The sequence below is a fragment of the Cricetulus griseus genome, chromosome 6, assembly GCF_003668045.3.
Source record: "Cricetulus griseus strain 17A/GY chromosome 6, alternate assembly CriGri-PICRH-1.0, whole genome shotgun sequence".
NCBI classification, from domain to species: Eukaryota; Metazoa; Chordata; class Mammalia; order Rodentia; family Cricetidae; genus Cricetulus; species Cricetulus griseus.
In genome coordinates, this window is record NC_048599.1 from 88,732,920 (window position 1) to 88,852,912 (window position 119,993).

At 35.1% G+C, this 119,993-nt stretch overlaps 6 protein-coding genes and 2 pseudogenes across 6 annotated transcripts; all 8 read right to left on the reverse strand.

Moving 5' to 3' along the window:
• Positions 1–9,642: 9,642 nt before the first annotated feature.
• Positions 9,643–10,587, reverse strand: LOC100764368 (olfactory receptor 10AG1-like). Its single transcript, XM_027421158.1, has one exon. The coding sequence runs from the start codon at positions 10,585–10,587 to the stop codon at positions 9,643–9,645; it is 945 nt and encodes a 314-aa protein (XP_027276959.1).
• Positions 10,588–25,553: 14,966 nt separating this feature from the next.
• On the reverse strand, positions 25,554–36,914 carry LOC100753825 (annotated as a pseudogene).
• An 11,774-nt stretch (positions 36,915–48,688) lies between these two features.
• Positions 48,689–49,639, reverse strand: LOC100754126 (olfactory receptor 10AG1-like). The gene has a single exon (XM_027421159.1). The coding sequence runs from the start codon at positions 49,631–49,633 to the stop codon at positions 48,689–48,691; it is 945 nt and encodes a 314-aa protein (XP_027276960.1). The 5' UTR covers positions 49,634–49,639.
• Positions 49,640–56,884: 7,245 nt separating this feature from the next.
• Positions 56,885–57,829, reverse strand: LOC100764665 (olfactory receptor 10AG1-like). Its single transcript, XM_027421160.1, has one exon. It carries the CDS (start codon positions 57,827–57,829, stop codon positions 56,885–56,887), a length of 945 nt encoding a protein of 314 aa, XP_027276961.1.
• A 9,128-nt stretch (positions 57,830–66,957) lies between these two features.
• On the reverse strand, positions 66,958–67,914 carry LOC100754416 (olfactory receptor 10AG1-like). The gene has a single exon (XM_027420930.1). It carries the CDS (start codon positions 67,912–67,914, stop codon positions 66,958–66,960), a length of 957 nt encoding a protein of 318 aa, XP_027276731.1.
• A 10,377-nt stretch (positions 67,915–78,291) lies between these two features.
• On the reverse strand, positions 78,292–79,260 carry LOC100754704 (olfactory receptor 10AG1-like; the record flags this gene model as incomplete). The annotated part of the gene is made up of 1 exon (XM_027420931.1): positions 78,292–79,260. A coding segment is annotated over one exon (969 nt), but the record flags the coding sequence as incomplete, so codon positions are not given.
• A 13,555-nt stretch (positions 79,261–92,815) lies between these two features.
• Positions 92,816–93,796, reverse strand: LOC100764963 (olfactory receptor 10AG1). Its single transcript, XM_027421161.1, has one exon. It carries the CDS (start codon positions 93,794–93,796, stop codon positions 92,816–92,818), a length of 981 nt encoding a protein of 326 aa, XP_027276962.1.
• A 15,334-nt stretch (positions 93,797–109,130) lies between these two features.
• Positions 109,131–114,431, reverse strand: LOC100765250 (annotated as a pseudogene).
• Positions 114,432–119,993: the final 5,562 nt, after the last annotated feature.

Genomic DNA, 119,993 nt, shown 5'->3' on the forward strand with positions numbered 1-119,993 from the left:
TAATTTGAGCATGTACTTTTTCTTCCTAGTTTAAATGTTAAGATAATTAATTTGAATGCTTGGATCATTATTTATACGCATGCATAAGTATTCCATTTGACAAATAACTATTTACTCACAAATTCCATGAGAAAGACTTGATGAACTTTGTGGAACTTGAGTATTTTTATCAAATGCACGAGAAAGGCAGTCTCAATAAATTCAATGTTCATCATTTGATCTGTTTCAAACTGTCATAAATTGTACTCCTTGTGTTCCATAAGGCAATTTATTTCAGAAAAATACCAGAGATGTAGTACTTAAATTCTCTTGTGTTTATATTAATAGGTGGGTTTGAGAAGTTCCACCCACAGGAGCCTCACAATTGCTTTCAACTTCACCCAACAGAAATTCATATTACGATAATCTGTCTTTATTATATTTCATTAAATTAGGACAGATTAATATGCATAGGATATTTCAAAACAATATATTTCAGGCTGTAATTCAAATTAATAAAAGTATTTAAGAACCTAAAGTGATTATATTTCAAAACATGAATAAAATTGATGTATTTGATCAGTAATTATGTAAGAAGTAAAAAAATTATCACTTGTTCTAGAGTTCAAAATACTATTTTATGAGTAATAGTTTACTCATGACAGTAATCACACCCTAAGGCTATATGGCAGTGGATTGCACATGGGGACTACAATGGTGTAAAACAGCAATAACAATGTGTGCGTTCCTGGAGAATGAGCAGTCTTGGGCTTCTAATTGGTAACAGTAGCTGACAAGTGGACAAGGCTTTTGTGATCCTGTGGCTGTTGGCAAACTCAGAATGGTTGCAGTGGTTTTGGTATAAGAGGCAGTTTATGCAGTACAGTATCCTCACAGGCCAGCTTGAGAATGGGTGGTAAGTCATGGAAAAAGTTCTTTTTTTTTTCCCACAGATATCTGCCTGCCTCCCTCTCCCGTCCTCTTTCTCTTTCTCTCTCTCAGTTATAAAAAGGGTTTTATATGGTTAGTGTACCACAACAAATAAAAGACACAGAGACAGGCATTGGGGTTCAAGCTTCAAGCTTCAAGCTGAAGATCAGAGAAGCAAAGTAGCCAACTCACTAGCTCTTACCTCTACCTCAGGCTGAAAGAGCTGATCCTGTCTCCATGAGCTCTCACCAAGCCACAATGTGGATGAAAAATCAATGCCTTCCTATCCTCAATATGGCTGGAGAATGAATGCCTTCTTACCCTCAATGATGCTGGAGAGGGAATGGCAGCTCTGAGAACCTGGTCCTGTCTTAAACACCTGGCTTGAGAACTAGGATTAGAGTAAACTCTGTTACTCTTTTACACTAATTCAATCTTGTGTAGCCCTGAGTGGTCTGCAATACAGAGAGATCCATCTGCCTTTGTCTCCTGAGTCCTGGGATTAAAAATGTGTGCAACACCTCCTGGACTTCGATGGCTAACTAGTGTGACTACTTTGCTATTTTGATCTCCAGTAGCTTTAAAAACTTATAAACAATATATCACCACATTTCCCTTTATTGTTTAATAAAAAGGATACAATTAAGATAAGAAAAACTATTTACAATAAGCATATATATCTATAATATATATAGGCAACCAATTCATCAACAATGTCTAGTCCATTTGCATTTGACAAATTCAGAGAAAATGTTTCATTATCTATCCTAACTTGGTGGGTCCAATTTTGTACATAATTTATTTTCTCTTCTTGTTTCCATTTTCCAATTATCTTTTTATGTTTTCAACCTTATTTTCTTTCCATTTATTTAGGAGTTTCCTTTCTGAGTCTGGTAAACATAGCTGAAACTATCTAGTCTTCAACTCTCTCAGATACTAGAGGAGGAATTATTATTATTTGAATAAACAGGAAGTGTAAGCAAGCAACCTCCAAAAAATGTGAAAAATTACAAAAAACAGTTGGCTGCTTGGCCAGTTACCCAAGGTTCTTCTGCAATGTTGTCGCATTTATCCTCAGCCTGTAGGACCAGGAAATTTGACAGACTTTTCTGTGTAGCAGGATTTTTGAATGACTGTCCTGCTTTGTCATTCTCTTTTGTATCCTGTTTGTCACATTTAGACAGCACACTGTTAGCATTACAGGCAAGAGTACTTTGTTTCCTAGTGACTTACTTTTGCCACAAAGAAAATAAACTTCATGTGGCTTTTCTTTGATTCCTATCATTTACTTTGAAGTAGATTAGTGCTGTCAAGACCAGATATGTCTCATTGTCTTGAAAAAATACCTATGTTATTAAAACATCTTAAATGTCATATTCTGTAGGACTCCAAAGTGTTTCAAGACAACCTGTCTTTCTAAAACATATGTCTGCTTGACTTTGAAAACATACCTAATGGGTGGGAGTACCAACTTGTACAGCCACTTTGGAAATCAGTATGGAGATGATTCTTCAAGAAAATGGGAATGAGTCTACCACAAGATCCAGCAATTCCACTCCTAGGCATACACCCAAAAGAAGCACATTCATACAACAAAGACATCTATTTAACCATGTTCATAGCAGCACTATTTGTAATAGCCAGAACCTAGAAGCAGCCTAGATGCCCCTCAACTGAAGAATGGATAGAGAAAATGTGGTACATTTACACAATGGAGTACTACTCAGCAGAAAAGAAAAAAACAATGGAATCTTGAAATTTGCAGGAAAATGGATGGAATTAGAAAAAAAACATTCTGAGCATGGTAACCCAATCACAAAATGACAAACATGATATGCATTCACTCATATGTGGTTTTTAGACATAGAATAAAGGATTACCAGCCTACAATCAACACTGCCAGAGAAAATAGTAAACAAGGAGGACCCTAAAAGAGACAAACATTGTCCCCTGGAGAAGGGGAAGGGTCACAGGGTCACGATCCCCTGAGCAAATTGAAAAGCATGGGAAAAGGGGAGAGGGAGCTACGAAAATGAGAAGGGAAGAAGAGGAAGGATGCAGAGGTCATGAGGGAGCAGAAACTTTGAGTCAGGTGAAGAATAGAAGAAAGGGTATGTGATAGGTAGGGTTTTAGTTGGGGGGATGCTAGGGGAGGACGGGAGGGAGAAGGGAAATGGGATTGTCATGTAAAGCAATCTTTTTTCTAATTCAAATAAAAAATGATAAAAAAGAAAACATACCTAATATATCTACAAGTTCCATAGTAATAGATGACTAATTAGTAACCTGCATTTCCTTATTATCCTAGATAGTTATCCTAATAATAACTTTCAAGGACTATAAATTTGCATTGTTAAATGATCTGTATAGTTATAATACCTTGAAGAAGATTAGAAACATATGTATAGTATGCTTTAACAAAATTATTCTCAAATTTGTATTAATATATAATATTGTGCACAATAATGAGAAGTCCAATCCAATGTAAAATATTAAAAACCAATAGTTGCCTTTTAAGAGTAGATTCACTAACCTACCTTTTATTATATATCTGTATTCCCTCTTTTTATAAAAGAAACAAAAACCTTGACTCTAATTCCCTTTCTTCAACTTTCTTCCTAGCTGTAGCCAACAACATTTTGTAACTAATTCCCCTAAACAATGATAAATATCCATAACTATATGCATAACCAAAACCACCCACCTCTTGTGAATGTGGGCATCATGTTTTTAAACTTACTTCCTACTATCTGGGAGTACTGTCACCTTTAGGGAATCATGAAAAGATTTTGTGTTAACTGTCAAACTGTATCACTTTTGTTCAGTTTCTGCACAATGTGAAAGTGCAGGGCTTGTCTCAAGCCCTGGATTCAGTAGTCTGAGAAGCTGGATCCTCTCAGCTAGCAACCTTGATACTGTTCTGAGCAGTGTCTAAGAGGCTGGATCATCTAGGAAATGCCTGAACCTCCTGAGTTTGGATGGCAGCTGAAGACTGTTTAGAGAAGCTACAACTGAAAAATCTGACACTTGCTCAAAGAGTTGAGGAAAAAAAACACAAAATAAAACCTAGTTGGTTGAGCAGAGACTCAGGCAGGAGCGACTCATGTGGGAGTCCCACATCCGGCTCAGGGTTGGGCCTGGGCAGTTGGCCTCAAGTGGTTTCTTTGATGAATGCTTACTTTAATGATGGATGCCAATTGTAACATAACAAATAAAAGATCAAGAGACAGATTGAGGTTCAATTTTCAAGGTGAGGATCAGAGAAGCAAAGCAGCCAAGCCAGGTTACAGCAGCAAAAATGTAGACAGAATATCTGACAGGTTTGTCCCATCTGGACTAGATGCCTCCAAACCAAGGTTTTGCTACCAGCTGAGTGCTCTTTGTTTGGTTCATGACCAGACAATAGTGAAGAAGGTTGCTAATGGCCACATAGCAGTGCCCACATGAATAAACTTGTAGTCACACTAGAGAATTAACAGCATACCTGAAGGCTCTAGAACAAAAGAAGCAAACTCACCCCAAAGGAGTAGACACCAGGAAATAATCAAATTGAGGGCTGAAATAAATAAAGTAGAAACAAACAAACAAACAAAAAACAATACAAAGAATCAATGAAACAAAGAGTTGGTTCTTCTAGAAAATCAACAAGATAGACAAAACTTTATCCAAACTAACCAAAAGCAAGAGAGAGAACATGCAAATTTTTCCAGACAATAAAAGCAGATGGGTCATTGCCAAACTCTTTTTTTACGAGGCTACAATTACCTTGATACCCAAACCACACAAAGACACAACCAAGAAAGGGAACTACAGACCAGTCTCCCTCATGAACAACATCTAGTGATTCCCAGAATAGGGCAGAATTAAATTCTGTGGCACAGTTCATCACAGAAAAGCTTCAGTCTTGAGTACCAATGATGGACATAATCCTCAGGAGAACTATTGGTACATAACAGAATTCAAGAGAAGAAAATTTACCCAGGAAAAAAGATATGGGCTCCTGTAGTGCAGTTTCAATCCTGTATATCACAATTACAAAGCTATTTTCAATTATTTTAATCAAGTACATTATTTAGAACATCCCAAACAGAAAAACCTGGAGAGTGGGAAGGTCAGAAAATCCCAGGAGAAACTGTCAATGGGAGCATTGTCCTCTGCCCAGATTTTCAAACAAAGGTGCAATGTATTTCCTTGTCACTGTATTCTTTATTATGATTTATAAATAATGGTAGAACACATAAATTTTCAGGACCCATGAATAAAAGTTTTAGAACTTATATATGCTTCAAAATTTAAAACAGTAAAAGTGGGTTTTTTTGCAAAAAAGCATAAAAGTCATTATATATTTTTCTAATACAATGAGTATTGTGTATGTTCTGGATTTTTCTGGTAAGCCATGACATATTAATTTTCTTCTCTTCAGCCAAAAAAACAATCTCTGCTTATACTCATTTTAATTATTAATCTGTTCTTCAGATTATATATGTCTGCTTATGTTGCTGCTGCATGGTCATTAATTTAAGTTAAAATATTCTTCAAGCATTTAAAATAATTTTCAGATAGGACATTTTAATATGCAGAAGTTATTTCTGCTTTTGATTCAGTAATTCTGTTTATGGGTCATTTACTGTGAAATTAGTGAATAGCAGACTGCCACATTAGATGGGTGCCTTGCTTTTCTGAGATTTCAGTTAAAGTACAAAGATTTAGAAATTATAATTCTCAAATTTTAATCACATATTTTTCTTCACATGACATTCAAATATCAACTCAAGATGGGATAAACACTTTCATATCATCTTTTTATTGAAGAAAATCAAGAGTTTGGAGTACTTTCATAATCTATGGTCAAGTTGTAGGCCTAAGTAGAGCATACATCCTTTTACTCTATGTACAAGTTTACTCCATGAAAATAAGCATTGCAAAAGCTCATCTTGATCATTCCATAAGTATTCTCATCTTTCAAATGACTCTGATCCTGTGCCCTATAATCTACTAAGTAGAATGCATTGCATACATTTGTGTGGGAATAGATATGAACACATTGGTGTGTTCCTTTTGGCATATTATTTTTTTTTATTTAGCAGCAATCATTTTACATATCAATTCATCCATTCACTCTGCCTCCCATCTTCCCATGGCCCCTAACAATCCCCCCAACCCACTCCCCCACCTGATCCCCAAAGATAGTAAGGCCTTCCATGGGGGATTGTAAAAGTCTGTCACATTATTTGGGGAGGGCCTAGGCCCTCCTTGTATCTTGGCTAAAATAGTATCCCTCCACAGGTAATGGGCTCCCAAAGTCCATTTGTGCAGTAGGGTTAAATATTGGTTCTACCGTTAAAGGTCCCATAGACTGTCTATGCCTCCTATCTGGCACACACATTCAGAGGGCTTGGTTTGGTCAAATGATGATTCCTCAGCTTTATGACTGGGGTCCCTGTGCTCTCACTAGGTCAGATCAGCTATTTCTGTAGGTTTCTCCAGCAAGGTCTTGACTCTTTGCCCATCCCTGCATCCTCTCTACAAGTGGATTCCAAGAATATGGCTCAGTGCTTAGCTGTGGTTTCCTGCTTCTGCTTCCATCAGCTATTGGTTGAAGGCTCTAGAATGCCAATTAAGGTACTCATCAATCTCATTATAAGGGTAGGGCATCAAAGGTGGCCTCTCCACTATTGCCTAGATTCTTAGTGCCCCCACAGACATATTCACAATTTCTCCACCAATTCCCAATTTATGACATGAAGGAAACTTGTCTGGGGCCAGTCGACAAAAACTGTCCAACACACCTATATCCTTTTGTTTTTTTTTAACATAATCACATATTAATTTTATTAGAAGTCAGTATGATCAAATGCCAACATTATGAACTTCAGTTCTCCAAGTCACATATGTTTCCAAAATAAAGAGCTAACACTCTTTCATGTGAATGGTAGAGACTACCCAGATGTTCAGGATATCTCCAATTGTAACGTGCTCTGGACAAAAGATAACTAGAGGCCAGGCAGTGGTGGAACACACCTTTAATCCCAGTACTCAGCAAGCAGAGGCAGGTGTTTCTCTGTGAGTTCAAGGCCAGCCTCATCTACTCAGCACTACCTCCAAAGCTACAGAGAATCCCTGTTTCAAAAAACCAACCAAACAAACAAACAAACAAAAAGTGTTAAAGATAACTAGAATTCTTTTTTAAAAATCATTTTGATTTGAATTAGAAACAAGATTGTTTTATGTAACAATCCCAGTTCCCTTCTCCCTCCCGTCCTCCCCTACCACTCTCCCCCAACTCAAATCCTATCTATCACATACCCTTACTTCCATTCTTCCCCTGACTCAAGCTTTCTGCTCCCTCATGACCTCTGAATCCTTCCTCTTCTTCCCTTCTCATTCTCGTAGCTCCCTCCCCCCTCTTAACTAGAATTCTTCACAAAAGGATGTGCACATGCAATAACAAGCTGGCATTTTTGACTGTTTATTCTTTTTTTTTACATAAAAGTTTACCAACAATAGAACAGTGGCTCAGACACCATTTTTCTAAATATATTCTTATACAAAATATTCATCTCAGTGTTCAAAGCACAGCTGAAATAAGTTATGTATGCATCGGTTACTCTGTTTTATCATTATTTTGCTTGCCTGTTGCAAGATTATCCTAGTGTTAATTACATTATAAAAATGGCAAAATCCTTGTGGTGCTTTGGTTTTCACATACTTAATATTTTTATAATTGTTAAAATACAATAATGTTAATAGAGGGAGCCATTATACGTTTAAAGAGAAATCTGGCACTAGGGAAATGTCCAGAGATCTACAAGGATAACCTCAACTAACAATCTAAGCAATAGTGGAGAGGCTACCTGTTGGGAGCTGCAAAGTACCACGCCCAAAAGATGGCACCGGTTTCTGCCTTCCGCCAGCCCGATGGCGAGTGCTCTCTGTGGTAAACAACTCCTAATTTGGTAAAGGTCATGTATCTTCTTAATTCTGCTTGGAGACAACCAATCCTGCACCACGTAGGGTTAGGTGATTGGTAGATGTAGACTATATCAGGCCCCATCTTCCTCTACCCGGGGCCGCCATTTCACTGTAAATCAAGAAGTTCCCAATTAAACTGTGTTGAAGAAGATTCCTCGGTGTTGCATCGTTCTTGCTGGTCAAGGGGGGATGCGACAGCTGCCTTAAATGCCCTTTCCCTATAAAGAGATTGATGACCTTGTATGCCACCCTAGAGCCTTCATCCAGCAGCTGATGGAAGTAGAAGCAGACACTCACAGCTAAACACTGAGCTGAACTCCTGGAATCCAGTTGCAGAGAGGAAGGAGTGATGAACAAACAGATCAAGACCAGGCTGGAGAAACCCACATAAATACCTGACCTGAAGAAGGGGGAGCTCATTGACCCCATATTGATAGCTGGGAAACCAGCATAGGACTGACACTCACACCATGTTCTTGGGTGTCACTTAGGGGGCCTGGGCAATCTATGCGATCTCTGACAATGGATCAGTATTTACCCCTAGTATAAGAATGGTCTTTGGGAGCCCATTCAACATAGAGGGATACTGTCTCAGCCTAGTCACATGGGTGAGGGCCTAGGCCCTGCTCCAAATGATGTGACAGACTTTGAAGATCCCCCATGGAAGGCCTCATGCTCCTTGGGGAGCAGAAAGAGAATCTGATAGGGGCTTGGTGTGGGGCATTGGAGGAGAGGGGGAAGAGGGAAGTGGGATTGACAGGTAAAACAAGCTTGTTTCTAATTTAAATTAAAAAAGGAAAAAAAAGTACTATACACAGCTATATTCTTAAAAAAATAGCTCACCCTAACTTAGCAATACTTGAAAAATAGAATTACATAATTTGTGGGAACAACATGTCTGCTAGAAATGTCAAGTAATTCCCAGCGTGCCTTCTTTCTGTTGTGGTTTGACATTAGAACTATCAGATCTTTCTATAGCTGTTTTTTGACATCATGGACTCTAAACCACTAGACCAGTAAGCCATATGAATTTATTTCTTTTACAAAGCACTGCACATTTGCAAGTTAATTACTGGTGTTCTGGTAGAGATAGAGAACATTTTCTTTCACATAATCAAATAAAGTTTTACTTAGTAAATAATTATCATTACAAAACAAAACTAATGTTGCAGACACACAAAAAATATATAATCATATCTCCCAGTTTGTCCTGCTAAATTACAGTTAATTCATTACATTATTAGTTTCTCACTGTCATTATCTTACCATTTTTACTTAAGAATAAATATCAGGGTCAAAATAGTAATACCACATCAACAAGATGCAATGGACAGATGCAGCTGGATTTGGGCCAAAATATTGCCAGTGACAATTTTATGATGGTAGACTTGCTTTTATAGTAGTAGCAAATTAAAATAAGACAAAAAATACAAGACTAAGGAAGACCACAATCTCATTCAGAAAAATGTCCACACATACCAAGTGAATCAGAGAAGAAGGCAATGTCACAGAAGTGACTGATTGGGTAGGAAAGAAAAAATTACTTTAAAAATTCAAATCTGCCCTATATAAACAAGGATTCTTCTGGCCTAAGAGCCCACTATTAGGCTGATGCATTGACTAGACATCAATGTATCTGGCTAGAGAAGACAATGCAGCAGTAGCTAGGAAGTAGTACTCTATGACACCCAGATAAGAGTGTCCTTCTATCACATTTAGTAAGATAAAGTATTTCAGACATCAGTGCAGACATTCATTTTGTTATTTTCTAAGTAATAATTTTCTCAGTGCAGCAATCACATCCTTGTTCCTAAGACTGTATATCAGGGGGTTGAACATGGGGGTCACAATGGTGTAGAACAGAGAGAGCAGTTTGTCAGTTCCTGGTGAATGTGCAGACTTTGGTCTAAAGTATGTAACAGTGGCTGATCCAAAAAACAAAAACACCACAAGTAAATGGGAAGAACAAGTGGAAAAGGCTTTTGCTCGTCCTGTGGCTGTTGGCAACCTCAGAATGGTCGCAATGATTTTGCTATAAGAAGCAAGTATCAACATAAAAGGGACTGTGGCAATGAGGAGAGTCACTAAGTAGACAGAGAGCTCATTAATAAAGGTGTCCCCACAGGCCAGCTTGAGAATGGGAGGTAAGTCACAGAAGAAGTGATCTACCTGGTTAGACTGACAGAAATGTAGAGAGAATATCTGACAGGTTTGCCCAAGCTGGAATGGCATTCCACCGAGCCAGGATCCTGCTGCCAGCTGATTGCACTTTATTGGGTTCATGACCAAGGGATATTGCAGGGGGTTGCAGATAGCCACATATCTATCATAGGACATCACAGCCAGAAGGAAACATTCAGTGGCTCCCAGCATAAGGAAGAAGCATGTTTGAGTGGCACAAGCCAGCTTGGATATACTTCTATTCTGAGTACCAATGTTGAACAGAATCCTAGGAAGAATGACTGATACATAACAGATTTCCAGAGAAGAAAAGTTTGCCAGGAAAAAATACATGGGCTTCTGTAGTGCCGGATCAAGCCTGGTTATAACAATTATGAAGCTATTCCCAATTAGGATAATTAAGTAAACTATGGAGAACATACCAAACAGAAACCCCTGGAGGTTGGGAAGGTCTGAGAATCCCAGAAGGATGAATTGTGTCACTGTGGAGGCATTGCCCTGTGCCCTGATCTCTGTGAGATCCATGCTTGTAGATGATTCATTGATAAGTGCAACTCATGTTACTGCATTTGGTTTTCTCATCTTAAATATAAGCCATAGATTCCATGCTCCAAGACCTCGTGATTTTTCTATGATATTAAGAGAACACTTTTATTAAGAAAACATAATATATATTTCTCTCAAAGTTGAGGAACTGTATCTAGATTTTCAGTGAATAATTTCAAGATTTTTTTGTTTGTTTATACAGTTAACATTTTTTGGTTGCTCTGAATAACTAAGCATACTACTTTAATTTTCTTCTCCATAAACCAAAGTTAGAAATTGAGTTAATAGAGTTTAATAATGATTCATTCTTATAATTGACTTTTTTCTCTCTGTCTAATAATTTGTACTTATGACTATCATTCTTGAGATTAATTTCATAAATTAGCAAATTATACAGGAGTATTATTCAATACATTTGTAATATTCAAAATCATATAAAAAGTTTCAGGGATTATATACTACTATTTCAGTCTTATTCTTCTATTAGGTTTGATGGTTTTTTATACAGGCTACTTTAGTACAACTGGTCCCCAAATATTACATGGCATCTAAAATGTATAAAAGATTTTGGGGGGAGGGTACACAGACAATGCAAAGCAATGTTAAAAATCTTATGCAGATTTTTAAAATTTCTGTCCCCAGAGATGGAAGTTAGGACAAAATAAAGAATGTTAACATCTCTCTATCTCAGAATGCTGAATGGTCAGATGCTGTCCCATCCATCTCCACACATAGTGAGGGAAGTGCACCTAAGAGGTGTATCTCTCTATTTGAATCAATATCTTTTGTCGAAACATTGTATCCACCAGCAGTCACTTTATGCTGCTCTAAGCAGTTCATATTCACTCTGATTTGTTCTTACACAGCCAGATCGCTTGTCCCATTTTTCATTGTCTGCATTTCTGCAGGTCCTATGTTTGAGAATTCTGGCATGTTTTCATCAATTTTTGTATGTTTTACTTACATCTAGAGGAGTATTTTCCTTCTAAAACCTTCTTGGCTCCTATATCTTACTTTTAAAAACTTCATTAAAAGCTGGGCAGTGTTGGCACATGCCTTTAATATCAGCACTCAGGAGGCAGAGACAGGCTATGAGTTTGAGGGAAGCCTGGTCTACAGAGCAAGTTCGACTACAGCCTCCAAAGCTACACAAAAACCCTTTCACAAAACAAACAAACAAAAAGCTTTATTGTAAAACTTGCCAACATTAGAAACTTTGGGAATTATTTTGTAAATAACAAAACCAGAACATTCCCTTATTCAAAGAAGCCCATGCTCTGCTGACTCTACTCCTTATCTTCTATCTACGTACCCTTTTATCAACTCCTCATCCATTTATCTATTTTCAGTAGTAGATGCATTTTCTCTCACTGTGTGCAGCCAGAGGGCGGTATGTGGGTATAAAACAATCATCCACTCTGTCAGAAAACCTGACTTTCTTACTCCTCATTGTATCAACTAATTTTCACATTAAGTGATATTTACTTTTTGACAGTGTTATACATGGCTAATGAATTTCAAAATTTCACTTCAAACATAGAAGCAAATGGGAAGATTATAGGGTTTGAGATTGTCTTGCACTTCCTTAGGATTTTGTGACAATCATAGGAATGTTATATGAAAATAATTCTTTTTTCTATTTCTACTATTCCATATTTAATCATAGTGTTAAAGCAGTGACAGAACTTGATCCTGTTTTTAAAATGTTTATAATTTTATTGATAAAAATGGAATAAGGATGTGTCAACTTACTACAACCGAAACTCACAAAGTACAAATACTTTTAGTAAAAATTGTCACAGCTGTCATTTCAATACCATAAAAGTATTCCACCAAGTTTTCCCTCTCCATTACACTACATAATGCTTTTAAACACATTTCCTCACCTATTTAACTCAGACTACTACTATATACACAGGCATTCACAAAACTCTACAGCCAGATCACTTTCTTGAAGACCAGGATGTATTATGTGATCTACATCTGCTTTTGAATATTGCTCTGAAAATGTGTCCTTCTCCCAATATAAGTAATAAATATTTATAAAGCACACCTCTTGCTTTAGTTTTACTGTGTTTGATTATGGGATATTGTTTAGGCTCTTTCTATGTTGCAATCTCCACTGGGTGCTTTTCAAAAGCTTTTGAATGAAAACATAGCTTTTAAGTGAAACTAGGATTTTTTTAAATTACTAGTTAAAACACATTAGCTGATTCTTTTTACTTTCTATACTTCTACAGATTTTTTTCTTTTAATGAAAGTATCAACATTTCATCTTGATGATGAGGCATCAATATATGCTGTATTCATATATGAAGATTCTCAAACTAATAAATGGTATAAGTATATAGCTTTTTAAATTGAAAAAGCCATTTATTGTACTCATTTTATTGAATTTCAATTTTAAACTACATGTTAAGCAAAGGAAATTGCAAATTGACATATCTACACAGGACATACTTACATTTGTTGTTGTTATTATTTTGATGCTTGCCAGCTCAATCCCTGGGCTGATCCATGCTAGGCAATTGGTCTGCCACTATACTGCATTGGCAGCATAAGAACCTGCACCTACAAACCATCTCTATGTCAGGCAGCAAAGCTCCAAATTTTTCCTCTGTAAACTTTTCAAAATTAATTTTTACCAAGAATTAAACACAAAGATATGTGGAAATAATATAAATATAGTACTCATGTATGGAATAATGAAAAGGAATGAAAAATTGTCAGTCTTTACAGGAAAATATAGTCATTTCTTCTTTGACTAAAGATGTTTAAGTTTATTTAAATAACATACCCTGTGAAACAAAGAAATTCTTGGATGTCATTTTTGGAATATCAAATAATGTAATATGATAATTTATACAATGCAAACAGAAGATAACTGAACTAGTTTATGAAATAAAATCAATGGTAAAGAATAAAAGTAGATAAAACAAATAAGTTCAGAAATGTCTTTATTATAAAACTATCTAAGAAAAATAGAAGACATGCTAAAATGTTCCTAGCAATTTTAGATTCTTTTACCACAGATGTTAATTTTTAACAACCATGAGCTTGTTGATAACCATAGGTCACAGGCACATTTCAACTATGTTCATTCAATATATTGATCATATATTGATGTAGTTAGATTTTTATGTGATACAGACTCTAGAACTTATACTTGTAAAATATCTTAATAAAGTAATTAGAAATGGAAAATCAATTGCTAATTGCTTCATGATAGTGCATAATACAATAATGTCTATAATAATTTTGACCATAATTTCTCCCATGCTGACTTTCATAGGATTTTATATTTTTCTGTCAACTGACCTTGTAATATCATCCTAAAGCTAACTTTAAAACACAAAGAGAAATACAAATTTGATATACATCCAAAGAAGAATTATTTGGAGTATGATCCTCACCTTTATAAATTAGCAGAAGACAAGTAACAATGGATTATTCATCTTTTGATTTTTCTAACTTAAGTATGAATTTATTTAAAAAGAGGTTAATCACCTTCTAATACATATTACATACTGTGCTATTTAATTAGGATACTGGCTTTACTCTGGGAATAAATTCCTTTCCCAAGTTACTTTCTAATTAAAGGGAATGTTTCTTCATGAACCCAGAAGCTCAAAAAGCAAAACAAAAACATAAAAGAACCACTTAAGTAAACTACTCCTTTTATACTCTAATTATTATACTTTTTCTGTTTTGTCAGTATGAGGGCCAGGAATAATGGTTCATGACTGTAACCCCAGCCCTAAGGATGCTGAGGTAGGAGAATTGTGAGCTTGAAGGCAACTAGGGTTTCATAGTAAGACTTTATTGCTAAGTAAATAAGTATATGAATAAACAATAAGTTGAAAGAATGTTTTCTTTTGTCATTAAAACAATGAAAACACCAGAACTTGGTAATTACTTTACATAATATTCATTTATTGGGAGGCTGAGTCTTGTTTGTAGTCTGGATGGTCAGGTGCTCCCTACATAGATCCATCAGTTCTCAGAAGTGTGAGAGCTGCTTCTGAGATCAGTGTGGACCATCAGTTCACCTCACTGTATACACATTTTATATGTTATATTAAAAATACTGACAAATTTCCAAACTTACACTGCCATCATCTAGATTACAGTAAATGCACAAGAGGTCATGCCCAAGACTGAAATATTCAGCATGTCTCCCAGTTCTAAACATTCATCACATTGAATAAATTGTTCCAAAAACTACAGGAAGAAGAGGAAGAAAGGAAAGGCTCACTTTTCTCCCTTGGGTGTGTGAATAGAGTGTTATATAGAATTTCCAGGACTAATCATTCATCTAAAATGCAGATGCAAAATGAAAGCAGTGAAGGTGAGAATAGAAAGTGTCACATATTTTAATCTATGTAGACAACTAAGAATCCTAATTTATTAATCAGCAATTGTGTCTCAAACTAAAATTCCACTTCATACCTGCTTTTATTCCCCACCAGGGACCTCTTAAGTTAGATCCTAAAGTAATATAATTCACTTTTGTTTACTCTAAATATACTTCCCTCAAAACACACATAGATGTGTCAAAATATAATGGAGAATATTAAAATAATCCACAAGATCCTATAATATTAAAACAAGCATTATTTGATAAGATAAATGAAAATAAGTACTTTTAGAACCATGAATCTTCTTAATGTCCCTTGTATTATCTCATATGAACTAACAGTTTTTAGTTGTATTTACCTTAATTGTAGCCACTGAAATGTTTATGTAATACTAAATAAATATTATTATAGCATATATTCAAAATACTGCACCAAGACCATAAGAATATTTATTTTTAATTACTTTTTAATTTATGTGTATAAGTGTATGTATGTGGTGCCATAGATTACAGAACAGGACACTTGAGCTTCTGTAACTAGAGTTACAGATGGTTGTGAGCAGCCATTACCTTGAGGACCAGAAAGATCTGATAACTGCTTACCCAGCTCCCCAACATCTGATAATAAACTTCCCAAATTAACATAATAATAGTAATAATAGAAGGAGGACAAACCTAAAAAGAGGAATGCAGTTGTAACTTACTGGTATAAACCAAACTGAAAAAAAATCTTTAAAGCATTTAAGCTAGCCTACACAAAAGGAGGAGGGATTTGATGCACATAGTTTTGCTGTTTATGAGTTGCACAGAGTAGATAAAATATAGCCAGAAAGTTATTTGTAATATTCAGTATAACATATAATCTTTATGACACTTACATGTCAAAGAATAGATAAATCACAACTAGTAAATATTTGATATTGAATAAGTATGCAGTTCACATAACCATGCTATTTAGGGAGTATTAAAGATTATTTCTCATAACTTTGTAACAATAAAAGCCTCAGTACAAGACATTGATTCCTAAAATCTATAAACTGTAATCATTTTAAAAGTAATTTATAAAATCTTACTATTAGGGGTTACATATTTGTAGGGAGTTAGAACAAGGTAATGCAAGTATTTAAAAACGCAAATATTTTTTTAAAACATTACACCACTGTTCTCAGCCTGATGAGAAACACTCATGAATTTTCAGTATATAAGAAAGAGAGACAAATGCCAAATCCTCTTAATGTCACTCCCTGTGCTGGTTAGCCAGATCTCTATTGGTAACTAATTTCATTAAACTTTTTCCATCATATAAGGATTTGAAAGCTATTCCTGTAAAACAGACCTTGCTTCTGCTGAAACTTTTTGTTTGTTTGCTTAACCTGCACATTGAGAATAAAGGGATACCTCACTTTCTATTTTATTCCATTCTGCCTATATGTAGCTAGAGAGGTTGTATACTTTATGAAGTTATAATATTTTATTATATTTTTTTAATTGTATTTGCCTCCTGATTTTAATCATTCTACTACAATTTACTAGTGTCCAGTGACTGCTTTGTCTGAGATTGTTACTGATTGCTTCATTATTCACTTTGACATCACCCACGGTAGACTCTGCAATATTTGTCATTTGGGTGCTTCACAAATATTTCTGCTGTCTTTATCTAGGCAAAAAGTAATAGCACATGGTGTTTTTCATTTCACTTAAGAATCTACAAATAAATGTGATTAGAACTGGATGATTTTGTTGACTAACAAAAACTTTTGTGATCACATACAAATTTTGCAACATATTAGATACGTAAATCTCACTGATAGGACATTAGATGCGTGAGTTCATTTCATCTCTATGTTAAACATATTTTAGGTAAGAACAGAATATTTAAAGATAGGCTTAATAGTATAAATATAAAGATGAAAATATCACAGCAATGTCTCCTAAAAATATCAGAGAAACTATACAGATGAGGAGTTACAAAAATTACTGCCTAAATAAGAGCAACAATAGATAAGGTAATATACAAGGGGAGAATCTCATAGGGCCTCAGACATAGACAAAGAGCTAGAGACAACTAAGGAATGCTGAGAGCATGAGAAATAATCTCCTCCAATGAAGAACAAACATGTGGTTACTATTATGCCCAGTTCATAGGATCCCAAATGGACCACCACCAATGAGGTGACTCACTGAATGCAAAGACAAAGTTTTCATTATTATCAAGCCATGGCAGTAATTCCTTCCATTTAGGAGTAAGTGGAAGCCCCTTACAGTTACCGGGTGGGGGTGGGGCTAAAGGGAAAGACCATAAGGATGAAAGCCTCAAGATGAAAGCTTCCATGGTTACATAACATAAAACAATAACTGTATTTTAAACATGATAGAATTGAGCAGGATTTGGTGGTGGGTACTGGGTTATGAGCATGCTAATTATCTCCTGGGCCAGGGATTTTTACAACCATGAATTGGAGGCTATCTGGTTTTCTTTAGGACAGAGGAATTTTGCCATAGCTGGTGGTGTGTTAGCTGGACTTTGGTCTATGGTCACATCCTCAATCCTTTGTTTAGTGATGCCTTGGGGATCTCAGAAGTTCTCTTTTTCTTATATTGGCTTCATAGTCTAATCTTTTAGACTTTTATTGATTTTTCTTATTTCAGTTACCAAATACCAGGATATCACCCCTGAATTCATACAAGTAAATTTGCATAAACTGAACAACAGTGCATATGTACATGTATATTGTGTGTATTTATATGATGTGGATTTGACAACAATAAAAGAAATACAGGGAAAATTTGAATAATAGCCATATATAGGGGTGGCTGGAGGGAAAGAGCAAAGGGGAAAATTATGTAAATACATTTTATTTTCAACATAAAACTATACTTGAAAAGAATTTGTTACTAATATCTTCATTCACAACAAACACTGATTTACTATTTGCTTTTATTTAAAAATTAAGTAACAATGGACATAAAAAACAAATTGCTGTAGCTATTTTAGAATCAAACAAAATAGAACTCAAAATTAATCAGGATAGATTTACTACAAACTATATGCTAGTTAAAGGAAAATTCCCTCAAGAGGATGTTACAACTCTAACCACATATACAAGAAACACAAGTTTACCTTAATTCTTTTTTGGTTTTTCAAGACAGGGTTTCTTTCTAACTGTCTTGGATCTATTTCTGTACAGCAGGCAGCCAACCATAGCTCTTACTTTTACCAAAGTTGAAGTGGAGATCCTGTCTTCCCTGTGACTGGAAACTGAATTTCACATAGGAACCATTGCTTCTTCCTTATATACCTCTCTAGTGCTAGGTTTAAGGGCATGAGCTCTGTTACTCTTTTAGGCTGTTTCACTCTCATTTTGCCCATGGTAGCCTTAAACTCAGAGAGGTCCATCTGCCTCTTCCTGCTGAGTCCTGGGATTAAATGTGTGTGCCATCACTGCCCAGCTTCTATGGCTAATTAGTGTGTCTGGCTTTGTATTCTGATCCCCAGGCAAACTTTATTAAATCATGAACAATATATCACTAGAGCCCTGGAAAAGTTAAAAAATAAAAGGTGACTTTACACCATTTTTAGATATAAGGGTATATGATTATTTTAAATTATTCTGCATCACAAATATAAAACATGTATCATACACTAATTTACTAAAAATATATTATTAGGCCTAGCATATAATTTAAATAAAATCTTGCTCCTATTTATACTGAGCTTTCCTAAAACACCATATGATATTCTTTTTGTAGAAATTTCCTAACAATTTCAATTGTGACTGTATTTTATATATGCATCCTTCTCAGCCAATGTCAAATTTAATATGTTGTAATGGACATTTATTCACTCTATTTGAAAGATGCAGATGTTTTTGGAAGCTGGTTAAGTAGATTAATCAGTATTGAGTATTATATGTATTTAAAAAGTTATTGTATACTCTCATAATTAACATAGACATCATGGTGGTCTTGAGCATAAAGTCTGTTGACTCTGGTCCTAAGCATATTATCTAATACAGTTTTAGCATAACATCTTTATAGGAGGTAGATTCTCTGTCTCTGCACATAAAATGTTGCTTATAGAATAGGAGACAATGTCTATGTAGTAATTTTGACTACAAGAGTTCAGGTGTGGGGTGACATATGTTTGGAAGATCAGTAATGTTTAATAAACACATGTTCCACATCTTGGCCATGTATAAATAGGTGCTAGAAGTGTCTGCTCTCTTTCCTCCGTTGAATTCTAATTTATTATGCATCTTCCTCAATCCTAATTAAATAATTCTCTGCTATTGTTTCTTAACAGATTAATTATTTATGCCTATTTCTTATATTGCTGTGCTCAATTGAAAAGTATATACATACATTTGTTCAATCACTGATTCATCATAATTATGAAAACATCAGTAGCATAGGTAGAACACAACATGAGAGATGAATCTAATCACAAAACAAAACCCCATATATTATGAAATATAAAAATGTTCATTAACCATTTTAAAGACAATACTACCTAAGAGTGTGGCATACTCTATGTACATCAATAGACTCTTTAGGGTTTGAAGAAACTACATGAAAATGTTGAGGATACAGATCTAATATATCTAAAAGGAATTAAGTACCTAAGAGATACAAATCTTGTCTGTGAGTATGCCACTGGTATATCTTTTTCTTAAATTGTTGGTCATCCCACTTAAGACTCTCTTATATTTCAATTACAATTCCTAAAATTTCTGGAGTGTATTCAATTTTACAGGTCTAATAGCAAATGATTCTGAAGGAAAATATTTCAGAACTGAAGACCAAGGGCTCCATGTATGCTGTATCATACCATGTGACACACTATAAGATGTCAGGAGAAATTCTTAAGAATGATGCTTCACTTAGATAAAAAATATATTCACACCACAACCTCTCAATCGTCACACTCTCTTCTGTCCAGAGCTGTGATGTTTTGACTCAAAGATTTAAATAATACCAAAACATTGTTCATGATTTCTACTTTTTCCTTGTGTATTTTGATATTTTTTTCTAAAGAGAGAATAATTTCAAATAAATCAAGGTAGATCTAGACAAAAAACTTATAAACACAGCTATTTTAAATGGTATATTATTCAAAGTTGGAACTTTAAACATGGAGTACTTGTTAAACAATTTAGTGATCAATTTGCTCATCCTAGAACTTCAGCTAACATCATATCAACAGAATATGCAACATGAAACATTAAAATATCAAATATATTAAATCATGTGTGATAATCATGCAATTTGATGGTAATTATAACAAGAGGGAAATTTTCTTTTGTAAAGCTACCATAGAAACTGTCCTATAGAATGCATATATAATGCTTATGGTTCAAAGTCTTTTTTCTAGATTTATGTACAATACAAATGGATGAAATCTTCTAAGACATGTATAAAATATATACTGTTTATGGAGAAAACCACAGAGACAGCTGACCCTAGCTAGTTGAGGCTCACAGATTATGGCTAGACAGCTGGCGAACATGCATGGAACTGAACTACTCCTGCCAAATGTGGGTGACAGTTATATGACCTGATATGTTGGTGGGGCTTTGGTAGTGGCATCAGGACATAACCCAGGGGTATGAACTGACTTTTTGGAGTTCATTCTTATGGAAGGATACCTTGTTCAGCCTTTATACTGGGGGAGGGGCTTGATCCTCCCTCAACTTTGTATTCTCTTTGTGAACTACCAAGGAAGACCTTACCCATGCTAAGGATTAGATGATGGTGGAAAGGGAGAGGATGTGGTGAGGGTGGGAGAATGGGAGGTAGGAAGAACTTGGGTGGGTATATAAAATGAAAAATAAATTAAAAAAGAAAACATGTATTCTTATGAGATCATGTCAAAAATTGTCTTAAAATGAGTCAAGTGATGTACATTTTAGTATTTTGAACCATAACCAAGTCACAATCACTAAGACTTGTTCTTATGTAATAAAGATTAGAACAATATATAAGCCATGTGATATTTTGAGTTCCAAACAAATTCATCAGCATTTGTACTGACATTTTATCCAACGTGATGGTGATAAAGTTTTCACACTGTAAACCTACAAAATTCAGTGGGAGAAGGAGACAAAAACAGTAAGAACTGTCAAAGACAGTCATGTAGAGATGGCTAGAATAAAAATAAGCCAAGAAAAACATTTATATACACCTAAAATAAATACAGGATTTGATTTGAGAAATAGCTGAATGCATCAAAGAATCAAAGGATGTCTGCACAGTCTGAAATGTTACATATATGTGTGTGTGTGTGTGTGTGTGTGTGTGTGTGTGTGTGTGTGTAAGTTATAAGTTATTTATGTAAAATCAGTGAGTTCCAAGCAAGTAAGAGATTCCATCTACAAAAAATAGTGGATGGTCACATGTTTCCACTGAGAAGCAATATCCAAGGTACACACCCAAACGTGTACACATGCAAATGACATAAATATTATCTAGCCTACTGATTAGTACTTGGCAATGGGAACAGTACCTTTAAGTAGTTGTCAAGTTTTGAAAACTTTAGAAGTCCAGCTTCTAAAGTCTTTGCTCAGGGTTTGAAAAAAGGAGCCACAAATAAGCAAAGGAACTAAAATCTGAGGGGGAAAAAAAAACAATCTACTTCCAACATGAGCTTTCTATCATGTCTCTTTATAATTCTTTCTTCCCCAGCAACAAAGTATTTCCAGTTATAAATCACTACAATCAGCAATTTTCCAGCCCTAATGGCCTGGGCTGGAATTCTTTTGCATCATAAAAGACTGATAAGACTCTTCACAAAGGGAGATTCTAGGTTGTCAGCTCAAAGGTGGGAGTGGCTAGTTCATGTCCCCTGAACTCTTTAAGGGAGAGGAAGGTAAGTTAAGAGATTATATCATTAGGGAATTCAAGGAAGGGAGACTACTGTACTATGCTACATTTTGAAGTTGATAGATGAAAAAGCTAAAGGTTTATAATCAATAAAAATCACAAGGGAAAGATTGTCTCTTAACTCAGTGGCTGCTTTTCTCCCAGTATGCCTAGGAACTATCAGGTAACCAGGCAACATAGTAAACAACAGAGGAATGGAAACAAGCAGCCTTTGGTCTGCTGACTGCACTTTTGCTGTGGGTCCATGCTAGGAGAAGCTTTTAGCATCAGTTGCTTAGGGCTATAAGTTAATAAAGGATCTAAGTTTAATTTGCACAGGAAATGGAACCTGGCCCTTCTTGGGCTCTGGTCTCAGTGGGGGCACAGGCCTTCAGGAAAATTTACTTTTTCCTGAGGATGAACAAATAGGCTGATTACCTTTCTAGTTATCTTCTCAGGGGAAGAACAAGCAGTAAATCTCTGGGCTAAAATCTTGGGTTAATAAACTGGGATAAAGGCAAATGCAAGTAGTTTGAGAATCTTTAAGTGCAGGACTAGTTTAGGTTATTCTCTATCTGCCACTGAGATAAGGCTAGGGCATGCTTTTTTTTTTTTTCTATCCATGTGGGCAGCTGTGAATCAACAGTTTTGGGCATGTACCAATTCTATATCCTTGGATATTCAGGAATATCTTAGATGGGATGCTTTTACCCAGGCCCTAAACACTGACCAGATGCTTGTCAATAAAGATAATTGCAGGAAATCAGACGTCCATAATTACATAGGAGAGGGAAACAAGGACCTAATAGTGGGTAACAGGTCTTATAGATAGCTAAGGGATGTAATCAGTGGGCTAGGACCTGGTAATGGAGAACAGGTTACCACACATAGCTAGGGAATGGAATCAGTAAACTCTAAATGCATGGGGAAAATTGTGCCCAGCAAATGATTAGATAGTGCTGAACTACGGGAACTAAATCCCAAGTTTGTTACAGAAAGGAATAAGGTAATAGGTGGATCTACAGCAAGAAACAGTCACTTGTATTCATAAGACTATAATGTCCGATTTGACATTCATATTGATTTAAATCCATCATGCAAAGACTCTGATTCTTCTGGCTTGTTTTAAGAAATGACAGCTGTATAAATACTGTGTGATCTTGCAGCTGTAGCAGTCAAGGAAGACAATGACCTATTAAAAAATGACAAATTTGATTAGCAAGAAATTATCAAGTGCTATTCCTGTCCTCATTTGCCAAGTTCAGGGAACGTTGGCTTAAACTGTTCAGATGTTATCTGAAATCAAAAGAACTATTAAGATTTATTTCAGCTGACATTTGTCAAATATTATCAACTAGTTATTGTACCTTACTAAGATATTTTATATTTTAGCTTATCATTCTAATAATAATGAGACATAAATATTTTCCTTATTAAAATTGTTACGGTAATATGACATTTGGTGTTTGCACTATAAAATTGTGTATCTTTAAGCTAATAAATTTCCAAAGTTCATATAGAATGCTTAATGAACCATAGAGCATTCTGAAATATTACAGTTTCAAATAACTTTAGATAGAAAAGCATGAAGGTAATATTGATTGTCAGTAAAATTCAAAGACACAGAGATATAGGCATGACTGGCTCCTTCTCAATGACCTCTCATTTGCATTTGTAAAATTATTATTTTCCTTTTCTTGGATATTGATTAGAAACCAAGCCTGACTTAAAAGTTGCTAAGCATTAAATGAAAAAAAATAACACTTCTAAGATGGCATTTAATGTAGTCATCAATCTCATTGTAGCAGAAGGGCATTTAAGGTAGCCTCTCCATCATTGCTTAGATTGTTAGCTGGTGTCATCCTTGTGGATCTCTGCACAATTCCCTTGTGCCAGATTTCTCTTTACAACAATAGTGGCTCCCTCTATGAAGGTATCAATTTTCTTGCTCTCCTCTATTCTTCCCCTGAGTCAATCTTCCTGCTCCCTCATGTCCTCCTCTCCCCTCCTCTTCTCCTTTTTCTCCTAACTCCCTCTTCCCTCCCCCATGCTCCCAATTAGTTGAGATATTGTCTTTTTCCCCTTCTCCAGGGGACCATATATGTCTCTCTTAGGGTCCTCCTTGTTTCCCAGCTCCTCTAGCACTGTGGATTGTAGGCTGGTAATCCTTTGCTCTATGTCTACAGTCCATATATGAGTGAATACATAACATGTTTATCTTTCTGTGACTAGGTTACCTCACTCAGGATGGTTTCTTCTAGTTCTGTCCATTTGCCTGCAAATTTCAAGATTCTATTGTTTATTCTTTTTCTGCTGAATAGTACTCCGTTGTGCAAATTTACCACATTTTCTTGACCCATTCTTCAGTTGAGGGGCATCTAGGTTGCTTCTAGTTTTTGGCTATTACAAATAATTCAGTATTATTAGATTCAATTTGCTTCATTTGATCTGGTTAACAGTGTCATAAATTATTCACTGATACTTCATAAGGTGATATGTTTCAAACAATACCAAATGTGTAGTATTCAAATTCTACTAAGTTTAGATTAATAGGTGGGTTCATGAAGTTCCAATCTGTGCTTAAAGGTCACAGGTGCTTCTCAATTGTTTTAAACAGAAAATCGTAACCTAAAAAATTATGATTTTGGTGTGTCTCTGTGTGTGTGTGTGTGTGTGTGTGTGTGTGATAAAAATGCATATATGTGAGTGCACTTGTGTGGTATATAGTTACTCATGGGCCTATGTAAGTGCAACTCTAACACTCACAGAGGCAAGAGATGAATGTCATATGTCCTTCTGTATAGTTCTCCCCACTATTTTCTTGACATAGCTTTCCTCATTTAATAGGAACACCAGTGGCCAAAAATAACATTCAGCAGTTTTCTCCTTTATCTGTTCCCCACAGTACTGGGGTTTCAGGAACATGTATGGTCATGTATATTTTTATAACTGAGGTAATAGGCATTGAAGTTCAGGTTACACAATTGCAAACAAAGATTGCTTACCCACTGAACAATCTTATAAACTGCCAATTACAGCTTGTTTTTCATTTTTTTATGTAATTTTTGAGGATTCTCTATTGTGAACATTGATGAAAACTTGTCTATTGACATTTTGGAAAGATGGACACAACTGATAGAACTTAAATTTACTAAGTTTACTAAATATATTATGAATACCTTCATGCAGTAATAAAAAGCACTTGGGAATACAAAAGCAGCCATTATGAGTTAATCCAACACATATTCATAGTAGATTGAAATGCTTGTTTCTTATTTATGTTTTGACGTATCTGAAAGTTGTCACAAATCTGAGACATAGAATATTAATATTAACTATTTCATTAACTCATTAAAAATTTCACTCAACACATATGGATATTAAAGAGGTACTGGTAAATATGTAGAGTGATGTATGAGAAAATACTAGCAAATACAGAGATGATTTGTTAATATTTTAAGGTATATAACCACTGTATAACATGTAATTTAAATGTTTGAGTCTTGTTCAAAGTTCAGCATGAAATATATAATTCACATTATATTTTATTAATATTAACATACCCAGTGCTGTTAATATATATCATTGAATGAGCACATCTTCATATCTATAGGATATTTCAAAAGAATAAATTTTGACATACTAAACAAAATTCTAGAGGTATTTCAGAACCACAAAGAGATTAGTATCTGTACAGAAAGAATAAAAATCTGACCTATTTCTTCAGTTACTATGTAGGAAGCAATTCAGGCATTTGGTCCAGAGCTACAAGCTCAGTTTTTCTCAGTGTAGCAATCATCTCCTTGTTCCTAAGGGTGTATGTATATCAGTAGATTGACTATGGATGGCACAGCACAGAACTGAGAGAGCAGTTTGTCAGTTCTTTGAGAATGTGTAGACTTTGGAATTAAGTATGTAATAGTAGCTGATAAATACCACTACCAAATTCGAAGAACTTGTGGAGAAGGCTTTTACTCATACTGTGGCCATAGGCAACTTCAGAATGATGGCAATGCTTTTGGTATAAGAGGAAATATCAAGATAAAAGAAAAAATATAAACAACATAACCAATAAGAAGACAGACAGCTCATTCACTGAAGAATCCCCACAAGCCAGCTTGAGGATGGGTGGTAAGACCCAGAAGAAGTGATTGAATTGATTAGAATTGCAAAAATGTAGAGGGAATACCTGACAGGTTTTTCCTCTCTGAACTGGGATGCCATAGGACCAGGAGCCTGACATCACATGAGTGTACTTATTTGGGTTCATACCTACATGATAATTTAGAGGTTTACAAATAGCCACACAGTAGTTATAGAAAATCAGAGCCATAAAGAAACATTCAGTGGCTCCCACCATAAGGAAAAGCATGTTTGTCTGGCAGAAGACATTTTGGATATACTTCTGTTCTGAGTGCCAATGTTGAACATTTCAGGAGAAGATTCCCCCCCCCCCAAAAAAAAAAATACATGGGCTTCTATTGTGCAGGATCAATTCTAACTATCATAATTATTAAGCTATTTTCAATTAATATAGTTAAATAAACTATGCAGAACATTCCAACCCAAAAGCCCTGGAGGTGGGAAAGTCAGAAAATACCATGAGAAGAAACTGTGTCACAGTGGAAGCATTGCCCTCTGCCCTGATTTCTATGTATTTAATCTGTAGGGGGATTCACGCAAAAGGAAAAAAGAATTTCCTTGTCCCTGGATTCTTTTTATCATGTATAAAGTAATGTTAACACATATTCAAATTTTCCAGTGCCATGAAGAAGAATGATATGATTTATATATGCTCCAAATGCTTAAAGAATCATTTTTGCAAATAAGCATATAAAATAGTCATATATTTTTCTAATGCACTAGGTCTTATGTATTTTTTGTATTTTTGATGTCTCAACACATGTCCAGTGTCCAATCTGATGGAACGAATTCTTCAATCAAGGAACCTACTGGACACATGACTTTCAATTGCAGCTGGTTGCAAAATAATAACCAATAATTCCATATTCTTAAAAATAAAAGTCCCATCACTAACAACTTTATTTTGTAAAGGAGAATTACATGATTGTGATACTATGAGACAATATCTGCTACTAGACTCAAACCATTCCTAGTATGCATTTTGTCTACTGCCTGTTTTCTCAGATTAGGACTCTTAGTGTTTAGGACCTAAAGACATTCATTGCTAGGCAGCTATGATAGCTAACCATCTGGAATAGTAAGCCAAAATAAATGCCTTTCTTTTATAGAATTTGTATATTTGAAATGAATATTTTACAAAAATGTTATATGTACAAATGGAATGGCTAGCTTTTGATAGAGTATGTAAAATTTTTTTCTTTAAATATTTTTTTAATTTTGGAGGAACTCATGTTTACATATCCATCCCACCTCATTCCCTTGCCCTCCCATTATCCCATGTTCCCCACCAATCCCCTAATCTATCCCCCACCTCCTCCCCAGTGATAGTGAGGCACTCCAAGGGGGACCGCAAAGTCTGTCATATCATTTGGGGGAGGTCTTAGGCCCTCCTTGCTGTATCTGGGCTGCAATAGTATACCTCCATAGGGAATGGGCTCTCAAAGTCCATTTGTGCCCTATGGATGAAGACTGGCTCCACTATTAGAGATGCCTCCTAGCTGGCACCCACATTCAGAGGGCTTGGTTCAGTCCAATGCTGGGTCCTCAGGTTTATGACTAGGGTCCCAATGCTCTCATTAAGTCAGGTCAACAGTTTCTGCATGTTTCTCCAGCACCATATTGGCTCCTTTGCTCATCCCTCCTCCCTCTCTGCACCTAGATTCCAGGAGTATGGTTCAGTTCATAGCTGTGGGTGCCAGTTTCTGCTTTAAACAGCTAATGGATGTTGGCTCTAGGAATGGTAAACAAGGTAGTCATCAGTCTCATTATAAGGGAGAGGCATCAAAGGCAGCCTTTCCACCATTGCCTAGATTTGTAGATGGGGGAATCCACTAACATTTCCCCTGTGCCAGACCTCTCTCCAAACCTGTACGGTCTCCCTCTATCAAGGAATCTCCTTTCTTGTCCTCCTCTATTCCTCCCCTGTCTCAGTCCTCTTGTTCTCCTTCCCCCTCCCATTCCCAGCAACTTCCATTCTCCCCTCTTGCTCCCAATTTGCTCAGGGATTCTTGTCCCCCTCCCCTTCTTTAAGGGTTTATGCAATCTTATCTTGGGGTCCTCCTTGTTTCTTAGCTCCTCTGGCAGTGTGAAATGCAGGCTGTTCATCCTTTGATCTATGCATAAAAGTTGCATATAAGTGAGTACATGCCATGTTTGCCTTTATGTGAATTGGTTACCTCACTCAGTATGATTTCTTCTAATTCCATCTATTTGCCTGCTAATTTCAAAATTCCTTTTCTGTGGGTGTCTGCTTCTACTTCCATCAACTGCTGGATGAAGGCCACAGGATGGAAAATAAGTTAGTCATCAGTCTCACGATCAGGGGAGGGTATTTAAGGTAGCCTCTCCTCTATTACTTAGATGTTAGTTGGTATCATCCTTATAGATCTCCAGACACTTCTCTAGTGCCTGATTTCTCTTTAAACCCATAATGTCTACCTCTATTATGGTATCTCTTACCTTGTTCTCCTCTATTCTTCCCCCAACTCAACGTTTCTGCTCCCTCATGTCCCCATCACAACTCCTCTTCTACCATTCTCATTCTCATAGCTTCCTCTCCCCTTCCCCATGCTTCCAATTTACTCAGGAGATCTTGACCCTTTCCCCTTATCTGGGGAACCATGTATGTCTCTCTTAGAGTCTTCCTTGCTTCCTAGCTTCTCTGTTGGTGTGGATTATAGGATGGAAATTTTTTGCTTTATGTCTAAAATCCATATAAGAGTGAGTACATGCCATGTTTGTCTTTTTGTAACTGGGTTACCTTGCTCAGAATGGTTGTTTCCATTTCCATCCACTGTGCACTCCACTTTTTAATTGCAGTAATTTGGTAGGTAGCTACTTGACTTCACTGTATATTTGGAAATCAGACCTCTGTCAGATGTGGGGTTGGTGAATATCATTTCCCAATCTGTGCGTTGCCTGCCATTTGGTCTTGTAGACTGTGTCTTTTTATTTTTATTCTTTTTTTTTTTTTAGGCAGGGTAGGGCCCTCAACAGGGGCTCTGCAAAGTCCACCAAATCTTCCTGTGCTGGGCCTGGGCCCTTCCCCATGTGTCAGGGACAGTGTGTATCCCTTCATGTGGGATGGGCTCTCAAAGTCCCTTCTTACATCAGGGAAAAATACTAATCCACCACCAGAGGCTCCCTGGAGTGCAGAGGTCTCCTCATTGTTCAGGGGTCTGGATCAGTCTGGTACTGGCCTCCCAGACACAATCTGGGGTTGATGTGCTTTCCCTTGTTCAGGCCAACTTTTTCTGTGGGTTTCTCCAACCTGGTGCAGACCCCTTCGATCTTCATTCCTCCCTCCCTTCAACCAAATTCCAGATTTCAGCTCAGTGTATATCTGTGAATGTCTGTCTCTGCTTCCATCAGCCACCGGATGAGAGCTCTAGGATGGCATAAAGAGTAGTGATCAATCTCAATTTAGGGGAAGGGCTTTTAGTTTATCCTCTCCAACATTGACTGGATTGTCATATCGTGTCATCCTTGTAGGTCTCTGGAGATCTCCCTAGTTCCAGATCTCTTCTCAGACCTATAGTGGCTCCCTCTGATATGGTAACTTTCATATTGCTTTCTCTCCTCTATCCTTCCCCCAACTCAATATTTCTGCTCCTCCATTTCCTCTCCTTTACTTCTCTTCTTCTGCTTTTATTGTGGCAGCACCCTCTTCCTTACCCTCATGCTCCAATTAGCTCAGGAGTTTATGCTACTTCCCATTCCTGGGGTTCATTTATCCCTCAGAGTCCTTCATGTTTCCTAGTTTCTTTGGTGAAGAGGATTATAAGCTGATAATCCTTTGCTCTATGTCTAAATTTCATATATGAGTGAGTACATACCATGTTTGTCTTTTTGTGACTGAGTTACCTCACTCAGGATGGTTTCTTCTAGTTCCAACAATTTGCCTGTGAATTTCATGATTCCATTGTTTTTTTCTGCTGAGTAGTACATTTTTCTCTATCCATTCTTTAGTTGAGGGGCATCTAGGTGGCTTCCAGTTTCTGGCTATTACCAACAATGTTGCTATGAACATGGTTGAACATATGTCCTTGTTGTATGAACATGCACTATTTGGGTATATACCCAAGAGAGGGATGGCTGGATCTTGAGGTAGACTGATTCCCATTTTTCTGAGCAACCGCCATACTGATTTTCAGAGTGGTCTTACAATTTTGTACTCCCACCAGCAATGGAAGAGTGTTCCTTTTTCTCCACATCCGCTCCAGCATAGATTGTCATTGTTTTTTTTTTTGATTTTAGCTATTCTGACAGGTGTGAGGTGGTATCTCAGAGTTGTTTTGAGTTGCATTTCTCTGATGGCCAAGGATTTTGAGCACTTTCTTAAGTGTCTTTCATCCATTTCAGATTCCTCTGTTGAGAATTCTCTATTTATTTCTGCACCCCACTTATTAAATTCATTGTTTGGTGTTTTGGTGGCCAGTTTCTTGAGCTCCTTATATATTTTGGAAATCAGTCCTCTGTCAGATGTGGGATCGGTGAAGATCTTTTCTCATTCTGTGGGTGGTTGTTTTGTCTTACTGACTGTGTCTTTTGCCTTGCAGAAGCTTCTCCGTTTTGGAAGGTCCCATTTATTAATTGCAGACTTCAATGTCTGTGCTACTGGTGTAATGTTCAGGAAGCAGTCTCCTGTGCCAATTTTTTCAAGGGCAATTCCCACTTTCTCTTCTAGAAGATTCAGTGTGGCTGGATTTATGGTGAGATCTTTGATCCATTTGCACTTCAGTTTTGTTCATGGTGACAGGTATGGGTCTATCTGCAATCTTCTGTGTGTCCAAATCCAATTGTGCCAGCACCATTTGTTGAAGATGCTATCTTTTTTCCATTGTATAGATTTAGCACCTTTGTCAAAAATAAGGTGTTCTTAGGTGTGTGGGTCAATATCAGGATTTTCAATTCGATCCCATTGATCTGTCTGTCTATTTTTGTGCCAATACCAAGCTGTTTTCAGAACTATGGCTATATAATAGAGCTTGAAGTCTAGGATAGTGCTGCCTCCTATATTCCTTTGTTGTACATGGTTGTTTTGACTATCCTGGGTTTTTTTGTTTTTCCATATGAAGTTGAGTATTGTTTTTTCAAGGTCCGTGAAGAATTGTGTTGTCACAATTCTTATAGACTTAAGTCTCCCACTCTAAGTGTGTGAGGTTTTATGAGTTATTTGAGTATTAGTAATGTTTCTTTTACAAACATGGATGCCTTTTTTGGGAGCATAAATGTTCAGAATTGAGACATCATCTTGATGGATATCTCCTGTGATGAGTAGGAAGTGACCTCCTCCATCTCTTTTGATTGGTATAAGTTTAAAGTCCAATTTGTTGGATATTGGGATTGCTACCCCTGCTTGTTTCTTGGGTCCTTTTGATTGGAAAATCTTTTCCCAACCTTTAATTCTTAGGTACCATCTGTGTTTGAATTTGAGGTGTGTTTCTTCTATGCAGCAGAAGGAGGGATTCTGTCTTCTTATCCATTCTGCTAATCTGTGTCATTTTATAGGTTCGTTAAGACCATTAATGTTGAGAGATATTAATGACCATTGATTGTTCATTCTTGTTTGTTTTTGATTTGGTGATGGTGGCGAAATTATGTGTGGGATTCTATCCTTTTTCCTTTTGGCTGTTGGCAAAGTGGGATTATCTATTGCCTATATTTTTCTGGTTGTATTTAACTTCCTTGGGTTGCAGTTTTCCTTCCAGAACTTTCTGTATGGCTGGATTGGTAGATATCTATTGTTTGAATCTGGTTTTGCTGTGGAATATCTTGTTTTCTCCATCTTTATTGATTGAAAGCTTTGCTGGGTATATTAGTCTGTGCTGGCATCTGTGGTCTCTTAGTGTAGGTAGAATATCTATCCACGACCTTCTGGCTTTCTTAGTTTCCATGGAAAAGTCAGGTTTAATTCTAATAGGTTTGCCTTTATATTTTACTTGACCTTTTTCTGTAGGAGAAGCTGTAGCCACTCGTATTTAGGGCCTGGCTATAGGTGTGCCTGACCATGCTTTTTGGTTTCTCTTTTGGGCTTATGTACAGACTGCTGTCATGCTGGCTGGGTAGGTTGCTCTGTAAGTAAGGCTTTTTCCTATTAATAACCCTTATATTTTTACCTGACTTTGTATTGGTAATTTTCCGCTATATCCGGTTGTCAGGAGCGGAATATTGAAAACCTATACCACATTTAAAACAGGATATGGGTCCCACCAGGCCTTCGGTCTAGGCCTGAAAAGTGCCCTCTCTCCACAAATGCTCCCGGCTAACAGCCAACCCGCTGCCGCTGAGCTGCTCAAAACCAACCACCCAGCTCAGAGATTAACTGCCTAGAGATGAGTAGGCCTCGGCTTTCAACAGAGGCTTCCCCTGGCCTCTGCTGTAGTAAAGCCACATCTGTTTCAATGATTGCAGCCACAAGGCCGTATACTCTATAAGATAAGCGCAGCCACTTTTATGACCTCTCTCCACTGCTGCCACCATCCTGCCACCCACCACTGTCAAACGCCACGCCGGCTGGCTACGTCACTCTGTAAGTAAGGCTTTTCCCTATTAAATACCCTTATATTTCTACCTGACTCCGTATTGGTAATTTCCCACTATATTTCTCCTTTGCTGTTCTTAATATTTTCTCTTTATTCTGTGGTTGGTGTTTTGATTATTATATGGCAAGGAGACCCCCCTTTTTTGGTTCAGTCTATTTGGTGTTCTGTAGGCTTCCTGTATTTTCATTGGCATGTATTTCTTTAGGTTGGGAGAGTTTCATCTATGATTTTGTTGAATATGATTTCTGGGCCTTTGAGTTGCATTTCTTCACCTTCTTCTATACCTATTATTCTTAGGTTTGGTCTTTTCACATTATTCCATATTTCCCAGATATTTTGTGTTAGGGATTTGTTGGACTTGAGATTTTCTTTGGTTGATGAGACTATTTCTCCTAGTGTATCTTCAACTCCTGTGATTCTCTGTTCCATCTCTTGTATTCTCTTGGTTATGTTAGCATCTGTAGTTCCTGATCGCTTACCCAGCTTTTCTATTCCAAGCACTCCCTCAGATTGTGCTTTCTTTATTGTCTCTATTTCAGTTTTTCGGTCTTGAACTGTTTCCTTGAGAGATTTGTTGGTATCTTCTAATTTTTGGTTTGTTTTTTCTTCCATTTCTTTAAGCGATTTTCTCATGTCCTCTTTGAGGTCCTCTATCATTTTCATGAAAATGTTTTTAAGGTCATTCTCTTCTGCTTCATCTGAATTGTGATGTTCAGGTCTTGTTGGTGTATGGTTCCTAATCTCCAGTGGTATCATATTGGGTTTTCAGTTGTTTGGATCCAGTGGGCAGACCTCTGAGCAGGGCCACAGAAGCCTTTATATTATATTATGTAAATTCTGTCATTGCATATATAAAGTGAATAGAAACTGATTGATAACACCTAACATTACTAAATGTGAATCTAAGGGAAAAAAAGATTAAACCAAGAGGCTACTATTCTTTAATTTAAATTATGAAACACTAAACTTTTGGCCAGGCATTGGTGGCACACAACTTTAATCCCAGAACTTGTGAGGTAGAGGCCGGTGGATCTCTGTGAGTTTGAGGCCAGCCTGGTCTACAGAGTGAGTTCCAGGAACACTCACAGAGAAACCCTGTCTCAAAAAGCAACAACAACAAAAGAAATACTAAAATTTTTCACCATTTAAATTAAATATAGAAATTGTTGTAAAAACAATGACTGAAAAATAAAGAAAATATTTATTTATTTTGTGGTAAATTCATATATATTATGCATGTTTTACTTGGTTGGATAAATGTGGCTTTCAAAATTGTCACCCCACAGTACTGAAAATGCACAAACATAATAGTCCTAATGTAATATATTTCTAAATCAAGGACTAATTAATTTTCTAAAATAATAAAAGAAAATTAGTATTAGAAATAATTTTAATTCATGTATTGCTTCAGATAATATTTTCATTTGTTTTTGTTCTGTTTTCTGATTTGGGGTGGGAACATGCCAATTCATCATTTGCAAAACCATTCATAGTTGTATTCACATTCTGGGAAATGGCAATTTAAAACTGTGTATAAAGAGTATGTTGGAACTACCCTGATGTATCCAATTGTATTTTCTAGCTTTCTGTGATGCTCTAAATGCATGTGTTTGCCTCACACATGCTAGGCAAACATTTTGTTTTGGAACAATTCCTTCAGGACATTGGTGTCACTAAAAATTTTGTAGTTATTGTTATTGTTTCAACTGTTGTAAATCTTTGGAAAACACAATTATTTATCTAAGAAAGAAGACCTTGAACATTTTTGGAAATATAGGCACGTTTGTTTTATTAAGTACTTTATGTTCATTTGTCAATTTTCATGAAAGAATATTGCCTTTCCTATAGCAACTCTAATCTTACATAACTAACTTACCATGGTAGGATACACAGGGCTTACATTTATAAAAAGAGGAGATAAATGTTGCAAAGGAATGTATGGGTGTATTAATTCAGATATGTTTTTCTCTTTGCAAAAACCATGTTAACATATGGAAAATTCTATAATATTTTATGTTTTCTTACAGGATTTAATCCCTCACCACTAGGAACATCTTTAACTGTAGTACTTGTCGGACATATTTTAATAATACTCATCCTTGATCATCTTAAAAAGTTGATTTTTTAAGAGCTATTATCGCCAGCTTATTCATATAAAGCAGAAAAGTACACATATAAATTAAATGGATGTTTTATTATAGATAAATAATACATTTAAAAGAATAAAATATACTAACATGTTGATACAAGTTAGCACACAAGGAACTATACATATTCATATTATTGCTCTTTATTGGATTGGATTTTTAAGACATATTTTATATTTCGCTCTTCTCTCTAAAGTTTATAATGTCAGAACAGAAACAAGAAATTTAAAACAGTATTTGAAATAATTAAAATAAAATAAACAAAATTCTTTTCATTTATTTTGAAAATTGCCTCCTGATGCTGATATTTATAAAGGAGAATCAAACAATTTATGTATTTGTTATTTGTCAAATGTAATTGTTACTAATCTGTGTAGCCTCGAGTCCATTATAAATTTTTCCTTACTCATTCATATATGCATTTAAACATAGAGTAACGGATTACCAGCCTACAATCCACACTGCCAGAGAAACTAGTAAACAAGGAGGACCCTAAAAGAGACAAACTTTGTCCCCTGGAGAAGGGCAAAGGGTCACCATCCCCTGAGCAAACTGAGAACTTGGGAAGAGGGGGGAGGGAGCTACGAGAGTGAGAAGGGAAGAAAAGGAAGGATGGAATGTTCTATAGATGTATGCTAATCCAATTAGGTCATAACTTCTGTTAGTTCCTTTATTTATTTGTTAAGTTTCTCTCTGGTGGTCCTGTCTAGTGGTGAGAGCAGGGTGTTGATGTCTCCTACACTTAGTATGTGAGGTTTTATGTGTGGATTGAGATGTAGTAATGTTTCTTTTACAAATGTGGGTTCCTTCATATTTGGGGCATAGATGTTCAGGATTGAGACTTCATCTTGGTGGACATTTCCTGTGATGAGTATGAAATGCCCTTCTTCATCTCTTTTGATTGACAGCCAGAACCTGGAAACATCCTAGATGCCCTTCAACTGAAGAATGGATAGAAAAAATGTGGTACATTTACACTGCTCAGCAGAAAAAAAGCAATGGAATCTTGAAATTCATAGTCAAATTGATGTAACTAGAAGAAACTATCCTGAGTGAGGTAACCCAGTCACAAAAAGACAAATATTATATATACTCACTGACATATAAATTTTATACATAGATCAAAGGTTACCAGCCTACAATCCACATCACCAAAGAAACTAGGAAACAAGTAGGACCCCAAGAGAAGAATGCATGGCCCCCTGAAGAAGTAGAAGGGGACAAGTTCTCTTGAGCTAATTGGGAGCACAGGGGTAGGAAAGAGGGAGATGTGAGAAAGAGAGGGGGAGAAGAGGAGGGGAGAGGAGGAAATTGGGGAGCAGGAAGGTTGAGTTGGGGAAGATTAGAGTAGAGCATGATAAGAGATAACATAATAGAGGGAGCTATTATAGGTTAGAGGAAAGATCTGGTAATAGGGACATTTTTAGAGATCTACAAAGATGACACCAATTGGCAATCTAAGCATTAGTGAAGAGACTACCCTAAATGCCCTTCCCCTATAATGATACTGTGATGACTACCTTATATGCCTCCCTAGAGCCTTCATCCAGTAGGCTGATCCACGTAGTTCTTCATTATACTAAAGAATCACTGCATGACGCATTTAAACATGTTTCCCCACCAATTTAACACAGTCTAGTACTATAAACATAGACATTGACAAAACCCTACAAGCAGATCATTTTCTTAAAGACCAGGATGTATTATTTGAGCTACATCTGTTTGATAGATAGTGCCATGAAAATGTGACATTGTCACAATATTAGAAATGGGTAAGTTTTAATTGTGCCTTCTGCTTTGGTTTTACTGTGTTTGATTTCGAGATGCACAGGGCAGGTGTGTCATGCAGGCTCTTTCTATATTGTAATTGGTTCTGTGGCATTTCAAAATATTGCAATGAAACTGTGTATTTCTAAATAGAGATATGCTTTTTAAAATACTCGAAAAAACATTAGCAAATGTTTTCCTTTTCTACAGAACACTTTTTTCTGTTAATTGGGAAGTATAATATTACATTAGCAAGAGAAAAATCATCAATGTATGTTATAGTCATATATGAAATTTCCAAATAATTAATAAATGGTATAAATAAACATTTTAAATGGAAAAAAGCCATCCATTTTACTTACATTTATTGAGTTTCCCATTTCAGTCTCTAGGTTAAGTGAGGGAGAGTGGAAATCCACATATCTATCCAGACATACTTACCATTTTCTTGTTGCTTATTTTGATGCCCGGCAGTTGAATCTCTGGCATCATGCATGCTAGGAAACCAGTTTTTCATTGTGCTACATGGCCAGCTCATGCACACATAAGCACCATCTCCCACAATGCATTCTTAAACCATGTAGCAGCCCTCCAATTTTTCTTTGGAAAAATTTTAAAGAGTTAACTTTTAATAAGAAATAAACCTCAAAGATGGATATCTGGAAATGATATAAATGTATTATTCACAAAAGAAATAATCAAAAAATAGAATTAACAATTGTTAGACATTACAACAAATTAGCTATTTTTGCTTTGACTAAAGATATTTAAGCTTATTTAAATCACATACCCTATAAAACAATGATATTCTTGAATGTCAATATTGTAATATCAAAGAATGTATTATCTCAATATGCATAATGCATCTGAGCTTACATAAGCTGATAATCAAATCAAATGTAAGGAATAAAAGTAAAGTAGAACAAATAAATTTAAAAATGCCTTTATTGCCAAAATATTTAAACTGAAATGGAAAATATATCTATGTCCCTAATAATTTTAGATGATTTTTCTCACATTTGTTAATTCTTAACTATCATGAGCTCTTTTGATACCTGTAGACTACATTTCAATATTGTTTATTAAATATTTTGATCATTTGTGTATATAGTTAAATTTTTGTGATATATGAGCTCTGGTTTTTATATTTGTAAAATAGATAATTACATGGGTCACAGAATGCCACTAAAAGTAAGTAAAATGAAAAATCAATTACTATTAGAATCACTTAAGTTTGTACTTAGGATGATAATGTCTTTATTGATTTTACAATGTTTTCCACAGCGTTATATTTAATATTTATAAGGATTTCATATTCTGTTTTCAGGTAGCAAGTAATAACATCCTAAAGATAAAACAAAATATCACATGGAAACACAAATTTGGTATTTATCCAAAATAAATTATGTGAAACATGATCTTTCCTTTATAAATTGGCATAAGACAAATAATGATAAGTTTGTTTTTCTAATCTTAAGTATGAATTTATTTTAAAAGAGTTTAATCACCTTCTAGAACTATTTCACACTGTGCTGTTTATGTAGGATGGAATCTTTGCTCTGGGAATAAATTCTTCCCAAGTCACTTTCTATTAGATCAGAGTAGGTTTCCCTGTGAATCGGTAAGCCCAGCAGAGCAAAACAACACAATAAAGAGACATCTTTGAGTGAGCTAAGTAGACATTATTTTCTATAGTCTAAGCATTATGTATTTTTTTATTTTATGATTATGAGGGCCAGGAATGGATTTGTATGACTGCAATGCCAGCACTTAGGAAGCTGAGGCAAGAGAATTGTGAGTTTAAAGCCACCTACAGTTTCATAGTAAAAGTTTGTTCTAAGAAAATAATTAAGTCATTAAATAATTTGAAATAATAATTTCACTGCTCAAAAAATGAATGAAAACATAAGAACTCTGTACCTATTTTAGATATTACTCATTTAATGGGAGGCTGTGTCTTGTTTTTAGTCTGGATATGCTGGAGCTCCCTATGTAGACGCTTTAGCTCTCAGGATTGTGATGATCTACATGTTTCTGCCTCCAAGTCCTGAGATTAGTGTCAACCATCAGTGCACACACATTCTTTAATTACTACTCATATTTACATATCCATCCTACCCAATTCCCTTACCCTCCCATTCTCCCATGTTCCCCACCAACCCATCTCTCAACTCCTCCCAAGGTATAGTGAGACACTCCACCAGGGATTTTCACAGTCTGTCATATCATTTTGGGGAGGCCCTAGGCCCTCCTTACTGTATGTGGGCTGCAATAGTATCCCTCCATAGGGAATGGGCTCCCAAAGTCCATTTGTGCTGTAGGGTTACAGACTGGCTCCACTGTTAGAAGTCCCATAAACTGTCTTGGACTCCTAGCTGGCACCCACATTCAGCGGGCTTGGTTCATTCCAGTGCTATTTCCCCAGCTTTATTATTAAGTCTCAATGCTTTAACTAAGTCAGGTAAACTGTTTCTCTGGTTTTCTGCAGCACTTTCTTGGTTCTTTTGCTCATCCTTCCTCCCTTTTCACAACTGGATTCCAGGAGTATGGTTCAGTTCTTAGCTGTGGGTGCCGGTTTCTGCTTCGAACAGCTACTGGATGGAGGCTCTAGGAATGCTAACCAAGGTAGACATCAATCTCATTATAGGAGAAGGGCATGAATGGCATCTTCACCACCACTGCCTAGATTCTTAGTTGGGATCATCCCAGTGGATCCCCTAACATTTCCCCTGTGCCAGCCCTCTCTCCGTACCTAAAGTGACTCCCTCTATCAAGGCATCTCCATTTTTCCCCTCCTCTATTCCTCCCCTGTCTCAGTCCTGTTGTTCCCAGTCCCCTCTACTTCTTCCCTTGCCACCTCTTTCCTTTCCAAAACCCTGTGCTCACACTTTGTTCAGTGGTTCTTGTTCCCCCCTTCTTCGAGAGACAGTGCAATCTTCTCTTGGGATCCTCCAGTTTTCCTATCTCCTCTGGCAGTTACCTCACTCAGATGGTTTCTTCTAGTTCCATCCATTTGCCTTCAAATTTCAAGATTTCATTGTTTATTTTTTTCTGCTGAGTAGTTCTCCATTGTGTAATTGTAGCACATTTTCTCTATCCATTCTTCAGCTGAGGGGCATCTAGGTTGCTTCCAGGTTCTGGCTATTACAAATAGTGCTGCTATGAACATGACTGAACAGATGTCCTTATTGTATGAATGTGCATTCTTTGGGTATATGCCCAAGAGAGGAATTGCTGGATCTTGAGGTAGACTGATTCCCATTTTCCTGAGGAGTCGCCATACTGACTTCCAAAGTGGTTGTACAAGTTTGCACTCCCACCACCAGTGGAGGAGTGTTCTTCTTTCTCCACATCCTCTCCAGCATAGACTATCATTGGTGTTACTGATTTTAGCCATTCTGAAAGGAGTAAGATGGTATGTCAGAGTGGTTTGGAGCTTCATTTTTCTAATGGCTAAGGATGCTGAGCACTTTCTTAAGTGTCTTTCAGCCATTTTAGATTTTTCTGCTGAGAATTCTCTATTGAACTCTACTTTTTAATTGCATTGTTTGGTGTTTTTTTGGCTAGCCTCTTGAGTTCATTTTATATTTTGGTGATCAGCCCTCTGTCAGATGTTGGTGAAAATCTTTTCCCATTCTGTGGGCTGATGTGTTGTCTTGCTGACTGTGTCCTTTGCCTTACAGAAGCTTCTCAGTTTCAGGAGGTCCCATTTATTAATTGTCCATCTCAATGTTTGTGCTACTGGTGTTATGTTTAGAAAGCGGTCTCCTGTACCAATTTGTTCAAGGGTACTACCTACCTTCTCTTCTAGGAGGTTCAGTGTGGCTGGATTTATGTTGAGGTCTTTGATCCATTTGGTCTTAAGTTTTGTGTATGGTGATAGATATGGATCTATCTGCAATCTTCTACATGTCCTATTCCAGTTATGCTAACACTGTTGTTGGAGATGCTTTCTTTTTTCCATTGTATAACTTTAGCTTCTTTGTCAAAAAATCAGGTGTTTATAGGTGTGTGGGTTAATATCAGAGTTTTAAATTTGATTCCATTGGTCAACCTGTCTTTTTTTGTGCCAATACCAAGCTGTTTTCAGGACTATGGCTCTATAATAGAGCTTGGACTCAGTGATGGTGATGCCTCTGGAAGTTCCTTTATTGTACAGGGTGGTTTTGGCTACCCTGGGTTTTTTGTTTTCCATATGAAGTTGAGTACTGTTCTTTCCAGGTCTGTGAAGAATTGTGGTGGGATTTTCATGGGAATTGCATTGAATCTGTAGATTGCTTTTGACAAGATTACCATTTTTACTATGTTGATCCTACCTATCCTAGAGCATGAGAGAAAGAAAGGGGATAAATTTGAATAGAAGAAGTTCAGGGACAGAAATGTATCTTCTGAAAAAATAACTAAATTCAACAAAATAAGATAAATGATTGAAAAATATAAAATTGTTCACACCAATGCCTTGGCAGAGTGTGTAACAAATATGCATACTATTATTTATTTATTAAAACATTTTTATAGATTTATGATGAAAATTTTCAAAGTTCTTTCTTTCAATTGATTTGAGACCTGCAACTCCTATTATTTATTTACCAAGGGTTCCTTTCATCTCACAATTTAACTTGCACATATTTCCGTCTATTTTTAGTACACAATTACAAACAATTTAATGACAAGAAAATCTTGGGATATGATTGTTAAAAGAAGTATCTTTCTGATATATATTAAGTAGGGGATTTTTCATTTAAACCACCTTAGGACTGACCTTCTTATCAGGATGTAGGTAGGAGTGCAATGGATAAAAGACAGTGAACTCTGTGTAGAAGGAACAGGGACAGAATCTTAAGTTGTAAGATGCGAAGACACAGGTTTTCATGTTAAAGTCTCAGGACTCTGTGCACCATTGCAATTTTAAGGTTTTCCATTCAACTATTCAGAGAGACATTTTAACTCCACTTTTCAAAAGATTTATGGTGATACTAAAAACTGGTAGAATTTACTAGAGTTGTAATATTTATTCTCATAGTAAAATTTCTTCATTGGACTTGAATTCCATTTCAAACTGTATTGTTTATAAGATAATAAAAATCATAGTTGACCAAATTTTATTTGTGAGAGATAAATAAAACTATATAAAATATCACTCATTAACTCTATGTGATTATTTGTAATGTTTTTCTACTTATACATAAATTTCTGGATATTTGATATTAATGGGTAGTTATATTCTCATAATACATCACACTACTTGTTAAAAATTCACTTGATAGCCCTATTGATGTATTTACTGAAAACATATTCAAACCTTCTTTCTTCAGAGACAGGAGTTTTATATGTTCAGAGGGAATATTCTCTTTATGTCCTCATTCATTTTCAGGGCTAAATTTGTACTTTTGCAATCCTGAAGATGATGGTTCCTAAGAAATTCCATCTGAAATAATTTGACTATTCCTTTGTACCTATTCTTCTTTCTTCAGCAACATGCTTTGGACCTTGTCCACAAAAAGTATAGTAACAGAATAACTGATATATTAAATGTGTTTTAGTTGAATTTTTCTTTCACTATTTTTCTATTGTATAATAGTTATACTATTGTAGCATTGGACTACAATTGTTTAAGTTATTTATGAACTAAGAATTCTAAAACTACTAGAATTGTGTTGTGAATCCATATCTTAATACAGGTAAAAAATCAAAACCTCTTGACAAAGTCATGGCATTCTTTATTCTACAAATACTACCTATATTTGTTTTCAAACACTGTTTAATTATGCTACAATTTTTATTTGTTTTAGTCCAATGTTTTATCAAAAGGTAGTGAAAAGACAATCGTTGAAAATCTCCCTTTGGTTGACATTCATTCTGGAAATGAGTGTCATCTCCCTAAAATGAAAAAATTTTAATGAAACCTTTGAAGTTTGTCTGAAAGTGATACAACCATGAATCTGGTTTTATATTTATTTTCTTTCCTTCACCTCTCCTTAATGTGGCTACAAACATTTTGCATGACAATCTTTCATTGAAGTTTTCTCTATGCTTTAGTATAAAATTTATCTTATTGATCCTAAATGATATGAAAAGAAATATTTTACTACTTCAGTCATCTTTTTTTTTCTTTGTTAAGTAGTCCTCTGCACCATGTGATGCTCATTATGCCACTCAGCTTTGAATTAAACAGACTGTTGAATGGAAATTTTCACTCTCAAATATAAGATGTTAATTAATATGTAAGAAAAGGACAATAAAATCTTCTTACATCAGGTTTTCAAGTGACAATGATTAACACGACTCACTCCCATAAACTATTTCTTGATGTACTTACAGAAAAGGTTACAGTTGTACAGTACTAAATCCAGTTGCTAAATGACATTCAGGCCATTTATGTATCATCTACTGTCAAGAAGTTTACGCAACAAAGAGGAGATATTTACTCAGTGTGCTCTACTCAAAAAATATTCTTATTTTTATCTTATACTCAATTTATGATAGGATTGCAGTAATAAAATAAGGTATTTCTATTTTGAGTTTCTCTTGTCTGAGTAAATCTAAAGACTTGAACAAATTTGTAACAGTAGTCTAAGTTATACAAAGGTCAGATGTTCCATAATCTTTTCACAGTGCATTTGCTAGACATATATATGTTTCCTTTACTAAATTTAATAACTACCTTGGAACTAAAATACATTTCATTACTTTACAAAATAATTATTTTCATGAATTCACTATGATTATTTAAAAACAATTAGTGTTTGGATTCCTTAGTTTTTTATAACTGTATTCTAGAGTTGTTTAACTCTAAGCCCCCTTTTAAAATAGGATTAAGCCTGAAAAAAGAAATATGCATCTCTATTTGTTAATTTATTAAAATATACTACTTCAAAATGAAGATTCCTATAAAATTATTTGTTTCACAAAATTATCATAAATCTTGATTTCTCTATTTTGAAGTGGTTCAACATCTGTGCTTAGTATAACAATAGCAATATTATCTATACTTATTGAATAAAACATGCATTAACTTTAAATTAATTTCTATTCTCCAGGATGTTAAATGTAAAATGAGAAATAAATTGATGTTGAATTAAATGGATATCAATATAAAATAATCATACTATCTTATGAGCATTAATTTTGACTTTTTTAACACAATGATTTAATCGTCTCAATTATTTTAAGTGGAACCACTTGTTTCATCAATCTCTGTAATCTTCTGTTAGGGAAGTCTATTTCTGATGACCATAAATCTCTCCTCAAATAAAAGTAGCTCTGTCCCCACTAGAATTTTCTCTACAGAGCTAAATTTCTACATCAGAGAACCTCTTTGGTGTTTTTTTTTTTTTTTGCTTGTTTTATTTTTTTCCTAGCTAATGCCTGTATGTTGGGCTCGACTTGAATTAAAAGTTTAGTGTGATTTAATTTGAATACATGGATAGTTACTGAGAAGCACTGTGAAAGATAGCTCAAGATTGACATCCTGACAAAAAATACCTAATTTGGCAAAATTTATGACTGTAATATTCTCTATTATGAGGAAACTATGTATACCCTTGGTTCATATGTACAAGAGTGTGTATAAACATGTATTCTTTTTCTCTAGCCAGTATATTATAATGGGTTGTGTGTCCTGTATTCACATGGTAGCCTGTATTATGGTTTTAACAAAGAAAACAAACTTTTATTAGATTAAATGAGAATCTAGAGTAAGTCAAGCTGCAAAAAATGGAAAATCCATGAGGAAAGAAATCCATGAATATGAAACTTCAAACCTGAGAGTCATAATTACTCCTAACATTCAGGTGATTTAAGAAACTTTAGTGAATGAGAGAGCAATATGTTCAAAATATATTGCAAGAAAAATAATTAAATTAAAATTAAATGAAAAAAGGATCTTGAGTGTATACAAATTTGTTAGATCTCTAATATATCACTGCTTCATATTACTCATTACATAGTACTTTTAACAATTTGTTTGATTATTTAAAAATGACTCTTGATATGACCGTCTCTTATAGTGCTATAAGAGCAAATACCACTTGGTAAAGTTCATTACTAGCTGAGAGGACATTCAAATGGTCAAGGAAAGGGATTGAGAAGCAAGTAGTGAGTCCTCATAGGGTACCTGATGTGGCAGAGCTCAGGATGACAATGACTGTTTTGTGTGCATATCCAAAATTAGCTGACATAGAGGTATTCTGACTTCCTCAGATGAATGGACAGAGAGAGTTTCTGTTAGTATAGAATAGACTACTTTGGAAAACCATCCAAATGTAAATGATAATTATATAAAAATTAGTAAGACAAATTTATAAAATGTAGATATTTAAAACAAAATTGTTTAGACAACTGAATAAACTTTGAGGAAAAAAATTGTTATTAATTATTGAAACTATAATTAAATTGATGTTAACATATATACAGTATTCTTCAGAATGTGGAATCATGAACCCATCTAATACTTTATTTTTGAACAATTGCTAATCTAATCAGATCTAAATTTTTAGAATATAAAACAAAAATTAAAAAGAAAGCATAAAGTTGCCAATAAAAAATTGAACTTTGCAAAAAATAGAATCCAAAAAGTAAGAATAAAATGAAATAATTCTCATAAAAATAAACAAGTTGATGTAATTCACAGTCAAACTTGGTAAATAAGAATAAACTTTTGTTCATTTCTCAGGGAGCTTCATGCACTTAGTAATAGAATTTTACATATCAAAGGAAGTTGAAGTACAACTAACATATTTTATCACAGAAGAGAAAAAATGAATCCTGTAAATATTTGAACAGATACCTAAGAGAATTATTTATATAAGTATTGAACTTTCACCAAACTTACAATAATCTAGAACTTCTTTTATGAATTCTATGTGAGGATTACTAGCTAGCTACACTGAACACAATCACAACTGTATTCTCTGAGCCAATGATTAAATTGTACATAGATAAGAATATGCTAAACATCAAGACATTGTTCCTCTGATTCTATAGAGTAAACTTGATGCAAGCCATCGTGTACTTGGTGGCCTATGATTCTTTGAATATAATCACCTCTTGTCTTCTCTTCTAAAACATGAAACTATCATACCCATCAACAGAAAACCTTTTGAAAATTCATTAGTATCATTTGTTTGGAGACATTTTTATTACTGATATCAATTATTGAATCATTCTAAAATCAATTTAGAAAATATTTATTAACTTAGTTCTAGTGAACAATAGATGGCAACAAAACAATAAATTCTATTTTTTTTTGCTCTTCCCAAAGAGCAAGTATTCATGTTTCTACTGTCTATCACTATATTTATACATCTGTACATATTTTATATATCTAGATATTTATGCATCCCTATACATGTGTCTTTAAACTTTAAGTATATACATAATATGATTTTAACTATCCTTGAAATCTAATTAAAGTTCATTTTTTCTACAGAAAGTTAATTTATCTTGTGTTTTAATGATGTTTTCTTTGGGACTTTTTATTGTCAAATTGTGAAATTATCATAAATGTTTTATAAATTAAAACATATTTTAAATGACTAATTGAATCATACTAGGATGAACATTCTATGATTGGTCTCTTACAGACATATTTTTTCTTTTTTATTTAAATTAGAAACAAGCTTCTTTTAAATGTCAATCTCATTCCCTCCCCCTCCCATCTTCCTCTGCTCCTCTATCCCAAACTCTTTCTGCTCCCCAGGGAGGGTGAGGTCTTCTATAGGAGAACCTTGAAGTCTGTCATATCATTTGGAGCAGGGCCTAGACGCTCCACAGTATGTCCAGGTACAGAAATGTTTTTATATAAATCCTTGGTTATCACCTAGTACAAATAGATTGTATATGAGCAGGTTGTTTTTTTAAATACTGCCTCATATACCAAGCAAGCCCTAGATAGGAGCATCAATTGATTGCCCCTTTGTATGAATGTGCTCTAGCAATTCTGTTACTTAGTTTTAATTTTTCACAAAAGATATTTTGGTCATGTTTTCTTTTCTTCCAAATCCTCTCCTGTCTACCTCACCATCAAATGGGTTCATGTTCTCTTTTCTGTCTGTCTCTGCCCCCCCCCTCAAAAATAGAAATCTAAACAGTACACAAATGAATGCAAAACAAAAAAGTAAAATGCCAATAAATTTAAACTCAAAACAAATAGACAAAATCAAATGCTGAGCCTGGAGGGTAATGGGGTGGGGGATAAATCCATTTTCTCTTGGCCAACTGTTCCTGGTCAAGGGCTTTCGCTGGAGTGTGGCTAATAAACTCAGTGACACTCATTTAGAGAAAACTGATTTACTCTTTGCTAACAGGGATCAACATGTTTTCATGTATGTGTCAGACATCTTAATGTTCTAGAAACATCTACTCAGAGCTTTCCCCCAATTTTATTAGATTATTTGTATTCTTAATATTGAGTTGTTGAGTTTCACATATATTCATGACAGACTTTCACAATTTTAAAGTCAAAGCTGTTGGTCAACTTTTCATTGTTTTATCTAATCTCAGTGAAAACATGTTGAAAACACTTGATTCCCTGAGTGAAATTGTAGACTGCAGCAGCTCCCTTCTTTAGGCTATCTTGCATATCATTTTATACCCTCAGGGATGTGATTAGAATTCTCATTCTTTTGGAGGAAGAAGTGAGGTCACTGTTTTCCCAAGAAATGTTGGTTAGTTCAGTACCATTGGTGCTACCCTTTTAGATTATTGCTTAATCAGTTTGTCCAGTCAAAAATGGTAAAAACCCAGATGACTCACTTCCCCCCTTATTTGTATTAGTGTATTCATGGAATGCACTAATTTTATTTTCTAGTTTAAATAATAGGATAATTAATTGGGGATGCTTGGGTTATTATTTTTACAGAAGCATGTATATCCCATTCGACAAGTAACAGTTTTCTTCATGTAGTCTATGAAAACCACTTGAATGTATTTATAAAATGTTCCATGGATGTAGTCTTAATAATTTAATGTTCATCATTTGATGTTTTAAACTGTCATAAATTGTTCACTGATGTTCCATGAGGAAAAGGATTTCAGATAAAAATCAGACACTTAGTATTCAAATTCGATTGTGCATATTAGAAAATGGGTTCAAGCAGTATCCATCTGTAGCCTACTGCCCAGAGGTTCCTCAGGATAGCTATAAACATGGAGCCATAGAAAATCCTAACCAAAATACTATGATTTTGAGATGTGTATATGTATACATGTGTGTATGTTTGTGTGCATGCTTATATGTGCATGCACATGCGTGGTGTTGAATTGTGCATATGATATGTCCCTTTTCTCACTAAAGTTAGAGGAGAATGTAAGGTGTCCTTTTCTATAGCTCTCCACACTATTTCCTTCTTTCATGTAATTTGGAACTAGAAAGGACACAGACAAAGTACAGCCATGCTCTTTTTCTGATCCCCACAGTATGGAGCACATGCATGGCTCTCTCATATTTTTAAGCATGTAATGGACATTGAAACTCAGAATACATGATTGAAGATAAAGTCCTCTTAACACATTGAACCATATTATCAACTGCTCATTACTACTTTGTTTCATTTTCTATGTACTAGTTTTCAGGATTCTGTTGTGTGAATTCTGTTGACAATCATTTCTGTTAAAATGTCAGAAACTTGGACAAAACTGACAGAAGTTAATGTACTAAATGTATCATGAAGACTCTTGTGCACTATCTAAAAGCACATGGGGAAAAAGGATCAGGTTTTATTATAGTTATGACTAAATATAACATATATTCATAGTGCATTGAAATATTTCTTTCATATTTATTTAAATTGTCATATCCAGAAATTATCAGAACTCTTAGACTTATTGATAATAAATATTTCATTAACTTTTAGTAATTCATTAAACAAGTATTGATATTAAAGTACTACTTGTAACTCTGTTGAATGCTGAATGAGAAAATACCAGCAAATGGTGGATCATGATTTATTACAGTAGATATAAAATATGTTAATTTATAAAAAGTTTCAAAAGTGTGAATTTTTTTCAAAATTTTACCATAGAATATGTGATTCACATTGTATGTTCAAATTAAAATACCTTGTTCTTTTTCATTTTATTGAATGAAGACAAATTAATAAGTAGAGGGTAATTCAAAACAGAGTGTATCAATGTATTCAAAATAACAAAAGCATTTAAGAGCAATAAATTCATTAGTATTTCAAAGGAATGAATAAAAACTGTCCTATTTTTTAGTAACAATGTAAGAAATTATTCAATCATTTGTTCCTGAACTCCAAGTATTATTTTCTAAGTAACAGTTTTCTCAGTGCAGCAATCACATCCTTGTTCCTAAGGCTGTATATCAGGGGATTGAACATGGGGGTCACAATGGTGTAGAACAGAGAGAGCAGTTTGTCAGTTCCTGGAGAATGAGTGGACTTCGGCCTCAAGTAAGTAATAGTTGCTGATCCAAAAAACAAAAACACCACAAGCAAATGGGAAGAACATGTAGAGAAGGCTTTTGCCCTTCCTGTGGCTGTTGGCAACTTCAGAATGGTGGTAATGATTTTTGCATAAGACGCAAGTATCAACATAAAAGGGAAAGCAACAAACAGTGAAGCCACTAAGTATACAGATAACTCGTGCACTGAAGTATCCCCACAAGCCAGCTTGAGAATGGGTGGTAAGTCACAGAAGAAATGGTTGATTTTGTTAGAATTGCAGAAATGTAGAGAGAATATCTGACAGGTTTGTCCTATCTGTACTGGGATGCCACCGAGCCAGGATCCTGCTGCTAGCTGAGTGCACTTTGTTGGGTTCATGACTAGATGATAGTTTAGTGGGTTGCAAATAGCCACATAGCGGTCATAGGACATCACAGCCAGGAGAAAGCATTCTGTGGCTCCAAGCATAAGGAAGAAACACATTTGTGTGGCACAGCTCAACATAGAAATGCTTCTGTCTTGAGTACTAATGTTGAACAAAATCCTCGGGAGAGTTACTGATACATAACAGATTTCCAGGGAAGAAAAATTTGCCAGGAAAAAATACATAGGCTTTTGTAATGCAGGATCAATTCTAGTTATCACAATTATGAAGCTATTTCCAATCAAGATCATCAAGTACATTATGGAGAACATTCCAAACAGAAAACCTTGGATGTTGGGAAGGTCAGAGAATCCCAGGAGGAGAAAATGTGTCACAGTAGAAGCATTGTCTTCTGCCCTGACTTCTGTGTGTTGCATCTGTAGGGAGGATTCTAGCAATATCACAAAGTATTTCCTTGCCCTTGGATTCTTTCATATTGAATATTAATATATTAGAAAATAAGTACTACTTAATAAAATAAAACTACAAAAACTTTGAAAATATAGATTCCTCAGTGATAATTTAATATTACATTGTGATAATGCTGTGAATGAATATATACAATGAATGGGAACTGCCATATAAAATCTAACATTACTAAACTCTGGTTCCAAGAATAAAAACTACAACACAAGAATATTTTTTTAGAAAATAAATTATAAAATATTTTAAATGCTTTTTTTGCCTATTTAATTAAATCTAGGAACTTTTTTAGAGACAATAACTGAAAAAAGGCAAGAAAAACTTTTGTTTAAATTATTTCATCATGGATTCATAAGCTTTATGCATGCTGCATTTGGTTGTATAATTATTTCTACTAAAACCTGTCTTCACAGAAGATTCAAAATGTACAAAAGTAAAAGCCCTGATGTAATTGATTTCTGAATCAAAGTCTTATCATGTTTTGAAAACACTAAAAAGCATTAGCAAGGGTTTTACTTCTATAGCTGCAGGAAATCGTTTCATCCATTTTTATTCTGTTTTCTGATGTGGTGAGGGAACATCTCAAATTTTTTCTTTATTCATGTTCTTGGAATTTTCCATTTAAAAAAATACATCTTATAGATTTTGGAACTACACTAATCTATTCAAATCATACTTACCTAGTTTTTTCTGTGATACTGACCATGCAACCTAGGCTTCACCCATGGTATGCAAACATACTGCTACCATTTATTCCCTGAGCTCCAATGCCTATAAGACTTGGTGTCTACAATCTTGGCAGTGATTGCTATTGTTTCGAGTGTTGAAAACATTTAGAAAACACAATTAATACTCTAAGAAAGAACACCCCTAGCATTTTTGTAAATATAGGCACTTTTGTTTTATTCACTTACTTCATGGATATGTATTTATCATCTTTGAAAGAATGATTGCCTTTTCTACTGTTTCTCTGATGTTAACTAATGCATTTAACATAGAAGAGTATAAAGGGTTTATACTTCCCTGACCAAATTTACCAAAAAAAAAGAGATAAAGGTTGGAAAGACATATTTGGTAACATGAATTCAGAAAGGTGTTTCTCCTGGCAAAAGTCACAAAAGATACATGCAAATATAATAATTCCATAATATTTCCATATTCACTTACAGGATTTAGTCATTAAATACTAGATAAACATTTGACTACAGTAGGTAGCAGATATTTTAACAATGCTCATTCTTGATCCTGTTAATATGTAGATTCATTTTATGAACTATTATCACCAACAAATTCATATAAACCAAATAAATAGATGACTAACTAAAATCAAAGCTCCATGAAAAAGAAATAATACCAGTAAATGAATAAAATATACTAACATACTTATAGATATTAGCACATAAGATTGTGTCCATATTGATATTTTTGTTCTTTAATATATGGGCTTTTATAGTAAAGCATATTTTACATAGCTATTTTTATCTATATTGTAAAATGTCAGATAAGTTAAAATATTGAGACAAGATTTGAAATAAAAAACATTAGATTCAACATTCTTTTCAAATACTTTGCTCAATTCCCTGTCATTGTGGTCCTTAAAATTGGAGACAAATAGTATGTATATTTGATATGAGTTAAATGTAGTTTGAACTTACGCTTGTAGAGTTAAGTTAAATATAAATCTTACCTTTATGGATTAGTAAAAGTAAATGATAAGTGAATCTGGTTCTTAAGGCTTAAATATTTCCTTCACATTTACTATGCATATCACTTGCAAGCATTTATTGTAATGTGAAGCACACAGTGCTGTTCAAATAGAAAATGATCTCCACCTCTGGGGATAAGTTCCTTTCCCATAATACTTTCTAATTGAAGAAACCTATTTATTCTTCAGCTAAAAGTTACTTATAAGACTATTTAAATGAAATGAGAAAAAATAAAACCCATGAAAACTATTCCTCTTTACAGATTCTTTTTTGTTTTTCATTTTTGTGATTATTAAGAAAAGTTAATATTGGCTGGCAGTGGTGGAATATGCCTTTAATCCTAGCACTTGGAAGGAAGATGCAGGCAAATCTCTGAGTTCATGGACAGTTTGGTTTACTGAGTAAGTTCTATGGCAGCCAGAGCTGACTAACAAATCCAAAAAAAAAAAAAGAAAGAAAGAAAGAAAGAGAAAGAAAGAAAGAAAGAAAGAAAGAAAGAAAGAAAGAAAAAGAAATATCAGGGAATAAGAACTCGCCACTGTGTGCATTAACGCATGTTTGTGTTTTACATTTGTGCCTATTTAGCTGCTTCTCTGGGCCACTGTGTCATGAAATCAAGGAAGAGTAAGAAGATATTGATGTTGAAAGAGACACAATGCATACTGATGATCTTATCATTATTCATACTTTCATTGTTATGCATGTAAAATAGCTGGTTTTATAAAAATGGTTTTATATCCATGTTTATTACAGTAATTAAGACACAATATTGAGAGCATTTTTAATAATTTTTTTTATTAAATTATTAATATTTTCACATGTACTTTCCCTCTCCCTCTCCCTCCCCCCACCCCCATTCCTTCTCCCCCACCTCCAACCTACCCCCCACCCCATCCACCCGCCACTCCCCAGGCAGGGTAGGGCCCCCAACCAGGGCTCCACCAAGTCCACCAAATCTTCCTGTGCTGGGCCTAGGCCCCTCCCCATGTGTTCAGAGACAGAGCGAATCCCTTCAAGTGGGATGGGCTCTCGAAGTCCCTCCCACCCACCAGGGCAAAACGCCAGTCCACCTCCAGAGGCTCCCAGGAGTGCAGGGGCCTCCCCATTGGCATCCATGATCAGGGGGCTGGATTAGTCCTGTACTGTCCTCCCAAAGAGCATCTGGGGTCGATATTAAGGAGGCATTTGTAAATGAATCTATATGTTATCCAGTGGATCATGAAACAAATCACTCTGACCTTTACTTTCCTCTCTAGAGCATTATAATATCTACCTTCTAATAATAGAGAAGTCATAAGAATACAAAATTCCATTTTAGAAATGCAATGGACTGAGCAGATGCTCTATAATCTTATTTGGAAAGGGACAGGAAAAAGTAAAGACATGCCAAAATAAACAATAATCGGCAGTTTGTTAGGTTAAGAGAAAGGAAAAATAAGTAGTACCAACCAATTGGCTGTAGACATAAAAAAACTCCTAATAGTTATGAAAATTTACAATACCCAATATTAGTAGAGGGTTATTAAATAAATTTGTCAATTATGGTTGTTAAACCATATAACAATCATTAGATCTGTAGACATGAACATCACAAGCATGGATTAAGTATCTTCCTGTATTATAGGTTTAAAGTAGGGACCTCAAATATCTAAGGACATTTAAATAAAGTTACATGAAAAATCACTAAAAATGTTTATACCAAAATCATTCTATAAAGTCAAAAGGCAACATTGGCCTAATAACATTAGATATTACAAGCATAAAATGTGAAGCTCCCCCCCCAAAAAATATGATCCCATTTAGACAAATTAAAAACAAATAAACAAAAAATGCTTTTATATGAAGTTCAGTTTTCTTCACTAACTTAATATATTTTATATCTCAACAGGAAATTTTTAAGTAAACAATTTGTCAATATTCATTGTAAAACTACTAGCCAAGGGCATTGGTGGTGCATGACTTTAATCCTGCACTCAAGAGGCAGAGGTAGGCAGATCTCTATGAGTTCGAGACCAGCCTGGTCTACACAGTAAGTTCCAGGTTAGGTTCCAAGGCCATACAGAGAAACCCAGTCTTGAGAAACCAAAAAAAAATTAATATTGATTTTCTTTGATTTTATCTCATAGAATTTTTATTAGAAAACATTTATTTTATATAATAGCATCATTTACCATACAGAAATTTTCACATATAAGCCAACATTTGCTGTATGTTTTTTGCATTACACTAATACATACAGTCACCATAATGAAACCCCAATGATAATTTTAAGCCATTATGCATGCAACTAATTAGAATAAACTTCATAATATGTGTGAGTTTCTTGCTAAGAATCCTAACACTACAAAAACAGCTAACAAGGAAACTTTGGACTTGTATTGAAAATGAGCTCTTTGGAGAGACATTATTAAGCCAAATTAGGTAGATGAGTACATGCATGATTTTGTGCATATCTCTCATCCAATGCCCACTGTCTTCCTATATGCATTTGCTTTTTGTAGATGTGATAAAGACCACGATGCAAAGCAACCTGTTGGAGAAAAAGGTTATATTTTGCTGATACTTCATCTAATAGTTCATCAAGGAAGAAAGTTAGAGTAGGGACTTAAGCAGGACTTCGAATGAGGAAGTCCTGTTAACTGATTTACCTCTGATTTGTTCATCTATTTATGTAAAGCCCATGTTCATCTGGCTAAATAGCACTAATAACAGCAGAGTGGATTATCCTAAATTAATAAGAAATCAAGAAAATGCCCCAAAGACAAATCCAGGGCCCCCCATGTTGGAGGCAATGCAATAATCAGGTCCCAATATGTGAAATGACTGAAACTAGTCTGTGGCAAGTTGACAAAAGGGGAATATACCTATATTATGTTTTTAAACCCACCTTGATTTCACACTATTTTGTAAAAAAAAAATTATGTAATTTGTGATAATGTAACAGCATCTCTGCTCAAAGATTGAAGTCATTCCCAGTGTGTATTCTGCCTGATGCTTGTGGTTTGATATTAGAATCATTAAATCTTCCTGTAGCCATTGCTTTTACATCATGGACACTAAACCACTGGACTAGTAAGCCTGATAAATAGCTTTCTTTTATAAACACTGTACGTTTTGAAAGTTAATACTGGTTATTTGGTAGTAATACAGAACTATCCTTCAATACTAACAAATAAACTTTTATTTGGAAATAATTACCATTGTAAAAACAAGACAAAAGTTACAAACTTATATGAGAATACATCTGGAAATTTTACACACACACATACAAACAACAAATATAAAACCATATCTTCAAATGTGCCATGATAAACTTTAGTTCTTTACATTATAACTTCCTTGCTGTCATTATTATATCATTTTTCTCTTGAGGATAAATATCAAAGTTACATTATAAATACCACATCAACAAGATTCAATGAACAGATGCAGCAGGTTTAGAGCCAACATACAGCCAGTGACAATTTTTAGACTGCAGGCATGCTTTTACATTAGTAGAAGATTATTAACAGAAATTGAAACATGAAGAAAATATGGAATATATGAGCAAACTAGGTCAAGATCATGATGGAGTTATCTACAGAAATAGATAAACCAAGCTTGTGGAAACTCATGGAATCTAGACCTACAACTGTGGAGATTCCAGGGGACCTAACTAGATACTCTGTATGTGGGAGACTTTTGTGAAGCTTGGATTATTTGAGGGGACCCTGGCCACTGAGCAGGATACAAGCTTGGTACAGGAGCTAGCCTGTTGGAACCCATTCCCTATATTTCGATTCCATGTTCAGCTCAGCCTTAATGCATGGGAGAGGGGGCCCTGGCCCTGCCAACCTATTGTGCCAGACTATCTTGATTCCTCATGGGAGCTCCTACCTGTGAGGGCTATTGGACTGGGGGTGGGTGGGGGGCATCAAGGCAGGTGGGAGGAAGCAAGGGAGGCAGGAGGAGGTGTGATAAGGAGAACTATAAAATTATGTTTAAAATAAATGGAAAATAAATGAATAAATAAATAAATGTAGCATTTTTCTTTTGGTTTTTTTGAGACAGGGTTTCTCTGTGTAGCTTTGGAGCCTGTCTTGGAACTAACTCTTGTAGACCAGGCTAACATTGAACTCACAGAGATCCACCTGCTTCTGCCTCCTGATTGCTGGGATTAAAGGTGTGTGCCACCTTTTTTATTTAAAAGTAATATTTTTAAATATTTAAACATTTAAATATTTAAATAATATTACTTTTTAAAAATATTATTATTTTTTAATATTTAAATAATATTTAAAAAATATTATTTAAAAATAATATTTTTAAAATTTCAAAAAAAATTACAGCACTGGATAGGGGAGAGGGAGCTGGCAGAATGAGAGGAGGAGAAGAGTAGGGGAGAGGAGGAAATGGAAAAGAAGAAAGGTTGAGTCGGGGGAAGAATAGAGGAGAACTCGATGAGACATACCATAACAGAGGGAGTCATGTAGGTCCGAGGAGAGATCTGACACTCTGGACATTTCCAGAGATCTACAAGGATGACACCAACTGACAATCTAGGCAAGGGTGGAGAGGCCTCCCCTAAAATGAGACTGATGACTACTTTATATATGATCCTAGAGTCCTCATCCAGTGGCTGTTGGAAGCAGAGGCAGGCATCCACAGCTATACATTGAACTGAACTCTGGTACCCAGTTGCAGAGAGGAAGGAACGGATATCAAAGGGGTCAGGATCAGGCTGGTGAAACCCACAGAAACCGCTGGCCTGAACAAGGGGGAGCACATGCACCTCAGACTGCTGTCTGGGAGGCCAGCACGGGACTGATCCAGATCCCTGAATATGGATGTCAACGAGGAGGCCTCAGCACTATATGGAGCTCCTGGTAGTGGATCAGTATTTTTCCCTGGTGTGGGAGGAGACTTTGAGAGCCCATCCCACATGAAGGGATGATCTTTAGGCCTGGACAGCTGGGGGAGGGCCTAGGCCTGGCCCCTATGATGTTGTGGAATTTGGGGAGCCCTCATGGAGGGCCCTACCTTCCATGGGGAGTGGAGGAGAGTGAGGATGGGAGACTGGTGGAGGGTTGTGGGGGAGGGGAGGGAGAAGGGAATGACATGTGAGGCAAGCTTGTTCCTAATTTGAACTAATAAAATATAAAATAAAATAGCTAACATTATCATGCCAATCCAAAAAAATACACCAAGGAAGACCACCATCTCATTCAAAAAGATATTCATACAACTCAGGTGAATCAGGGAGAGAGGGAACATCACAGAAGTGACTGACTAGGTAGCATTCAAAAAACAATGAAGGAAACATCTAACAAATCTACCCTATGTAAACAACTACTTGCTGGATGCACAAAATAGACAACAATCACTAAGATTAGCAATTAATGATACAGAAGCAATGTAGAAGTACATGGGAAGTAGCACTCTGTGGCACCCAAATAATAATCCTTGTGTCACATGGATTTAGATAAAGTACTTTGGACAACAGTGCAGACACCCATTCTGTTATTTTTTGAGTAACAATTTTCTCAGTGCAGCAATCACATCCTTGTTCCTAAGACTGTATATCAGGGGGTTGAACATTGGGGTCACAATGGTGTAGAACAGAGAGAGCAGTTTGTCAGTTCCTGGTGAATGTGTGGACTTTGGCCTTAAGTAAGTAATAGTGGCTGATCCAAAAAACAAAAACACCACAAGTAAATGGGAAGAACAAGTGGAAAAGGCTTTTGCTCGTCCTGTGGCTGTTGGCAACCTCAGAATGGTGGCAATGATTTTACTATAAGAAGCAAGTATCAACATAAAAGGAACTGCAGCAAACAGGATAGCCACTAAGTAGACAGACATCTCATTAATAAAGGTGTCACCACAGGCCAGCTTGAGAATGGGAGGTAAGTCACAGAAGAAATGGTTGATTTGGTTAGAATTGCAGAAATGCAGAGAGAATATCTGGCAGGTTTGTCCTATCTGGACTGGGATGCCACCAAGCCAGGAGCCTGCTGCCAGCTGAGTGCACTTTATTGGGTTCATGACCATGGGATATTGCAGAGGGTTGCAGATAGCCACATAGCGGTCATAGGACATCACAGCCAGAAGGAAACATTCAGTGGCTCCCAACATAAGGAAAAAGCATGTTTGAGTGGCACAAGCCAACTTGGATATTCTTCTATTCTGAGTACCAATGTTGAACAGAATCCTAGGAAGAGTGACTGATACATAACAGATTTCCAGAGAAGAAAAGTTTGCCAGGAAAAAATACATGGGTTTCTGTAGTGCAGGATCAAGCCTGGTTATCACAATTATGAAGCTATTTCCAATTAGGATAATTAAATAGACTATGGAAAACATACCAAACAGAAACCCCTGGAGTTTGGGAAGGTCAGAGAATCCCAGAAGAATGAACTGTGTCACTGTGGAGGCATTGTCCTGTGCCATCTTCTCTGTGAGATTCATGCTTGTATATGATTCATTCAGAAGTGCAAGTCATGTTACTCCATTTGGTTTTCTTATGCAGCATATAAGCTACAAATAACACACTGCAATCTTTCTAATTTTCTAAAATATTGAAAGATACACATACACATCTTACATATTTTTTTCAAATATTAAAGACAAATATTTCTTGCCATCAGGATACGGAGAGAAAATTTTCAGCATTTTTTTTTGTTTATACTGTTATCGATTGTGCTCATATTGGATTATTATGCACACCAACATATATAGACTGTTTTAGTACAATTATTCCCTAACTGTCCACCAAATATTATATGACATTTAAAACAATTAAAGAGAGGTATTTATTTTCAGTAATTAGACTGTGAAATCCAATGTCATAATGTTTATATATACTTTCAAGTTTCTAAGAACTTAGTATGAAATAAAGAATGTTAATGACTTTCTATCTTAGGATGCTTAAGAATCAGAAGATGTCCCACTTTTTCCCACCTGCACACATCTTCAAGGAAGTATACCTCTCTATCTCTCTATTCTGAAATACCATTTTTTGTTTTTTTGTTTTTTTGTGTTTTTTTTTTTTTTGCAAAACTTCATTCATCAAAGCTCACTTCATGATGCTCTAAGCCTTTCATATTCACCATGATTGTACTTATACAGCTAGCTCACTGTTCCATTCTTACATTGCATGCATTTTTGGGGGTTTTTAGCTTAAGAATGCTAACATGTTCTCATTGATTTTCCTAGACTATATTTATCTTTAGAACTATAGCTTCTAAATATAGTCTTTTACCATATTATTTCTCATTTTTCAAAAACCACAGTTATAAAACTTCTCAACATTTATAAAATTCATAAATAACAACCTAACACATCCCTTAATGCAAAAATTATCATATACTCCCCTGATTCTACCCTTTTTGTACCTTGTATATATCTTTCTACCAAATTACATATCCACTTAATTCTTTCAGTAGGAGATACATTTTCCCTTACTATATGTGGCCACAGTTTAGTATGTGGGATTTACAATGATCATCCACTGTGTCAGAAAAACTTGACCATCTTATTCTCTTTACTGTTGCAACAAATTTTCATGGTCCGTGATATTCAGTTAAGGATGAATTAGCAAAGACATTGCAAAGAGGAGTTTGGCTATCCATTTTGTTTTGAGATTATTATATTAGGCTGGTGTTCAAAATTTTAGTTCCCCAAAACATAAGAAAAGTTGAAGGGTGTATGGGTTTGTGCTTAACTTGAACTTCCTAAGGATTTTGTGACAACAGTAGGAATGTTAACCAATTTTTTTCTTTTCCATCAGCACTAATACATGAAACATATTTGCTGATGATGCTCCTTTTAAAATAGTAATTTTCTAGATAAAATTTTAATATAAAATATGAACTTACTTTAACTTAAATAAAAATTCTCAACTACTTTTGGTAAATGTTTCAGAGCCAAACTGTCATTTCAAGAACATAAAATTAGTCCATGAACTTCCTTTCTTCTTCGTTGCATGACATAATCACTACATAATGCATTTTACATGTTTCCTACCTGATTTAACATAGTCTAGTACTATATACATAGACATTGACAAAACCCTACAGCCAGATTATTTTCTTGAAGACCAAGATGTATCATGTGAGTTGCATCTGCTTGACAGATATTGCCATTAAAAAGTGTGATTGTCACATTATAAGAAATGTGTAATTTTAAGTGTACATTCTGCTTTGGTTTCACTGTGCTTGATTGGGGCAGGTAGGCATGGTATGTAGGGTATTTATATATTATAATATGTCTGTGGCATTTCAAACAATTTCAATGAAAATGTATGTTTCTTAATAGGAACATGCTTTTAAAATACTAATGCTAATATAACATTAGCAGATGTTTTTGACTTCTCTATTTCTACAGAAATCATTTCTGCTTTAATCAGGAAGTATCAATATTTCATTTGAAAGAGAACATCATCAATGCATTTTGTATCCATATGTGAAATTTGCAAATAACTTATAAATAAATGATTTTTAAATGAAAAAGTCATTTGTCATTAACCTTGATTTAACTTTCTATTTTAAACTATAAGCTAAAGAGATAGGAAATTCACATATCTATCAAAACATCTAAACATACCTACCATTTCTTTGTTGATTATTTTAGTATTTGCCAGATGAATCCCTGGCCTGGTACATGATAGAAAATTGGTCTGTCTCTGTGCTACAACATCATTTCCAGCTTCTCAATCCACAAAATATGTACAAATCATGCATTTGGTCTCCTATTTTTCTGATGGAAAACTTTTAATCAATTAATGTTAACTATGATAGAGCTTAAAGAGGAATATGTGGAAATGATATAGTATTCATAATGAAATAATAAAAAATAAAAGTGTAAAATTGTTTGCCATATAGGAAATATAGTCATTTTTGCTTTGACTAAAGATGCCTCATTTTATTTAAATCACATACCCTGTGACACATGAATTTTTTGACTGTCTATATTGTAATACCAAATCGTATATTATCCCAATAAGCATAATGCATACAAAGCTGAGATAATATATTAAATAAATTCAAAGGCAGGGACTAAAAGTATAATTGAATATGTGAATTAGAAATGTCTGTATAGAAAACAAACACATCAAAACAAATGGAAAATTTGGCAACGTAGCCCTAACAATTTTAGAGTATTTTATAACAGATGTCAATTATTTAAAAAACATGAGCTATTTGGTAAGTGTAGGGCACAGGTACATTTAAATGATAATTAAATATTTTGATTATTTATATAGCTAGATTTTTATGAATTAGGATCTCTGGTTTGTTTTTTGTTAGTTTTAAAAAATTTGCTTCATTTATTTTGTGTGCATTGGTGTGAGGATGTCAGATTCCCTGGGATTGAGTTACAGACAGGTGTGAGAAGCCGTGTGGGTTCTGGGAATTGAAGATGCATTCTCTGGAAGGGCAGCCAGTGTCTTATCAACAGAGCCATCTCTCCATCCAGGAACTCTAGTTCTTAATTTGTAGAATAATTTAAATAATGTGTAATAGAAAATCATTACTCTAAAGGTTACTAAAAAGAAAAATCAGTTTTAATTAATTCATGATACCGCATAAGACAATAATATCTTTAGTGACTTTGATAATATTTTGTGATACATTACATTTCATATTAAAAAGATTTCATATTTTACTTTCATCTGACTTAGTAATATCATCCTAAGATAAAGCAAAGAAGCATTGGAGATATAAATTGGATAATTATCAAAAATAGAATTATGTAAAACATGATCCTTACCTTTAAAAATTGGCATAAGTTACATAATGTTAAATAAGTTTATATTTCTTTGCTTAGGCATAAATTTATTTAAAAGATGTTAATCACCATTTAACACACATTTTGCACTGTGCTGTTTAAGTAGGATGCAGTGCCTGCTCTGGGAATAAAGTCCTTCCCAAGTCACTGTCTAATTGAAAGAAATATGTTTCACTGTGAATCAAAGAGCTAAACAAAGCAAAACAACACAACACAAAACAATAAAGAAGATACACTAGAGGAAACCACTTTTATAGTCTAAATATTATGTTTTTCTATTTTGTGATTATGAGTGCCAGGAATGGGGTGCCCAAGTGCAACCCCAGAATTTGGGAAGCAGTGGCAGAACAATGGTGAGTTTGAAGCCACTTAGAACTTCATAGTAAGATTTTGTTCTAAGAAAATAAGTAAATGAAACAGAAAATGAGTTGAAAGTATATTTTCACTTCAAAAAACAGAATGAAAACATTAGAACTTGGTAACTATATAATATTCGTTTGCTGGGATGCTGAGTCCTGTTTGTAGTCTAGATGAACTACAGCTACCTACGTAGATCTATCAGCTCTGAGGATTTTGATTATCTACATGCTTCTGCCTCCCAGTCCTGACATTAGTATCAACCATCAGTGAACATCACTGCACACACATTTTACGTATTATATTAAGAAATACTGACAAAATTCTAGATTTATAGTGTAGTCATGTAGATGATGGTAAATGATGATGCACGAGAGGTTATGCCATCTTTGCCCATGACTGAAATCTTCAGCATGTCTCCGGTTCTAAATTCTCATTCATCACATTCTATAGTTGTTCTAACAACGATAGGAAGAAGAGAAGGAACAGAAAGTCTCATTTTTCTTCCTTGGGTGTGTGAATTGAGTGTTATGCAGAATTATCTGGGCTGACCATTCACCAAAAACGCTGATACAAAATGACAGCAGTGAAAGTGAGAATAGAAAGTGTCATTTCTATTTTTACTCCATGTACAAAACTAAGACTGCTCAGTTATTAATCAGTAACTGTATTCGTGTGTCCCAACCCAAAGATCCATTTACTTCCTACTTATGCTTCCCAACAAGGACTCTTCAGGTAGAAAATAAAGTAATACAAATAATAATTTCTCTAGACTCCCTAGATGCCCCTTAAAAATACACATTAATGTGTCAAATTTTAGCAGGGCAGAATACTAGAATATTCCACCAGATCTTATAATATTAAAGCAGGCCTAATATTTTAGATAAGAGAAATAAAAATAAGTACTTTAGGATCATGAATATTCAACATGAAGTTTGAGGTATTCCATTTAATAACAATTTTGAGTAATACTTTATTTAACTGTAGACATTAATATGTATGGAATACTAAATGGTTTTATTATAATTTACTTTCAAACAATTGCATGATGATAAACATCTTTATTTTTTAAAAGTTTAATTTTTTATTTACATGTATAAGTGTATGCATGTGTGCCACAGAGGCCAGAAGAGGCTACATGAACATCTGGAGCTGGAGTTGCAAGTGGTGTTAAGCAAATTCATGTGGGTGTCTGAATAAAGTACCCATTATCTTGAAGAAGAGCAGCAAGAACTCTTAAATGATGATCCATCTCTCCAACTTCTGACAATAAACTTCCCCAAATTATTATTATTATTATTATTATTATTATTTATTATTATTTTATTAAAATAATAATGAATAATAAATATAAAAATAGCATGCAATAAAGCTAGTATCCATAAAAATTTTAATGAGTTGATGAGTTTAATATTATTGTTTATGAGTTAATTGGAGTAGATGAAGTGGATCTTCATATGACAGAAATTTCTTTGCAATGTTCAGTGTTATATTAATGTGTAATATTAATATTAGGACACTGAAATGACAAAGAAGGGATGATAAATAACAATTAGTAAATATTAGATAACAAATAAATATACACTTCTTATAGCCATGCTAATTATCTAGTAATAAAGACTAATTCTCACTATTTTGTAACATTGTATAAACCTATTAAACTACATTGATTCTGAAAACCTACAAACTCGATCATTCTTTTAAAATAATAACTTTAAAATATATAATCTTAATGACATTTAGAGAGAACCCATTTGCAGTAAGGTAGACAAGATTGTGAAAGTAATTTATAAAGTTATATACCTTCATGGTCTTCATTCTGATAAGGACAACTCATGAATTTACCATCTTTCAGAATCAGAATAAAATTCCAAATCCTTTTCTTGGTGTCACTGACTATAGTGTACAGCCATCTCTCTATTGGTATTGGACTTCATTGGACTTTTTCAACCTCGTAAGAGGAATCTAAAATGGCTGAAATACACTTAAGACAGTGCTGAACATTGTTAGCCATCTGGGAAATGCAAATCAAAACAATTCCAAGATACAATCCTGCTCCTCTCAGAATGGCTAAATTCAAAATCACCAATGACAGTTTGTGCTGGAGAGGATGTGGAGAAAGGGGAACACTACTTCATTGCTGGTGGAAGTGCAAACTTGTTCAGACACGTTGGAAATCAGTGTGGTGACTCCTCAAGAAAATGGGAATCAGTCTACCTCAAGATCCAGCAATTCCACTCTTAGGCGTATACCCAAAAGAAGCACATTCATACAAGGACATCTGTTCAACCATGTTCCTAGCAGCATTATTTGCAATAGCCAGAACCTGAAGCAACCTAGATGCCCCACAACTGAAGAATGGATGGAGAAAATGTGGTATATTTACAAGTATTACTCAGAGGGGAAAAAATGGATTGTTGAAATCTGCAGGCAAATGGATGGAACTAGAAGAAACCATTCTGAGTGAAGTAACCCAGTCACAAAAGGACAAATATAGTATATACTCACTCATATATGGATTTTAGACATGGAGCAAAGGATTAGGAGCCTACAATCCACACCACCAGAGAAGCTAGAAAACAAGGAGTACCCTAAGAGAGACTTACATGGTCCGCTGGAGAAAGGGAAAGGGAAAAGATCTCCTGAGGTAATTGGAAGCATGGGGGAGGAGAAAGGGAGTTAGGAGAAAAGTAGGGGAGAAGAAGAGGGGAGAGGAGGACATGAGGGAGAAGGAAGATTGAGTCGGGATAAGAATATAGGAGAGCAAGATAAGAGATACCACAAAAGAGGGAGCCAATATAGGTTTAAAGAGATATCTGGCACTAGGAAAATGCCCAGAGACCTACAAGGATGACTGCAACTAACAATCTAAGCAATAGTGGAGAGTCTAACTTAAATGCCTTTCCCCTATAATGAGATTGATGACTACCTTACATGCCATCCTAGAGCCTGCATCCAGTAGCTGAAGGAAGCAGAAGCAGACACACACAGTTAAACACTGAGCCGAACTCCTGGAATCCAGTTGCAGAGAGGGAGGAGTGAGTAACAAAGGGGTCAAGAACAGGCTGGAGAAACCCACAGAAGCAGGTGACCTGAACACAGGGGCACTCATGGACCCCAGCTGGGAAACCAGCATGGGACTGATCCATACCCCCTGAACATGGGTGTCAGTTAGGAAGCCTGGGCAATCTATGGGGCCTCTGGTAGTGGATCAGTGTTTGCCCCTGCTGTACTAATGGACTTTGGAGCCCATTCCATATAGAGGGATACTCTCTCAGCTAATACAGACAAGGGAATCTAGGCCCTGTCCCAAATGATATGACAGACTTTGAAGATCCCCCATGGAAGACTTCACCTCCCTGCAATGCAGAGGGGGGAATGGATGGGGGTCGGTGGGGTACATGGGAGGAGATGAGGTAGAGGGAGCTGGGGTTGACATGTTCGACAAGCTTGTTTCTGATTTAATTGAAAAAACAATTTGAATGTTATTCTTGGTAAAAATCGGACACCACCCTTTTTTGTACGTGTATCTGAGACATTGAGAATACAGGGATTCCTCAGTTTCTCTTTTATTCCATTCTGCCTGAAGTAGCAAGAGAGGTTGTTTATTTCATGGATGTTTTAATTAAAATAATTATAATTAGGCAATCTATGGGACTTGTAGTAGTGGATCAGTATTTTTTTTCCTAGTACATTAATGGACTTTGCGAGCCCATTCCACATAGAGCGATACCTGTCAGCCTGGTCCTAGGCTCAGCTAATTTGATGGACTTTGAAGATCCCCATGGAATTCCTCACCCTCCCTGGGGAGCAGAAAGGGAATGGGATAGGGAGTTGGTTGGGGGCAGGGCAGGAGGTGAGGGAGAGGCAACTGGGATTGACATGTAAAGCAAGCTTATTTCTAATTTAAATAAAAAGAAAAAAAAGGAATATTAAAAATCAGGTATAATATGAAGATAGAAGTATCACTGGAAAAATCACCTAAAAGTATCAGAGAAGCTACACTCATGGAGGTTTATAAATATGGTTGTCTAAACAAGTACAACACCACTAGATAAAGTAACAGAGAAGGAAAAAAATCATGGGGCCTCCAACATAGACAAAAACTAGAGTTAACTAAGGAATTCTGAGAGCATGAGCAATTGTCTCTTCCAATGCAGAGTGTACACGTTTTTTCCAATACCAACTGATCAACTCTGAAATCATACATGTAAATATATTAACTGAACAAATTGTACATACATATATGTATATGCTGTGCATGTAGATTGTGTGTGTGACAACAGTAGAGTAATTGAGGGGATGAATATGAATAATAGAAAAACCTAGCAATGTTTGGAGGGAATAAAGGGGGAAGACAATGTAAATATATTTAATTTCAGAAATAAAGAATATTTTTAAAGAATATTTTTAAAGAATAAATAAAGTTAGTACTGACTTCTACATTCTCAATGAACACATTTTCTATTTACTTGTATTTAAACCTTAAGTAACAATGTCACAAAATACAAATTGTTGTAGCCACATTAATAGCTGAGGACATAGACGTCAAACTAAAACTGATCAGATATAGTATAAATTATGTTCTCAAAAGAAAAATCCACAAAGAATGTAACTCAACTCAAAATATCTAGGCAACAAACACTAGATCACCCAAGTTCATAAAAGGGACAGTGTTATAATTAAAATCACATAATGCCCTATACACAGTGAGAGTGAGTATCTTCAGTACTCCACTCTTGCCAAGAGACAGATCACCCAGTCAAAACATAAACTGGGAAATGCTAGAACCAAATGACATAGCAAACAAAGTAGACAGAACATTTCATCCAAACACAGAAGAAAGTACCTTCTCCTCGGCATGTTATGGAACTGTTTCTTAAGAAGTATTATTTTGTGTGTGTGTGTGCGTGTGTGTGTGTGTGTGTGTGTGTGTGTGTATGTGTGTGTGTTTAAGGGAACTGGTGTCCTCATCACTTGTATAGAAGTCCAAGGACAAATTGAAATGGTATGAACTCTTCTGTAATCATGTGACTTCCAACAATAATATGCATGTCATCAGCCATGGCAGTCACAGTCTTTATACACAGTCAAAACTAACTTTAATACATAGTTGTAAAACCATTGTGTCTATGTATAAATGAGGTAGACAAGATTTAAAGTAGTTATTACATAAGAAGAGGTGGTACAATAAATCCACTTACATTGATTGTCTCAAATGTTCTTTTGGAATGAGTTCACAAGAAATATAGATGTAAATATGATGTGTATTTAGTTTGGTAATATATATCAAGACATACTTGAAGAGATAAGTTTCTCTCAACACTACAAAGATAATTTATTTCGTAGGGATCACTTAGTGTAGACATTAAGATACATTGATTGTTAAAGACAGACATCTCTGCAAATTAATTACAGACAAATTCAAATCCATATTTCCAATATAAGTCATATTATGTTTTAGTAAATTGTTTGCACAAGAATTTTCTCAATGCTATTGTGACATCCTTGTTTCTTAGACTGTATACCATGGGATTAAACATGGGAGTCACAACAGTATAGAAAAGAGAAAGCACTTTGTCAGTTTGACCTGAATGACTAATATTAGATCTAAAATATGTAATCATAGCAGATCCAAAAAATAACATCACAACTGCAAGATGAGATGAACATGTAGAGAAGGCTTTGGCCTGACTTGTGACTGATGGCAACTTCAGGACTGTAGAAATGATTTTACTGTAGGAAAAGACTATTAACAAGAATGGAACCAACACAAATATCACAGCACCTAGAAAAACCATCATTTCATTCACAATGATGTCCCCACAGGCCAGGTGAAGTACTGGGGGGATGTCACAGAAGAAGTGGTTGATTTGGTTGGAATGACAAAAGGGAAGAGAAAAAATCTGCGATGTCTGCCCTATCTGTACTGGAATTCCACTGATCCAGGAGCCAATCACCAGCTGAGAACACACCCTTTGGTTCATGACTAGAGGATAGTGCAGAGGGTTACAGATGGCCACATACCGATCATAGGCCATGACAGCCAGCAGGAAACACTCTGTGGCCCCCAGGATAAGAGTGCAGCACATTTGTGTAGCACAGGCCGTGAAAGAGATGGTTCTTCTCTGAGTGGCAAGGTTGAAGACCATTCTGGGCAGAGTAACTGACACATAACATATCTCTAAAAAGGAAAAATTGCCAAGAAAAAAATACATGGGGGTCTGAAGAGCAGAGTCCACCCTTGTGATTATTACAATGGTGCCATTGCCCAATAAGATGAAGCAATAAATGACAACCAACAGTCCAAATAGAAACCACTGGAGGTGAGGAACATCTGAAAATCCCAGTAGAACAAATTCCTTCAGATACGTTAGATTTCCTCCCTGTGGCTTTTGTTGGTGGATCATCTGTGAAGCAGATTCAGAAGCATGGTTGTTTACTTTCACTTAGGGTAAGATCAGTCATCCTGATTAATTTTTATCATCTGACCAATTTTGTCTACTGTAAAAGTACTGATACTTATGAATTTTACTTTTAGCTATTTTAGAACTTATCTTTTATTCCTCCATAGATTCCCTAAACTACCTTTAAAACTTAATGTTAGCCTGCCTAACTACACTACATTATTTTCCACACAGCAGAGACCTTAGCAGCATCGGAAGTTACTCCTGATAAATATATTAACAGATTTGCATTATCTCTGATACCACTAGCTATCTATTTTCTGACTATGCTTTTATAGGTTCAGAGAATAGGCTCAGCGTTTCAGAACTTTGCATGAATAAAAACCCAGATTTGAATACAGCACCCACAAGGCAACTCACAACAGTCTGTAACTCCAGCTTCAGTCTGATCTGAAATGTATTTTGTTAGATTTTTTGGAAAGACATATCATTAATATTTTCTAAATATAATTTTAAAATGCTTACTAGTAATTTAAAGTCAAATTGTCTTTGCCCTAACCCATAAGTTGTCTCCAATTTATAACCCCTGGCCAAAGAAAAAAATCATTTTCTCCAATTAAGTCTCACTGGATATACAAACCACTGTTTAGTGCAGACCCCATGCCCAACAGTCGATGGCCAGCACACACACAAAAAAGTCCTTGATATTTTGGGAGGTTCTTTGTCCAGTAATTCTTTGGCATTGTATTTTTTGTAAAAACTTACAAGTCTTTATATATATGTTTCCAGTTTTGTGTTTTCTGGGATTGTAGTATGTGAATATACGTATCATTGTAATGTGTGCTCATAGTTTTCTTTGAATTCTATTTGCTTGTTTATTTTGTCTTATTCAAGTATGTTTATTTTTATTTTGTCATATTTATTTTCATATTGTTTTCAGAATGCCTGTTGTTTTCTAACGAAAGAAAGAAAAAGGTGTGGACTTGGTTTGGAGGAGTCAGGAAGGGAAAACCATAATCTGATTATATTGTATGAAAGAAAACTAATTTCAATAAAAAAGAAAATATATGGAAAAACACATAATTGTACATACAAATGCCTTAACCTAGTGGGTTTCAATATATACATACTATTCTTTATTATTTCTTCAAATATTTATTATAAAATTTTCTTATTAAAACTTCAAAGTACTCCCTTTTAGCTAGTTTAAGTACTACAACATATTTTATTTATTAATTAATTATTATTATTATTGTTGTTGTTTTTTGAGAAATGGTTTCTCTGTGTAGCTTTGTAGCCTGTCCTGGCACTCACTCTGAAGACCAGGCTGGCCTCAAACTCACAGAGATCTGCCTGCCTCTGCCTCTGAAGTGCTGAGATTAAAGGTTTGTGCCATCAATGCCCAGCTTTATATATTATATTTCATGATTCCTTTTATCTTATAATTTAATTTGTACATATTTACCTCATTTTTCACTTCATACTGACAAACAATTTAACAATAAAAACAGAATAGTTTGGGAGATTATGGTTAAAAGAAATATCTTTCTGACATGCATTTAGTAGGGGTGTTTGAAATTTCCCTCTTGTAATCCAGTTTAGGAACACATTTCCTATCAGGATGTATGTAAGAATATAATGGAGGGGCACTAAGTGAAGAGGGCACATAGGTAGAGTCCTGGGTCATAAGAAGCAATAACATCGTGTCATGTTAAACTCTCAGGACTCTGCATCATCAAAATTTTGAAATTTCCCACTAACTATTCAGATAAACACTTGTAACTTCACTTTTTAAAAGAATTATAGTGATACTAAAATTAGGCAATCTGATAACTTTTAATAAGGCATAATGATTACTCATAATATAAACTTTCTCCTCTGGACTTTCATTTTGTTCCAAACTGTTCTAATAATATCCGTATTTGAGCAATTTAATTAGAGAAAGTTAAATAAAGCAATATAAAATAGTACTTATTTACATAAGGTTATTCTTCAGTTTGTTTCTCTATGTACATTAAGTTCTCGATATTTTACATTAATGTGCTACTTTTCTCCAGTAATTCATCACACTTATTATTAAGATTTCAATTTGTGGTCTTACTGATTTACTTTACTGAAAACTAATTTATTTCAACCTTTATTTCTTTGGTATGTTCAGAGGGAGTATTTTCATACAGTGACAAAGAGGTCCTCATTCATTGTAGTGGTTAAATTTGTACTTCTACACAATCCTGAAAATAATGCCTCCTAAGAAATTTCATTTCTGATGATCTCTGAGTACTCATTACACAGATTCATTTTTCATATTTACAACACCTTGTATAGAAAGCAAAGTATAGTAACAATATCGTCAATATAGGATGGTGTTCTACTAAAATGTTTTGCAGTTAAATTGTTCTTCTATTTTATCCTACTGTGTATGATATATACAGTGGTATAGTTTGGTCATAACTTGCTAGGCTATCCTAAAACCTAACAGTTCTAAAATTATTTAGGATATTATGTGAATTATACCTATTAATACAGGCAAAAATTTTAAGGTAGTTAGTCATAGTACACATTTCTATGTATATTATCTATACTTGTTTTCAAATATTATGTTTAATTCTACTACATTTTCTAATAGTTTTACTCCAAATGTTTTAATTAAAATTTAGTCTAAGACATTATTGGAATCTCTCCCTCGCTTGATATTTATCCTGAAAATGAGTATCATCTCCCTTGTTTGATAAAGTTCTAGTGAAACCTTTCATGTCCGTCTGATGGTGATACAGCTAGGAATCTGTTTTTACTCTTTTTCCCTTACTTTCTGGTCTCCTTGATGAGGCTTCATTATCAAGACTTCAAATAAGAGCCTTTAGTGTGAAATTTATCACATAAATCCTAGATGAACTGAAAGGAAAAGGCCATGCCTATTTTACCACATCAGACATGATTTTTCTTTAGTAAATGGTACTCTGCACTGATGCTCATTGTGACATTCAACTTTTAACTAAAAAGACACTTTTAAAGGAAGTTTTCACTCTCAAGAAGAGAAAGGTGATTGATATAGAGGAAAAGAACAATAAAATTCCTCTACATCATGTTTTCAAGTGGCAAAAATTAATATAATTCACTGTTAGAAAATATTTCTCCATCTGCTCACTGTACAGTTTAAAATTATGCTAAACTAAATATAGTTATTAAAATATAGTTACTAAAATATAGTTACTAATTCTGGCCATTGGTGTATCTTCTGCTTTTGGGGACATGAAGCTACAAAAAGGAGAAACTGACTCACTGTGCTCTATTCAAATAATATTGTTTTTAAGTAAATATTTAATTTCTAACATGTTTGCAATAAAAAGTATAATGACAGGGAATTTCTATTTTAAGTTTCTCTTATATGAATAAATCCAAAGTCTTAAAAAAATTTTAATAGTATTCAAAGTCATCTAAAATTTAGAATTTTCATAAATGTTTTAGACTGCTTTTTACTATAGACATAATCATTATTCTTCCTCTGATGAAATTAGGTAATGATATTGATTATAAAATATTTTTCTATTTATCATACAATATTTATTTCTATGAATTCACTATGATCCTTCAAAAATAATTAGTCTTTGGATTCCTTCATTATTATGAATATGTTAAATGGGTTGTTTGCTTTCGACTATGATTAAAATATGATTACGACAGAATAAGGGGATGTGCCACCTTGTTAATTTGTTAAAATATGCTGCTGCAAAATGAAGTGTTCTATAAAATTATCTGTGCTTCACAAAATTATCATGAGTAAAGATTTCTCCATTTGGAAGTGATGTAGCATCTGTGTTTACTATACCAATAGTAAATTTAAATAGTGTCTACTATTTAAATTATATTTACTTTATAAAATATGCATTAACATTTAAAATAATGTGGTTTCTACTATATCTTAGCTTTAAGTTTGGAATAAAATGATATTGAAATATAGTGGATATCAGTATAAAAAATAAGTCATATTTACCTTACTAATACAGATTAATTTTTTACTTTTATTCACCGTGATTTAGATGTCTTCTCTATTTTATTTGAATCACTTGTATCATCAGAACTTTATACTCTTCTGTTAAGGAATTTTGTTTCTGCAGATCATAAAGTTTTCTTCAAGTAAATGTAGCTTTGTCCCCAACTAGAAATCTGTCTATAGATCTTAATTTCTATGTCAGTGAATCTCCTTAATATTTCCTAATTTGCCTGTTTTATTTTTTCACAGATAATGTTTACTACATCTTAATATGTAAATTGGTTCCCCAGTGGATTTGAAAGCACAGTGTGGTTTATTTCCTAGACATGAACAGTTTACTGAACAACACTGTGAGGAGAGTCCAAAATTGACACCTTGACAATAATTACCTAATTCGGCAAATTTTACATCTGTGATGTTTTCTATGATGAAGACACTATTGATAGCATTGAGTTGTAGCAGACTGAGTCTGTGAGCACATATTTTATTCTCAAGTCAGTATACTCTAATGAGTTCTGTATTCACAGGGTAGACTGTATAACTGTTTTAACAAACATTTTCTTTATTAAGGATGAAATTAGAATCTGGATTAAGCTACCCGCAATAATAGCAAAATCCATGAGGATAGGAATCTGTGTATCCTAAACATTAGGCCTGCGAGTGACAACTACTCCTAACGTTATGTACCTTAAGAATCTTCATGAATTGGGAAACAATACTGTCAAAACATGTTACAAGAGAAGTAATTAAATAAAAATTAATTTTAAAACTTATCTTCACTGGAGTTGTTAGCTCTCTAATATATCACTACTTCATATTATTCATTAAATAGTGACTTTAACAATATTGATGGTTATTAGAAAATCATTCCTGGTAAAATCACTTATAGTACAATGAGAGAAAATAACATTTGGTAAATTTAATTGAAAGTTGAGAAAGCATTAAAATGGTCATTGAATGGGAGTGAGGAGCAAGTAGTGAATCCACATGTCCAACCAGGTATGCCAGAGCTCAGGATGACAGGGAGTTGAAACCATGAACATTTTTGGTGCATATCCAAAATTATCTGATAACAAGGGATTCCTCAGTCATCAAAAGAATACACAGAAAATCTTCTGTTTGTAGGGAATAGAATATCCTACAAAATCACACAAATATAAATGAGAATTATATAAAAAATGGAGACAAATTTTCAAAATTTGTACATTTTAATCAATTGATTGACACAAGTGAATAGTCTTTGAGGAAAAAAATTAATTTTTATTAATAGTTGATAATATAACAAAATTAATGTTGCTAGATACAATATTCTTTAGAAGGTTGAATCATGAAATTATATAATATTTTATTTTTAAACAATTACTAATCTAGTCATATCTAAATTTAGAATACAAAATAAAAATAAAAAGGTAACTATAAAATAAAATAACTGTATATAAAAACAAACAAGTTTCATATATGCTCAATGTTAACAAATAGGAAAAATCTAAAATTCTTTCCTCAAGTACGGAGCTACTCTTTCTTAGTAATAGAATTGTACATATCAAAAGAAAGTCCAAAGTACAACTTATATGTTTTATCACAAAAAGAAGAAAAATGTCCTATAAGTATTGGGACATATACCTAACATCATTAATCATAAATTTGATTAACACAGAGCTTCCAACAATCTAAAATTCTTAGGATAGAAAGCTGTAATCACTGAACCTAACCAAAGCTGTGTTCTTTGAGTCAATGATTATGCTCTATATGAATAAGGATATGCTTAATATCAAACTACTGTTCTTCTATTTCTATACATTATACTTGACATGAGCCATTCTGTAGTTGGCTTTATATGACTCTGCCTTTTTAGTATCTTCACATCTTGCCTTCTCTTCAAAAGCATTGAATTATCATGCCCATCAATGGAATATGTTTTAAAAATCCTTAATAAAATCATTCCCTTGAAGACATATTTATTATTGTTATCAATTGGATTTTTTAAAATCAATTCACAACGTATTTGTTTACTTAATTTCAATGAACAACAGTAGATAGCAACAAAACAATCAGCTCTATTATTTTCACCAAAAGGATTCATATTTCTATTTTATATTCCCATATTTATATCTATACAATGTATCTAGTTATAAATGTATTATTCTCTCAAACTGTAAATATGCACACTATTTGATTACAGTTCTACATGCAATCTTATTTCAGTTTATTTTTCTATAGAAAGTTTACTTTTGGAGCTTTACTGGCTTGTTCATCTGGGAATTTTCTAAAGTTACATTAATGATTGATTGAATCATGCTATCATAACATTCTACTTTTGATTACTAACAAATATGTTCTTAGACAATTTTTTGGTAAATGCCTAGTACATTTAGACTCTTTAAATGATGCCAGTTTATTTGTTAGGATGGTACCTCCTTTCCCGTGTCATCCCTGCACAGGAGCACCAATTGTTTTCACCTTGGTTGTAGGGATGTACTCTACTTAGTCTTTTCCTTGTCTATTTCTTTAGGATTTTTTCAGAAAGGATTTTTAATAATCATCTCTTTTTTTTCCCAGATTCTCTCCTCTCTGTGTTCCTATCACCCAGCATTCTGCTCGTTCTCCCTGTGTCTCACTAGATTCCGTCTCTCTTAGGAAACAAAAACAAAACCCCAAATAAATGGAAATTAAAAAATAAACAAACAAAACATCATTGAAATGATGGAAAAAAAAACTGATCACAGAGAAAAAAATTAAGTCCATTTTCTGTTGGCCAGCCACACCTGTGCATGAGACCTTCCCTGGAATGGGACTAATACAGTCAATTATATTACTTTAGAGAAATTGTTTTCACTTTGCGAATAGGTGTCATTTTAAAAAGTTTTCAACACAGGAAAACAGAATTTATCCAATAAATACAATTGAATCACTACATGCAACCCAAACCAATATAAAACTTAAAATGAAATTTAAGATGTCAAATCAAAAGCCTCATAGATGAGCATGATAGATAGATTACAAGACATGTAAGAGAGAATTATATTTTGTGGAGACAAGGTAGAAGAAATGGGTAGATCACTAAAAAATGCTAGGCTTACTACTAGTTTTATTACTTATCATTCTTCAAATTGTAGTTATGTCTCATGCGGTTTATATTTTATATTCCATTTATTATGAATTTTTTAGTCACTTACATTTCTCTTCAGACATTTGTGAATAATTATTTGACATTTTTGTAAAGTTTGTTTTTTAATATTCAACACCTTTACTATTTATTTCTATAAGAACACCCCCCATGATATTTTTACACATAACACTCCTTTGTGGGAGTATTGAGAGAGGGTTTCTCTATAGCTTTGGAGCCTGTTCTAGAATTTGCTCAGTAGACCAGGCTGGCCTCTAATTCAGGGATCTTCCTGCCTCTGCTTCCCAAGCATTAGGATTATAGGCATGCACCTCCACTGCCAGGTACACATAACACTTTAAATCTTTATATATTCTTTTAAATTTCCACAATGGCTTTCCTTTATTGGCATATAATTTACTATATATGAAACAATGGAGCACATATTTGTTAAAAGAGCCCTGTCTCTACAGCAGCATTCCCCTTTTCAGTTTCATTGGTAATCCAATCTCAAAGACTTAAACTGAATGCAAAACACAAACAAATTCTAAGTGTTCTGTTTCAATGATTGCATTTTTTTCACCTCACATAATTTTTTCATATGATATATTCTGATGATGATTTTCCTCCCCCAGCCCTTCTCAGATCCTTCCATTTTGTTAGCCTCCTACTTCTAGTTTAAACAAAAGAATCTCCCTCTCTTTTTCTCTCCTGTCTCTCTCTCCTGACTCTCTCTCTCTCTCTCTCTCTCTCTCTCTCTCTCTCTCTCTCTCTCTCTCTCTCTCTGTCTGTCTCTTCACACGCACAGACACATAGACTCATACACACAAACACATACACACATACTGGAAAGAGAGACCTACAAAACACAGAATATGAAACCATAATATAGAAGCAAAAGCCCAATAAATCAAAATATGGCCAAACAAGGCAATATGAGCAAAAAAATACCATTGATTTTGCTTTCTGTTGAACATCTCTCTGATGGACAAGGGACCTATCCTGAAGTCTGTCTAATATTCCCAGTGAGACTTCTTAAAGAATGGTAATTTTTCCTTACATCTGGCTCTCAATTGCAGGCAGCTTCTTTGTTAGGGATAGAAACATATGTCTACTTCCCACTTTTCAGCACAGGGACTTCATCTAGCATGAACCTGTGCAGACCCTGAGAATGATGCAACAGTATCTATGACTTCATATGTGTATCAGTCTTGTTTTGTATGAAGTGTGTCATTTCCTTGGAGTCATCCATCCCCTCTGGCTTCTACAATTGCTCCTTGTCCTCTTCTGTATAGTTCTCTGAGTCATAAGGGGAAAAATTTGCTGAAGCCATGAATTTAGGATTGAGTGTTAAAGTCTCTTATTCTCTACACACTGACCACTTGTGGGTCTCGGTGCTAGTTCCCATCTACTTCAAGAGGAAGCTTCTCAGAAGACAAATGATCAACGTGCAGGTCTAAGGTTGTAGCAGCATGTCATAAGGATTCATTTTATTGCAATGTTCCTTTAGCAGAATGAACAATATTTACTCTTCCCCTAGGCCCATGTTCTATCTAGTCTCAGAATTTTGATAACTCAAGCAGTGTCAGGCATGAGTTCCATCTTAGGAAGTATGTTTTAAAACCAACCTAGAGTGGTTTGTACTCCTTCGTTTGTGACACTTTTGTATTGGCATATCTTGCAGGCTGGTCGTGAATGCAGATCATAGGTTTTATATCTGTGTTGATGGTTACGTTTCTCCTCTATTGTGTGCCTCTCAATGTCATTAACATTAGGCAGAAAGGAGAAGCTTCTATTTAGGCACGAGCAACTTCTTGATGCTCCACGATGTAACTGTTGTCTTTGCAATCAGGCTTTACAATCAGTTTGTGCACAGCAACCAATAGCATTTGTCAAAGATTTCTTTATTTCTCAGTCTTTTGTGTTTCATCTTTTGAAAACTTTCTGCATAGTTCAGAACCCCAATTTTAATTGTCTGTTGGATTATTGGATTCAGAGTATTTTTAAATTATTAATTAATTTTAGATACTTACACTTTCTTGGATAAGTATTTGGTAATATCTCCTGTTCCCTAGCCAACCACTTCTGAATGACTGTGTCCTTTGCCACACTGATGCTTTGCAGCTTCATGAGGTCCCAATCATTACTCGCTCTTAGTGCCTGTGCTATTGGTGCTCTGTTTAGAAAATCTTTTAACAGTTACTTCAAGTTTATATACCTTTTTTTCTATCAGATTCAGGGTCTGTGATGGTAAACACAATAACAATATTGATTGAAAATCCATGTTTCTTTATCAGCAATACCTTTCTGATAATGCTATAACCAAGGATTAATTGAGATATTACTTGGATTTATATAAAAGATGTAATCAAGATTTGCACTTGTTTTCTCTCAAGGTAGCTCATCATCAATTTTATACATGTGTATGATACATTTATGTTACACTGTGTTTATGATTCTACTTGCAGATCATGTGTATAATGAGTTCTGTTCTCTCTCTCTCTGTCTCTCTGTCTCTCTCTCTGTCTCTCTGTCTCTCTCTCTGTCTCTCTCTCTCTCTCTCTCTCTCTCTCTGTGTGTGTGTGTGTGTGTGTGTGTGTGTGTGTGTGTGTGTGTGTGTGTCTTTCTGTGAGTCCTAACAATCCTATCTCCTCTCTATTTCTTCCTTTCTTAGAATCATGGCTTTTGTTTTCTAACAACAAACACCCTCTGTGTGAGCATAGATCATGATTATCTATTGGAATGTGGGCATGTGATTGTGCATAAATGACTAGAGAAAAGGACCCACTCACCTAAACTCTACAAATAATAAACAGGTTGTTAGTGAGAAATAGTTTTCTTTGAGCTACTCCTCCACCTGTGCCTGACCTTTTATACTCCCCTTCATTAGCTACCTTTCAGCTGTTCATTGTATTAAAAACAAACACACAAACAAATCAACTAAACACAGAATCAAAGAAGAAACTTTATGAAAGCCACAGTACATCCATCTCAGATTGTCGCAACTGCCTCTGCTCATATATCACAATAAATTACCTGCAGTCTGAGAAGAGTATTTAGCTAAGAGTGAAAAAGAAGGTCTAGATAGCAGACATGGGCTGCTGATCTATTCTGTAACCAGGAAATATGGAAGCTCTGTAATGAAGTGTGAAATTAAGGTTGCAAGACAAAATTTGGGTGCTTAACATAAATTTAATCAGTAATAAAGAACGTCCAAATAAAAATATGTGTTTTTTTCTTTTTGTGTAATGATAAGCAGATATGAACTTTTTGAGCCTTAGTTTCACATTACTAACTTACTGAGCAGTTTTCTCAGAGCCACCATGATGTCCTTGTTCCTTAGAGTATATATAATAGGATTCAGAGTTGGGATGAAAATGGTGTAGAAAAGAGACAACAGTTTTCCAATTCTTTCTGATTGATTTGGCTTGGGTTGTAAGTATGTGATGCCAGCAGTTCCATAGAACAGGACAACAACTGTCAGGTGAGAGGAACAGGTGGAGAATGCTTTGGCCCTTCCTTTGGCTGAGGACACCTGCAGAATGCTGCAGATAATTTTGCAATAAGAAAAAATGATCAGCGCAAAGGGAACCATAACAAACACCATTGCAACAATGTAGACTGCTATCTCATTCACAAATGTGTCTCCACAAGCAAGCTTGAGGACTGGTGGGATGTCACAGATGAAGTGATTAATTCTGTTAGATGCACAAAAATGTAGTGAGAATATCTGGTATGTTTGTCCAATCACAACTGGAATCACGCTGATCCAGCAAGCAGCTACCAAGTGTGTGCAGATCCTGTGGTTCATGACTAGAGAATAGTGCAGAGGGTTGCAAATGGCCACATAACGGTCATAGGCCATGGCTGTCAGGAGAAGGCACTCTGTGCCTCCAAGCAGAAGGATGAAACACATTTGTGTGGCACAAGCAAATATAGAGATATTTCCTTTTAGAGTACAGAGGTCCATGAGCATCCTCGGGATAGTGACTGTTACATAACAGATTTCCACAAAAGAAAAATTGCTAAGGAAAAAATACATAGGGGTCTGAAGAGCAGAGTCAATTCTTGTTATCAGCATTATAGTGCTGTTGCACATCAGAATAGTCAAATACATGAGCAAAAATATTCCAAAGAGTATCCACTTGAGATGGGGGACATCAGAAAACCCAAGTAGGACAAATTCTGTCAGAGAAGAGGCATTCAATTTTTCTGTTGTAAATTTCTGTTCATCTACAGACAATACATCAAATGTGGTTAATTAATTCATCTTATGTTATATTGCCCTGTTACTTGACTTGAATAAGACCATAAATATACATGACTCAAATTATATCACTAACTTACGGTGTATCAATGAGACTTGAAACTTCTTCAGCGAACAAATAAAATAATTAAAATTTAATAAATGTAATAAGATCTATTCTACTTTATTAGATTTGACTGTATCTACGCAATGATACTGAGTAGTGGCCATTATCATTTCAAACATATTGCAGTAGTCTATGCTTTTTTGTGGGGAGCATTGTCAACTCAAGTGACACACACACACACACACACACACACACACACACGTCCTTGGAATGCAGATATACATTTCAAGTAAAAGGGAGAATCGACCTAAACCTGTGTGGGTCAAGGGAAGTTAGAGACAGAGTTTGAACATAGAGAGTTCACAAAATAATAAACAAAGACTATACTCTCTCTCTCTCTCTCTCTCTCTCTCTCTCTCTCTCTCTCTCTGTGTGTGTGTGTGTGTGTGTGTGTGTGTGTGTGTGTGTATACAGACATTGAATATAATTTTAGGTAAATATAAAACAATGTAATTTCTTAGTGTTATTTTTCTCTCATCCCTATGTCAACATTTTATTGTTTTGAAATTAAGATTGGAATTTGATGTATTTTATTTAATGTTTTAATTATTTTGTCAATTTTACTATTTTGTCCAATTTTACTTCTTTTTTAACATCTCCAATGATATATTTTAAATGATTAAAACTATTCTTGTTTATAAATAAATAAGCTCCATTTATAGCATTTTCATATTCTTTTCCATTTCTTCCTGGGGATTTCATTAAACACTGTTTCCCCATTTTCCAGTACAATTTATCTTCTCTATTTTCATTTTATAATAGTGTGTTTACTGGAGAGATTTTAAGAAGCACAATTGAACATTGTTGAGGGTCTTCAAGTGATCAAATATGAAAAGGAGTCTTAAAAGCAAAAGTAAACAGAAATTCTCATGTTGCTTCATATTATCATCTTCTAATGGAAAAATGTGAACACTGTTTTAGGATCTATTTCCAGTTTCTTCATGTTTTGTTCCTAAGTTCATAAAACAAGACTGATCTTTATCTTTTCATAACTGTAGAGTTTGTACCTCTCAGATCAAAATACTGATGCTTTTGATTAAGATATTGGTGAATTTGGTTTCAAAGAGTATCTCCTATTTACATTTTATTACTATTAGTTTGCAAATTTATTTCATTTCCATTTCTAATGTAAATTTTTATTACTTGAAACATCAATGGCATTTTGATATTATGAGTAATAAAGCTGAAAGATCTAGGATTAATATGAATAAATCATGCCCTTTATAGTGCACAAGATTTTTAATTTTTCTTTTTTAGTATCTTATAACCATATTTAAGTAAACTACAAAAATAATACATCTTACCTTTGGATATTTGCATGAAAAGCTTAAGTATTTGCAGGTGATTGGTGATTATTAATTTATAGCCTCATAAACACTTTTATTTCCAGAAAGTTGCAGTAATTCTGCAAGCTTTACTTTGCTTGCTTTGAACACCAACTCTTCTTAGGTATAAATACTGACATTTGCCCTAGGGATCAGCTTCCCCTGCGTACCAGTTTGCCTTCAATAAACTTTCCATTAGGCAATCATTCTGGTTTAATTTTATTTAAAAGTTATTTTTCATAAAAAAGGTTATTTTTCATTTTGTAAACCAACCCAAATTCCCCTTCCATCCCCTTCTCCTGCCCCCCATGTCTTCCCCTTTCCTCCCCACATCCATTTCTCAAAGGGTGGTGTAAGACTTTCATTGGAGAGTCAGCAAAATGTAGCATACCTAGTTGATGCAGGACCAAGTCCCTCCCCACTGAAGAGAGACTGAGCTACGTATCCCACCTTAGGGAATGGGCAGTTCATGGAACTTGGATAGGTCCTGGTGCCACTGCTTTACTTTTCAAAACTTTCTTCTTTGTATGTAGAAGTCCCTTTCTTCCTCACTCATCATCATTACTCTAGCCAATTCATATGTATGTGTGTATGTGTGTTTGAGAGAAATAGAAACAGAGATAGATAGATGTAGAGTATGCATCCTATATGCCTATTCATGCGTGAGTATTTGTGGTGTGTTTGTGGGTATAAGTGTACAACTATCAGTGTCCATATAAATCTATGCTTGTGTGTGCGAGAAAGAAAGAGACCATAAACACATGTGTATGTGCCCATGTGTGCTTGGAAAGCCCAGAGTTGTTACTGTGCAGACTCTTTAGAACACCCTCAATAAATGAAGAGAAACTACATTTTTTTTTGTTTTTTTATTGTGTGTCCACGCTTTTTCTTGATTATTTGAAATCTCCTGCATATATTCAATTGATTTTGATGATATCTACTCTCATACTCTCCCTTCAATCTCTTCCCAGTCCTGTCCCTAAAAGAGAAGCCTCCATAAAATCTCCATGTCCTCCTATCGGGTACATGCTTAAAGGTGTTATTTGTTTCTTGTTCTCAGTTAAAGTGTATTTAAGAAAGAGACTCCTTACATTCAATTCTGATACTATTTATTTATAATTTATTATTTTTAGCAGTCACAATTATAAGCGAGATTTATGTACACATGTATAATAATGAGCAACAGATACTCCAAATCCAAATAAATTTATAAACAACAATGTTAATAATCACTTGGTACACTTGTGTTTTATCTTGTTTACATATTCAAGTCTATATGAACTATCTCCAATGTGTAAACTTCATTGTGTAAACTTTCAAACAATATTTTCTTTGTCAAAAATTCTTTAAAACAGAGAAAACCTGTCTTGAAAAACCAAAAAAAATCTTTAAAAATGTAAATATGAGTAATTAAAAATAATAAAAAATTCTTTAAAAATATTGGCATGTTTCAACTAAAGATACCAGCAATGACAATACCACAAATTCAGAAACCAAGTTTAGAAGATACTTTTTCTTCCACAACCACCCAGGAGTGGTAAGTTTGACAGAATATTTAAAATGCTGTTATTGCACAAGTAGCTGTGAAGACAAAAGAATGATGTTTCTATAATCATGAAATGACAATCACATCATGCTGTTTACAATATCTAGCTAATGAATGCTTTACACTAAAACCCAGGAAAACTTAGAATAAAATTATAACTAGGTAATATAAATGTTTTAAATGAGCCCTATTCTCATTTACCTTTGTAAAGACCTATCACCTCAAAATATATATTCTCAACAAAATGAAAGTGATGAAACTCTCAAAAACATCCTAATCATGTTCAGTATCTTGTGAAAAGAATTGAAAATGATGTGAAGGTACACATTATGCTGTGTCAGTAAGGATTTAAAAACAACCAGGATCCGTAATTATTTCTGCAAAAGCAATGTGTGACACACAGCAGAAGCGAAGAGAATTAAAGATATACCTATTAACATATAAGCACACTGAATAGAAGTAGGTATTTTAAAAAGATAACAAGGGATGTTAACCATTTTTCACTATATTATTTTTACATTATTTTAGAAACCTCACATAATTTCAATAAATAGCTATTACAAAATTGAGCAAGTATAAAAATGTCTGGTAAACAGTCTGTATTTTCCAAAAAGAGTTTTTAACACCCGCAATTCATTTTTACACAAAATAAAATATAAGAAACTAAAGCAAAAGCCATTACATTGAAGCTGGACAAGGCAAACAAACAGAAGGAGAAGACACTAAGAGAAGGCATCAAATTCAGAAACCCACTCATTTACATACTCGGGCTTCCAATAAAATGACTAAACAATAAGCGATACGATATAGACAGAGGACTTATTTGTTTTAGTTAAACTGGGCTTATTGTGTTTCCATATGAAATCAAGAATTGTAGATTCAAGATCTGTGAAAAATTGTCTTGGGATTTTGATTGGGTTTACAATGAATATGTAGATTGCTTTTGGTAAGACTTCCATTTTTACTCTGTTAATCCCACTGTCCCAGGAGCATGGGAAATATTTCTGTCTTCTGATATCTTCTTCAATTTTTTTCTTCAAGGACTTGAAGTTTTTAGCATACCTGAGCTTGGTTTAAGGTCAGTAAGTAATAAGTATTTCAAAAATTATTCATTTCCTTTTGATATTCTAATTTGGTGCAATACAAACTTTTAAGTTATGTCTCTATGATTCTCTGGATTTTCTTGGTGTCTGTTATCATGTGTTCTTTTCATTTCTAACTTTATTAATTTGGATATTCTCTCTTTGCCTTTAAGTTAATTTGCATAGGGGTTTGCTTCTCCTGGTGAATTTCTTAAAAAAACAAACTCTTTATTTCATTGATTCTTTAGTGTTATCTTTGTTTCTTATTAATGATCCCAGTCCTGAGATTTGTTATTTGTCATCCTGTACTCATTTTGAGTGTGATTTCTTTTTGTTTTTTAGTTTGTTTGTTTATTTGAAATGCAATTTACCCAGGAATAAATCTGATAAGGTGTTTTTGATAATTAAAATATGAAAAAGATAGCATGTACAAGAGAATGATGATGTTAATATTCTTGAAATAAAGACAAAAGTAGTGACATTTGGTTCATTTTCACAAATTGCACATGGGTAAAATCATACAGTACTGCAGCCATCTATAGATAAGCAATTTAGTTAAAGAATTTGCTTCTTTGTTTAACTATAAATTAAAAAGCTGTTTGAAACCCGTAGCTTTGATTAAAACTGTAAATATAGTTTCCTTCTCAGTAAAACTCCAAATTTATAATGCTGGCAAAATGCAGTGCTGGTGAAGTTTTAATGCACATTGAAATGTTATTCTAAAATTTTGTCTCCTAGAAGTAGCCCTAGAAACTCCTATGCACCAATTGTCACTGTACTGTAAATTGTCAGTGTACTATAAATTATTCTAAATGTCATCTAGGTACTTATAAGGTAGCCCTTGCTCCCTTCTAGAAGCGAAGGCATCAGATGCATGAAGCACCTCAGCTAGACTTCCAGCTAGTTCATCAGTGTGTGATTTCTTTTTCTTCTCAAGGTTTTATGTGTGCTATTAAGTTTCTAATTGTAAATCTCTCTAACTTTTTAATGTAGGAAAGTAATGCTATGAACTTGCCTGTTAGGACCACCATCTCTATGTCCTATATATTAAGAATAAAATGTGAGGAAACTTGGTGGATTCCATGGCAGGCGAGGGTGATCCAGAGGGCGGGGGTGGGGGTGGGGGGGGCAAACATTTCAGGCAGACAGAGCTTAGTGAGAAGTTTTATTAGAAAGGGAAAGGGGGCAGGAAGAGAAAAGAGGTAAAGAGCCACTGAGGGGGAGATAGGACAGAAGAGAAGAAGAAGAGAGAAAAAATCCTTTCTGCCCCAAGGGAACAGCAGAAAAGAGAGAGGGAAAAGAGAGAGCATAAGTGAGTGGGATTCTTTCCTTTAAAGTTATCTTTGCACCTGTGCTACAGTAGGGCGTCTGAGTGTATTCCGCCAGGTGACAGGGGCAGCCCAGCACTATATGTTTGGGCATATTGTGTATTTATTTTCATTAAATTCTACAAAGTATGCAATTTTTGTCCTGAAAGATTTATTATTTAGTACAGAGCTTTTCTGTTTCCCTAAGATTGTAAGCTCTCTCTTGTTGATATCTGACTTTAATCATGGTTGTCTGTTTGGATGCAGCGAGTTATTTCAGTTTTCCTGTATCTGTTGAGACTTAATTATTTTTGTGTTCAAGCATGGGGTTAATTTTCTAGAAAATTGCATGATATGCAGGGAGAAGGTGTATTCTGTTGTGTTTGTGTGAAATGTTCTGTAAATATCTGTTAGATTCACTTGGTTTTTGACATCAATCGGTTAGCTCTAGAATGTCTTTATTTTGTTATTGTCTGGATAACCTGTCTACTGGCAAGAGTTTGCAATTGAAGTGTCGGAATATCAGTGTGTGTCAATACATGAATTAAGCTGAAATAGCAGTGTTTTGTTTTTATTTTTTCTTTGCTAAGAATTGAAATGTTATTTTGGTGGAATTTTCCTCTAATGTGCATGCATTTTCATTACCTATAGTTTTAGTTTAGTCTACTTTGTTACATATTAAAAATGGGTTTATTGACTTGCTACCTAGGTCCATTTGCTTGAAATAACTTTTGTAGCCTTTTACACATGCTATGTCTATTCTTGATATTAAGATGTGTTACTTGGGTATAGCAGATGGATGGATCAAATTTTCTTTTTCTTTTTATTGGAGAAGTGATAATGCTTGTACTCAAAGATAGCTAGGACAATTGACTATTGATTCCTATTATTTTGTTGTTGTGGTTGCTGTTCTTGTTTTTGGTGATGGTGATTGTGGTGTAGTGATATGTGTATGTGTGTGTGTGTGTGTGTGTGTGTGTGTGTGTGTGTGTGTGTGTGTGTGTGTCCCCTTTCTTTTGATGTTGCTTTTCTGAGATTATTTATTCTCTGTGTTTTCAGGGTTGTAGGTAACCACTTTACGTTGGAGTTTTCCTTCTAAAATACACTATAGTGGTACATTTGTAGATGAATTTGTTTTTATTATGGATGTCTTCATTTCTCTACATATGATAACTGAAAATTTTGCTTCCTGTAGTAGTCTGGGGTAGAATGCGAGATCTTAGAATATTCAACATATCTTCTCAGGCCCTTCTGGCTTTTAGAGTTTCCACTGAGAAGTCAGGTGTAATGCTACTAGGTTTGCCTTTATATGTGACTTCGATTTTTCTTGCAGCATTTAATATTCTTTTTATTGTTAGCTATGATTATTGTTTTTTATGTGTCAAGGGTACTTTCTTTTTGGCCCAGTCTATTTAGTGCATTATATATTCCTTGTACCTTGATGGGCATCTCTTTCTTTAGGTTTAGGGAATTTTCTTTAATAATTTTGTTGAAAATGTTTCCTGGTCCTTTGAACTGTTATTTTTCTCCTTCCTGCATTCCTAGTATTCCAAATGTGCTCTTTTCATAGTGTCTCAGGTTTCTTTAATGTTTTGTTTCTGGAGTTTTTTAGAATTAAGATTATCTTCGATCAACATTTCCATTTCTTCTGTATCTACAACACCTGATATTCAGTCTTGCATCTCTTGTAGTCTGTTAGTGAAGCCTGATTCTGTAGTTATTGTTACCATTCCCAAGTTTTTTAGTTCCAGAATTTCCTCAGTTGATTTTTCTTTATTGATTTCATTTCCATTTTTATGTCTTCAACAGTTTTATTCATTTCCATCCACTGTGTTTGTTTTCCTGGTTTTCTTTAAAGGCTATATTTTTCTGATGTCTAGGCATCTGGCTGTGTGCTACAAAAAGCTAGCTCATGCACGAGGGTTGATGCTACTCTCCCTGTGAGCCCATCAGATAAACCAAGCTACACAACTGTCCCCCACATTCAGAAGGCTGAGTTTATCCCCATAGAGGTTACAAAGCTGCCAATCTAGAGTTCATGTGTTCTCACGAGCTTGTTGAGCTTGTTTCAGCTGTCTCTGTAGATTTCACTATCATTACCTTGACCTTCCCTTCCATGCTCATATAATCCCTCCTTCCTCTCTTCAACTGGATTCCAGCAGCTCAGCCTGGTGCTTAATTGTGGATCTCTACATCTGTTTCCATCAGATACTGGATGAAGGCTCTATAATGACAGCTGGGGTGTTTACTGATATAATTATAGGGCACAGACTATTCAGGCACTCTCTCAACTATTTCTCAGACTCTTAGCTGGGGTCATCCTTGAGGATTCCTGGAAATTTCCCTAGCTCCATGTTTCTCCCTAACCCCATAATGGCTCATTCTACCAAGATATCTCTTTTATTGCTCTCCCTCTCTGTCTCTCCTCCAACATGACCATCCCATTTCTTCAGGATTTTTCCCCATCCCTTCTCCTCTACCACCCACCTTCCCAACAGTTTACCCGGAGTTCTCATCTAATTCTCCCTCAGGGGAATCCATGTGTTCTCCTTAGGATCCTCCTTGTCACCTAGCTTCCCTGGAGCTGTGGATTATATTATGACTATCCTTTGCTTTACACCTAGTATCAACTTACGAGTGAGTACATACTGTGTTTGTCTTTCAGGAACTGGGTTACCTCATTCAGGATGTTTTTTTGTTTGTTTGTTTGTTTTTCTAATTCAACCCACTGCAAATTTCATGATGTCATTGTTTTTTATAGCTGAGTAATACTCCACTAGGTATATGTACCACATTTTCTTTATTCGTTCTTCAGTTAAGGGGTATCTAGATTGTTTCTAGATTCCAGCTATTATAAATAATGCTGCTACATGCATTGTTCAACAAGTGCTCTTGTGATATGTTTGAGCATCCTTTAGGTATATACCTAAGAGTGGTATCACTTGGTCTTGATGCAAATTTGTGGTGATATATTCTTTACGATCTAATGAAGCCACTGAGGTTCAAAGCCAGCCACACTAGTTAGCTATAGAAGCTGGGCAGTGGTGGCACACACCTATAATCCCAGGACTCAGGAGATAAAGGCAAAGGGATCTCTGTGAGTTTAAGGCCAACGAAGACTACATTAGTATGAATTAGTCCAAAAGAAAATTAGAACTCATGCCTTTAATCCCAGCCCTAGAGAGGTATATAAAAGACAGGATTTCAATGTCTCAGACTGCATTCTGCAATTTAGTATTCAACCAAATTCAGGAGAGCTTAGCAGACTGGATTGTACTCTGAAGTTAAGTGTGGACAGGATCACCCCTTTGTTCTCAGGCAAGGGTAAGAGCTAGTAGCCTGGCTGCTTTGCTTATCTGGCCATCAGTTTGAATCCCAATATATGTCTCTGGGTTTGTATTTATCATGTTACATACATTGATTTCCAATTTTCTGAGAACTTCCATACTGAGTTCTAAAGTGGCTGTACAAGTCTGCAATCCCACCAGCACTGGAGGAGTGTTCCCCTGACTCCATAACCTCTCCAACATAAGCTGTCCTCAGTTGTTTTGATTTAAGTTATTCTGATAGGTGTAAGATAGTATCTCAGAGTAATTTTCATTAGCATTTCCCTGATGACTAAGGACACTGAGATATTCCTTACATGTATTTTTGGCCACTTGAGATTCTTCTGTTGAGAATTCTCTTTTTAGATCTGTATCCAATTTTTTTTAACTGGCTTATTTGGTATTTTGATATCTAGTTTCTTAATATATTTATATATTTTGAATATCAGACCTCTGTCAGAGGTGGGGTTGGTGAAGTTTCATTCTTATTCTGTAGATTGTTGTTTTTTGTCTTAATTACCTTGTCCTTTGCTTTACAGAAGCTTTTCTGTTTCAGTAGATCAAATTGATTGAGGCTCTCAGTGTCTGTGCTAATGGCTTTATATTTAGGAAGTGGTCTGCTTTGTCAATGTTTTCAAGGCTACTTCCCACTTTGTCTTTTATCAGGTTCAATTTTACTGGATTTATGTTGAGGTCTTTTATCCATTTCAACTTGATTTTTGTGCATAGCAGTAGATAGGGAACTATTTACAATATTCTGCAAGTTGACATCACATTATCCCAGTTTCATTTGTTGAAGATGCTTTCTTTTATCCTTTGTACCATTTATGCTGATTTTTCTTTATATTAAGTATTCTATGTTTTTATTTTCATGAGTTTGAATATATATTTTCTAACTTTCTAAGTTATTTCCTGATATTTTGTTTTCAGGAAGTAGTTCCAGTGTTGGAGTGTAGCTTAGTAGGAATATCAATTCTTATCTAGAAAGAATAAGACTCGGTTTAATACTATTTGCTAAAATAGCAAGTTATTTAATTATTACCTGTCTTCCTTCTAAAAAGTTTTTGTGAGTTTTCAGGTTTATAAAATGTTTTGATCATATTCAGCATGTCAACTCTTCCCAGATATACCACTACTTTGTATGGACCTATTTGGAGTCTTGATCTGTTTGGTTTGAACTCCGCAAAGACAAATTGGTGCTGCACAAAGTGTTTTTGGGTGTCTGATCTTTCACTAGAGCATTGTTGATTTTCCAGGGCCTACATTATTACTTCTTCTCCAGAAGCTAAAATTACATACATTTTTAAATACTTTAAATTTATTTATTTAACTTAGAAACAATCTTATTTTACATATCAATCGCTGTTCCCTCTCTCTCCAATCATCCAATATCTCCCACAGACCCCCCCATCCCACCCCCATCCACTTCCCAAGGAGGGTGAGGCCTTACATGGGGGATCATCAAAAGTCTGTCACATCATTTGATGGAAGGCCTAGGCTCTTCTCCTTGTATTTGGGCTAGAAAGTATACCTCCTTGGGAATTTGGGAATGGGCTCCCAAATTCCATTTTGCACTAGGGATAAATACTGGTTCCATTGTCAGATATCATATATATATATATAATATATATATATATATATATCATATATATATATGATATATATGGTATATATATATATATATATATATATATATATATATATATAATGCTGGGATTTTCTCTGGTTTGGGCTTGCACAGGTTCTAAGTATGCTGTCAGAGGCCCCCTGCCTGCCCTTCTTCCACATTGATCCCTGCTTTGCTGTTTCAAGAATTATATATTCATACTAGTATCACAAATCATGTTCATGTAATCATATGTTATTTTATAGTTTTTTACTATTTTGAAACAGAATTTTACTTTGTGTTTGGATTCAATAGTTTGTCTTCTTTCAAGGTTTTTTTGGGGTAGGAGAGTGGGGTTTTATAGATGAGATATAGTATTTAGAGGCATCTGGAGGGGTCTAGAGCAGAAAGACATAGCCAGGGCTATCTGTGAGAGAAGCAAAAATAGCCTTCTTTTGGTTTCTTAAAACTATCTATAGTTCCAAATATTTCTCTCTTAAACGCTTTCTTATTCAAATATGCATTAACTAATTTTTGTTCCCCTTCCATGATGTATTATGAATATTCTAGAATGTGCAATTTGTTTTAAGTTCCTCTGCTCGAAGTGTTTTCTTACTGTGTATTCAATATAAACAATTTTCTCTATATATTTGCATCTTTTTGACACCTATCTAATACTCCTATATATGGTTTCATAATGTATGATTATACATAATAGACTCTATTAAAACATGGATCTAGAGTAATAAGATTTGAGTCAACATTTCTTTTGTGTTAGTACATGTTATTTAGAAGTTGTGTATCAGTAGTACATATAAATAAAACTTATTGGGCTGAAGGGGATTTGCCAAGTTATAGTGGACTTACCAAGTTGTTTCAGTAAAAATGCTTTCTCATACTAAGTTGGTGAAGATTACATACATTATATTGTAGCAGTAGCTTGTGAATCTAGCTCCTAAGATTATGTCCAGAGTTCTGGTTAGAACCCACAGCATAGTGAAAGGAACTTAGATTATCTCTAATTTAAGGTTATACAGAATAACTCACACATGTGCTGTTCGATAATGTTCTGATTTCTTCTGCTTATTTTTCTGTCCTGTAATTTTTTCCTAATTCTTTCTAGTTCTCCTTTGTTAAATTTCTCTGTTTCTATGTTCACCTTGTATAAAAACATTTTTATAAAAGGATTAAGGTAATAAAAATGTTATAAGAATCAAATCTCATTGGCCACAGCACATTCCTTGGGTAAGCAATTATGGAAGAACCATTTGTCATAGCAACACAAAATTTGAATGTTTCTGGTCTAAGACTGTGATCAGATCCCAAGGGCACAGGGTCCAGTGAGACAAGCTGTGAGACACAGTTCTTTTATTAGCTAGATTTAGAAAGTGAAGAATTAGAATAATATTTTTTAGGCTGCTTTGTGTTGACAACCTTGGTTAGTCACCTGAGACACCGACCTTGTGCATAACTGTAAATTTTTAAACTTAAGATACATCTACAGAAACATTTACCCTAATTTGAGCTTTTATGAGGTAAAAATGACTGAATTGTGTGTAGTTTGTCTTGGACTGAGAAAATTGTTATTTTCTGATATAGTCTGAGTAAAAGGAACAAAATGGGCTTTCAATTGTCTTACAGTTCTTGTAGGAGAAAAGATCTGCTTATGAAGCATATCTTAGTATATTTTTATATCAAAATTATACAGGTTAATGAGAAGTCATCTTCCTGGTCATCCATGGATATATGTGCCCATAAAATTGAGGTGCAATCATGAAATCACACACACACACTGTGTGTGTGTGTGTGTGTGTGTGTGTGTGTGTGTGTGTGTGTCATATGAAATCACACACTAGAGTGCAGATATTGGGGAGATACTATAGCTGCTTTAGTAAATGTGAAATTACAGACAGAAGCAGCAGTTTCCAGCAGACCCTGCTTGGTTGGCATTCTCCTCCATCAGAGAATCATTTACCTGGTGGCTTAACATCTGAACACTAGTTATCAGCTGCTGTATATATATTTCCATGGCCCTCAAAAATATCAGAAAATGTGTGTTCTATACACTCAATTTTGTGACCTATAAACTTTCTGTAGTCGTGTTTTATTATAAATTAAATTATATGAATGGGAATGATTCTTTTTCTCATGTTTTATTTTCTGCTTAAACTTTGATTATGCTTTTTTCTATTTATGTATTTGTTTACTTATTTATTTCATTTTTGAGGCAATATTTCATCTATATCAGACTGGCCTCAAACTCACAATGAAATTTCCAGCCTTGTCTTGATTTCTTGACTCTTCTCACTTAATCTTCTTGGGGATTGAATCGAAACATTGCCAACAAATTCTTATTTTATATCTTATTTTGCATAGATTTGTTCACATTTAGCACAAAGATGCTTCCAAAAGGAAAATTTTATTAGAAGAACTGTTTTTGTTCATTGTTTTAGAATACTTATTAATTTTTAGGTGTCCCATGAATTGGTTGTTTCTACATTGAGTACTTGATGACATGTCATGGTTGCTTCTACATATTGACACTCCACTCCATGCTTTGATGCAATGCATTTTATATTAAATTGTGATTATCACCATAATAATTTCACTAAATTTTATTTTTTTTCCAGAGCACATTGTTCTTGTTGACTATTTTTGTTAGAAAGGAGTTTGAGAAGTAAACTATGACTCAGAACTATGCACAGCACAAATGCACACATGATAATTATTTTTACACATATATTTGAGAATTTCATACAATAAATTTTTATCACATTCACCACTTAACTCCTCTCCTAACTCTTCCAACATTTAGACCTATTTTGTTACTTTATCCCAATTTAGTAATCTTCACTTTTTATCTCATACAGTCAAATTTTGTGCTCTAGGGAAAGGGAGCATCCACTGTAGGCTGGGTAGAACTGCCGAAGGGCAATATATCCTTAAAGAAAACTAATTTTCTCTCTCTGTAAGCACATATCTACATGGAAAATCTTCTCAGTTAGGGTTAGAAGTGCATTATCCCATACTTCCTTGTGCTAAAATGCTGACTACTGAAATTAAAGATTGTTTAATTTCTTTCTGTATTTCTATAGGTCCACTTAACTGAAGCTCATAAAACAATGTTCACTTGACTTGAGATACAATATTAATTATTATAACTGAATATTGCAGAATAAAGTTAACTGTTCTGATGTGCTGTACATACATGCAAAACATATAAAGAAATTGTTTCTATAATGTTAACTGTTACCATATGTTGATAACTTAGTTTGTAATTTTCTCAGTGCTACTACAATTTCCTTATTCCTCAGTGTATAAATAATGGGATTCAACAGTGGGATCAAAATGGTGTAGAAAAGCGACAGCAGCTTCCCCATGCTATCTGATTGATTTGACATTGGTTGTGCATATGTGACAATAGCTGTTCCATAGAATAAAGCCACAACTATGAGATGAGATGAGCAGGTGGAGAAGGCTTTTGACCTTCCTCCAGCTGATGACAGTTTTAGAATGTTACAGATAATCTTGACATAGGAGACAATGATCAACAGAAATGGAACCATGATAAACACCACTGAAGCAACATAGATTGCTAAATTATTCACAAATGTGTCTCCACAAGCAAGTTTGAGTAGTGGTGGGATGTCACAAAAAAAGTGATTAATTTTGTTAGACTTACAATAAGGCAAAGAGAAAATTTGATAAGTTTGACCAGTCACAACTGGAATAATACTGATCCAGCAAGCAGCCACAAGTCGCACACAGACCTTATTGTTCATGACCAGAGGATAGTGCAGAGGATTGCAAATGGCCATATAACGGTCATAGGCCATGACCGTCAGTAGGAGGAACTCCATGCCTCCAAGCATGATGACAAAGCAGAGTTGTATGGCACAGGAAAAAAATGTAATAGTCCCTTTTTGGGTACAAAGGTCCAGGAGCATCCTTGGGATGGTGACTGTTACATAGCAGATTTCCACAAAAGAAAAGTTGCTCAGAAAAAAGTACATAGGAATCTGCAGAGCAGGGTCAGTTCTTGTTACTAGCATTATAATGCCATTGCAGAATAGAATAGTCAAATACATGAGCAAAAATATCCCAAACAGCATCCACTGGAGATGGGGGACATCAGAAAATCCTAACAGAACAAATTCTGTAATTGTAATATTTGAATTTTCTGTTTTACTTTGCTCCTCAACTGTAGATAGAAAAAATTCCATATGTTTGATGCATTTACTTTTTCAAGTCCACAAGTTTCTTGTGTTGGCTGGATGAGATGAATGAATACATTTATAGGTTCTTTTAAATAGTCACTTACCATAGTTTTTGCTTTTTCACTACAATATCAAAAAGTACTGGTATGTGGTTAAAATAAACCCATGATGAGATTTATTTTACTAGATTCAGCTATATTTCAGCAAGGTTTTGAGATGCATACATTATTAGCATGGTCACACTGTAGGGAAATTATATCTTTGTACTTTGCTCTTAAAAGTAAAATTTTACTACAAACTTTTTTCTATGATTTGTGTTTGCATATTAAATTTCCTTCATTTTTATCAATACAGTCTTTAAATCCATAGATTTATCTTAAGCTTTTCTTTAATTTTTATTCAAAGGAAATTTTAAAACTTTCAGTGTGAAATACCCAGTATGTGATGCTGTGTACAAGAAAGATGGATACATGTTTATATCCTTGCAGCTTTCAGTTTGTACCTTGTTACCTTGAAGAGCAGAATTCACATCTCCAGAAAATGAAAATAATGTTTAGTGCTTGTGGAAGCCCCCGTAAAGTAACACCTTTTAAAGACAGAGACAGGATCTACAGCAAGCTGATATCTAGACTAGCCATCTCCCTGTGTTCTGGGATTGTTCTTGAGACCATAAGTCAGCTAGGTAAGTAGAAGTGCAATTGGTAACTATTCCTGACATCAAAATCTGATTTCTACAAGTACACATACCAACAGATATGGGGGAAAACAGGGAACAAAAACAAAACAGCCAAAAAATGCCACATTAAAAATGAGAAACGAAAAGAATTCTATCAACTTAATTTCCTTAAAAAGAACTTTTCCAGTAAGAAATAAAATTTGCATTATTATGTTGATTTCCATAATTCATCACTGTGATCATTATGGTAAACATGACTACTAGAAGGTTTTCTCTAACTTTCTCCTTTAAAACTACTTTCATGCTTCCTTTTTCATGCCAGATTTTCATTATGTAATTCACTTGTAACACATATGTGTTTTGTCTTATTTCCCTTCATTAGTATTTATGATAAAACTGTATCTTTCAGCAACCACATTCACTAATATTCTTGATGATTGTCCAACATACATGACTGTGAGCAAAATAACTGACAAAATAAAATGAAACTCTCATATTGATTAGTTGTTCTGTATACCTGGAAGCAATCAATAAATATCCTGACACTTTCTAAACCTTGTTCTATACCAGGACATGATATATATACATATATATATGTGTGTGTGTGTGTGTGTGTGTGTGTGTGTGTGTGTGTGTGTGTGTGTGTTACCTACCCTAATATATCATTTGCCTACTAGATTCATTCAATGATGCATTTAAATTACCACATTAAAGTGGATGGATTTATAGGTTAGCATTAAGAGCAATGCCTACTTTTCCACAGGACCTGGGTTTAATTCTCAGAACTCACAAGGTGGCTCACTAATATCTGCAATTGTTATTCCAGGACATCTGATATGCTCTTTTGTTCTCCACAAATACCAAACATGCATGTGGTATGTAGACATATGTACAAAAATCATTATAAACATAACAAAAGAAAAATTAAAATGAGAAATTAATAAATGAATGTGATCACATTCTCTGGTTTTTAAATTGTCTATGTGCTCACTTTCAGTAGATAGGCAATCAATTCTTTTACAAATACCACCATTACTACAATTTGACAAATATATAACTTCAATTAGCAAGGTGAACAAAGGTAGGTGAGACTCTCTTAATGGGTAGATCATTTTCAGAATAAGATCATGGGCTTTTCTGTGGTGTTTTAAGGGCATCTTAACCGTGAATTTCAGAGCTATCCTTGATAAGTGGTGTGAGAACAAACTTGAGCTTACCTCTGCACATCCAACTGAAATCATAGGTGAAACCAAATGGAAATTTTATCTTTTGTGTCTTATATGCTCTTGTTTTCCTCAGGCAGCCACAGTGATTCTAACATAATTATTTTGATGGAAGATGTGGATTGTTATTAAATAAAGACCATCAAACCCTTGGGGAACATTTCTCTTGTGCATCAACTTTATTTATGGAGACTATTTATAATGAGTTTCTGAGAAACTCAAATTAATCAATTTGTGTTCTTCTATTATCAAATTATCTGGATAATTTTGTTATTCACTATAGGTTTTTACAGTATCAATCTTTGGATCTAGAAATCACAAATAATCTTCATGCATTACACAAACACTTTCTTTTGAAGTTTTATGACTATGTATTTTATGTATGCTCATGTACATGTCAACATATGAAAATTGGAAAAGGTTTTAAAAGGAACATTTGTAACTGAAAATCTAAACCATGACATATAAAAGTTCATTGTTATTTGTGATCAGAAAGTATTTTTAACTTTGAATCATAAGAACTGAATTAAGTAATACTCACAATAAAACTGTGATCTCTTTATTATTTATTACATAAATTCATGTTTAGATTTTAGATTCATGTTTAGAGTTTAGATTCATAAACTAATTTTCTTCATGTCTATACAGTATTTTGAACATACATATCTCTTTAGTCTCCACTTCCTCTTTACTTCCCTTTGGCTTTGTGGTATGTGAACCATCTTTTTCTTTGCATGTGAGTGTAACTTTTACCCACCTATTAAAATTCAGAATCCACAAGGCAAAGAATAAATATCATTTATGCTAAATTAACCAAGTATATGTTGATGAGCACCAAGGCTAATTCTATAACTTGGCAGTTATGAATTATGGATGCTTGGGAATCTCTATGATTTGTTTATTTAGAACTATTTGGGATAGACCCAGAAGTATTACTGGGGAGTTTATGGTGGTTCTATTTTCAGTTTTTAATTTTTTTTAATAATTGAACAATCTTTCTTTTTATTTATTTAATTTAGAATCAATCTTATTTTACATATCAATCCCATTTCCCTCTCCCTTACATCCTCCCATGGCCCTCACCAACACCCCCATGCCATTCCCCACCCACTACCCAGGGAGGATGATGCCTTCCATGGGAGATCATCCAAGTCTGTCACATCATTTGGGGGAGGGCCTAGGCTGAGAGAGTATCCCTCTATGTAGAATGGGCTCCCAAATCCATTTGTGCACTAGGGTTAAATATTGGTTCCACTGTTAGAGGTCTCATAGACTGCTCAGGTCTGGTAACTAGAACACTGTATGGAGAATTGTTGGGCCCCAGGCCCCATGGGGTTTCTGTGAGATGTTTTCCAGCATAACCACAGATACCTCCTATTTTCCTGGCCTCACCCCACTAGCATCAACATCTTGTTGTGAACCCTTACTATTGGGTACAGATCTGACCTTCAGGCCTGTGCTGACCTTTTGTTACTTCCTGTTTTGAAACATTCTGCCTTGTCCCCATCCCCTTCCTGTTTTGTTGGCCTTGGGCAAGGATTTTTGTTTCCTTGTTTATGATAGGGAATGTATTCTCCTAGCATGTGGCAATTTTCCATTTCCTTTTGTTATGATTGTATATAAACTGCTTGCTGCTATAAATCAATGGCATTCACTTCTACCAAATGACCTCAGTTGTGTCCTTCTTAATCTGCAGACACTCACCTAGTCTGGATTTTTGGTCGCTGTTGCTGGTGCAGGTGACAATTAGAGGTCCCACTGAGATCTGGGAAAGCAGAGGAATCCTGAAGGACCACTCCTAAGGATTGTGGTCATAAGACTTGGAGGAGAGCTTTGGGGTTGACAGTGCTGAATCGAAAGCAGGGCTACCATCGGTAATTGATGGTTAGAATGGGGATTCCAAGTTCTTCGTTACTTTTGCAGGACCAACTAACTCAGTTATTGAAACAGCAAGGCACAGGCTTTAAAACAAAAACAGTTCCCAGTTTTATCGGGGTCTTAGAAAGGACCAGTCCTTGGTTTTTGACTGGGGGAATTAAACATTCCCGATTGGAGTGATTTACAAAAGACTCTTCAGAAGGAAGGCCAGATGGAGTGCCTATGTCAGTCTTTTCCTTAAGGATATTAGTTTAGGATACCCTCTTGAGTGAGAACATTGAGGCTAAGGAACAAATATCAGAGATAGAGAAAACCTTTGCAACAAGATGATGTTTCTCATCAATCCGAGTCCAATGATAAGGAGGATGAGGATGAGGATCATTCTAAGGAAGAAAAAGAATCAGAAGAGGACATTAAGGATTTACAAAAGCTGTTAAGGGAGATTCAGATGAAGGAAAAACATAAGAGCATAAAGAATAAACCTCACCCACTGCCTGCATCTGTGCCCCCCACTTATGAGGATTATACTACTTGTATCCCTGATCCTAATGCTTCATCTCCCAGAGGGGTAGCTTTTGTGAAGTCATTGGGTTTACATTTATAGACTTCCCTGATCCTAATAATCCAGGACAGGTGATGTGGCAGCATATACCTCTTACCTTTAAGGAGCTTAAACAATTGAAAGAGGCTGCAGTTATGGCCCTTTGACTCCATTCACAATAGCTATGATGGAGTCCTTCTCAGTACTTAATCTTACCCTGAGTGATTGGCAAGAGCATGCTTGAGCAACGCTTAACAGAGATTATTTGTTGGGGTGAGGGGAATTTCAGGAGGCATGCATCGCCAAGGCCAAAATGAATTCACAGGCAGGTTTTCCTCAAAGAAGTGTTGATATGCTCACTGGAGCTGGTGCTTATGATAACCTGCCAGCACAAATAGCATATGACACTGCTGTTTATGAACAAATTGCTACTGCTGTGATTAGGGCCTGGAAGACTTTGCCTAACAAGGCTGCAGGGGAACGATTGACCATGGTCATACAAGGACCCTCTGAGGCTTTTCAAGATGTTGTAGATCACCTGTTACAGCTGGCGGGCAAGGGGATCTGTTTGCATTTTTCCCAGGAATGCTTCTTCCTCTGTTTGGGTTCCTGAGTGCTGTGTGTGCCCTGTTGCTGTTGAAGAAGTTCCAGCCTCAAGAAATCTTCTGGGTGTTGATAAAGGCACTGCCAATAGTAATGCCTGCAGTCTGCATACCCCAGTTTGGCTGGTGATGATAACAACAAACTGGACCACAGGAGGGAAAGTCTTTTAATTGTTCTTCCAGATTTTGCAAAGTGACAAATTGCTGGGGAGCTGAAGACTCCATAGTGTTGGTGCAAGTTCCAGGAGTGATTCCATTGCTGGTGAATGCGAGTGTGAGGTTTCCCCTAACCGTCTATGGAGAAAAAGAGATTTTGAAATTTCCCTTGCTATTGTGAGCACTATTGTTGCAGCTGCTACTGCTGCTACAGATGCTGGTGTAGCCTTGAGGCAGAAAACTGCTTTCACTGCCACCTTGGATCAGCTTTCTGGAGAGGCTGCATCAGCTCTGTCACTTCAAAATGCTATAAAGGAACATATACAATTTGGGCTTTTAAATTTAAATCAGCAAATAACTTTATTATAAGAACAACTAGATTATGTTTGGGAGGTTCATGGAGTAACCTGCTTTTTGGATATTGTGCCACTTGTGTTACTCCTCATAAAGTGGCAAATTTATCTTATGCTGTAAAACAATAGAATGCCTATCTTAAAGGGCCTTGGAATGATACTTTTATAAACTTCATAATCTTACCATTAGCATTTAAAAAGTTAATGATACACATGTGCCCCATCTAACAAAACAGGAATCCTACACCTGGCTTCCCATATAGGCCATTTTGTAAAAGTGTTTTGGCTCTTTGGGTTTTATTACCTTAGCCATTGCCTGTGCTGGATTAATTTTTGCTTGCCGACTTCCTAATCAGCACTTCCGGTCTTAGGCCATTACCAGACAAATTTTGTTGTCACTGGCTTCAGATAACTCTTCTGCACAAGTCTGGCTTAGTCTCTTTGATAGATAGCTATCTATGATGGCCAACTTTCCCATATTGCTTCTGCCTCTAAGACAGAGGTCATGAAGACTGGCATGATACTCAGGGATGGGTAAAGAAGTTATGTTGATATGGGATTGAACCTAAGACAGGAACTATCTATAAAACAAAGAAGGGGGAGATGTTGGGACCAGGCCCCATGGGATCTGTGTGAGTTATTTTCCAGCATAACCACTGGTACCTCCTGTTTTCCTGTTTTGAAACATTGTGCCTTGCCCCCATCTCCTTCCTGCTTTGTTGGCCTTGGGCAGGGGTTGTGGTTTCCTTGTTTATGATAGCGTGTGAGAATGTGTTCTGATAGCAGGTGGTAATTTTCCATTTCCTCTTGTTATGATTGTATATTAACTGTTAGCTGCAATAAACTGATGGCATTCAATTCTACCAAGTGACCTGAGTTGTGTCCTTCTTAATGTGCAGACTCCCACCTGGTCTGGTTCTTTGGTCGCTGGCGCTGGCACTGGTGCCTGTGACAGAGAATCCTAATAAAACTGAAAAGAGGCACCAGTTAGAATGCCTATTTTCAATTTTATTAGAATTCCCCATATTGTGTTCCAAAATGACAAAACATTTTATTCCCAACAATTCTCTATAAATGTTCTTCTTTACCCACATATACACCAACATATATGGCTACAGTTTTGTTATTGCTATTTGTTCCTTTCATTTCATGGCAGAATTTCCAAATGGGATGAGGTGAAACTTAACCATAATTTTGATTTTCATTTGGGGTAACAGCTAAGAAGATAGAATTTCTTTTCATTTGAGTTAATTGTGGTTGACTTCCTCTAATGAGGAAAGGCTTCCCTACAAAACTGCATTCATCAAGGCATAGTTTCAATGAGTATATAATTTACAGATAATTATCTTTGTAATTTACACAGATAAATGACTGATAAAGTGTTTCTTTAAAGATTCAAATTGTATTTTTCATTAAAATTTTATGCATTGTTTGAAAATTCCATCCCTGTATACCATGCTTCTTGAGCATCCTCAACCCTCACCCCAATTCTTCAATGTCTAACCCTTGCACATCTCCATCCCAGTTTCATGTCACTTCATGATTCCTGTCAAAATCAATTCTAGAATTGATCTGTCTTCAGATTGTGAGGACAGCCATAGCTGCTGTGGGTTTCTAAGTTCAACTGTCATGTGTTGTGCAGAACAGAGCATGTCAACACCCATGAGCTTCCCCTTGTTCTAGTCAGCTGTTTCTATGGGTATTCTTCAGCCTGGTCTTGACCCTTTTTCTCATCACTCCTCCCTCTCTGCAGCTGGAGTACAGGAGCATGGGGAGGGCAGAGGGAGTCAGGAGAAATAGAAGGGAGGTAGAGGAGGTGAGAGGGAGGTAGTAGAATGAGGAGGGGAGAAGAGGATGGGTGATAAGGACATGAGAGAGCAGGAAAATTGAGTCAGGGGAAGAATAGAGGAGAGCAAGAAAGAGATACCATAATAGAGGGAGCCATTATATCTTTAGAGAGAAATCTGGCACTAGGGAAATATTCAGAGATCTACAAGGATGACCCCAACTAACAATCTAAGCAATAATGGAGAAGCTACCTTAAATGCCCTTCCTGATAATGAGATTGATGACTACCTTATGACATCCTAGAGACTTCATTCAGTAGCTGATGGAAGCAGAAGCAGTCACTGATTCTTAACACTATAAACAGTGAAAGTTCTCTTCATTATTCACCACAAACTGAAGATAAGTTATTCTGAGCCAGTTTGGGAGCAGCACAGCCATAGCATTCAGAAGGCAGGTAAGAGCATGATCACTTAGCAAATCAAAATCAAGAAGATCACTATACAGGGCCTATGACTTCCCCAGCCATGGGATTTTGACTTGGCTTATGGTAACAGACAAGAATTTCCTCCTGTCAAGCAGTCCTGACATCTAATTTTGAGTTACTTGCTATCCTCAGAGAAATCATTCTTCTACAGCACACTGAGCATGTCTTACCTGGCAAGTCAATATTAAAGCACACTGAGTCCAGAACTGGAGAAAAAAATAATACCCCAATACATCATTGGAAAACTTTAAAATGAAGTTTAATTTTCAATGTTTAAAAAGACCTTTACAAAGATTTGTTCTTTTCTGTAAAGCTAAATGTTCACCTATGTAATGTTGTTACTGCACATATCAGACTTTTCCTTTCTTTGCTAATCTTTGATAGAGGGCCTCAAAGAAGTTATGAGAAAATCCCTTAAAGAAATGGAAGAAAAAACAAAACAAACAATACAAGTTATCAACAAATCTTTCAAGGAAAAACTTCAAGACCTAAAAACTGAAATAGAGACAATAAAGAAAGCACAATCTGAAGGAATGCTAAAAATAGAAAAGCTGGATAAAGGATCAGGAACCACAGATGCAAGCAAATACAAGAGATGGAAGAGAGAATCTCAGGAATTGAAGATACACTAGGAGAAATAGACTCATCAACCAAAGAAAATCTCAAGTCCAACAAATCCCTAACACAAAATATGGGATACCATGAGAAGACCAAATCTAAGAATAGTGAGTATAGAAGAAGGTGAAGAAATCCAACTCAAAGACCCAGAAAACATATTCAACAAAATCATAGAAGAAAACATTCCAAACCTAAATAAAGACATGCCAATGAAAGTACATGAAACTTACAGAACACAAAAATAGACTGAACCAAAAAAAAATCTCCTTGCCACATAATAATCAAAACATACAGAATAAAGAGAAAATATTAAGAGCAGCAAAGGAAAAAGGTCAAGTAACGTATGAATGCAAACCTATTAGAATTAAACCTGAATTTTCCATGGAAACTCTGAAACCCAGAAGGTCCTGGATAGATATACTACCTACACTAAGAGACCACGGATGCCAGCCTAGACTACATACCCAGCAAAGCTTTCAATCAATACAGATGGAGAAAATAAGTTATTCAATGACAAAATCAGATTCAAACAATACATATCCACCAATCCATCCCTACAGAAAGTCCTGGAAGGGAAAACTTCAACCCAAGGAAGTTAACTAAAACCAAAAAAATATAGGCAATAGATAATCCCACTTTAACAACAGCCAAAACAAAAATGGGATGGAAACCCACATAATTTCACCACCACCATCAAATCCAAAATAACCACAAATGAACAATCAATGGCCATTAATATCCCTCAATATTGATGATCTTAACTCACCCTTAAAAAGACACAGAATGGATAAGGAGAGAGAATCCATCCTTTCTGCTGCATTGAAGAAACACACCTCAACTTCAAAGACAGATGGTACATAATTAAAGTTTGGAAAAAGATTTTCCAATCAAATGGACACAAGAAACAAGCGGGGGTAGCAATCCTAATACCCAACAAATTGGACTTTAAACTAAAATCAATCAAAAGAGATGAAGGAAGTCACTTGCTACTCATCACAGGAGAAATCTATCAGATGAAATCTCATTTCTGAACATTTATCTCCCAAATAAAAAGGCATCCACATTTGTAAAAGAAATATTACTGAAATTCAAATAAAACATAAAACCGCACACACTTATAGTGGGAGACTTCAACACCCCACTCTTACCCCTAGACAGGAACACCAGACAGAAACTTAACAAAGAAACAAAGGCACTAATAGAAGTTATGGCTCAACTGGGCTTAACAAACATCTATAGAACATTCCATCCCAACACAAAACAATATACCTTCTTCTCAGCACCACATGGAACCTTCTCTAAAATTGACCACATACTTGGCAACATAGCAAACCTAAACAGGTACAAAAAAATAACTTCCTGTATCTTATCAGACGACCATGCTTTTAAGTTAGAATTCAACAACAACACAAATTGCAGAAAACATACAAACTCATTGAAATTAAGTAACTCCCAATTGTGCAATTCCTGGCTTCATGAAGAAATAAAAAAGAAATTAAAGATTTCCTAGAATTCAACGAGAATGTAGACAAAACATACCAGAACTCATGGGACACTTTGAAAGCAGTGCTAAGAAGAAAGTTCATACACTAAATGCCCACATGAAGAAACAGGAGAATAATCACACTAGAGAATTAACAGCACAATTGACAGCTCTGGAACACAAAGAAGCCAATATACCCAAGAAGAGTAGATGCCAGGAAATAATCAAATTGAGGGCTGAAATCAATAAAGTGGAAACTTGGAGAACAATACAAAGAATCAATGAAACAAAGAGTTGGTTCTTTGAGAAGATCAACAAGATAGACAAAACTTTATCCAAACTTGCCAAAAGGCAGAGAGTGAACATTCAAATTAATTAACAAAATCAGGAATGGAAAGGGTGGCGTAACAATATACCAAGAGGAAATCCAGAGAATCATTAGGTCATACTTCAAAAACCTGTATTCCTCAAAGTTCGACAAGCTAAAGGAAATGGACAATTTTCTGGATAGATTTAACTTACCAAAATTAAATCAAGAACAGATAAGCAACTTAAATAGACCTATAACCCCTAATGAAATAGAAGCAGTCATCACAAGTCTCCCAACCAAAAAAACCCCAGGACAAGATGGCTTCAGTGCAGAATTCTACCAGAAATTCAAGCAACACTATTTCTCCTCAAAGTATTCCACACAATAGAAGCAGAAAAGTCATTGTAAAACTTTTAAAAAGGCTTCAATAACCTTGATATGCAAGCCACACAAAGATACAACTAATAAAGAGAACTATAGACCAATATCCCTCATGAACTTTGACGCAAAAATACTCAATACAATACTGGCAAATCGAATGCAAGAATATAACAGAGAAATCATCCACCATGATCAACTAGGCTTCAACCCAGGGATGCAAGGATGGTTCAACATATGAAAAATCCATTAATGTAATCCACCATATAAACAGACTGAGGAAAAAAAAAGAGCATGATCATCTCACTAGATGCTGAAAAAGCCTTTGACAAAAGCCAACACCCTTTCAGGATAAAAGTTTGGAGAGATCAGGGATAATATGAAAATACCTTAACATAATAAATTCAATATACAGCAAGCCTACAGCCAACATCAAATTAAATGAAGAGAAACTCAATGCAATTCCTCTAAAATCGGGAAAAGACAAGGCTGTCTCTTCATACCTCTTCAATATTGTTCTTGACATTTTAGCTAGAGCAATAAGACAAAAAAAAGGAGATCAAGAGCTTACAAATAGGATAGGAAGAAGTCAAACTTTTATTATTTGCAGAAGATATTATAGTCTACATAAGTGACCCGAAAAACTCTACCAGGGAATTCCTACAGCTGATAAACACTTTAGGCAAAGTGGAAGGTTATACTATCAACTCAAAAAAAATCTGTAACCCTATTTCATACAGATGATACTATCATGAAGAAAGAAATCAGAGAAACATCACCCTTTAAAATTGCCACAAACAACATAAAATATCTTGGGGTAATGCTAACCAAAAAAGTGAAAGAATTTTGAGTCTCTAAAGAAAGAAATTAAAGAAGATACTAGGAAATGGAAGGATCTCCCATGTTCTTGGATAGGTAGGATCAACATAGTAAAAATGGAAATCTTGCCAAAAGCAATCTACAGGTTCAATGCAATCTCTGTCAATATCCCAACACAATTCTTCACAGACCTGGAAAAACATTCTCAACATTATATGGAAAATCAAAAGACCCAGGATAGCCAAAACAACTCTGTACAATAAAGGTACTTCTGGAGGCATCACCATCCCTGACTTCAAGCTCTATTAAAGAGCTTTAGTCTTAAAAACAGCTTGGCATTGGCACAAAAATAGACAGGTAGACCAATGGAATCGACTTGAAAACCTGAAATTAACCCACCCACCTATGAACACTTGAATTTGACAAGGAAGATAAATTTATACAATGGAATAAAGAAAGCACCTTCAACAAATGGTGTTGGCATAACTGGATGCTGGACTGTAGAAGACTGCTGATAGATCCTAGTCTATTGCCATGTACAAAACTTAATTCCAAATGGATTAAAGACCTCAACATAAATCCAGCCACACTGAACCTATTAGAAGACATAGAGGGAAATACCCTTGAATTAATTGGTACAGGAGCCTGTTTCTTGAACTTTACACCAGTAGCACAGACAGCGAGATCAACAATTGATAAATGGGACCTCCTGAAACTAAGAAACTTCTGTAAGGCTAAGGAGACTGTCAGTAATGGTGGCCCACAGACTCGGAAAATATCTTCACCAACCCCATATCTGACAGAGGGCTGATCTCTAAAATATAGAAAGAACTCAAGAAGCTAGTCTCCAAAACAGCAAACAATCCAATTAAAAAGTGGGGAACAGAACTATATAGACAATTCTCAATAGAAGAATCTAAAATGGCTGAAAGGCACATAAGAAATAGTTCAACATCCTTAGCCATCAGGGAAGGCAAATCAAAACTACTCTGAGATGCCATATTCCTCCGGTTAGAATGGCTAAAATCAAAAACACCAATGATAGTTAATTCTGGAGAGGATGTGGAGAAAGGGAAACACTCCTTCACTGCTAGTGGGAGTGCCAACTTGTACAGCCACTTTGGAAATCAGTATGGCGACCCCTCAGGAAAATGGGAATCAATCTACTATAGGATCCAGTAATTCCACTCTTAAGCATATACTCAAAAGAGGCACATTCATACAACAAGGACATCTGTTCAACGATGTTCATAGCAGTACTATTTCAGTCAGAACCTGAAAGCAAACTTGATGCCCCTCAACTGAAGAATGGATAAAGAAAATGTGGGACATTTACACAGTGGAGTACTACTCATTGGAAAAAAAAGCAATGCAATCTTGAAATTTGCAGTAAAATGGACGGAACTAGAAGAAACCATTCTGAGCGAGGTAACCCAATCCCAAAAGGACAAACCTGGCATATATTCACTCATATGTGGATTTTAGACAAAAAGTAAGAGAATACCAGCCTACAATCCACAATGCCAGAGAAGCTAGTAAACAAGGAGGACCCTAAGAGAGACATACATGGTCCCCTGGAGAAGGGGAAAGGAACAAGATCTCCTGAGCAAATAGGGAGCAAGGGAGGTGGAGGAAGCTAGGAGAATGAGAAGTGGAGAAGAGGAGGGGTGAGGAGGACATGAGGGAGCAGAAGGGTTGAGTTGGGGGAAGAATAGAAGAAAACAAGAAAGGAGATACCATAATAGAGGGAGGTGTTTTAGGTTTACAGAAAAATCATGCACTAGGGAAAGGTCTGGATATCTACAAGATGACACCAACTAACAATCTAAGCAACAGAGGAGAGGCTACCTTAAATCCCCTCCCCTGATAATGAGATTGATGACTGTCTTATATGCCGTCCTATAGTCTTCATCCAGCAACTTGTAGAAGTAGAAGCAGACACCCACAACTAATCCCTTAACTGAACTAGAATCCAGTTGCAGAGAAGAACAAGAGATGGGCAAAGGGTTCGAGTCTAGGCTAGTGAAACCCACAGAAAAAGCTGACCTGAATAACGGGAAGCTCTTAGTCCCTAGACTGATAGGTGGGAATCTAGCATGGGACTGATCCAGACTGCAGGAACGTGGGTTTTAGTGAGGAGACCTCGGAGATCTACAGGACTTTCTGTAGTAGTTCAGTACTTATCCCTAGCATAAGTGTGGACTTTGGGAGCTCAATCCACATACAGGGATACTCCCTGAGCCAAGACACACAGGGTTGGGCCTATACCCTATCCCATATGATATGGTAGACTCTGATGACCCCCCTATGGAAGGCCTCACCCTACCTGGGGTGCAGGAAGTATATGTCATAGGTAAGATATTAGTTGGAGGGGGAGGGTTGTAAGGGAGGAGGGGGGAGTTTGAACTGGAATTGACATTTAAAACAATTTTGTTTCTAATTTAATTTTTAAAAAATTAAAAAGAACATCAAAATAAAAGAAAGAAGTATCAAAAACTGATGAGAACAGAAAAAAAGAGAGTGTTATTTTATACTTTTGTAGAATGCAAAACAATCTAGGCTTTATGGAAAAGAGCATTAAAGAGTTTGTTTCCAAACTAAAAGTAAATCAACCATATGGCCAAGCTATAACATTTTAGGGTATTGTTCAATGCTCCTATATCAACAAATCACAGAAGTATTGGCACATCAATGTTCATTGCAGCACTGTTAACAATAGGTAAATTTGAAAACCAAATTTTGTAACATTTTAAAAAGGAATTACTAGTGAAATGTGACACTAGAACACACAATAGATGTAATGGAAACCATAAAGAAAACTTATTTATATCCTTTAAAAAATGTGTACAATTAAAAACATAATAAGTTCATTCTTTCTCAGAAATATATGACTATATTTCTGTCATTTATGAAAGATCACTTGGTTCTTTTTTGTCATTTGTGGATTCTATATTTTATTTATACTGATATATATTTCAACACACACACTAAGTTCAAAGTAGCTTCCTTTGTTATGGAAGTTCAGTAATCTTACTGAGAAACATGGTAGGCTCAATGTTGTTTTCAAGATTCATGGCTTTATCATCTCTTAGTTTATGAATATTCTGGCAAACACTGCAAGTTTCATTATGTTGTCAATTAACTTAATCTATACTTAAAACTTTTTATGTGCCATTATAATTGCTGAGTAAAATATGGTACTAAACAAAAATTAGCAGGAAGTATAGATGTGAATATTAGGGACAATGTTTTAGACATAAATATGTCATATGAAAACAGTCTGATTCAGCTTATTGTTTTCATATAGAGTTTGTGATACACATTACATATTATTCATGGTGAATGTGCAAACACATGTATACTAAACCTTTTGATAATAACTAAGAAATGAGTACACAGTCTCATATAAGACATCTATATAGTCATCCAAAATTCTAGGTTTACTAAAACAAGACACACACAAAGAATGGAAGAGTGACAGGATAGGGAGAATGGTTACAAAACACCAGCACCTGGGCATGACAAAGCCAGTGAGATTTTGAAGTCATGGCTGCTTCTCTTCCCTTCACTGGGCCTGAGTGAAACTGGCCCTATCAAGAATAAGTTATGAAAATGAGGAAGAAATTTACTCTGGCTACAGAAATTCTAGTCTACTAACAAATTCAGTGAGATCAGGAGCCCATACCTGCCAGTGATTATGCGTAATACATTCAAACCTATGGTCACACAGAAGGCCTCAGTTAAGCCCTATGTATCATGAAAGAAGACAAAAAGATGTACATGTGGGGAAGGATTAGAATGGAGGAATTGAGTTTTAAGAGGAATAGGGAACATATCAGACACATGTAGAAAAATTTCAAATTTAATTAAAAAGTTTCATTAGACATACAACATTGACAAGCCAACAGTATGCAAAGTAATATTAAGCTAACTTTTAAAAGAAACAAAGAGAGCTCATAATAATAATTAACAGTGACACTCTATGCAAGAACTGTGGTTGCAATTCAATGACTATATATAAATCCATTACACTATGTTCTAAGCAATAATCTTCTCAGAGCTGCAATCACATCCTTGTTCCTAAGGCTGTATATCATGGGATTCAATATGGGGGTCACAATGGTGTAAAAAAGAGAGAGGAGTTTGTCACTTATAGCAGAATGTGTTGACTTTGGCATTAAGTAGGTAATAGATGCAGAGCCAAAGAACAAAACCACCACCACCAGATGGGAAGAACATGTGGAGAAGGCTTTTGCCCGTCCTTCAGCAGTTGGCAAGCTCAGGATGGTGGCAATTATTTTGCTGTATGATGTTAGAATTAATATAAAAGGGATTGCCGCAAGCAAGACAGCCACTACGTAGACATATAGCTCATTAACAGAAGTGTCTCCACAGGCCAACTTAAGTACAGGGGGTATGTCACAGAAGAAGTGATCTATCTGGTTAGACTTACAGAAATGTAGAGAGAATATCTGACAGGTTTGTCCTAGCTGGAATGGCATTCCACCAATCCAGGAGACCAATGCCAGCTGTGTGCACTTTGTTGGGTTCATGACCAGAGGATAATGCAGAGGATTGCAGATGGCCACATAGCGGTCATAGGACATCACAGCCAAGAGAATGCTTTCAGTAGCTGCTAACATTAGGAAGAAACACATTTGTGTGGCACAGGCCAGAAGAGAAATGCTTCTATCCTGGGTCCAAATACTGTACAGAATCCTAGGGAGAGTGACTGATACATAACAGATTTCCAGAAAAGAAAAATTTGCCAGGAAAAAATACATGGGTTTCTGTAGTGCAGGATCAATCCTGATTATCATAATTATGAAATTATTTCCAATTATGATAATTAAGTACATTGTGGAGAACATCCCAAACAGAAAACCCTGGAGGTTGGGAAGATCAGAGAATCCAAGGAGGAGAAACTGTGTCACTGTGGAAGTATTGTCCTCTTCCATGATGTCTGTGGAGATGATTCAATAATAAGTACACTTTCTTATTGTTGCCTTGTTATATCATTTAGAAACTTAGGTTTTCATATATGCATGTTTCTCTGTCCTGCTTACAAAATTTATTCAATGTTTAAATATGGTTTTCTAAACTTTTATTCTGATAGTACTCTATATATACAGTTTCATATCAAAATTAATAATAAATTGGGCACCAGATTTGATGGGATTTTATTTTACAGTTAAAACTTTTGCAAATTTGGTGTAAAATCTATGTAATCAGAGGTCATCAAGATATATAAATATTTATATATCTGGAGAAATTCAGATTTTGTAATGACACTATGACACTAAATATATCTTTGTGCTAAATACCACCACTGTTTTCCACCTCACTATTGGATGTATAATATATATTCTTGTTAATAAAACAATGACACATGGTATCATAAATGATTATGTAAATAAATCCAAAGTGACAAATTCTAAGTTGATGATTTCATATTCAGTTGGCTCTTTAATTTTCTTTCAAAATTATTTCCTATGATTATCACAAATCAATATTTTTATGTTAAACATTCTTTATTCACTTAAAATTATCTATAAAAATTTATACAACCTTTTAATGTGGTTTTATAAACTCCTTTTATCCAATAGTCCTGTAAATATGTTCAATTTCATCACAAACTAATGATAAAACATTTGGAAGTTTGGTGTAAAATCTATGCAATCCAAATTAATATTTTTTATATCAATGGAACTCTTTGAATCTATTTTAAATCAAAAGTTATAGTAATTAAAGCTTTTCACAAATAAAACTTACTGTGCAGCTTTGTTTTTTGTGGTACAAAAACATTTATAAAGCCATAGCTTTATAATAGCTATAGTTTATAATAGCCATAGCTTTATAAATGTTACATGATTTCTCTGCCTCCAAGCTATTTCCTCAGCTCCTGTAGGCAAGTTATATATTTGAATTGCTAAAACATCTCCATAAAATTATTTACCATTCTTCTATGTGTCTCTTTCTGTCTCTTTTTCTTATGTCACTTTATGTGCAGGTGAGTCATTTGAAAACCCTTAGATTCTCATTTTCATGCTAAAAAGTAAATTCAGTAGAAATTTCCAATCACTATAAGCATTTGTTTTTACTTAAATACTTTACAAATATTATCTGTCATCACTTTTGAAGCAATAGTTTTCCTTTATGTAGACATTCTGGTATCAATTAAAACCTTTAGTATACATTGCAGTGTGTTTTACTACTAAGCTTTGAAAGTTATAATTAATATTTAAATAAAAATAGACATAAACTTTAGTGCATCTATTGAAATTAGCATGTGATTTTGCTCTTTAATTTCATTATATTATATTCTAAGTATTAAATATTATATGAATATGTGTATGAACATATAATTGTCTTAATTTTGAAGAGTTTCACTATGACAAAATTCTGCAGAACCAAATGAAAATATGCTGATATTTCTGTAACATTTTTAGATTCACTTCTGAATATAAGCATTCTGCCACCAGGAGCTATCTCAATCATTGTAGGTGTCAAGTCCATGTCAAAAATCTTCATTCAGCATTTTCATTCTCTATTGTAGTTAGGTGGGTTTTTTAAATTTTTATATATTTGAATTACGAACAAGATTGAATTACATGATGATCTCAGTTCCCTTCTCCCTCCCTTCCTCCTCTACCACCTCCTCAACTAAAATCCTACCTGTCAGATGTCCTTTCTTCTAATCTACACCTGATTCAAAATTTCTGCTTCCTCATGACATCAGCATCCTTCCTTTTCTTCCCTTTCGTAGCTTCCTCCCCCCTCTTCCAATGTTCTCAATTTGCTCAGTGGATGGTGACCCTTTCCCCTTCTCCAGGGGCAAAGTTTGTCTCTTTTAGGGTCTTCCTTGTTTACCAGTATCTCTGGCAGTGTGGATTGTAGGGTGGTAATGACATGTGCTACATAGATGTCATATCACTGAAACATTTAAACATATGCTTAACCGAGAATGGTAATATAACACACCTTAGCACATACAATGTGGACGACTATGATCTTTAGTACATTAATCTTCCTTAATAAAAATGATTGTATATGCTCTGTATCTTACATCACCAAATAACAGAAAAGTAGTAAAAAACCAAGCTGAAACAGTGTTTGAAACATATAAAAAATAAATAATTTATTTTTTGTAGTTGTATCCAGTTATCAGTTAATCAGTTAATATCAGTTAAATGTAGGCTATGCTGTTTGGAATTAAGTAAATTATAATTCTTACCTTGATTTATTGACATACAATAGTAAATGATAAAGAAGTTGCTTTTTCTAAGCTCAAGTTTTCCTTTATTTGAAACACAGGTCAAACACCTTCCAAAATGTATTCTCCTGTCGTGACACACTATTCTACTTAAGAATGAATGTTCTCTACTCTGGGGACAACTCAGTTTCCCGTGTTAATTTGTAATTGTAGAGGACCTTCTTTTCTTTCCTATCAGTCAAGAATGTAGCATAACAAGAAGCACAAATTAAATTAACAATTTATACATATTGTCAGTATTTGCTTTTATTATTAAGAACTATTGGAACTGAATATATCAGAAACTGGGAACCATACATTTTGGAGCACTGAAGATTGAAACTAAGGCTTCCTGATGGAAAAGGAACACTCAGCCACTGAATAAGTTTTCTATCACTGTTATTTAATGAGGGAAGGGACCACTTGCTGTGATCAACCTGCCTATGTATTCATGGTGGTTACTGACACTTCCCTAAGTGTAACTGCATTTTATATTTGGTGAGATATTTTAACATAACTGAAAGTGTTTACTATCTTGGAGAAGAATAAAATCTTCTTTTTGCCACCACAAATCCAGCAACATTTTGACATGTTAAACAAGTCTTTCATTCAAAAATAAACTGCCATATTGCCCAGGATGGCACATTATATCTCAACTGATAAATAAATAAATAAATAAATAAATAAATAAATAAAACAACTGTCTATCTTTTTTCTGAACTCTTTGACCCAGGAATGGTATGTAGAATTTCAAATAACAATAATTCATCAAAAACAAGTTACAAATCTACAGTAACTGGGAGGACTGATTTCTAAATTTACTGTCTAGCTGGACTACCACTTATTGTCTAGGATTCTCAAGACTGAACAGGAATTGAATTCAGATGTCACAATCCAGAGGCCCACCTAGTCATTGTTGGTGTTTCCCTTCAATGACTACCATTTTTGACTCCCAATTCTTTGATTACATCCCCCAAATCCCCCATATACAGGAAATTACATTCACAAAATAAATGGAAGAAAATATTAGATGACTGTGAAAATAGTTTATTAATTTACAGAAATGTAAAGATTATAATTTTTAAAAGTATGATAAAGGCCCATGAATTGTCATTCAGTCTACAAGTTGACCCCCTTCCCAAAGATGAAAGACTAGCTATTAATTTGCCAATTTGGATGATACAATTTTCATTATTGTGATTAAATCCCAGATATGATTAACATATTTGTATAACTGTAAGTCACTTTTTTTCCCTTACATTTATGTCGTTACCTATTGGTATTAAACATCTTTAATATATCTTATTTTCTGTTTATTACTTTAGCAAACCTTTGATTCTATTTGTGTCTTTTGTACAAAAATAAAACAATTAACACATTGACTTTAGAAATTCATTTTTTATTTTAAGTGAACTTAAATGAAATGTCACTGTGAATTAGTAAAAGTCATTTGCAAAATGTTATATCATTTACCCCTCCACACAGAGATAAAGTCTGAGCAATTTGACTAAGATTTTTCTGAACAAAGACAGCAATAGACATGCTAAAGTGAACTGAGGAAACTCCAGGAAGCCTTAACTATACAGAGCCACTAAAGACAAAAATAGAATGCTAGAGCAGAAGAAATAGTTGGTTGTCTTTACCCGAGAAGAACAAACCATTTGGTTATCCAATACCAAATATTCAGCCCTGAAAACAAAAAAGTAACATTATTCATATTTAGTTAGCTGTATTCAGGAATATGAATGTCTACAGATATATGTATGTAAAAATTAATGACAAAAGAGGTCATGAATTTGAAGAAATGAAGAATGGGTAAATGAGACAGTCTGGAGAAAGGAAAGGGACTGAGGATATGGTATAATTATAATCTAAAATATAAAAAATAAATAAAGTAGTGAAATTTCTGTGAAGAGAAAAGATAAACCTCTCCATCTAGTGTGATTTCACTGTTCCTGCTCTTAGCATTTCCCCTTGAAATTATTTTTTAGATAAAGTAAGTTTGAAATTATTTTTCCTCATTTTCTTTATTTAAACTTTCTTTTTTTATTTTTTATTTCAGTGTTTCTATATAATACATTTTATAATGTTTCCTCTCCCCCATCTCCTTCCAGATCCTTGCCACTCTTCTACTTTGCCCAATTTCATGCTCCCCCTGAAAAATAACAAAAGAAAACCAAACAATATAATTATAAAGCATGGAGACAGTTTGTGTGGTGGCCAACACCTCCTCTGTTCATAACAGCCATAAATAAGAAGCAACCTGTAAATCTATTAACAAATAAAAAGACAATGCAACTTTGGTACATTCACACAATAGAATATTATTAAACTGTTAAGAAAAGTATAATTATCAAATTTAAAGTATATGAGCAAAATTAGAAACAATCATCTTAAGTAATGCAAACACGTACATTAAAAAAACACCGACAGTCATTGGTGTCACACACCTTTAATCCCAGCACTCAGGAGGCAGAGGCAGGCAGATCTCTGAGTTCCAGGCCAACCGGCTCTACAGAGTGAATTCCAGGACAGGCTCCAAAGCTTCAGAGAAACCCTATCTCAAAAAACAGAAACAAAAAATTTTTAAAAAATATTACTCTCATGTGGGTGCCAGGTTTAACCTTTAGATATGTGCTACAATTCAAAAACCAGAGAGGTTAGGTACTTAGTAATTTCCCAAAGGAAAAGAGGCACCTTCCAAGGAAGGAAAATGGAAAATAATGTTATTTCATTTTGTATATTTCAATACAATTTTCTTCATCTTTGAAAAGCATTGCTCACATAAAATTGTAACACAATTGAGGTGAGGATGCGGTAATGTGACATAATACAGTGCAAGGCCATGAATTCTTCCCTAGCACAAATAAATAAATGTAAGAATACATAATAATGAATGTATAAGTTTATCACTTGATATTTCCTATAGGTATCTACAAAATCAACAAGAGCCACTCTCACAGTCAGGATCATGAATTATGAAACTTAAGCTCAAAATTTTCCTTGGTTTTCTTATTTATTAGTAACAAACAAAATTTGCAATTGCAGTTGAATTATTTTGTGAACATTTATTGCGTATAGCTGAATTTAAGCATCAGTCTATGTTTATGATGATGAGTGTATTCGCTAAGATACACACTATGCATTTGCTCTTGTTGGATAAATTAAAATAACATTAGGCATTCATGTATGTTATTACAATTTCAGAATTTCAGAGAATGCACACATTTCCCCTTGTGCTGTGTTGTTTGTGATTTTTCTTGTCTTATCATTTATATGGCATGATGTTCACTGGAGAGATTCTCTACTTATGATTCCTCAATGCAGTGGCCATATTTCCTCTGGGTATATATTCAGAATTTCCTCCTTAGAGCATGTGGTATTCTTCTGTTTCAAATTCTTTTTTTTTCCCAACTTTTTTTTATTTGAATTAGAAACAGGATTGTTTTACATGAGAATCCCAGTTCCCTTATCCCTCCCATCCTCCCCTACCCCCCCCAACTAAAACCCTATCTATCACATATCCTTTCTGCTCTCCCTGGATGTTGAGACCTTCCATATGGTGTCATCAGAATCTATTGTATACTTTGGGATAGGGCCTAGTCCCACCCCCCTGTGTCTTGGTTCAGGGATTATCCCTCTATGTGGAATGGGCTCCCAAAGTCCATACCTGTGCTAGGGATAAGTACTGAACTACTACAGGATGTCCCGTAGACTTTTGAGGTCTCCTCACTGAAACCCAAGTTCCTGGTGTCTGGTTCAGTCCCATGCTGGTATCCCAGCTATCAGTCTGGGGACCAAGAGCTCTCCGTTGTTCAGGTCAGCTGTTTCTGTGGGTTTCTCCAGCCTGATCTAGACCCCTTTGCTCTTCACTCGTCCTTCTCTGAATCTGGGTTCCAGTTCAGTTTGGTGATTAGTTGTGGGTGTCTGCTTCTACTTCCACCAGCTGCTTGCTATCAGGGGAGGGCATTTATGGTAGCCTCTCCTCTGTTGCTTAGATTGTTAGCTGGTGTCATCTTTGTAGATCTTCAGACATTTCCCTAGTGCCTGATTTCTTTGTAAACCAAAAATGTCTCCCTCTATTATGGTATCTCCATTCTTGTTATCATCTATTCTTCCCCTGACTCAACGTTTCTGCTCCCTCATGTTCTCTGCATCCCTCCTCTTCTCCCCTTCTCATTCTCCTATCTACCCCCCTCTTCCCATGCTCCCAATTTGGCAAATGCCATACTACATCCATAGGACATGTATTCACTTATATTTCCTTTAAAGTCTGTAAAAACTACCTTTTCTTCTTAGTGCACATTCACACTTGCTATAGTATTTAATAATAATAGTTATACTAACTCAGAAAAAGTGATAGCACTATAAACTCATAGTTTGATCTTTCCTGATAATCTATGATGTTTGGTTTTGTCACCACCCATCACTGAATTATTTGCTTGTTCAAAATTAAAATATATGTTACAACTATTGACTTTTGTTGACCGTAGTGACTGCATTTTGATGGTCAGCAGCATATCATTACCTTCTTGGAGTTGTTCTATTGGATGCATTCATACAATTAGTTTGGCACCTTGTGGTTATAGGAGTTGACGTTGTTGTTTTCTAAGGGGTCACTAGTTCTTACATGGGTCCTATCAGGATACAACCTCTTCGTTTATAACACAGGCTCATTAATGTGCTCTTTTCCCTCCTCTACCTCATCATGTAACTCTGACATAACCAGGTTTTCTTTCTTGTCATGTAATCACTTGCATTTCCAGGAAATTACATTCCCATGTGTTTTTTCCCATTCACACGAGGAGTTCCATTTAACATATTATTGTTATATTTACTGGTACACAAAGATGACTTGGTGATGTCTGTATTGACTTGATGTGTATGTCAAAATGTTCCAATTATGTTGCATAACTAATTTACGTGCTCTTGTTCTTCATTTGGTCACATTCCAATTCCCAATTGCTTTATTAAAATACCTACCATAGTCTGGAATGTAGTCATTAAGCAACAACACATTTGTGAAGATAGGAATCAAAATAACACCGTGCTGGTTGTAAAGCAAAATCTGGCAAACCTCTATAGAGTCAGTATGGTGGTTCTTTACAAGTGAATATTATTCAGCCAAATTACTCAGCTCTATCAGTCCCACTGAAACCAATGAAAAAAAATGTGATATATACATCAAATCTGACTGCAGCATTCATAAGATTGTAGTTGTACAACCAACCCAAGTGCCAAATAACAGAAATGTGTATATAAAAAATGAATCATAAACACAAAATGGACATTATTTCTAAATATAAGAAAAAACAAATACATGAAATTTATCAAAAAAAAATGGATTGAATTCTAAGTGACCTATCCAGTTTTCCTAGAATGCAGTGTGTTTCTGTCCCTGGGTCCATTCTTTATGCATTGTATTTGGACATAAGGACATTATCCCCCAATATAAAATGTACTTTGAAGAAATTTTTCACTAATATCACCTTCCTCTTTGTCTTTTTCTCCCCTCTTACTTGTCACTTATGTTATTATAGACATTTCACCTTTACTTTTGTGTCACAAATTCTATAATTTTTATAATTCATGGTATTAATGTTAAATTAAATGAACACATCATCAGTTATCATGTGCTGTGAAAGAAAGACTAATAATAGAAGACATACATGCAAGATAATCTTTCACTACAAGAGCTCAATAAATTGGCCCTGATATATAGAAAATTAAATGCTGTTTCATGCTTCATTGTCATGTATTACACAAAATTTCACACAATTCTGAACTAGGTTACATAGATATTCGTTGATTCATTCTTTGATATTTGAGTACCACAATTTAGACTATACAGTGCAATGTGATGCAGAGGAAAAGTTCCTGGGACAATATTATCATAATTTTGGGACAATATTATCATAAATTTACAGGTATACATTCCTCATATATCAACAGATTAAATTATGCTTTTATATTCAAAGGAATATGTTATAGAAATTCCATTGTTGTACCCATACAATAGATTTCTTTATAGATATATAACATTGAAGAAAGATTATTTTGTCTAGTAAATATATTTCAATTTAAATTTTGATAATTTAATAATCAATATAATGCATTTTGGTCAAATGTGCCATCTGCTTCCTCCCTGAAAATTCCTCCCATGGTGCCTACAACATTTTCCTCCTAATTCATATAAACTTTTTGGAAACTATTGAGTACACTTAGTGCTGCCACTATATGGATGGGCGTAGCATTATCTATCAGAACGTTGACAGCATCAGAAGAAAAAATAATATTCTTCTCTGAGCACCATTACCAATAGTTACAAGGAGTAGGAAATCTGCTAATCTAATTATAAGTAAATTAACTATCATAATGATTTTCAAAAGTATCAAAGACAATTCTGTCTTGATGTGAGAGTGTACATCTGCATATATTCATCTTATTGACTGTTGAATAAAGTACTGTTTGGCCAATGAGGCAGCAAGTTAGATAAGACTAAGAGTCAAGGAGGATTCTGGGAAATGTAGTAAAGAAGTGGTGATCCAGGCAGGAAGTGACATAGCAGGGAGACTCATATTTAAGCAAGGACAAGCAGGAAGTAGTTCCTTTCCCCTTTGTTCTTCCTCCTGCTCTCTGCTCTGAGCCACCATGTGATCCCAGGGATGAGGACGCCAGCAGAAGGCATCCGATAAGTCTTATAAAATATATAGATTTATGATAATTAAGACTGAGCTAGCAGATGAGAAATATTAGTCATTGGCCAAGCAGCATGTATACCTAAAATAAGTCTCTGTGTATTATTTTGGCCATCCACGTAGCTGGCAGAACTCAAGCGGGTGGTGGAAAGATTTATAGTAACACTGTCTTAGTTAGGATTTCTTATGCTATGAAGAGTAACAATGACCATGGAAACTCTTATAAAGGAAAACATTTAATTGGGGCTAGCTTACAGTTCCAGAGGTTTAGTTCATTATCCTCATAGTGGGACATGGTGAGGTACAGGCATACACAGTGCTAAAGAAGAAGCCAATATCTACATCTTTATCCACAGGCAGCAGAAATGACTGTGTCCCACACTGGACAAAGCTTAAGAATATGAGACACTGAAGTCTATCCCCACAGTGACACACTCCCTTCAATAAGGCTACACCTCCTATTAGTGCTACTCCCTATAGGCCTATGATTCAAACACATGAATATTTTGGGGTGATATCCATTGAAAACACCATAATCCACTCCTTGTCTCTCATAGGCTTGTAGCCATAATATAACGAAAATGAATTTAGTCTAACTTCCAAAGTCACAATGGTCTATAATTGTCTCAAACTTGTTTAAAAGTCTAGAGTTTAAAGTCTCTTCTGAGATCCATGCAATTTCTTAACTGTAACCCTATGTAAAATAAAAATAAAAAATCTGATCGCATACTTTCAATATATTAACAGCACAGTGCGGCACATGTGCCTGGTTCCAAATGCTTTACAGAAGCGTAGGGAGTACCAGTGATAAATAACAGATTTCCAAATAATAAAGAATTGCAAAAATCTTCATCCTACAGTTTGTCCTGCCTACAAGATGTAAGGGGATTGTTTCCCAACCGAATAGTCATCAGAGAGACTTCACCTGGCAACTGTGGAAGCAA

Excerpts from the sequence above, each read along its gene's own strand:
- LOC100764368 (XM_027421158.1), bottom strand. The coding sequence starts at position 10,587 with ATGGATCTCACAGAGATCAGGGCACAGGGCAATGCCTCCACAGTGACA.
- LOC100754126 (XM_027421159.1), bottom strand. The coding sequence starts at position 49,633 with ATGCAACACACAGAAGTCAGGGCAGAAGACAATGCTTCTACTGTGACA.
- LOC100764665 (XM_027421160.1), bottom strand. The coding sequence starts at position 57,829 with ATGAATCTCACAGAGAAGATGGCACAGGACAATGCCTCCACAGTGACA.
- LOC100754416 (XM_027420930.1), bottom strand. The coding sequence starts at position 67,914 with ATGATCCACCAACAAAAGCCACAGGGAGGAAATCTAACGTATCTGAAG.
- LOC100764963 (XM_027421161.1), bottom strand. The coding sequence starts at position 93,796 with ATGGAATTTTTTCTATCTACAGTTGAGGAGCAAAGTAAAACAGAAAAT.